Source organism: Myotis daubentonii, chromosome X (genome assembly GCF_963259705.1).
Source record: "Myotis daubentonii chromosome X, mMyoDau2.1, whole genome shotgun sequence".
Lineage (NCBI taxonomy): Eukaryota > Metazoa > Chordata > Mammalia > Chiroptera > Vespertilionidae > Myotis > Myotis daubentonii.
In genome coordinates this window covers 99,233,012-99,377,190 of record NC_081861.1, presented here as the reverse complement: position 1 = coordinate 99,377,190, position 144,179 = coordinate 99,233,012, and the positions used below count along the sequence as shown (strand labels likewise).

Below are 144,179 nucleotides of genomic sequence, written 5' to 3'. Positions count from 1 at the left end.
AAATCAATGGGGAGGTGATGGAGTCTTCAATAAATGATGCTAGCACTATTTCCATATGGAAACACACACACACACACACACACACACACACACACACACACACACACACAGCAGGTACAGATCTAAATCTGAAAAGATAAACTTTAAATATTTTAGAAGAAAATATAGGAAACACCCTTTCTGATCTCCAGGAGAAAGAATAATTACTGAAACAGGACACAAAATTCACAAGGCATAGAGGAGAATACATTCAACAACTTTAAAGTCAGAACATTCTGTGCTGACAGATGAGCAAAGTACAATGACAATCCATAGACTGGGAGAAGATATTTTTAACACATATAGTCAACAAAATAAATACTAAATATTAATGCTAATCAATAAAAAAATCAATGTAGTAGATAAATGGACAATGACAGGGATAGGCAATTAAAAGAGGAAAAATAGTGAATATCCAATAAATATAAGAAAAGATACCCAAAATCATTAGTAACCAGGGAAAGGACAGTTAAAACCACTGTGCATTAACCTTGCACCCCCTTTGGATTGATAAGCATTAAAAAGTCCTTAAATATTGAGTATAATGAGGATGCTTGGAAAATGGGTATTCTCTGACACAGCGGGTTGGGATACATTATGGTAAACCAATTTGGAAAGAATCTTGGCATCATCTGGTAAAGTTTTTAATGCCTTAGAAAAACTCTTGCACACATATATGAGAAGACATGTGCAAGGATGCTGAAAGCAGCATTGTTTGAAATGGTGAAACAATTATAAACAATGTACATATTTATCAACGGAGGAATAAAATTGCAAATATAAATTGCTGTATATTGATTTGATGAGTTATGATACAGCAGTAAAAATGAATGAGTTAGAGCTACTCTTAAAAACAGGGAAAAGAAGGGACTGTTGGGGACTGTCTGACCAGGCTCCCCTGACTGGGCAGCCTCCACTGCTGCTGAAATCTCTCCCAGAGTAACCAGCTCTGCCATGGAGACCACGCCATCTTGAAGGGGAGAGTGACTGCTATCAGAAGCTTATACAGCCTGGGTCTCTACAACCACAAAACCTAGCAACCAGCTGTGAACCCAGGAACACTGGGTCTCTAGCAGCACAAATACATGGACTCAGATGAGCTCTGCACCTTCTCACAGAAAGGTCAGATTTTGCCTAGGAAAAGGAGAGAGAGAGCTACAAAACCAGACACTCAGAGAAGAGAGATCATAGGGAGACAAAGAAACAGCCCGTATATGAAAGAAAAGGACGCATCACCAGAAAAGAAAGTAAATGAAGTGGAGGCAAGAAATATGTCAGAGAAAGAATTCAGAGAAATAGTCATAAGATTGCTAAAAAGAAAGGAAGACAATATGTGTAAAAACCAAGAGGAAATGAAAAAAATGGCATTGCTGCTATAAGGAACTCAATAGAAAGCATCAACAGTAGACTAGAAGAAGCAGAGAACCGCATCAGTGAGCTAGAAGACAAGATAGTAAAAAATACCCAAGCAGAGCAGCATCTGGAAAAAAATACATAAAAAACAGGAGGAGAGCCTAAGGGAACTTTGGGACAACACAAAACGAAACAACACCCGCATAATAGTGGGGCCAGAAGGAGAGGAAACTGAGCAAGGAATAGAAAACCTGGTTGAAGAAATAATGACAGAAAACTTCCCTGATATAAGGAAGAAAAAACTCACACAAATGCAAGAAGCTCACAGAGTCCCAAACAAAATGAACCCCAAAGACTGACACCAAGGCACACTATAATTAAATTGGCAAACACCAACGACAAAGTAATAATCTTAAAAGCAGCCAGAGAGAGACAGAGAGTTACCTACAAGGGATCCCCCATCAGACTGGCGACTGATTTCTCAACAGAAACACATCAGGCAAGAAGGGAATAGAATGAAATATACAAAGTCATGCAAAGGAAGGGTCTGAATCCAAGAATACTGTACCCAGCAAGGCTATCAATCAAAATTGAGGGGGAAATCAGGAGCTTCACAGACAAAAAAGGACTAAGGGAGTTTATTATCACCAAACCAGCAATGCAAGAAATGCTAAAGGGTCTGCTGTAAAAAGAAGAAATAGGAAGTGAAGAAGGAACACAGGTGTAAACAAAAAAAATGGTGACAAAGAGGTACTATCAATAAAAACTTTAAATGTAAATGGATTAAATGCCCCAATCAAAAGACATAGGATAGCTGAGTGGATAAGAAAACATGATCCATATATCTGCTGTCTACAGGAAACCCACCTCAGAAAAAAGGACTCATACAGACTGATGCTGAAGGGATGGGAAAGGGTTTTTCAGGTGAATAAAAATGGGAAAAAAAAGCTGGGGTAGCAATACTTATATCTGAAAAATTAGATCTCAAAGTGAAGGACATAACAAGAGATAAGGAAGGCCACTTCATAATAATAACGGGAGCAATCCCACAAGAAGAAATAACTCTAGTAAACATATATGCACCCAGTGCAGGAGCACCCAAATACATAAAAAAAACTTCTGGTGCCCTAGCCGATTTGGCTCAGTGGATAGAGCGTCGGCCTGGAGACTGAAGGGTCCCAGGTTCGATTCTGGCTAACGGCACATGCCTGCGTTGCGGGCTTCATCCCCAGTAGGGGGCATGCAGGAGGCAGCCAATCAATGATTCTCTCTCATCATTGATGTTTCCATCTCTCTCTCTCCTTCTCCCTTCAACGCGAAAATCAATAAAGAAATATATTTAAAAAATGTCTGGAGTCTATCAAGGGAGAGATTGACAGCAATACAGTCATAGTAGAGGACTTTAATAACTCACTATCACCATTGGACAAATCCTCTAAACAAAAAATCAGCAAAGAAACATGAATCCTAAATGACTCACTAGATCAGATAGAATTAATTGACATTTTCAGAACATTTCGCCCCAAAGCCACAGAATATGCATTCTTCTCAAATGCACATGGGTCATTTTCAAAGATAGACCATATATTTGGTCACAGGCAAAGTCTCTTCAAATTCAAGAAGATTGAAATCATATCAAGCATCTTCTCCGATCACAATGGCATGAAACTAGAAATCAACTACAATAAAAACAATAAAAAAAATCAAACACCTGGAGGCTAAATAGCATGCCATTAAACAATGACTGGGTTACCAGAGAGATCAAAGAAGAAATAAAAAGCATCATGGCAAGAAATGCCAATGAAAACACAATAATCCAAAATCTATGAGACACAGTGAAAGCAGTCTTGAGAGGGAAGTTCATAGCTCTACAAGCCTACCAAAAAGAACAAGAAACAATAGTAATAAATTACCTAACCCTACAACTCAAAGAGTTAGAAAGAGATCAACAAGAAAAGCCCAGCATAAGTAGGAAGAAGGAAGTAATATAGATCAGAGTGGAGATAAACGACATAAAGACCAAAAAAATAATACAAGATCAACAAAACCAAGAGCTGGTTCTTTAAAAGGATAAACAAGATTGATGAACCTCTAGCCAGGGTCACCAAGAAGTAAAGAGAGAAGACTCAAATAAACAAAATCAGAAATGAAAGAGGTGAAATAACAACCGATCCCACAGAAATACAAACGATTATGAAAAATACTATGAACAACTCTATTCCAACAAAAAGGACAACCTAGACAAAATGGACATATTCTTAGAAAAATACAAGCTCCCAAAACTCAACCAAGAAGAATAAAAACACTTGAATAGGTCGATAACTACCAAAGAAATTGAAACAGCGATCAAAAATCTTCCAGTAAACAAAAGCCCTGGTCTGGATGGCTTTACAGGGGAGTTCTACCAAGCATTCAAAGAACTAAAACCTATCCTACTCAGACTATTCCAAAAAATTCAAGAGGAAGGAACACTTCCAAGCTATTTCTATGAGGACAGTATTACCCTAATCCCCAAACCAGATAAATACATCACAAAAAAAGAGAACTACAGGCCAATATCCTTGATGAACATAGATGCTAAAATCCTCACCAAATTCTAGCAAATCGGATTCAGCAATACATTAAAAAGATCATACACCATGACCAAGTGGGATTTATTCTGGGGAAGCAAGGATGGCACAATATCTGCAAATCAATAAATGTGATACATGACATAAACAAACTGAGAGACAAAAATCACATAATCATATCAATTGATGCAGAAAAAGCATTTGACAAAATCCAACACCCTTTCTTGATAAAAACTCTCAGCAAAGTGGGAATAGAGGGATAATACCTCAACATAAGAAAAGTCCTATATGACAAACCTACAGCTAACATCATACTCGTTGGGCAAAAACTAAAACCATTTCCCCTAAGAATAGGAACAAACCAAGGATGCCCACTTTCACCACTCCTGTTCGACACATTATTAGAAGTACTAGCTATAGTGATCAGACAAGAAGAAGAAATAAAACGCATCCAAATTGGAAAAAAAGAAGTAAAACTATCCTTATTTGCAGATGACATAATACTATACATAGAAAACCCCAAAGACTCCATCCAAAAACTACTAAACCTAATAAATGAATTTGGCAATGTAGCAGGATATAAAATTAATGCCCAGAAATCTATGACCTTTTTATACACCAATAATGCACTCACAGAAAGAGAAATTAAAAAAAAATCCCATTTACCATTGCACCAAAAAAATTAAGATACCTAGTAATAAACTTAACCATGGACATAAAAGACCTGTACTTGTAAAATGACAGGACATTGAAAAAAAGAGATAGAGGAAGACATAAACAAAGGGAAGAACATCCCATGTTCATGGATTGGTAGAATCAACACCATTGAAGTGTCCATCCTAGAGCAATCTATAGATTCAATGCAATACCTATTAAAATAACAACAGCATAGCCCTAGCTGGTTTGGCTCAATGGATAGAGCTGTCAGGCTGCAGACTGAAGGGTCCCAGGTTCAATTCTGGTCAAGGGCATGTACCTTGGCTACAGGCACATCCCCAGTAGGGGGTGTGCAGGAGGCAGCTGGTCAATGTTTCTCTCTCATAGATGTTTCTAACTTTCTATCTCTCTCACTTCCTCTCTGTAAAAAATCAATAAAATATATTTTTAAAAAAATAAATAACAATGGCATATTTCAAAGATCTAGAACAAACTCTCCAAAAATTCATCTGAAATAAAAAAAGCCCCCAAACAGCCACAGCTGTCCTGAGAAAGAAGAACAAAGCTGGAGGGATCACAATATCAGACATCAAACTATATTATCAAGCCACGGTCCTGAGAACTTGCCTGGTACTGGCACAAGAACAGACATTTAGACCAATGAAACAGAATAGAGGATTCAGAAATTGACTCAAGCCATTATACTCAATTAATATTTGAGAAAGGAGGCAAGAGCATACAATGGAGTCAAAACAGCCTCTTTAATGAATGGTGCTGGGAAATTTGGTCAGATACATGCAAAAAAATGAAACTAGATCACCAACTTACACCATACATCGAAACAAACTCAAAATGGCTAAAGGACTTGAATATAAAATGGGAAACCATAAAAACCCTACAAGAATCCATAGGCAGCAAAATTGCAGACATATGTCATAGCAATGTCTTACAGACACAGGTCCTAGGGCAAGAGAGACTAAGGAGAAAATAAACAAATGGGACTACATCAAAATAAAAAGCTTCTGCACAGCAAAAGAAACCATCAACAAAACAACAGGAAAGCCCACTGCATGGGAGAACATATTTGCCAATGTTATCTCTGAAAAGAGTTTAATCTCCAACATTTATAGGGAACTCATACAACTTAACAAAAGGAAGATAAACAATCCAATCAAAAAATGGGCAAAGGACCTAAATAGATACTTTTCTAAGGAAGACATTCAGAAAGCCAAGAGACACATGAAAACATGCTCAAAGTCACTAATCATCCGAGAGATGCAAATCTAAACAACAATGAGGCACCACCTCACACCTGTCAGAATGGCTATCATCAACAAATCAACAAATTACAAGTGCTGGAGAGGATGGGAAGAAAAAGGAACCCTCCTTCACTGCTGGTGGGAATGTAGACTGGTGCAGCCATTGTGGAAAACAGTATGGCATTTCCTCAAAAATTTAAAAATGGAACTCCCATTTGACCCACTAATACCACTTCTAGGAATATATCCCAAGAAAACACAAACACCAATCAGAAAGGATATATGCACCCCTATGTTCATAGCAGCACAATTTACAATAGCTAAGATTTGGAAACAGCCTAAGTGCCCATCAGCAGATGAGTGGATTAGAAAACTATGGTACATCTACACAATGAAATATAGCACTGCTATAAAAAAGAAGGAATTCTTACCATTTGCAGCAGCATGGATGGAACTGGAGAGCATTATGCTAAGTGAAATAAGCCAGGCAGTGAAAGAAAAATACCACATGATCTCACTCATTTATGGATAATAAAGAATATTGTAACCTAATAAAAAAAAAGATAGATACAGAGGCAGAGAAGCATCAAACAGACTGTCAAATTACAGCAGGCAGGTTGGGCAGTGTTGGGGGGGTGGTAAGAGATCAATCGAAGGAGTTATATGCATGCATATAGGCATGACCAATGGACACAGAACACTGGGATGGTGGGGTGAGGGCATGTGCCAGGGGTGGGGGAGGCCAGGGGAAGGTCAATGGGGAAGAAAGGGAGACATGTGTACTACTATTATAATACTTTAAACAAGAAAATAAAATAAAAAATACAGAGACAGATCTTATAAGCATAATATTGAGTAATAAAAGCAGGTCCTAATATTATTTTGAATTATACAACATATAAAAATTTAAATGTGTACCAAAAAATGAAAAAAAAGATAGAACCACGTGCAATACGCATAAACCTTACAAAGTGTTGAATGAATATACAGAATAATATTGATCATATAACTCTATTTATAATAAGTTAATAACAGGCATCACTATATTACTGAGGGATTATTTTAGGGTGTCAGAAGAGTGGTTACCATCTCAGGTAAGAAGGTGTTGTGATGAGGAAGGGACACACGGAAGGTCTGTGGAGTGGATAGGGGCAGCTGATAATGTTCTATTTCCTGACCTAGGTAGTGGTTACATTCTCTACTTAATTGTTCATTAAACTATAAACATGTGTTGTATTCACCTTTCTGTATGTGTGTTCTATTTCAAAATGTGAAATGCTATACAAATTAAATGTCCAAAATGAGAGTTGATGAGGATATTTGAAAAAGGTATTGTTACATTTCTTCCTGTCTATAGCTATGTATTGCTTAAGGAAATGTGGATATGTAATGAAATTATAAAGACGTGCATAGAAATGATAAGCACCAAATTAAGGATAGTGATTATCCCTGAGGAAGATAGTAGGGTAATGTCATAAAGAAAGGGTCTTTGACTGTATTTTTAGCCTAGAAATGAGTGACTGGATGCTTGTAATATTTTTCAGTATTTCTTTGCCTGCTTGAAATTTTGCATAAAGTATAAAAATATCAATGAGAAGTCTTCTGCTATAATAGACATTCAAAGCCATAAAATTAAAAGAATGTGATCTCAACATGTGAATAGACAATTGCACCAATGAACAAAACAGTCTATCTGTGGAACAGAACGAAAAGTCCAGAACCAGACCCGTGTATGTATCAGAATTTAGTATATAACATTTCAATTCAATAGAAAGAAGATGGGGCATTTGGTAAAAGATGTGAGAATAAATTAGTTCTCTACCTGGGAATAAAACTAAAATTAAGCAAGATATGATAGTAGCTATCTACTGGTTTTATCTATCTAGCATCCCTTTCTCCTTCTTTTGGTGTAAGCATCCTTATTTTCCGTTGGGGAACCACTATGTCCAAGGAGTAGATTTCTATCTGACTATTAGTCAAGGTTCCCTAAACTCTCCTGACCTAGGTGGAGGCAGAAGATTCCAACTAGAGCTATCAGTCTCTTCACCTAGGAATTTGAAAATTGAGCAGTGTGAAAAAGGGTGAAAAATAGCACTGATTAAACTCAATGGCATTGTCCTGAATGGTTTCGACATTAGCTTCAGGAACTTAGATTGCCTGTTCTTCCTAAGGCTTGGATATTCAGTCTTTCCTGGGAAACTAGTAGCCCAAAGTATACAATGGTGAAATAGCTAATTATGTCATTGCCTCTGGTCATTTGTAACTCTGCCCACTGAAGGAAAGGTCTGGGGAACTGGGTAGTTGCTACATTACAACAATGTTAAGGGTATGAGGAATTTTGGGACTGAAGGGAGGCATGTTAGCTTTTTCCAAATAAAAGAGAGAATTAAAAGTAAATAAATAAATAATGCCCCAAAATTAAAGTTTAACTTGGGGTTTCTCTGACAATATAGAAAGGTCTCTTAGTTTCTGTAGCATGGAGTTGATATTGTTGGAAACCAAACTCAGAGACTGATTCTAAGGGTTGCTAAGTTATAATGTTAATAACTGTCTTCACAGATCCACCAACCTGACATTTTATATAGACAAGTTAGGGCATTAATTTGGAAACACTGGGATCCCAACAAATGGAATGGGGGCATTTGGAAGACCTAGAATATCCTGAATTGACAAAGCCCACCAACACATTGTGCATCCCTTACCTAAGAATGCTAACAATTCCCTCATGCATCACATGATTGTTACTCTGCTGGTAACCAGAATCAAAACCCAGTATGTCATAAAACATGATAGTAGCAAAGGAGATGGTTATAAGCATGTGGAGCTATAGGAGTTTTTGAAATTATCATATGAACTCTGGGAATTATTTATAGAAATAAATGTTGAGGTTTTCTTGGCTAAAAGGATTGAAATATAATTTTGGATGTGACTCAATTTAATGACATGGGCACCATTATTACAAATTCTGTACTGACAGTGCTATGCCAGACATTGTCTGTCAGCCCTTTAACTTGTTAGGGTTGGATAGTTCAAACTTGGATTTAAGCTTGACACATGCTACAAGTTATAAAAAGCTTAAAATCCCTTGGTATAATGTGTGTGTGGGGGGGATTTAGGTAGACCAGAATGCTGAATTAGATTTTGTTTTGAGTCCCTTCTGCTTTCTCCGAACAGGGTTCAAATTACCTCTTCACCAAATAACTTGAGGAAGTTGTTAAAGGAAGTATTCTAATATTATTTTTACAAAAAGCAGAAACAAAAACAAAATACCCCACAAAACTCAAAATTGCCCAACGTAATGCTACAAGCTATTGTCTGTCTAGTTAGAAAATGTTGGTGGGAGGAGCTATCATTAAAATGAGCAGACTGATCTAAGTGGCAATAGAAAGATCCCAGGGTGGCAGAGTCCATATGGCAGGATTTAACTGTCACAAAGAAGGTGTATTTACAATAATGAACAGGAAATTGGGTTTTGTGGTGAGATCTCTGGCCAATGTACATCGCTGAGTTCCCCTATGAATGGAATAAACACGAAATTTAAAGAATTCTTTAGTATATATTGATTTCAGAGAGTAAGGGAGAGCGAGAGAGAGATAGAAACATCAATGATGAGAGAGCATCATCAATCGGCTGCCTCCTGCTCGCCCCCTACTGGGGATTGGGCCTGCAACCTTGGCATGTACCCTTGACTGGAATAGAACCCGGGACACTTCAGCCCACAGACCAATACTTTATCTACCAAGACAAACTAGCTAAGGCTCAACAGGAAATTTAATACATTATTTTGTTTCTTTAACAACAAAAACAATAACAACAAAGACATCACAGTCCTTTTGATGTGGTTAAATGGAAGTCTGGCTTGAGTCACCATGCTAGAAAGGCATAGGTTCTCACCCAGTTCTCAGAAGGAAGAGCTGATTCTCTTGAATAAGTTCCAAGCTAAAACATCACAACTACATCTTGATCATTTTGCTCCTATTTTTTTTTTCTGAAGAGAGATAGAGATATTGACATAAGTAACTGAGCCCTGGGAAAAGAAAAATGCCCAAATTTGTGGACCTAGAATACCACTGTGGTCAGAATGGAGGCTTATGGGAAGCAGGGTATAGATGGAGTTTCAACCCAAGTCTTCCTTATGACAGTCCATTGAGACTGCAAACTCAACCTATGTATTGAAGGTTCTTTTCACCAATAGGCACACTCCCTTATATCTCTGATGGAATATTATGGCAGCAAACAAACAAAAAACAATTGGGAGCTGAAACACATTCATGAGTAATTGAAGACCACAGTATTACCATCAAAGGCTTGAAAGTTGCAGGACAGCTGCATTTCATCATGAAATGAACGCTCTATGACCAACCTAGGTATAAAGTGGGGGGAGTCTTGCACCACTCCATCCTGCAGGGCAAATGAGCATTGTTCGGGTGAAATAAAAAAATATATTACCTGTGCCCCAGAATTTTGCATTCCTGGGATACATCTCCCTAAATTTACTCAGAAAAGTAAAATGGTATTCATTGAAGTGTTGTTTGTGGAGGGGGCAGATAGAAACAAAGTGAGGGTCTATCCTTTGAAATGTGGATCTTAACATCAGAGTGCCATGTGGAAACTATGTATTCAATGACATACATACCCAATCCAATGTATAAAATACACACTTCATATATGTATTCCACATGAAAATAAGATGCATTTTATAGATCAATGGAATAGAATAGAGACCCCAGAAATCAGCCCGAACCAATATGCTCAATTAATATTTGACAAAGGAGGCAAGAACATACAATGGAGCCAAGATAGTCTCTTCAATAAATGGTGCTGGGAAAATTGGACAGATATATGCAAGAAAATGAAACTAGACCACCAACTTACACCATACACAAAAATAAACTCAAAATGGATAAAGGACTTAAATGTACGACGGGAAACCATAAAAATTCTAGAAGAATCCAAAGGCAACAAAATCTCAGACATATGCCGAAGCAATTTCTTCACTGATACAGCTCCTAGGGCACTTGAAACTAAAGAAAAAATGAACAAATGGGACTACATCAAAATAAAAAGCTTCTGCACAACAAAAGAAACCATCAACAAAACAACGAGAAAACCCACTGTGTGGGAAAACATATTTGCCAATGACATATCTGATAAGGGCCTAATCTCCAAAATTTATAGGGAACTCATACAACTTAACAAAAGGAAGATAAACAATCCAATCAAAAAATGGGCAAAGGACCTAAATAGACACCTTTCAAAAGAGGACATCCAGAAAGCCAAGAGACATATGAAAACATGCTCAAAGTCACTAATCATCCGAGAGATGCAAATCAAAACAGCAATGAGGTACCATCTCACACCTGTCAGACTGGCTATCATCAACAAATCAACAAACGACAAGTGCTGAAGAGGATGTGGAGAAAAAGGAACACTTGTGCACTGCTGGTGGGAATGCAGACTGGTGCAGCCACTATGGAAGACAGTATGGAGTTTCCTTAAAAAACTGAAAATGGAACTCCCATTTGACCCTGTGATCCCACTTCTAGGAATATATCCCAAGAAACCAGAAACACCAATCAGAAAGGATATATGCACCCCTATGTTCTTAGCAGCACAATTCAACATAGCTAAGATCTGGAAACAGCCTAAGTGCCCATCAGTAGATGAATGGATTAGAAAACTGTGGTACATCTACACGATGGAATACTATGCTGCTATAAAAAGGAAGGAACTCTTACCATTTGCAACGGCATGGATGGAACTGGAGAGCATTATGCTAAGTGAAATAAGCCAGTCAATAAAGGAAAAATACCACATGATCTCACTCATTCATGGACAATAGAGACCATTATAAACTTTTGAACAATAATAAATACAGAGGCAGAGCTGCCTCAAACAGATTGTCAAACTGCAGCGGGAAGGCCGGGGAGGGTTGGGGGGCAGGAGGTAGGGGGGTAGAGATCAACTAAAGGACTTGTATGCATGCATATAAGCATAACCAATGGACATAAGACACTGGGTGATAGGGGAGGCTAGGGGACTGTCTAGGGCGGGGGGATAAAATGGATACATATGTAATACCCTTTGTAATACTTTAAGCAATAAAAATAAATAAATAAATAAATAAATAAATAAATAAATAAATAAAACCCATATACTGTGGCCTAGGCTACTTTGCCTAGTAAATGAAAAAAAAAAAAAAAAAAAGAAAGAAAATAAGATGCATTTCACAAAAACACATATAACAAAACAATATACATTAAATGTTTAGGATATTTCTCTATGATGGGCATGTAAATGGAGAAGGGAATGGGGATAAAAAGGAAGAAAGGAAGTAGGGAACTAAGCAAGTAGGAAAGTAAGAAAGAGATAACAGAGAGGCCTTGTCTGAAAAAAAAATGGTATGCCATAAATTATCAAGAATAATTACTTCAACCTTCTGTAATTAAGGTAAAAAACAAATAAAAAGGGCAGAAACAAATGCCCAAACATGACCAAAGAATGTCTAAGATTTAATCTTAGGTGCTGTCCCCAAAACACCACCACTTTATTGATCAATAATATAAATAGAGAGGGGCAATTTTAGCAGATAGTGATCTCTTCATCGGTGGAAGTGTGCAAGCAGAGGCCATAAGACTTTTTGTCATGTATTTATAAAGATAATTTGAGAATGTAATGGTAGTGGAGTATGAGTAGGACTAAATATCATTTGAGATGCCCAGTCCATGCAACTGAGACACTGTGATTGTAGAGTGCCCCAGCAACCCTCCTCCCTGTGGTCAACTAACTGGGTCAGAAGTTTCCCATTATGGACCTTTTCTCATATGTTCCTTTGCTTTAAATGTCATTTCTCTCTCATCCCCCATTATTGCAATCTGCCTTTTCTTTTAAGATTCCCTTAGAGTCTCTTTCCTCTATTTTCTATATCTCTCCTCTCTATCTTCCTTGATGAGCATAAATTATTCTTTCACCTGAGGTCTCACAGCAGTTGCTTGGATTCCATTCAGCAGTCAACATACTTTGCCTATTTTATTTTATTATTTATTTTATTTTTACTGAATTTAGTGGATCGACATTGGTTAAGAAACTTATACATTTTTCAGGTACACAATTTCACAGCACATCACTTGTACCCTGTATTGAGTTCACATCCCAAGTCAAGTCTCCTTCCATCACCATTTATCCCCCCTATACCCTCTTCTACCTCCTCCAACCTCCTCCCCCAAGCATTCACCAACTGTTGTCCATGAGTTTTTCCCTTTTTTGTTCAATTTCTCCATCCCCTATCCATGCCCCAACTTGCCCTCCACCCAACAGCTGTCAGCCTGCTCTTTATCTATGAATCTGTCTTTGTTTTGCTTGTCAGTTCATTTGGTTCAGTAGATTCTACATATGAGTGAAATCGTATGGTACTCTTGTCTTTCTCTGACTGACTTATTTCACTTAGCATAATAATCTCCAGTCCATCCATGCTGTCACAAAGGGTAAGATTTCCTTCTTTTTATGGCTGAATAGTATTCAATTGTGTAAATGTACCACAGCTTTTTTACCCACTCACCTATTGATGGACACTTGGGCTGCTTCCAAATATTGGCTATTGTAAATAATGCTGCAATGAACATAGGGGTGCATATATTTTTTCAAATGAGTGTTTCAGGTTTCTTCAGATAAATTCCCAGAAGTGGAATTGCTAGGTCATAAGGCAGATCCATTTTTTATTTTTTGAGGTAGCTCCATATTGCTTTCCACAGTGTCTGCAGCATTCTCTGTTCCCACCATCTGTGAACTAGTCTTCCCTTTTCCTCACATCCTTACCAGCACTTGTTGTTTGCTGATTTATTGATAGTAGCCATTCTGGCAGGTGTGAGGTGATATCTCTTTGTAGTTTTAATTTGCATCTCTCTGATGATTAGTGACGATGAGCATCTTGTCACATGTGTATTGGCCATCTGTATATCCTCTTTGGAGAAGTGTCTATTCAGGCCCTTTGCCCATTTTTAAATTGGAGTGTGTGTGTGTGTGTGTGTGTGTGTGTGTGTGTGTGTGTGTGTGTGTGTGTTGAGTTTTATAAGTTCTGGTCTGGATCTCCAGAGAGGTTCTGCTGGTTCTCCAGTCAGGTTCTGTCTGAGATCTCCAGCCAGGTTTGGTCACCAGGTTCTAGTCAGGTTCTCTTGCCATATTTCTGTAGTCAGGTTCAGTCCAGGATCTTTTGCCATGTTCTCTCCAGCGAAGTTCTTCTGTCTGTAGGTTCTGTGTAGGTTCTGTCTTCTTGGCTCTCTTCTAAGTTCTGTCTCTAGGATCTTCATCTAAGTTCTGTCTCCTGTTGTCTTGTTACATCTGTATTTATACCAGTTGATTCCAATCCTATCAATCTCTATTCCAAAGGTTAGGGCGTTTCTTATCTCCATTCCAGGGAGTAAAGGTTATGTAGCTTAAGCATGATTGTTCGTAGTTAAAGTGATTAATTATCCGCCTGGCACTTAGTCAAGAGGTTTTATTCCCTCCCTAACTTCAGGGGAAAATCCCTACCTGGGGAAACAACCTTTCTCGGAGAGGTGACCTTGGTTAAAACACAGCGCCAAGAAGGTGAGCAAACATATTAAGAACCGTATGCCATATATGCCAGGTCCCTTGAGACAGCTAGGATGGACTGGCTAGGATGCACCTCCCCAGCCTTCCCGCTGCAGTTTGACAATCTGTTTGAGGCAGCTCTGCCTCTGTATCTATTATTGTTCAAAAGTTTATGATGGTCTCTATTATCCATGAATGAGTGAGATCATGTGGTATTTTTCCTTCATTGACTGGCTTATTTCACTTAGCATAATGCTCTCCAGTTCCATCCATGCTGTTGCAAATGGTAAGAGTTCCTTCCTTTTTAGAGCAGCATAGTATTCCATCGTGTAGATGTACCACTGTTTTCTAATCCATTCATCTACTGATGGGCACTTAGGCTGTTTCCAGATCTTAGCTATGGTGAATTGTGCTGCTATGAACATAGGGGTGCATATATCCTTTCTGATTGGTGTTTCTGGTTTCCTGGGATATATTCCTAGAAGTGGGATCACAAGGTCAAATGGGAGTTCCATTTGTAGTTTTTTGAGGAAACTCCATACTGTCTTCCATAGTGGCTGCACCAGTCTGCATTGCCACCAGCAGTGCACAAGTGTTCCTTTTTCTCCACATCCTCTCCAGCACTTGTCGTTTGTTGATTTGTTGATGATAGCCAGTCTGACAGGTGTGAGATGGTACCTCATTGCTGTTTTGATTTGCATCTCTCGGATGATTAGTGACTTTGAGCATGTTTTTATATATCTCTTGGCTTTCTGAATGTCCTCTTTTGAAAGGTGTCTATTTAGGCCCTTTGCCCATTTTTTGATTGGATTGTTTATCTTCCTTTTGTTAAGTTGTATGAGTTCCCTATAAATTTTGGAAATTAGGCCCTTATCAGATATGTCATTGGCAAATATGTTTTCCCACACAGTGGGTTTTCTCGTTGTTTTGTTGATGGTTTCTTTTGCTGTGCAGAAGCTTTTTATTTTGATGTAGTCCCATTTGTTCATTTTCTCTTTCGTTTCAAGTGCCCTAGGAGTTGTATCAGTGAAGAAATTGCTTTGGCATATGTCTGAGATTTTGTTGCCTTTGGATTCCTCTAGAATTTTTATGGTTTCCTGTCGTACATTTAAGTCCTTTATCCACTTTGAGTTTATTTTTGTGTATGGTGTAAGTTGGTGGTCTAGTTTCATTTTCTTGCATATATCTGCCCAATTTTCCCAACACCATTTATTGAAGAGACTATCTTGGCTCCATTGTATGTTCTTGCCTCCTTTGTCAAATATTAATTGAGCATATTGGTTCGGGCTGATTTCTGGGCTCTCTATTCTATTCCATTGATCTATATGCCTATTCTTGTGCCAGTACCAGGCAGTTTTGAGAACAGTGGCTTTGTAATACATCTTGATATCTGGTATTGAGATCCCACCTACTTTGTTCTTTTTCAGGATTGCTGCAGCTATTCGGGGTCTTTTTTTATTCCAGATGAATTTTTGGAGAGTTCGTTCTAGATCTCTGAAGTATGCTGTTGGTATTTTAATGGGAAGTGCGTTGAATTTATAGATTGCTTTGGGTAGTATGGACATTTTAATGATGTTGATTCTACCAATCCATGAACACGGTATGTTCTTCCATCTGTTTATGTCTTCCTCTATATCTTTTTTCAACGTCCTGTAGTTTTCTGAGTAGAGGTCTTTTACCTCTTTAGTTAAGTTTATTCCTAGGTAGCTTAATTTTTTTTGGTGCGATGGTAAACGGGATTGTTTTTATAATCTCTCTTTCTGAAAGTTCACTATTGGTGTATAGAAATGCCTCAGATTTCTTGGGGTTAATTTTGTATCCTGCTACATTGCCAAATTCATGTATTAAGTCTAGTAGCTTTTTGATGGAGTCTCTAGGGTTTTGTATGTATAATATCATGTCGAGCAGACAGATTATCTTAAAGGTCAGTAAATATTAGTAAAGATTCACTTTGAGACTATTAGGTCAGGAAATTATTTGAGCCACCATTGTATTGACAGAACAATCGGTGCATAGCTTTAGCCCTTGCCAGATCTCAAGGTCCATCCTTGTTTGCACTTTCCTGATAGTGTGTACAATTGATAGCTTCCAGCAGTGGGGTGGGATCTAAAAATGGATCTGTCATTGGGTAAAAACAAAGGGAAAGAAATGGATAGAATATAGGTAGGGGTGAGCAGTAAGTCAAGCTTCTGGGGGACAATTACCTTTCTTCTTGCTCCTTCCATTTCTGTCCTCCCCTAATGCTCCAATCCCACTTCTTCCTCTGTTTCTAAACATCTCTCCTTTCTGTTCACCTCACCTCTGGATCTAAGATGACTCCTCCTGGAACCTCTGAGGTAGACCAAAGCCTAATATGAACCTGAGTGAAATAAAGATAATTAATACATATACGCAAAGATATTCTGATTATCTAGAATCCTGGGAAATTGGAATACAAAAACAAGATGATTCTGAAGAGTTTTAAACAGCAGAGTTCTGTGGTCACAATGCTTGAACAAGTGCAACTTTGTCCAATTCGAAACTTTAATAATGCAGAATATGTTTTTTTCATACATCTGAAGACATTATGACTCATATTTTAAATTTTTAAAAGTACCAAAAATAATAGCATTACACTTTAGGCAGGTAATTTGGTACTTAAAAATAACATAGTTTACAGAAATTCAAGATCACAGATATTCGTAGCAATCACTGTAACCTCCAGTAAAACCCTGGCTATTGTTAAAATGATAGGGGATAAGAAATGAGACACCAGGGAATATGGGGTCCAGTTCCAACTTTACCACTAACTTACTTTGTAATCTGAAGTAAAGCACTTACCTCTTTAGGCTTCAATTTTTTCCATCTATAAAATTGGGTCATGAGGCCACCCACCACATGTAGCTGGACAAATCTGATGGGATCATATAGGTGAATGTGACTGCGAAAAGTATAAAATTCAGTACAGATAGAGTTAGGCATTATGGTCATTATTGTAACAATCATCATTTGATTGGTGGTTTAGTGTAATAGTAAATAGTGTGTATCTGGAGCAAAATGGTTCAAGTTCAAATTTCCTGCTCTGCCATTTATTAGCTGTGTGACTTTGGGCAAGTTGCACAGTTACTCTAAGCCAGGGGTCCTCAAACTACTGCCCGTGGGCCACATGCGGCCCGCCGAAAACATTTATCCGGCCCACCGGGTGTTTTTGCCGCCACTGTGTGCATAGGAATTTGTTCATAGTTTTTTTTTAAACTATAGTCCGACCCTCCAACGGTCTGAGGGTCAGTGAACTGGCCCCCTGTTTAAAAAGTTTGAGGACCCCTGCTAAGCCGTAGTTTACCCATCTGTCAAGTGAACATAATATTAATAATACCTATCTCAGAGTATTATTACCAACAAGACTTGGCAAGTGATTTATTGTTGGAGACTCAGAGACCAAAGTAAAAGATGTACTATGGACTGAATGTTTGTGTCCCCCACAAATTCATGTATTGAAACCTAATCCCCAAAGTGATGGTATTTGGAGGTGGAGCTCTTGGGAGGTGATTAGGTTTTGAGGGTGTAAACTCCTGAATGAGATGAAAGTCCTAATAAAAAAGACCTCAAAGAGCTTCCTTGGCCATTCTGCTATGTGACGACATATTGAGAAAACAGTTGTCTCTATGAATCAGAAAGCCAGCACTCACCAGACACTGTATATGCTGGAACCTTGATCTTGGACTTCCCAGCTTCCAGAACTATAAGAAATAAATTTCTGTTGTTTATAAGCCACCCAATCTATGATATTCTGGTATAGCAGCCTAAATTGACTAAGAAAGGGTAGACTCCACTACAAGGACTGAAAGAGATTGGTACAGGTTCAGAAATAAAAGAATACATTATATAGACCAGTGGTCCGCAAACTCATTAGTCAACAGAGCCAAATATCAACAGTGCAACGGTTGAAATTTCTTTTGAGAGCCAAATTTTTTAAACTTAAACTATATAGGTAGGTACGTTGTTATTAACTTAATTAGGGTACTCCTAAGGCTTAGGAAGAGCCACACTCAAGGGGCCAAAGAGCCGCATGTGGCTCGTGAGCTGCAGTTTGCCGACCACGGGTATAGACAATTAAAACTCAGGATCCAGGAAAAATTTTTGAAAGGCATGATCTTTGTTTTTGGGTATCCAAGGTCTGGTCACTTGTGTGAGGTCCCAAGAGTAGAAGACATAGGAAACCAATTTCAGCTTTCTACTGTCAGAGGTATTCATGAATAGAATTAGATTCCTCTGGAATATGTAAGTTCCTTGTACCTGGAGATTTCTAAACAGACTAGATTACTAGTGGCAGTTTGACATCATGGAATAACTTGAATATGAATACTGGCTCAGTCACAGACTATGTAGCTTTGTACAAATCTCTCTAAGCCTCAATTTCTACATTTGTGAAAGAAACCTTTTTTGATGAGTAAATTATATAATGTGTGCAAAATACCTAGCCAAGGGTCTGACACACAGTAAGCATGTCATTCATGTCTATCTCCCTCTTCTATGTCCTTTTTATTTGGCAGGGACATAGAAGTTGAGGCATAATGAGTGTCTGAGAGGGGAGTGATCACATCTAGCTGGGAGTTAACAAGTTGTACTAAGTGATCTTTGGGGTTCTTCCTGCCCAGAGGTTCTATGAATCTAGGATCTAAGGCTTCAACTGTAGAAATGGGAAAATCATGTCAGATTTGGAGTTGAGAATGGAAGTGAAAGCCCAGTTGTTGAATATGTAATCATCATTTCTGAAGTTTCTGATCAGACATTTGACCCTATCACATGGAAAAATAGATTCTGAGAAACCATCTTGGGCCTTGTGTGCCACCAATCATAAGCTATCCAATTCGAGAATTTTAATAGCTCAGCACATAACATGGAAACTGGCCCAGTTGTTACTGGACAGGGACCAGCCTGGAACAGGTCTGCCTCAGGCCAAACTGTAGTGTGTGGGTTCTTGACTTCATGTAGGAAAGATTTCACGAGTCCAGATGAGTTTGAGAGTATGTTTATTAATGCTGGGACAATGAAACAAAGGAAGAAATAGGATAGAAGAAACATCAGGGGAGAATCCAGGTGGTGCTCTGCTTTGGCTTTCTAGAAATGTTATAGGAAAGAAGTGAGCCAAGGCTGGGCTGCTTTAGCTCACTGGGAAATCAGAGAAAAAGAGAGCCCTGGAGACAGGATCAGGGGTTGAGACCCGGTCGAGCTGCTGCTGCCCACTGCTCCCCTGGCTGCAAGTCTCATGGAGATCCTTAGAAATAAAAAGCTCTTGCCCAGGAAGGGGCATGAGCATGTTTTAAAGGTAGCTGGCATTGAGTCTTTGTCCTGAGGACTTCTTATCCTTTTTTTTCCTGCAGGCAAGATTCTTAGGGGAGGGTTTCAGTAGAATATTCATCAGCTTTCCAGGTACATTTTTAATATGCTGATGCATTAAAATGAGTGTCTAGGGGAGTTTTGGATTATTCTTTGTTCTGTTTTACTGTTTTATCTTATGTCTGTCTGTTTAAATGGGGCTTTTGTAATTTGTTCCCCAGCTTCATCTGTCCTTAGGTTTAGTTGGCACAAATGGCATTAATTGGGTCTTTATTCTCTATTTTCCCAGGCCGGGGTGATTTAAGCCATGTATTCTCTGGTTAGGGAGGAGGGTATAAACCAGAGGTTCTCAACCTGTGGGTCGCAACCCCTTTGGTGGTCGAAAGATCCTTTCACAGGGGTAGCCTAAGACCATCCTGCATATCAGATATTTACATTATGATTCATAACAGTAGCAACATTACAGTTAAGAAGTATCAATGAAAATAATTTTATGGTTGGGTCACAACATGAGGAACTGTATTTAAAGGGCCAGAAGGTTGAGAACCAATAAGCCATTTGCTCTCAAGTGTCCTTGGTTACAGAAGATAAGGTCTTGCAATTCGCAAGCTGGCTGAAAACTGCCCAAAGTGTTTGGCCTCATTTACTTTTCTTGTCTCAGTTTCCCCATTCTACTTGCCTAGGGATTTTCCCAGCTTCTTACTATCCTGTCACACAGTCACTGGTCTTAGTAATGCCGTCAAAAACTGCTTCTGGTCTCAGGAGCTTTGGTTTTTCTAGCAAGCCCAGAGCACTGCATTTTCCTTCTAAGAGCCCACATTGGAAATAGCCATAGGCTGACTTCTCAGGGACCCCATGTTTTTTCTCATGCATTTCTCACTATGCCCAGCACTGTCTGGCATAGGTGTTAAGGGGACACTTTTTCCCTGGCCTCAATGTTCTGCTCTGGCATCGATGTTTCTCTTTCTCCTTCTCCCTTTCCTTTCTCTAAAAATCAATAAAAATATTTTTTTTTTTAAAAAAGGAGACACTGTTTAGTGGGTCCTTTCCTCTGCTCTTCACTTTAACTTATCTATCAAGCAAAAAACACACCAGACACTCATTGAGTGCCCACTTTGTGCCAAGCCCTGTACTAGGCACTAAGGTTGTAGAGATGAACCTGATATTATTATTATATCCAATTTAAAGACAATGAAATAATATCAGAAGGAATCCCTTCTCTATCTGAACAATCTTTTCTGTTACCACTCTGCTCTGCCTACCTAGCTATTCACACCATGATCCAGCCACACTGGCCTCCTTTTTATTTTTCTAATAACCCAACTTCCCATCTCAAGACCTTTGTACTAGCTGTTCCTTCTTCCTGAAATGCTCTTCTCCCACTTCTTTACATATTGGATTCCTTTTATCCTTTAGGTCTCAGCTGAGAAACATTCCCTGACCACCCTATGTTAAGCAGCCACCCTGTTTTCAGTTATTCTCTAATATGTCATCCCATTTATTCCCTCAGAATGTTAGTTTTATTTATTTGCTACATATTTATTGTGTGTCCCCTCCCTTGCCCATCACCCTTCACTACAAGGTCAGATTCTTAGATGTTGATTTTTTTGTTCAATACTCCATAGTCAGCAACAAGCTCAGAACCTGATATGAAGTACGTACTTGATGATATTTGTTGATTAAGTACTTGATAAAATCTGTTGGTTGCGCTGAACTGTGGTAAAATTGTGAGGATATTTATCTAACAACTCTTAGCTTAACTACAGTGCCTGGTACTTAGTAGGTGCCCAGTTAATGTTTGTTGAATGAATTACAGAATTGCCGTGACCTGCACGGCTGGGTTCAGGATCTGAAGGAGGGGCCGACGCACAAATGAAAATACTATACAAGAAATATGAATTTAGAAGGCATTGGGGGCCAGGTGGAGGAGCCTCTTTCTTGAAGAGACACACCGACTTCTGGCCTGGTTCACAATTTATTTACTTGAATACACAGCCCTGCTAATGCCCAATCTGCTTTCTGCATTCCTTGGTGCACTCTCATGGCAGTATGGGCAAGCGGTGGCTTCTCGCACAGAATGAATGAATGAACTGGATCAAAGATGCTCAGCTACTAAGAGGGGAGCTAGAACTCTCTAAAGCCTTATAAAATTTGGATTCTTTACTTTCTATCCCCCCCGCCCCATTTTTCAACCGCTCAACCTGTGGTACCATCTTTGTCTATTGAGTTGAATTAACAGCCCTTCTGCCAGCTGTAGAGGCCCCAACTTATTACTCAGTTCTCTGTTTTCCTATCAATCAGGATGTGATTAGTATCATTAATCAGCAGTTACAAGTATCTGTATTGACCATAAACAGAGGAAAGATTATACTCCACTGTAGGAGATATTATAACAGCCCCCACCACCCACTTCCCCAACACACACAATTGGAAATGCAGGTTATGACTTCAGAACCAGAGGTTAAGTTGACAAAAAGACCAGACCCAGATAAGCACCTCTTTTGTTTTCTAATAGACAGCGTCTCCATTTGAGTGCCACTAACAGAGGGAGGCTTCAAAAAGCCAAACCATCACACAATATTACAAAACTTCTGGATGTTTTTCTGGAAAGTTGAACAAACAACTAGCTGATAGGCTCTTGTTAACTTTCATCCAACTGTATAGTCTTAGACAATGAACTCTTAGAATTGACAATATTATGAATAACCTTTCAAATCCACCTTTAGCCTCTTCCACAGGTTAAGTTGGCCTTTCAAGTCCACCCTCAGCCTCTTCCACAGGTCTAGAAACTGTTTAAGTTGTGACACTCCTCTTATGTCAGTTATGTACCCTATGAATATTGTCTCTTCCGCCACCCAAATACAATTACTGGTGGGTAAAGAATAACATTTGATGGAGAAATAATTCCTATGGTTATCACCAAGCTGACAAAGCATGTACTTTGATTATTTTTTAAAAATGTAAATCATATGCAATCTACCTCTTTTCCCTGCATTGACATCATCTTTATTGTGGTGGATACCTTCAGAAAATGATGCATTTTCACCCCTGCCTCCACTCCATTCTCGAACTTGCCAAGAGCCACAGCCATTTTGCTCACTACAAGAATTTCCAGCCTCTGAAGATTGCCCAGTCACCCAGACAGAGACCAACTTTTATTCTTGATTTAAAAACAGTGTTACTTGGTTGAAATGGGTGGCAGCCCTGGGCACTACCATCACCATGACCTTGATGAATGTACTTGAGGACTCTCAATGGAACGTTTGAGGATTCTCAGAGTAGTTTAAAAACCATCTCCTTAATGAAACACCCCTCACGTTATATGTCCACCTGCCAAAATGACCAGTCCACTCAGCTCACTGCCACAGAATGTATAAAAGCTCACCAAAACTATTTATTGAACATTGAGAATATGCCAGACCTTTTTTGGAGTACTCTGTATGTTTTCTTTTCTATCCAGTACTCACCATAACTATGTGAGATAGTTAGCACTACTATTCCCATTGTACAGATGAGCAAACTAAGACTTGCCATGTCTCCCTCTAGTTCATATTGGAATGTAATTACTATGAGCACTAGTAAGATAGTGATCCTGTAAACAGTATGTTACAACCCTTAGATGGTCATACAATCATTTTATTGAATCTTAACCAGCTTTTATAATAGTTTAGAAAATATCAGTGTATCAAAGTATTTTGGTGATATTTTATTTCAGTTATAAATGTCTGTTTCTGTGGATATGTATGTACCTAGTTGCAAGGTAAAAAGTTTTTCTGACTATGGGTCATTCAGCTTCTGTCTTATGACTTCTTTTGATACATCAGGCTTTGGGGCAAGTTGTTGCACTAAGTGTTAGGCCCCAAGGATTTCATGGACACAGGTAACAGGGAAAATGAGAGATGAAATCCAACTCATACTTCACTGGCCAAGTTATTTGCTCTTGCCCAGGGCTTTGTCTTCCCCAAAGAGCAATCTTTTAAACTTTACAATTTTTCTAATATTCACAAAGGTACCATGTGGGCAGGTGGCACTCCAGCTGACCTAAGATAGGGAAAATGAGTGAATTTAAGACCTACTAGATTTCCAGTAACCTCACCTCCCAGACAGCTCCCGAACCTGGTCCACCAGGAAATGTTTAGGCTGGAAGTGAAAGTCTGGAAACTTATCTACCACAGTAGAACTGTTACTGACATGTCATAAAAAACAAACAGAGAGTAAATACTCTCTTCTTTCCAACCACCTTTCATTCTTCTCTCCACTCTTCCTTACCACTCAGTTCTTCCATGAAATTGGATCCTGTTCTCAGCCTAGCCCCTTCTATGAATTCACTCTTTGCTTTGGCAATTTTATTTATATTGGTAAATATAAAGGTTACCAATGTTATATTGGCTTTGAAGCGAACAAAGACTATTTTATACATTAAAACTGTAAAATTTGACATTAAAAAAAAAAACTCTTTAGCCCAGCCACTGTGGCTCAGTGGTTGAGCATTGACCCATGAAGTAGGAGGTCACAGTTCTATTCCAGGTCAGGGCACATGCTAGGGTTACTGGCTCCATCCCCAGTAGGGGACATGCAGGAGGCAGCCGATTCATGATTCTCTCTCATCATTAATGTTTTTCTTTTTCCCTCTCCCTTCCTTTAGATGTCAAAAATAATTATGACATCTAATTATTTTTAAAATGCTATAGGGAATATGTGAAACAAGTGAGGGACGTTATGGCAGTGAAATAAACCTTAAAGGCTGTGAAGTACCTATAAACTGACAACTACAAAGCATTACTAAATCTAGTAGTTTTTTGATGGAGTCTTTAGGGTTTTCTATGTACAGTATCATGTCATCAGCAAATACTGGCAGTTTTACTTCTATCTTTCCAATTTGGATGCTTTTATGTTTTTTTCATGTCTGATCATTATGGCTGGGACTTCTAGTACTATGTCAAACAGGAGTGGTGAAAGTGGGCATCCCTGTCTTGTTCCTGTTCTTAAGTAAAATGGTTTTAGTTTTTGCCCATTGAGTATTATGTTGTTTTTAGGTTTGTCATACATGGCCTTTATTAAGTTGAGGTATGATCCCTCTATTCCCACTTGGCTGAGAATTTTTATCAAAATAGGGTGTTGCATTTTATTGAATGCTTTTCTTGCATCAATTTGATATGATCATGTGATTTTTGTCTTGCAATCTGTTTATGTGCTGCATCACCTTTATTGATTTGCAAATATTATATCAACCTTGCTTCCCAGAATAAATCCCACTTGGTCATGGTGTATAATCTTTTTAAAGGGTCCTATCTGCTAATATGTTGTTGAGGATTTTAGCATCTATGTTCATCAGGGATATTGACCTGTAATTCTCTTTCTTTGTAGTGTTTTTTTTTTATCTGGTTTTGGAATTAATGCAATGCTGGCTTCATAGAAAGAGGTTGGAAATGTTCCTTCCTTTTGAATTTTTAAAAATAGTTTGAGGAGTACATGCATTAGATCTTCCTTGAATGTTTGGTAAAACTCCCCATGTGAAACCTTCTGGATCAGGGTTTTTGTTTGTTGGCAGTTTATTTTTTATCACTGCTTCAATTTTATCAGTAGTTATTAGCCTATTCAGATTTTCTGATCCTTCCTCTGATTGAGTTTTAGAATATTGTATTTTTCTAGGAATATGTCCATTTCATCAAGGTTGTCCAGTTTGTTGGAATAGAGTTGTTGAGTTTTTTGTTTTGCTTTTTGTTGTTGTTGTTGTTGTTTGTTTGTTTCTTTGTTTGCTTTGTTTTCACAATCCCTTGTATTTCTGTGAGGTCAGTTGTTATTACAACTCTTTCATTTCTGATTTTGTTTATTTGGGCCCATTCTCTTTGTTTCTTCATGAGTCTGGCTAGAGGTTCATCAGTCCTGTTTATCTTTTCAAACAACAAACTCTTGGTTTTATTAATCTTTTGCATTCTTTTTAGTCTCTATGTCATTTATTTCTGCTCTAACCTTTATCATTTCCTTGTTTCTACTTACTCTAAGCGTTTCTTGTTGTTCTCTTTCTAATTCTTTAAGTTGTAGGGTAAGATAAGTTATAAAAGGGTTTTCTTGTTTGTTTGTTTTTGAGGTAGGCCTGTAATGCTATGAACTTCCCTCTCAGGACTGCTTTCACTGTGTCCCCTAGATATTTGTGTTGCTGTATGTTCATTTTCATTTGTTTCTATGATATATTTTATTTCTTCTTTCATCTCTTTGGTAATCATTCATTGTTTAATAACATGCTATTTGGCCTCCATGTGTTTGAATGTTTTTGAGTGCTTTTATTGTAATTGATTTCTAATTTCATGCCATTGTGATCTGAGAAGATGCTTGATATGATTTCAATCTTCTTGAACTTATAGAGACTTAACTTGTGCCCTAAAATGTGGTCTATCTTTGGAAATGTCCATGTGCACTTTAGAAGACTGTATAATCTGTAGCTTTGGGATAAAATGTTCTGAAAATGCCAATTAATTCCATCTGATCTAGTATATTGTTTAGAATTGTTGTTTCCTTGTTGATTTATTTTTTATCTAGAAGATTTATCTAATGATGTCAGTGGGGTATTAAATTACCCTACTATGATTGTATTGCTGTCCATCTCTCCCATCCAAGTACTAACCAGGCCCGACCCTGCTTAGCTTCCGAGATCAGATGAGATCGGGCGCGTTCAGGGTGGTATGGCCGTAGACGTATTGCTGTCCATCTCTCACTTTATATCCTCAAGGAGTTATTTTTTAAAAATATATATATTTGGATGCTCCTGTATAGGGTGATATATGTTTATAAGAGTTATATCCTCTTGTTGTATTGATCTCTTTAGTATTATGAATTGGCCTTCATTATCTTTTGTTTTGGCCTTCACTTTGAAGTCTATTTTGTCAGATATAAATTTTTCTAGCTTAGCTTTTTATTTTTTTGCATTTCCATTTGCCTGGCAATTTTTCTTTCTATCTCTTCACTTTTATTCTATGTGAGTCCTTCGTTCTGAGGTGGGACTCTTACAGAAAGCATATATATGGGTCATGTCTTTTTATCCATTTGCCTACACTATGTTTTTTGATTAGAGTATCTAAGCCATTTACATTTTAGGTTATTATTGATAGGTACTTATTTATTTCCATTCTTATTCTTTTTCTTCCCTTTATTGATTAAGGTATTACATATGTGTCCTTATCCCCCCATTCCATTCTTATTCTTTATGCCTGTGTTCTTGTCTTTCTCTCTATTTCTTCTTCTTTCATCAGTCCCTGTAGCATTTCTTGCAGTTTTGGTTTGGTGGTAATAAACTATTTTAGCCTTTTTTGTCTGAGAAGCTCTTTATTTCACCTTCAATTTTGAATGATAGGCTTGTTGGTTAGAGTAGTCTTGGGTTCAGTCCCTTCATTTTCATTACTTTGTATACTTCATACCATTGCCTTCTGGCCTGAAATTTTTTTTATTGAGAATTCAGTTGATAGTTGCCCTTGTAGATAACTCTCTCTCTCTCTCTCTCTCTCTCTCTCTCTCTCTCTCTCTCTCTCTCTCCCCTTTAAGATTCTTCCTTTGTCTTTAATGTTTGCAATTTTAATTAATATGTGCCTAGTTGTGGGTCTTTGGGGTTCATATTGATTGGAACTCTGTGTTTCCTGAACTTGAGTTACTTTTTTCTTCACCCAATTAAGGGAATTTTCTGCTATTATTTTTTCAAATAGGTTCTCTATTCCTTTCTCAGATTCTGCTCTTTATGATACCCTCATAATGCAAATGTTGTTACATTTCATGTTGTCTCAAAGCTCTGAAAGCATGCTTTTTAATTTTTTTCCCCATTTGCTGATCTGAATGGGTGTTTTTTCCTACCTTGTCTTCTAATTCACTGATTCAGTCCTCAGCTTTTTCTAGTCTACGTTTGAATCTTTCTAGGGTATTCCTTATATCAGCTATGTCATTCCTCATTTCAAATTTATTCTTCTTTATTGTTTCAAGCTCTTTTTTCATGTTGGTGGAGCTCTTATTAAGACCAATATAATTCTTAATTTGTTCATAGTTCTCACTGAATTGTTAGACCACCCTTATTACTATTATTCTGAATTCTTTTGTTTTGTTTTATTTTATTGCTTAAAGTATTACAAAGTGTATTACATATGTATTCTGAATTCTTTATCTGACAAATTGTTTACCTGCATTTAATTTAGTTCCTTTTTGGTAAATCCACCTTTTATTTTATTTGGGTTTTTTTCTTTGTCTCCCCATTTTTGCTGTTCCATTGTTTTTGTTTCTATATAGTAGATCAAACTGCCATGACTCCCAGATTTTGTTGGGTGGTCTTATGTAGTAAGTGTTTTGTGGGACCCAATGCTGCAGTCTCTTAGATCTCCTGAGCTGGGTGCTCTAGGAAAGCCCATTACTTGGAGTTATTTGGGTTCTCCTATTGTAGCTGAGTCTTGAATATTATTGTTTCACTTGCGAATGGAGTCTCCTCTAAGGCTGGCTGACTATGTTGCTCATCCTTGACCACATTGTGCGAGCTGTTGTGGCAGTACTGACCGAAAAGATCAAAATGCAACAGAACAAAACATAAAACAAAAGAAATAAAATGAAAACATACATAAGACCCCTATATCACCAACAAAATCAACCACCAGAAAAGATAGAATTAGAAAAAAGAAAATAGAGCAAGAATTATAGAAAAAAAGGTAGTAAAAATATGAGGAGAAAACAAACAAACAAAAAAAGCACAAAACAACAAAAATGGGGGTAAGGAATATGTAGATGCAGAACTGAAATAAAGAAAGTAAGAATAAAGAATTAGGGGCCGAAACCGGTTTGGCTCAGTGGATAGGGCGTCGGCCTGCGGACTGAAGGTTCCCGGGTTCGATTCCGGTCAAGGGCATGTACCTGGGTTGCGGGCATATCCCCAGTGGGAGATGTGCGGGAGGCAGCTGATCGATGTTTCTCTCTCATCGATGTTTCTGACTCTCTGTCTCTCTCCCTTCCTCTCTGTGAAAAATCAATAAAATATATTTAAAAAAAAAGAATTAGGGGACTACATGAAGGAAAATGGTTTGAAATAAAAGAGGGAGAAAACAATTAAATGAAAAGTAAAGGGGAAAAAATTGAAAAAAGCTAAATAGATGAGAAAGTTGATTGACCTAAAATAAGAAGAAGAAAAAAAAAGATGAGAAAGCAGGAGAGAAAGAAAAGAGAAAAAAAATTGAGCAGTGGAAAAAAAAAAAAAACATGAGTAGGAAAAGGGAAGAGGAAATCCTATATAATAAAAGACTAATATGCAAATTGTCCCCTCAACTGGGAGTTCAACCAGGGAGTGGGGCTGGCCAACTGCCCGCAGCCCCTCCACCCAGCTGGCCCAGCCCAATTGGCCCAATCAGGGTGGGCTGGCCAGACCCCACCCGTGCATGAATTCATGCACTGGGTCTATAGTTTATAATAATAAAAGCGTAATATGCAAATGGACCAAATGACCGAACAGCATAACGACCATCCAGACAACCTTCTGGATGACCATGCTATGACACGCACTGATGCCAGGCCAGCCAAGGCATGTGCAATGTGATTGGTCATGGGGGGGGGCACCATTGCCCCATGATCACCCTGCAGAAAGAGGCTCTACAGGGCGATTGATGTGGGGGCTCCATGATCAATCCCCACAGAGCAGGAGGCCCAGGCCACCCTCTGCACAGTGATTGATTGCAGAGCCCCGGTCAGCTGGCAGTGCTGCAACTGGTGGGCAGGGCCTCCCTCTGCAGGGTGATTGATCTGGGGGCCCCACAATCAATTGCCTCACAGAGGGAGGCCCAGGCCAGCCAAGTGATTGTATCTCATGCCTGTCACTCACAGAGGGAGGCGACCAGTGGCAGGGGAGGGGGCAAGCAGTGGCAATGGTGGGGGCAGGGCCAGCTGCTAGCAGCTGGGGGAAGGAAAGCCCCAATAGGCCTCGATTTCCAGCCAGGCCTAGGGATCCTACCTGAGGGGTCCCAGATTGAAAGAGGGCACAGACCAGGCTGAGGGACACCCCCATGCATGAAGTTTGTGCACCAGGCCTCTAGTTAGATATATAAATGAAACAACAGAGACTAGAACAATAACAGGTAAATTAAGCAGATAGATAAAGAAGATAAATTTAAAAAAGATAAAAAGGAGAGAAAAAAGAAAAAAGGGGAAGAAAAAAGAAAAAAGTTAAGTTGTGTTTGTTTCAGCAGAATTTAGTGCCCCCTGGGGGCTTCCTTTGGATTCTACTATTCTGTTCTGTCTGCCAATTATGAGCTTCCTGTGAGGTACTTAGTTTCTAACCACTGTCAGGAACTATCCTCCTTTTGCTTTCAGCAACCTGCTCTTGGTTTCATTGATCTATTGCACTGTTTGTGTCTGTCTCCACAGGTCTTGGCTACAAGCTGGGGGAGTGCAATCTGTTCTCTAAAGTAGTTTTGTTCTGTTGGGATTTTTTAAATTACTCCTTAAATTTCATTTGTTGTAATTGGTCTGTTCAGATTTTCTGTTTCTTCTTATTCAGTCTTGGAAGACTGTATGTTTCTAGGAATTTATTATTTTCTTCCACATTGTTCAATTTGATGGGATATAATTGTTCATAGTATATTTTTATAATCCTTTATATTTCTGTGGTGTCAGTTGTTAGTTCTCTTCTGTGTTTGATTTTATTTATGTGGGTCCTATTTATTTTTTTAAAATATATTTTTATTGATTTCAGAGAGGAAGGGAGAGGGGAAGAGAGAGACAGAAACATAAGTGATGAGAGAGTATCATTGATTGGCTGCCTCCTGCACATCAAGCCCACAACCCAGGCATTTGTCTCAACCAGGAGTCAAACTGTGACCTCCTGGTTCATAAGTCCACACTCAACTACTGAGCAATACCAGCTGGGCTCATTTTTTTGCATGTATCTGTCCAATTTTCCCAACACCATTTATTGAAGAGACTGTCTTGACTCCATTGTATGTTCTTGTCTCCTTTGTCAAATATTAATTGAACATAGTGGTTCAGGTCGATTTCTGGGTTTTCTATTCTATTTCATTGATCTATATGTCTGTTCTTGTGCCAGTACCAGGCAGTTTTGTGAACAGTGGTTTTGTAATACAGCTTGATATATGGTATTGAGATCCCACCTACTTTGTTCTTCTTTCTCAGGATCACTGCAGCAATTCGTGGTCTTTTTTTATTCCAGATGAATTTTTGGAGAGTTTGTTCTAGGTCTGTGAAATACGCCGTTGGTAATTTAATGGGGAGTACGTTGAATTTATAGATTGCTTTGGGTAGTATGGACATTTTAATGATGTTGATTCGACCAATCCATGGACCTGGTATGTTCTTTCATCTGTTTATGTCTTCCTGTATCTCTTTCTTCAATGTCCTGCAGTTTTCTGAGTGGAGGTCTTTTACCTCTTTAGTTAAGTTTATTCCTAGGTATCTTAAATTTTTGATGCGATGGTAAATGGGATTTTTTCTTTAGTCTCTGTTTCTGAAAGTTCACTATTGGTGTATAGAAATGCCATAGATTTCTTGGCGTTAATTTTGTATCCTGCTACATTGCCGAATTCATTCATTAAGTCTAATAGTTTTTTGATGAGGTCTTTAGGGTTTTTTATGTACAATATCATGTCATCTGTGAATAAGGACAGTTTTACTTCTTCTTTTCCAATTTGGATGCCTTTTATTTCTTCTCCTTGTCTAATCACAATGGCTAATACTTCCAGTACTACGTCAAATAGGAGTGGTGAGAGTGAGCATCCATGTCTTGTTCCTGTTCTTAGGGGAAATGGTTTTAGTTTTTGCCCATTGTGTATGATGTTGGCTGTGGGTTTGTCATATATGGCTTTTATTGTGTTGAGGTATGATCTTTCTATTCCCATCTTGCTGAGAGAGTTTTTATAAAAAATGGGTGTTGGATTTTGTCAAATGCTTTTTCTGCATCAATTGATATGACTATGTGGTTTTTTTCTCTCAATTTGTTTATGTGATGTATCACGTTTATTGATTTGCGGATATTGTACCATCCTTGCATCACTGGGATAAATCCTACTTGGTCATGGTGTATGATCTTTCTGATGTACTGCTGGATCTGATTTGCTAGGATTTTGTTGAGGATTCTGGCATCTATGTTCATGAGGGATATTGGCCTGTAACTCTCTTTCATTGTGTTGTCTTTATCTGGTTTTGGTATTAGGGTGTTGCTGGCTTCATAGAATGAGCTTGGAAGTGTTCCTTCCTCTTGAATTTTTTGTAATAGTCTGAGGAGGATAGGTTTTAGTTCTTCCTTGAATGTTTGGTAAAACTCCCCTCTGAAGCCATCTGGTCCTGGGCTTTTGTTTGCTGGAAGCTTTTTGGTTACTGCTTCAATTTCTTCCATAGTTATTGGCCTATTGAGATTTTTTTTTAAATATATTTTATTGATTTTTACAGAGAGGAAAGGAGAGGGATAGAGAGTTAGAAACATCAATGAGAGAGAAATATCGTTCAGCCGCCTCCTGTACGCCTCCCACTGGGGATGTGCCAGCAACCAAGGTACATGCCCTTGACCGGAATTGAACCCGGGACCCCTTAGTCTGCAGGCCAAAGCTCTAGCCACTGAGCCAAACCGGTTAGGGCCTATTGAGATTTTTAGATTCTTCCTGATTGAGTTTTGGAAGGTTGTATTTTTCTAGGAATATGTCCATTTCATTCAGGTTGTCTAGTTTGTTGGAGTAGAGTTGTTCATAGTATTTTTTTATCAATCATTTGTATTTCTGTGGGGTCGGTTGTTATTTCGCCTCTATCATTTCTGATTTTGTTTATTTGGGTCCTCTCTCTTTGCTTCTTGGTGAGCCTGGCTAGAGGTTCATCAATCTTGTTTATCCTTTTGAAGAACCAGCTCTTGGTTTCATTGATCTTTTGTATTGTTTTTTTTTGTTCTCTATGTCATTTATTTCTGCTCTGATCTTTATTATCTCCTTTCTTCTGCTCACTCTGGGCTTTTCTTGTTGCTCTGTTTCTAATTCTTTGAGTTGTAGAGTTAGATGATTTACTACAATTTTTTCTTGTTTTTTGGGGTAAGCCTGTAGAGCTTTAAACTTCCCTCTCAGGACTGCTTTCACTGTGTCCCCTAGGTTTTGGATTGTTGTGTTTTCATTGTCATTAGTTTCCAGGATGTTTTTAATTTCTTCTTTGATCTCATTGGTAACCCAATCAATATTCAATAACATGCTATTCAGCTTCCAAGTGTATGAGTATTTTGGGTTGTTTTTATTTTAGTTTATTTCTACTGTTATGCCATTGTGGTCTGAGAAGATGCTTGGGATGATTTCAATCTTCTTGATTTTGGGGAGACTTTGCTTGTGACCCAATATGTGTTCTGTTTTTGAAAATGTCCCCTGTGCATTTGAGAAGAACATATATTCCACGGCTTTAGGGTGAAATGTTCTGAAGATGTCAATTAAGTCCATCTGATCTAGTGAGTCATTTAGGATTGCTGTTTCTTTACTGATTTTTTGTCTAGAGGATTTATCCAGTGATATCAGTGGTGTATTAATGTCCCTTACTATGATCGTATTATTGTTTATCTCTCCCTTGATATCTTCTAGGAGGTTTTTTTTATGTATTTGGGTGCTCCTGCATTGGGTGCATATATGTTTATCAGGGTTATATCCTCTTGTTGTATCAATACCTTTAGTATTATGAAGTGGCCTTCCTTATCTCTTGTTATGGCCTTCACTTTGAGGTTTATTTTGTCTGATATAAGTATTGCTACCCCAGATTTTTTTTTTTCATTTCCATTTGCCTGAAAGATATTTTTCCATCCCTTCACTTTCACTCTGTGTGAGTCCCTTGTTCTGAGGTGGGTTTCTTGTAGACAGCATATATATGGGTCATGTTTTTTTATCCAATCAGCCACTCACTGTCTATTTCTTGCTTCTTGATGTAAGCTTGTATTATTATGAATTTCCAACTTATAACTGCTATTTCTGTGTCCCATGGCTTTTGGGATGTTGTGTTTACATTTTCACTTGTCTCAAAGTATTTCTTAATTTTTTCCTTCATATCATTGTTAACCCATTCATTGTTTAATAACATTGTCTAGCCTTTATGTGTTTATGTGTTTTTCATTATTTTTACTTACAATTGATTCCTAGTCTCATACCATTATGGTAGGAGAGACTGCTTGATAGATTTCAATCATTTAAATTTATTGAGACTTGTTCTGTGGCCTAGCCTGTGGCTTTTCTTGGAAAATGTTCCATATGCACTTGAAAAGAATGTATATTCTGCTGCTTTGGAGGTAAAATGCTCTAAAAATACCAATTAAATCCAGGTGGTCAATGAAGGTTGCTGTTTTAGTATTTATTTTCTGTCTGGAAGATCTATCTGTTGATGTAAATGGTGTGTTAAAATTCCCTTCTAAGATTGGATTACTGTCGTCTTCTGCGTGTGTGTGTGTGTGTGTGTGTGTGTGTGTATTCCTTTGTTGGGTGCACACATGTTTACAAGGGCTATATCCTCTTGTTGGATTGATCCCTTTATCATTATGTAATGTCCTTTTGGTCTCTTATCGTGGCTTTTGTTTTAAAGTCTATTATGTCTACTGTAAGTATTGCTATCCAAACTTTTAAATAAATTTCTGGTAACAGCTCTTTTGAAATATAATTCATGTATCAACAATCCACCATTTAGTAGTGTATAGTTCAGTGTATATCCACAAGATTGTGCAACCAGAACTGCTATCCAATTCCAGAACCCTATAAAGAAATAACATACACTTGATCTCACTCATTTATAGACTATAATGAACAACATAAACTGATGAACAAAAACAGATCCAAAGACAGAGAAGCATTGATCAGACCATCAAACCTCAGAGGGAAGGTAGGGGAGAGTGGGGGTAAGGAGGAGAGATCAACCAAAGGACTTGTATGCATGCATATAAGCCTAACCAATGAACACAGACAACAGGGGGGTGCGGGGGGGGCAATGGGCCAATAAGGACACATATGTAATACCTTAATCAATAAAGAAAAAAATTAAAAAAAGAAATAGCATACCCATTAGTAGTTACTTTCCACTCCTCCTCCCTCCTTCCAAATCCTAATAACCACTAATCTTTCTGTCCTTATGAATTTTCATATTATGGACATTTCATATAAATGGAATCATACAATAGGTCTCCTTTTATATCAGGTTCAGTGTAGATACAAAATGCTGTATGGTTCATTTAACATAATAATTTCAAGGTTCATTCATGTTGTAGCATGTATCTGTACTTTATTACTTTTTATGCCTGAATAATATCCTATTGTGTGGATAATACAATCTTTTGTTTACCCATACACCCGCAGATGGGCAATATGGGTTGTTTCTACTTTTTGGCTATTGTGAATAATGCTACAATAAACATTCATGTATAAATTTTTGTGTGGACAAATGTTTTCATTTATCTTGGATATGTATTTAGGAGTGGAATTGCAGGGTGATATGGTAATTTTATGATTAACCTTTTGAGGAGTTGCCAGACTGTTTCCAAAGTAGCCATATCATTGAACATTTCCACCAGCAGTACATGAGGGTTCTAGTTTTTCTAGATTCCCCCCAACTTGTTATTAGTTTTCTTTTTGATGATAGACATCCTCATGTGTGTGACGTGGTGTCGCATTGTGATTTTGATTTGCATTTCCTTAATGGCTGAGTATTATTTTTATAAAAATTTTATTTAAGTAAAGTATATATCATGTAAGTTTTTAAGTGCTTTACTGCATCAATAGAGGAACAGTCAGCTTTTCTACTAGAAATAGGAAACACAAGAGAAACAGATTGAGACTGAATAGAAATCACAGCACCAATAACAAGACTCTATACTTAGAAAAATATCTTTCTCACAGATGCCAATTTTTCACCACTCTATGAGCCCACACATCTGTCTTTTTATTGCTGCCATTATTTACCTAGACAGTGGGAGAGACAGGGAGTAGAAGATGAACTAGAATCACAACATCTAGAATAACCTAAGCTGTCTCCCTGTCTTCCAAAAGGTCCACACTGCCTCCTAAATCCAGAGGACTAGGAATCACATCTACAGGACAATCAACAGGGTTTTTCCAGATATCTAGATTATTTCTACCCCAACTTTGTTTTTTGTTTTCATTTGCATGAAAAATTTCCCCATCCCTTTACTTTCAGCCTATATGTCTTTTGATCTGAAGTGGGTCTCTTGTAGACAACACATATGTTTCTTTTTTTATGTTCCTTGTTTTCTTATTCATTTATCTTTCCTATATCTTTTTATTGGAGCATTTAAGGCATTTACATTTACAGTGATTATTGATATGTAGTTATTGCCATTTTATTATTAATTTTTATTTTTCTTATTTTTTCTTTCTTCTTAAAGAAGTTCCTTTAACATTTCTCATAATACTGGTTTGGTGGTGACGAACTCATTTAGCTTTTTCTTGCTGAGAAGCTTTTTATTTCTCTTTCAATTTTCAGTGACAGCCTTGTTACGTAGAGTACTTTTGGTTGTAGGTTCTTGCTTGTCATCACTCTGAATATATTGTGACAATCAATTCTGGCCTGAAAAGTTTCTGTTGAAATATCAGCTGGCAGTCTTAGCTCCTTTGTAGGTAATTGTCTTTCTCTTGCTTCTTTTAAAATACTCCTTTTGTCGCCGAAACCGGTTTGGCTCAGTGGATAGAGCGTCGGCCTGCAGACTCAAGGGTCCCAGGTTCGATTCCGGTCAAGGGCATGTACCTGGGTTGCGGGCACATCCCCAGTAGAGGATGTGCAGGAGGCAGCTGATCGATGTTTCTCTCTCATCGATGTTTCTAACTCTCTATCTCTCTCCCTTCCTCTCTGTAAAAAATCAATAAAATATATTTAAAAAAAAATAAAAATAAAATACTCCTTTTGTCTTTAACCTTTGGCATTTTAATTATGATATGACTTGGTGTAGGCCTCTTTTGGTTCATCTTGTTTGGAACTCTGTGCTCCCTGGACTTGGGTGCCTTTTTGCCTTCACCAGATTAGGGAATATTTCAGTCATTATTTCTTTAAAAAGGTTTTTGATTCCTTGCTATCCTCATTCTGGTATTTCTGTGATAAGGATGTTGCTGCACTTGATGTTGTTCCAGAGGTTCCTTAACTATCCTCATTTTAAAAAATTCTTTTATTTTTGCTGCTCTGCTTGGGTATTTTCTACTACCTTGTCTTCCAAATTGCTGATTGGGCCCTCTGCTTCATCCAACCTCTTTCCTTCTAGTGTCTTCTAGTGTATACTTCATTTTAGATATTGTATTCTTTATTTCTGACTGGTTCTTTTTTATGGTTTCTATGTTCCTTTTTTTTTTTAGCTTACTATGTCTTTGTTGACGTTTTCTCTGAGCTCATCCAGTCTTTTCCTAAGTCCTTGAGCATCCTTATAACCATTGCTGTGAACTCTGTATCTGGTAGATTGCTTGCCTCTATTTCATTTAGATCTTTTTCTGGAGATTTCTCTTCTTCTCTCATTAGGGCATGTTTTTTTTCCTCCCTATTTGACTTTCTCTCTGTGTTTGTATCTATATATTAGACATATCTGCTATGTCTCCAAGTTGTACTAAGGTGGTCTTATGTAGTTGGTGTCCTGTGGGGCTCATTAGCACATTCTCCCTGATCACCTGACCTGGGTGCTCCAGGAGTGTTCCTTATGTGCATTATGTGAGCCCTCTTGTTATAATTGAGACTTGGTTGCTGTTGACCCTCAGGCTGTACCTGCAATTTCCTCATCTCTAAGTTGATCACCAAGTGTTGCTAGGAAGATTTGATTTATTTACTTTGTTTATCAAACACTCAAATAATACTTTCTATGTGCACTTTATAAATGTTATCTCATTTAATCTTCATAACAATCCATGAAGTAAATTCTTTTATAACTGCCATTGTATAGATAAAGTTCAAGTCGTTAATGAGCTCACCAAGGTTCACAATTAGCAAATCACATTGCTGAGAGATGAACCCAGATACTCTGACTTTAGTATCCATGCTCTTAGCTACTAAACTATGTTGCTTCCCATATGTGATAAAGTATGTGCAAGCACTAAGCACAGTGCCCTATAAATTATGGGCATCCATTAAATGCTGACCCTTTCCTTCATTTGTAAAATTGTCACTGAGAGCCCACACAGTGGGTATTCTCTCTAGCTCTCAGATGAGAAATGTTGAGGTCAAAGAAGTTTGATAACTTGCTTAAGAATGCACTACTTATAAATAAAATATTTGGAATTTCAACCCAGGAACAACTGGTTTCTGGGAGAGTGTTATTTCCCTGTATTTTGCCACACAGAAACCACTTAAGTGCACCTGAGCCTAGACCACCTTATGGGGAATTCTTGTTTAGGAATGGTCATTACTCCCCGGCCACAAGAAGAAAATAATGTAGAAAAAAGGGGTTTCTGCTTAGTCTCCAGGAAGGACCTGAGTCTTTTAAATCATTAAATAGACTTAATGGCAGGTGGAAACAAAGCCTGAGAGTCTCATCAAGCTCCTGGAAAGGAACCATGACACTCAGCTAACAGATTTCCTTTTATGGGAGGCCCTATATGGGGCAGTCCCTTTCCTATTGTACCCTCTCCTCCCTGCTTCCCCCTTATCCTCCCTTTCTATCCTCCTTTCTTCTCCTTCTCCTCTTTCCTCTTTCGTCTCATCATTATCAACAACCCAGAAAGCCAGTCATAATTTTTATAATTTTCTTTCTCATAACTTCCATTTACTGAATGCTTTTTGGGTGCTTTTCTAGGCACTTTACATGTATTGATTTACTTAATCTTTGCAACAATGCTATGAGGCAAGAACTACTACTATTTCTGCCTCACATATAAGGAAATGCAGAAAGGTTAAGTAACTAACCTAACAGTACCTGGCCCTGAGTTAACAGCCTTTCCAGAGGTCACACTGGAAGATGTTGATCATTGTAAAAATGCTGTTAGTTGCTACTGGAAATCTGAGGGCATAATAGTAATAGGGAACTGGACTTTAAAGCATAATTGCTAAAGTTCTTGGTCTTCCCCTATGGAGTGAACTACCATCAGTGTAAAAGCAACTTTTAGCACAGAACATGCATACAATTCATTCCCATCCTGTCAGAGAAGAAGGCTCCAGACTGAGTGGTTCTCAGATTACAAGGCTTGGTTTCCAATCGTGGCATTTATCTTAACTTGCCATGAGCCCTTGGGAAATTCAGTTCCCTCATCTATAAAGTGTGGATTATAATAATGCATGCATTACTAACAGTATTGGGGTTATTAATGTGAGCATCAAATAAGAATGTTGAAGAAGGTGCTTTAAGTGTAAAACACTTTACCAATATGACAATTGCACTTACTCTCCTCCTTCTCTCTCTCCTCCATTCCACTTGTATTCTTTCACTCTATTTTTGTTCTTTCTCTTCCCTTCTTTATTCTTTCGTAACCATGTCTGTGACTTAATTGTAGCACTGCACTTAGGCAGAAGGAACACAAGCTATAGGGGCAGATCAACCTGAGTCTGCTCCTGGCTTTGCCCCTTCCTAGATAGTCCTCCCTTTGCCCAGAGTGAGCCTGAGCCACCTCAAAAGCAGGCTTGTGGCTAAACAAAATCTGGGGTGATAGAGTAATACTAGATAACAAATAGTATGTATTTTGACTGCTCATCCAATTTACCTGGTGCTGGAGGCACAAGGAGAAAAAGAAAATTCATTCTTATTGAGTACTTACCATGTGCCTGGCATTGCTCACAATTGCTCCAGAAGTAGGTACTATTATTCCCCTCCCCCCCATTTTCCATTTGCGGACACCAAGGCACACAGAAGTTTTTGTCAGCTGTTGGGCTTCTGGGAAGCACTATGACAGTTTAATGTTCAGCATATTAATTAGAGAGCCTTTGGAATCAACACTTGTAGAAGGGAAGAGAATGAGGCAGGATTGGACTGAGGGAGCTATTAAACTGCAATTCAGTCTTACTAGAAACCTCAGTACTCACTATGAAGAGCTCTGAAGATGGAATGGCCCTTTGGAGTTATTGCCTAGCTTGTATCTCTACAGGGGACCAGGTCTTTATATTCCTGCAACAGTCACTAGATTCCTAGTCCCTGATTTCTAGTTTATAGTTATTTCAACTACTCCTATTATCATGCCATCCCAAAAGGGAGAATAAAGGATTATGGACAAAAAGTAGAAGAAAAAAATGGTCCCTGAAACCAGACAAATCTGGGTTTAAATCCTGAAACTTCTCTTACTAGTGATTTGTTAACTATGGACAAATTATTTAACCTCTTAAACTTCAGTTTACCTTTTTGAAAAATGTCAATAAGAATACTTAGCTTGAAAGGTGTTTTTCATTATCAAATGCAATCATTTATATAAGGCATCTTATATAGAGACCTAGCACAGAGTAAGTACTGAATAAATGTAAATTATTATAATAGCAAAATAAATTGTTGTGCAGTGGTGTCATAGATTTTCTCATTTGTAGGATAGGGTGAATAAGAGTGAAGAAGAGCTACCCAGAAGGGGAAAGGTCTTTACATCTTCCTGGTACTTACAGGCACTCAGTCAGCATTTACTCCAATGAACTTATGTTTATTTAAAAGGATTTGTATAGACATAACACTCTTACTTTCAAAAAGCAGAGGAATCTCTTATATTTTGAACACACAGACACTGTGGAAACTTAAAACTGCAGTTGAGTAAGGAAGGAAGGAAAGAAAAATATCTCTCCTTCCCGACCAGGGACTGAGACCTGGAGATAAAACTTTTTCAGTTAGGCAACCCCCAACCCTGTCTCTTAAGACTGAGAGTGACTTTATTAGAGATCTGGTTTTGGTGGAGTAGAGAGTTGTAGGGCTTGGGGACCCTGGTGCCTTTTCTTTAGGGAGGGGAGGCTACCTGCACAATCCACAGGAAAGAGGGTAGCCAGCAGCTGACTTGAGCTGAGGCTGCCTGATAGAGGAAGAAAGACCCAAGGGAAGGAAAGATGAATGTAGAAGTCCCACCCACTCACATGTGTAAAGTAATTGCCACTCACTTGAATCTCACTGTCACCTCTAAGATATATCATTGAGTAAGTGCCAGGGTAATGGTTTTGAACAAAAGGCAACACAGTTGTCAGCCTGGAGCCCATCTAAGCCTCTAGCAGAGCCTTAGCCCAATGACTTAGGTGGCAAGTTAGGCAGGACTTATGAAGTGGATATAGCTCCAGTTCCCTGATTTCACTGTGGGGAACTTCTACTATAGACTTGTGAAAAGTAGGACTATGGGAGAAAGGTCTGCAGATCTCAGGATCCCCAGACACACAGCCTGGTACCTGAGAGCTTTTGTATATATAGAAGACTAGGGGTGCAGTGTGATGGTGAACTCTATAATAACAGCCAGGCCTTCAAAATTAATATAAAAAAGAGGGCTTCTCCAAATTACATCTGGGCCTTGAAGATAAGATGAGGGTTGGGAAGATATATGCACCAAGCCTTTTGGAAAGTCCACCAAGAAAACTGTTGTCCCTTCAAAGCCTAAGGCAAAAGTATAGACAGGGGGCACACTTTACATGAAACAAGATATGGGACTCCCCCAGCCCTCAAATTTTAGGTCCCAGCCTTCAGGTAGAAGAGACAGAGAATCACATCTGGGCCTTCTGCCCTATCCTTAGCTCCAAACAAGAGCAGGGCTTGAAATGTGAGTGTGAGAGAAGGGATTATCAGACATACTGTTATTAGCACCTGAACCACATCTCTTCCTGAAAGAGGAAGCTGAGAGCAGAAAGAAATACCAGCAAAGTGAGAGAGGGGTTGTGCTTCCATTACATTAAACAGGAGACTTGGTAGAGGTGGGGAAGGGTTGTTTCACATCAGGACATCATCTCTGGCCAAGGGGAGGGGTTATGAGCAGCAGAGCTCTATTTATTCTCCCTCTCTTCATTCATCCTGCTTCCGTTTTGGCTTCTTGGGGTTCCGGGACCGACTCTTCGCTTTGCACAGAGGGCATATAGGTGCATTCCGGTGAATTTGCTGATGACATGACAAGCAGGCCTGGTGGGATACACAGGACAAAGAACGTTAGTGGTCAGATTCTTCTAGGCTGTGGTTCAGCCTTTTGATTCCCAGCGTTCCAAAAAACAGTTGTGATTTTTCCCAACAGGAAGGAGCAGTAATCAGTTAGTGAAACACAAGAACAGAGATCAGTGCTGGATGTAAGGGATGTAAAGGATAAAAGGGAGTGAGGGTCAAAAACTGGTATTGAAGAAAACTGTTCAAAACTCAGAAATAAGACAAAATGAGAATTGTGTATCCATTTAGATTATACTGGAGCATGGTTTAACAGGCCCACTCAAGAATCAATTCTCTTAATCAGGTATTAGTAAACATTTTCTGTAAAGGCCAAAATAGTAAATATTTTAGACTTTTCAGGTCATATACTCTTAGGTGTGACTACTCAATACTCTCTGTTTTACATGAAAGAATCTACAAGCAATATATCAATAGGCATGCATGTAGTCCAATAAAACTTTATTTATAAAAACAAGAAACAGTTCAGACTTGGCTGTGGGCTCTAGTTTGCTAACCCCTACTCTCTGTTCAACTATTTACTATTTTTTTTACTATTTAATATTGATCAGTGTTCAAACTGCGACTTATGCTGATAAATTATAAAAGGTTTTTGTCTAATAGAGATGCAGATTATTTATGTTCTGAAGAAAATATAATCACAAATGTTACAGTTTTATTGCCCTATAGAACATAAACCAATTCTGTGTTTAACTTTGCAAATTTATTTCAGCATTCCCTTCCTTCCCTGACTATATAATTATTCCTCAAATGATCTTGGAACCAGCTTTGTAATCCTATAGGCTCTGTCATTAAAGATACATGCTTACTATATATTTGTACCAGTCATGCTTTTATCATTTTTAAAAAATTATAGTTTAGCAGAGCCTGCCAATCTCCTTGCATTCTAACTCCTCTGGGAATGTGAGGAAATAAAACAAGCAGTTCCATTCCAGCATACACACCACACTCCCCTTCCTCTGTATCCCAAACAAATGCTATTTTAGAAAGGCCCCAAATAAGTAAAACCAAAACTCCAAGGCTGCTTAAGGATAAATCACTTCTTCCACAGCCCCTACCTAGCTCACTTACCTTCATGGGTGGGGGCTGCTGCCTGAAGGTGGCTGTCTGCCGGGTGTCCTGCTTCCTAGCCACTTGAAGTTGTTGGGCAGCAGCGGCTGCAGCGGCCAGGGATTCAGGGATGGGAGGCTCCTGAGGCTCCGTCTGCCACTCTGCTTTCTGCTTCTCAAAGTAACTTTGGAGATGAGAGACATTAGCTGGATCATTCTGAAAATATGAGAAGCTCGCCCCTCTTAAAGAATTCATGCCATAGACCCAAAGAGGTTGGGCTGTGGCTCACTACAGAAAGTTCCTGCACCCTCCCCAGCAAAAAGTTCTCCCTGGGTACCAGACCCATTATCTATTGGGAAGGTTAGCTCTTGCTCCTTGCTCTGACAGACCCAGAAAATAAATAAATCCCAGGGTTAGCAAAGTCCTCAAAGGGCATTCACTTATTCTCATCTCATGTTATTTTGTAGTATTTCTATTGTGTCCTCAGGCCTTTACTGGCATACCTCTAGGAATAAGAAACTGATCACTTCCACAGGCAACCTGCTCTACCTTAAGGAAGTATGTTTCCTTCTACTAAACTGAACTCTGTCCCTCTGTAATGTGAGCCCCTGGATCTTAAGATGAAGTTCCAGACTAGCCCCTAGAGACCATGAAAGCTCAGTCTTCTGTATTTTTCAAAGGTTTTTGAACACCCTTCTCAACCTTGACTTGGGAAATAACCTCTTAAGAGTCATAGACACACACACACGTGCGCGCACACACACACACACACATCATAAACATAGCTTTGTATTGTTAAATTGCACAAAGAATTTTAAATATCATCTAGTAATTCTAGCCTAATCATCCTTCTTTTGTTGTAACAGTCCAGCACAGCAACATGCCCAGGGTCATGCAATGAGTCAGCCACAGACAGGCCTAGGGCCAGGACTGACTTTCAGACCAAGCCGTGTGTGTGTGTGTGTGTGTGTGTGTGTGTGTGCGTGTGTGTGTGTGGTTTGTGTATTTTTCAGGACAGGGGGAAGGCTGCTTACTCCAAGGACAGCTTCTCCTCCTCTTCACATAGGTCAGGAAGCCTCTGCAGGCCCAGAGTCATACGCAGGGCATCCACATGTTCCTTCAGTGGCTTATACTCATCATGTAGCCGGCGAGTAGACTCTAGTAGCTTGTTTAGGTCATTCTCAGACTGTTTGATGGTATTTTCCATCTGGAACACAGAGTTAGGTAGGCACAGAGAAAATACCCCAAGATTCTCCATGATGCTGGATAGATGAGTAGATAATAGCATAGGCTCCAGAGCAAGGCCAATATATGGTCAAGTCCTCAATCTGCTATGTATTCTATGTGACTCTTGTCAAGCCTCCGTATCTTCATCTGTATAATGGTGATAATATTAGTGCCTACTTCATATAATCTTCATAAGGATTCAATCATTGAATTTATATAAAGCTCTCAGTACAGGGGCTAACACAGAGTAAAGGCTCAGTAAATAGTAACTATTATTCAAATACAGCATTTTAGAACTGGAATGGACTTTAGAGCTCATTCAGTGTACCTCATCACTATTTTACAGATCAGGGAATTGTCTCAGAGAGAAGAAACTTCCTCAGAGAAATACTTCTTAGGGGGAAAGCCAAGATAAAAATTCTTGGCTTCTGCCTCCCAGGCCAGTGGCCTTTCCCCTAAATTAATGGTTCTCAAAATGTGATTACCAAATTAGCAGCATAAGCATCAGCATCACCTGGGAACTCATTAGGAATGCAAATTTTCAGGCACCACCTCAGACATACAGAATCAGAAACTTTAGGGTGGAGTCCAACAATCTGCTTTAGCAGGCTCACCAGGTGCCTGATGGATATTCGAGTTTGAGATCTACTCACCTAGATTCTTAGCCCCTCTGTGGCTAATATCTTGTTTATTGCATTGACTCTGTATTCTTGGGTTAGCTGGCAGCAGAACTACCAACTCCTCATGAGACCCTGGAATAATGTGATTTTGTGACAAAAAATTTTGAATACCTACTGTTTCAATTGCATTCAGAAAAATCAAGAAATAAGTATTACCACAGAAGCAAGTTTCCCAAGAATAGAAACTTCTTCAAATATAATTAATTTTTAAGGCTTCTCATTGTCATAGGCTCTAAGAGTTGGAAAGGACCTTACAGGTCAACACCTCCAGTATCTCTCCTGGTGAAGGAATCATCAATATTGCAGCCCAGACAGGTGATGATTCAGACTCTGCTTGAGTAATTCCAAATAGAAACTTACCATGATAGCACAGTTTATTCACCATGTTCCGAGAATCTCCAAAAAAGATACTCTAATGGGGCCCCACTTTGGCAGGCTGGCAGAGGAGATTTTTTTGGCTTAATTACAGAAGTTTGGAGCCCTTTAGGCTAGACTCCAGAGTTAACTGCCTGCTCTGCTTTTCACCAAGGCTAGCTCCTAACTCCCAGACTCCAATAATAAGCACATCAGAGCTGAATTATACCTCAGATGAATTCCTTGACTGAATTCCTCTTATAGAACAGAGAGGGAAAATAAGGACCAGGAAGAAGAAGGGACTTGTCCAGTGATATAGTGACAAAGCCAGGCTGGATCTCAGAATTCCTGGATTCTTCCACTCCACCACAGCCCAAAGCCTACTCTCCCAAGTTGGCCACAGCCACAGGAGAGGCTACAACACTCACTATTACCTATTTCTCAAAGGGCCCAGAAGCAGCCAGCCACATACCACATTGATGTCAGCATGGATCAGTCGGAGTTCCTCCACATGGGCCATCTTCTCTTGTAGCAGGAGGTCCATTTCCTGCTTATATTCCTTCAGGTGTCTCTCTTCTGATTCAAGGGCCTCAAACTCAGCCTTCAAACGGGCCTTGATCTTCTCCATCTGCAGGGTCTTATTCCTGCAATTCCACAAAATCAGGAAACAGACCAGAAGAGAAGAAAATGAGAGTTATGCTCTGAGTCAGGGCAATCTTTCTAAGTGTCCTTCTCTTCAAGTGGAGGCAACCTGAAGCCATCTCAAAAAAGTTAGGAGATTCTCTCTTTTGAGATAAAAGCTCAGTGGGTCTCAAATGGATATAATTTTGCTACTTTATGGGGCATTTGTGAACATGGGACAGGTTTTACCTCCCACCCAAGATGCCAACCATGACTTCTTGAGAAACTCCAGAGCAGCATTGTCCAATAAATATTCTACAATGATTGAAATGTTCTGTATCTATACTTTTCAATACAGTAACCACTAGACACATGTAGTTATTGAGCATTTGAAATGTGGCTAGTGCAATGAAGTAACTAAATTTTGAATTTTAATTTATCAAACTTTAAATTTAAACAGCCACATGTGGTTAATGACTCTCAAATTGAGCAGCATAGGTCCACTCATCAGTTCCAGAAAAACAAGACAAAAAGAATTGTAGTTCATTTCTTTTTTTAGAAAAATAAAACCTGTTTCTGATTGTTATATTCCAATTGCATATCCTATGATTCAGTAATCCCACACCTGAAAACTTATTCTAAGAAAATAATTCAAGGAAGCAAAAAAGTTAATAAGCAGGAATGTGTTTTCTGGGCTATGGGAAAAATTGGAATTTAAAAAATATATATATTTTTATTGATCTCAGAGAGGAAGGAAGAGGGAGAAAAAGAGAGAAATATCAATGATGAAAGAGTATGATTGCTTGGCTGCCTCTTGCATGCCCCACACTGGGGATTAAGCCCACAACCTGGGTATGTGCCCTTGACCAAAATTGAACCTGGGACCCTTCAGTCCACAGGCTGGTGCTTTGTCCACTGAGCCAAACTGGCTAAGGTCAAATTGGAATATTTGACAGCCATTAAAAGAAATCATTATGAAAACTTGTGATGTGAAAAATATTGAAGATATGATACTCAATGAAAATTATGCTAAAATATATGCATATGACTAAATAAGAAAAGGAACTAGCAGGGGTACAGTTTTAAGGATCTTTAACACTATTAGAAACACGCCTACATGAAGGGGCTACACTGCAGCATTATTTACAATAGCCAAGATTTGGAAGCAGCCCAAGTGTCCACCAGTAGATGATTGGATAACAAATGGAATACTACTCAGCTGTAAGAAAAGGAAATCTTATCTTTTGGGACAGCATGGGTAAGAGCATTGACAAGTACCATATAATTTTACTCATATGTGGAATCTAATGAACAAAATGAACTAACAAGCAAAATAGAGAGAGACTCATAGAGAGTAAGCTGACAGCTGTCAGGTGTGGGGGTGGGTTAGTGGAATGATTGAGCAAAAAAATAAAAAAAAACCTCATGGACACAGGCAATAGTGTTGTGATTGCTGGGGGAAGCAGAGAGATGGGGGAGGTGGAGGAGGAATGGGGATAAATGGTGATGGAAAGAGACTTGACGGGTGGTGAAAACACAATACAGGGTACAGATGCTGTGTTGTGAAATTGTGCATTTGAAACCTGTATAATTTTGTTAACCCAGTGTCACCCCAATAAATTCAATGAAAAGGAAAAAAATAAAGTACAAGAATGAAAGAAGTTATCCTATGGAAACATTAATCAAAGGAAACCAGGAATGGATAGATTAGTATCTAAGTAAGTTGACTTTAGAGCAAAGAAAATTACTAAGAGATCTTTAAGGGGGGAGCAACAGTGGCTAGAAGCGCAACCTAGCCACCACACAGACTGGGCTTGTACACCACCCCATACCTGCGCAGTGAACCAAAAACCAGTGGGACCTCACAAGGGACAGCCGCTGCTGGCATCAGGACCCTGCAGTGACTTGCATACCATCCTTGCCGCAGACTCCAGGACTCCCGCAGTGACTCGCACACCATCCCTGCTGCAGGCTCTAGGACCATGCAGTGAATCACATGCTAGAGGGACCTCGCAGGTGACCCCTGCTGCTGACTCTGGGACCAAGCAGTGAGTCTCATGCCAGCAGAATATTGGAGGCAACCCTCACCATGGGAGCCAGGACCGCAAAGTGAGTTGCACACTAGCAGGACCTTGCAAGCAACCCCACTGTGGCTCCGGGACCACACAGTGAGTCCCACGTCAGTGGGCTCTGGGACCTCACAGCTAGTCGCACACCAGAGAGACTGTGGTGTCCCCACCAACCCAGACTGTCTGCAGCTGACACTTGGGGGACCAGATCTGTGGGGAAAAGGAGTACAACTCAGAACAGACAATCGAGGTATGAGACTCAAGGCAGACCCAGTTTCTGGGCTAAGGAGTTCCTGACCACTGTACTACTAGAGGCTTCAACCTCTCAGACCTGAATATGGTTGCCCAGGGCCAGAAAGGGACAGTGATTCACACTGACCTGCACCACAGAGGCTCCCAGAAGTCCAGGATAGACACACCAAGGGACCAGATTCAACATCAGGGCAAAATCCAGTGAGGCCCAACCTCACTGGCAACAAGTTGGAGGGGAGATCCTTGCCACAAACAGGACATCAATAATGAAGTGGAACAAGAAAACACACCCACCACATTCCCTGAAAGCTAAATGACACCTACCCAGGCAAAAGCCCTGCCAGAAACAGACTTTTGAGTGATTAAGATTGACAAGCTGCTGACAGGCAAAGGCAGGCAGAGGCAAAGTGTGGGGAGCCAGGGTAAATATGCTGAACCAGCCCTGGTCCCCATGTGGCTAACAAGTCTACTTTAGAGAGCAGATTGAGCCCTCCTGCTTGTGTCCAAGGCCTGTGGAGACAGACACAAGTGGTGGATCGCCTGAAGCAGCAAGCAGCACATCCACAACAGCTTCCACAATGTGGTTGGGGGTGAGCCACATAGTTAGACAACCTATGAGGCGACTACATCCATAAACGGGACAATAACATTAAAGACTTAACTACATCAGGACAACCCAAATAACTCAGATAGGGGGTTTTCTTAGAACACCCAGCTCAAGAGATCTGAGAGACTGTACCACTGGGTCCCACAAAACACAGACTATATAGGGTCACCCCCAGAAAAGTTGGGTAGCAAAATAGGTTGATCTAAGATATAGAAACAAATACAAAGGGACAACAAAAATGGGGAGGCAATGAGGAAAGGAATTTGTCCCATTAAGAATTCAGTGTAATGGTTATAAGGATCCTCAAGCATCTGACTGAGAATTAAAAGCAACTCAATGAGAATTATAAAAAGCTGGATAAGAAATATACCAACATGTATAGGAATCAAGAGGAAATGAAGAATGACAGCTGCAATAAAGAACACACTGGAAGTTTCCAACAGTAGACTAGAAGAAGCTGAGGATGAATCACCCAGATAGAAGACGAGGTAGTAAAAAACACCCATTCAGAGCAACAATTGGGAAAAAAACCAAGTAAACAGAAGGAGGAGAGTTTAAGGGAGATTGAAGATAACGTGAAACCAAGCAACATCCTCATAATAGGGATGATAGAACAAGAGGAAGCTGAGCAAGGGAAAGAAAACCTGTTTGAAGAAATAATGACAGAAAACTTCCCTGACTTGGAGAAGAAAAAAGTCACACAAATCCAGGAAGCACAGAGAGTCTCAAACAAGATAAATCTCAAAAAGACCCACACCAAAATACATCATAATTAAAATGGCAAACGTTAAAGACAAAGAAAGAATCTTAAAGGCAGAGAGAGAGAGAGAGAGAGAGAGAGAGAGAGAGAGAGAGAGATACCTACAAGGGATCTCTCATTAGACTACCAGCTGATTTCACAACAGAAACACATCAGGCCAGAAGGGAGTGGCAGGAAGTACACAAAGTAATGAAAAACAAGAGGCTGAATCTCAGACTACTCTATGCAGCAAAGTTATCATTCAAAATTGAAGGCGAAATCAGAAGCTTCACAAACTAAAAAAGGCTAAAGGAGTTTATTACCACAAAAACAGAATTGCAAGAAATACGAAAGGGGCTGTTGTAAGAAGAAAAAATAAAAAGAGGGGTAGAAACATGGGCATAAAGAAAAAAAATGGCAACAAACAAGTACCTAACAATAAAAGCCTTAAAGGTAAGTGGATTAAATGCTCCAATCAAAAGACATAAGGTAGCTGAGTGGATAAGAAAACATGACCCATACATATGGTGTCTACAAGAGACTCACCTTGGAACAAAGGACTCACACAGACTGAAAGTGAAGGGATGGAAATTTTTTTTTTCAGGAAAATGGAAATAATAAAAAGCTGGGGTAGCAATACTTATATCTGACAAAATAGAACTCAAGATGAAGGTCATAAGAAGAGATAAGGAAGGCCACTTCATAATACTAAAGGGATCAACACAACAAGAGGCTATAACTCTGGTAAATATATATGCACCCAATACAGGAGCATCTATGTATAAAAAATACTTCTGAAGGATATCAAGAGAAAGATCAAAAGCAACAGAATCAGATTTGGGGACTTTAATACCCCACTGACACCACTGGATAAATATTCTAAAAAACAACAACAAGAAAAAAGCCACCCTAAACGACATTATAGAACAGATGGAACAAACTGACATCTTCAGAACATTCCACCCCAAAGCTAGAGAATATACATTCTTCCCAAATGTACATGGGACATTTTCAAAGATAGCCCTCATGTTAAGACATAGAATAAGTCTCTACAAGTTCAAGAAGACTGAAATCATATAAAACATCTTCTCAGATCACAATGGAATAAAATTAGAAATCAACTACAATAAAAACATTCATAAACAATCAACTATATGGAGGCTAAATAGCATACTATTAAACAATGAATGGGTTACCAAAGAGATCAGAGAAGAAATAAAAAATACCCTGGAAAGAAATGAAAATAAAAGCACAACCACCCCAAATCTATGGGACACAGTGTAAGCAATGCTGAGAGGGAAGTTCATAACAACACAGGCTTATCTCAAAAAAGTAGAAACACTTGTAGTAAGTTATCTAACCCTACAACTTAAAGAATTAGAAAGAGAGCAACAAGAAAAACCCAGAGTAAATAGAAAGAAGGAATTAATAAAGCTCAGAGCAGAAATAAATGACATAGAGACCAAAAAAAACAATACAAAAGATCAATAAAACCAATAGCTGGTTCTTTGAAAGGATAAACAAGATTGATGAATCTCTTGTCAGACTCACTAAGAAACGGAGAAGACCCAAATAAATAAAATCAGAAAGGAAAGAGGTGAAGTAACGAATGATGCCACAGACATACAAAGGAGCATAAAAATATACTATGAATAACTCTACTCCAATAAACTGAACAACCTCAACAAAATGGACATATTCCTAAAAAAAAAAAATACAACTTTCCAAAACTCAATCAGCAAGAATCAGAAAACCTGAATAGACTGAAAACTACTGATGAAATCGAAGCAGTAATAAAAAAAAATCTCCCAGCAAACAAAAGTTTTGGTCTGGATGGCTTCACATGGGAGTTTTACCAAACATTCAAAGAAGAACTAATAGCTATCCTTCTCAAATTATTCCAAAAAATGCAGAAAGAAAGAACACTTGTAAGCTCTTTCTAGTAGGCCAGTATTACCCTAATTATCCCCACACCAGATAAAGACATGACAAATAAAATGAATTAGAGGCCAGGAGACCATGCCATCTTGAAGGGGAGAGTGGCTGTTATCGGAAACCTATACATCACGGGAATCTACAACAACAATACCCAGGGAACAGCTGCGAACCCAGGAACACTGGATCTCAAGCAGCGCGAATATGCAGACTCGGAGGAGCTCTACACCCTCTCATGGAAAGGTCAGATTTCGCCTAGGAAAAAGAGAAAGAGAACTATATAACCCGACACCCAAAGAAGAGAGATCATGGAGAGACAAATAAACAGCTCTCATATGAAAGAAAAGGAGGCATCACCAGAAAAGGAAGTAAACGAAATGGAGGCAAGCAATATGTAAGAGAAAGAATTCAGAGAAATGGTCATAAGGTCACTGAAAAGAATGGAAGACAAATTCAACAATATGTGTAAGAACCATGAGAAAATGAAGAAGAACCAAGAAAAAAATGAAAAATGACATCACTGCTATATAAAACTCAATAGAAAGCATCAACAGTAGACTAGAAGAAGAGAGTACCGCATCAGTGACCTAGACGTCAAGGTAGAAAAAAATACCCAAACTGAGCAGGATCTAGAAAAAAAACTTTAAAAAAAGGAGGAGAGCCTAAGGAAATTCTGGGACAACACGAAATGAAACAACATCCACATAATAGGGGGGCCAGAAGGAGAGGAAACTGAACAAGGAATAGAAAACCTGTTTGAAGAAATAATGACAGAAAACTTTCCTGATATAGGGAAGAAAAAACTCACACAAATACAAGAGGCTCACAGAGTCCCAAACAAAATGAACCCCAAAAACCAACGCCAAGGCACACTATAATTAAATTAGTAAACACCAACAACAAAGTAAGAATCTTAAAAGCAGCCAGAGAGAGACAGAGAGTTACCTACAAGGGATCCCCCATCAGACTGGCGACTGATTTCTCAACAGAAACACATCAGGCAAGAAGGGAATAGAATGAAATATACAAAGTCATGCAAAGGAAGGGTCTGAATCCAAGAATACTGTACCCAGCAAGGCTATCAATCAAAATTGAGGGGGAAATCAGGAGCTTCACAGACAAAAAAGGACTAAGGGAGTTTATTATCACCAAACCAGCAATGCAAGAAATGCTAAAGGGTCTGCTGTAAAAAGAAGAAATAGGAAGTGAAGAAGGAACACAGGTGTAAACAAAAAAAAAAAATGGTGACAAAGAGGTACTATCAATAAAAACTTTAAATGTAAATGGATTAAATGCCCCAATCAAAAGACATAGGATAGCTGAGTGGATAAGAAAACATGATCCATATATCTGCTGTCTACAGGAAACCCACCTCAGAAAAAAGGACTCATACAGACTGATGCTGAAGGGATGGGAAAGGGTTTTTCAGGTGAATAAAAATGGGGAAAAAAGCTGGGGTAGCAATACTTATATCTGAAAAATTAGATCTCAAAGTGAAGGACATAACAAGAGATAAGGAAGGCCACTTCATAATAATAAAGGGAGCAATCCCACAAGAAGAAATAACTCTAGTAAACATATATGCACCCAGTGCAGGAGCACCCAAATACATAAAAAAAACTTCTGGTGCCCTAGCCGATTTGGCTCAGTGGATAGAGCATCGACCTGGAGACTGAAGGGTCCCAGGTTCGATTCTGGCTAACGGCACATGCCTGCGTTGCGGGCTTCATCCCCAGTAGGGGGCATGCAGGAGGCAGCCAATCAATGATTCTCTCTCATCATTGATGTTTCCATCTCTCTCTCCTTCTCCCTTCAACTCGAAAATCAATAAAGAAATATATTTAAAAAAGTCTGGAGTCTATCAAGGGAGAGATTGACAGCAATACAGTCATAGTAGAGGACTTTAATACCCCACTATCACCATTGGAAAAATTCTCTAAACAAAAAATCAGCAAAGAAACATGAATCCTAAATGACTCACTAGATCAGATAGAAATAATTGACATTTTCAGAACATTTCACCCCAAAGCCACACAATATACATTCTTCTCAAGTACACATGGGTCATTTTCAAAGATAGACCATATATTGGGTCACAAGAAAAGTCTCTTCAAATTCAAGAAGATAGAAATCATATCAAGCATATTCTCAGATCACAATGGCATAAAACTAGAAATAAACTGCAATAAAAACAATAAAAAAATCAAACAAAATAGCATGCTATTAAACAATGACTGGGTTACACAAAGGAACACTATGCTGCTATAAAAAAGAAGGAATGCTTGCCATTTGCTGCAGCATGGCTGGAACTGGACAGCATTATGCTAAGTGAAATAAACCAGTCAGTTTAAGAAAAATACCACATGATCTCACTCATTTATGGATAATAAAGACCATTACAACCTCATGAACAAAAAAGTAGATACAAAGGCAGAGAAGCATCAAAGAAACTGTCAAATTTCAGCAGGAAGGGAGAGAGAGAGAGAGATCAAAACATCAATGATGAGAGAGAATCATTCATTGGCTCCCTCCTTCACGACCCCCACTGTGGATTGCCCCCGCACCTGAGGCATGTGCCCTTGACCAAAACAAAACCCAGGATCCCTCAGTCCACAGGCCAATGCTCTATCCACTGAGCAAAATGGTCTGGGGCTCTAATTCTACATCATAAAGAATTAGAGAGCAAAAGGGAAAGCCCAGAATAAGTAGAATGAAGGTAATAATAAAGTTCAGAGTGGAAATAAATGACATAGAGATACACAGAAATAATACAAAAGATCAATAAAACAAAGAGCTGGTTCTTTGAAAGGATAAACAAGATTATGAACCTCTAGCCAGACTACCAAGAAACAAAGAGGGAGGACCCAAATAAACAACATCAGAAATGAAAGATGTAAAGTAACAACTGACCCCACAGAAATACAAAGGGTCATTTAAAAGAATACTATGAACAACTCTATTCCAACAAATTAGATAACCTTGACCAAATGGACATATTCCTAGAAAAATAGAATCTTCCAAAACTCAATCAAGAAGAACCAGAAAACCTGAAGGGGTTGATAACTGCTGATGAAATTGAAGCAGTAATTTTAAAATGTCCCGCAAACAAATGTCCTGGTATGGAAGGCTTCACAGGGGAGTTTTACCAAACATTCAAAGAAAAACTAGCACCTATCTTCCTCAAAATATTCCAAAATATTCAAGAGGAAGGAACACTTCCAAGCTCTTTCTATGAGGCCAGCGTTGCCCTAATCCCCAAATCAGATAAATAGACTGAGAAAGAGAATTACAGGCCAATATCCCTGGTGGACACAGATGCTAAAATATTCAAACAAATATTAGCAAATCCGATCCAGCAATACATTAAAAAGATCATACAACATAGCCATGTGGGGTTTGTTACAAGGATGCAAGGCTGGTACAATATCCACAAATCCATAAATGTGATTCAGCACATTAACAGATTGTAAGACAAAAATCACATGATCATATTGATGTAGAAAGGCATTTGACAAAGTCCAACACCCTTTTCTGATAAAAACACTCAGAAAATTGGGAATAGAGGGATTATACCTCAACATAATAAAAGCTTAATATGACTAGCCTACAGACAAAATCATACTCAATGGGCAAAAACTAAAACCATTTCCCCTAATAAAGGGATGCCCACTTTCACCACTCCTGTTCAACATAGTACTGGAAGTGCTAGTCATAGCAATAAGACAAGAAGAAATGAAAGGCATCCAAATTGGAAAAGAGGAAGTAAAACTGTCATTATTTGCAGATGGCATGATATTGTATATAGAAAACCCTAAAGACTCCATAAGAAAAACCTACTATATTTCATAAATGAATTCGGCAATGTAGCAAGATACAGAATTAACACCAAGAAATCTATGGCATTTTTATACACCAATATTGAACTCACAGAAAAAGAAACTAAAAAAAAAAATACCATTTCCATTGCAACAAAAAATTAAGATACTTGGGAATAAACATAACCAAGGAGATAAATGACCTGTACTCTGAATACTACAGGCGTTAAAAAGAGAGATAGAGGAAGATATAAACCAGTGGAAGAATATACCATGTTTAAGGGTTGGTAGAATAAACATCATTAAAATGTCCCTACTACCCAAACCAATCTAGGTTCAATGTATCCCTGTGAAAATACCAATGGCATATTTCACAGACTAGAACAAACACCACTCCAAAAATTTATATGGACCCATAAAAGACCCCAAATAGGTGCAAAAAATCTTGAGAAAAAAGAATAAAGTTGGAGGGATCACAATACCTGTCAGAATGGCTATCATCAATAAATCAAGAAACTAGCATGTGTTGAAGAGGATTTGCAGAAAAGGGAACCCTTATATACTGCTGGTGGGAATGAAGAGTGGTGTAGCCTCTGTGGAAAACAGTAAGGTGTTTCCTCAAAAAATTAAAAATGGAACTCCCATTTCACCCAGTGATCCCACTTCTAGGAATATATCCCAAGAAACTAAAAACACCAATTAGTTTTTTGTCTCAGGCTGTCGGGATTTCCTGGTCACACAGTCCAGAGGAGAAGACTGGAGAGTGTTTTTCCCCGCCTCACAGCCAATGGTGGAGCCTGCAGTGGTGCTCACAGCGTACAAGTGGGATTGAAGCTCGGAGTCGCCACCAGACCCGCCCAGGGCCGGGACAGGGACCGCCATTCCTGCAACGGTTTTTACTCCCACCACTCCCGCCCCGCTCCGCCCACAGAGTGCAATGGCCCGGCCGGTGCTGAGGAGACGGGCTGAGGTTGGCATGACCTTTGAGGACATTGCCCTGTACTTCTCCAGAGAGGAATGGAGCCTCCTTGATGAGGGTCAGAGACAGCTGTACCTGAATGTGATGCTGGAGAACTTTGAACTTATATCCTCCCTGGGTTGCTGCTGTGGAACAGAGGATGTGGAGGAACCCACTGAACAGAAGGTTCCTGTAAGAGTGTCACAGGCAAGTATTCCCAAGTTAGCCTTGTCTTCTGAGGAGAGCCACCCCTGTGAGAGATGTGGGCTAGTCTTGGGAAAGATTTTCCACTTGACTGAGCAACACAGACAGATACTGTTGAGGTGTGGGGCGTGTATACAAGGATTTTATTTCAGTACAAAATTTCACCAGCAGCATGTGAGAGAGAAGACTTTCATTAGAGATGTGGACAGGATCTCACTTGCAAACAGCTGCAATTTCCAGGTGTCCCAGAATCATGTCACCTGTGGGGAGGTGGGGCAGGGTGTCCTTACTGAGTCAGGACATCTCCACCTAAAGGCTGCTGAAACCAGCAATAGGCCAGAAGATATGTTGAAATGTGGGGTGAAGTTTCAAAGGAGAAAAAAATATAACAAAGTCATTGGCTGCAATCACACATTTATTCAGGACAAGTGTGTCCATGCTGGAAGTCAGTGTTTTCTGTGCTGTAAATGTGGGAATTACTTTACCAAATTTTCTAGCTTTCATTATGAACATGGAGAAAAGCCTTACAAATGCAGTGAATGTTGGAAATCTTTTACGACGATGCATAGCCTTCATTGTCATCAGAGATTTCACACAGGAGAAAGGCCTTATGAGTGCAGTGAGTGTGGGAATTCTTTTACCAGTAGCACTGCCCTTCATCGTCATCACAGAGTTCACACAGGAGAAAAGACACACAAATGCAGTGAATGTGGGAAATCTTTTAAGAGAATTGATAGCCTTCATTGTCACCAGAGACTTCACACTGGAGAAAGTCCTTTTGAGTGCAGTGAATGTGGGAAATCTTTTATCAATAGCAGTGGCCTCCATTACCATCAAAGTTTTCACACTGGCGAAAGGCCTTATACATGCAGTGAATGTGGGAAATATTTTACAACTAACAGTGAACTTCATCGTCATCAAAGAGTTCACACAGGAGAAAAGCCTTATAAATGCAGTGAATGTGGGAAATCTTTTACGAGGATTGACAGACTTCATTGTCACCAGAGATTTCACACTGGAGAAAGTCCTTATGAGTGCAGTGAATGTGGGAAGTCTTTTACCAGGAGCACTGCCCTTTATTGTCATCAGAGAATTCACACAGGAGAAAAGCCTTATAAATGCAGTGAATGTGGGAAATCTTTTATGAGGATTGATAGACTTCAGTGTCACCAGAGATTTCACACCAGAGAAAGTCAGTACAAGTGCAGTGAATGTGGGAAATATTTTACCAGGAGCAGTGATCTTCATCTTCATCAGAGAGTTCACACTGGAGAAAGGCCTTATGAGTGTGGTAAATGTGGGAAATCTTTTACCACTAGCAGATACCTGCTTTGTCATCAGAGCTCACACAGGCGAAAACCCTTATAACTGCAATGAGTGTGAGAAATCTCTTACCAGGAGTGATCATCTCCTATATCATCAGAGATTTCACACCAGAGAAAGCCATTATTAGTCCAGTTAATGTGAGATATCTCACCCAAATTTTTTAATTGACTATGCACAAAAGAGACCAAATGTGAGAAATATCTTAGATGTGTAGGAAATGTTTCTTAGTTCCATCTTAGCAATAGTATAAGAAAGTTTGTGAAGTCTCATTAGACTGAATTGTATCTCATACATGTAATCACCTACATTATGAAAAGTCCCCTCAAGTGACTTTGCTGTTATGTTTGTTTATGTTGGTATCGTATGAATCTATGTTGCACTTTCTAACATACAGAGATGTGTTGCCAGGTCTATGTCACTGCATATTTCTGTTGCTGAAGGTCTTTCACCTGAACTACCTATAAGGTCCCTACAGATGGCATCAATCACCATCCTCATGTGCCCAGGGAAGCTAACTCTGTTGTCTAATTTGTTGAAGAAAATGAGGAATACCTGAGCCCTTAGTTCTTGTTTCCCTGTCATGAGCTGCCACATAGGACTGATTACTGTTGGCTCCAGCAAACATAATGTTGCAGAGGGACTGCCATTTTCAGGGACACACTTTCTGAAGATGCTAGTGATGACTTTATTGAGTGCCTCCTAAGTCATCAATGGAAGAACTGCCGGACTCATGTCTCTTTGGTTTGTAAAATAATGAAGGCTTTTTTCCTAAGACTTCTTTAATCTTGGGTGTGCTGTTTACTATATGGGTTAGTTTATAACGAGATCTGCGCTTTCCAAGCATGATGAGGTGAAAAAAGTTTATGGGGTTTATGGGGTCTGAAATGTTTTTGCCCTTGGGGAAACATTATGGTGCAGAAATTATCTTAGCAGTTTTGGCCAAATTTACATTGCTGCCCATGTTTTCCTAGGAAATACTGTGGACTCTCTAGTCCTCATGTGATGTTCTGGATGCTTTGAGACACAGAGATCCCTCCAAAAGAGAGGGTAGCTGTGACAGCCTCAAGTAGGTCTTCTTGTAGCATGAAATTATTCCTACTTTTCAAGGGATGACAATACATTTGAAGGGAATCACTTGCGCAGGTCTTGCAGAGGGCCATGTACCCTAATGCCTACAATTTCATGGGTGTTGGTCACTGGTTTGAGGACCATCGCAAGTAGGGGAAACCATTTCACTGCAGAAACACAGACCTAATTGTTGTTGAACAAGACTGCAGCCCATTAGATGGAATGGTCCTCATCTAAATGTGCATCCGGGCTTTTTTTAAAAAAAAGAGCTGTGTGTACACATATCTGAGCCACTCCAGGCATGTTTATCTTCGGTGGAGCAGTCATTGTCATTGAATGTAATCAAGAGCTTCTGTGGCTTCCTGTAGCTTCTCATATGTTCTCATCAGAGCCATTGGTGCTCTGGTAGTAAAACAAAGATGAAGAAAAAGGCTGTCTTTAGTCCAGGGATGTGGCTTTTGTGACCTAGTCAGCATTCCAGTGGGTTTGGGTGAAAGTTCTTGTTTGTTACATTTTCTGTCACTGAGATGAGACTCGCCCAGAGGGCATAAGAATGTGGATTGAATATAGAGTTGCCAAACCTGTTGTTCTAAAATAGGTGAACATACATTTGTTTTATCTTGAACCATTTTTGAAAAACTATAATGAGTAAATTACATGTATTAAGTATAGAGTTTCATAAATCTTGACATGTGAATGAAACTGGAACCATCGTTATACTCATAATACTGACGATATCTGTCACTGTGTAGTTGCTTCATGACCTCTTATAATCTGTCCCTGTTCTTTACAGCTTTCCTAGTAACCATGGATTTACATTTCATTTTCATAGAGAACTTTGGTTTTTCTAAGCATTTTTGTGCTTTAATTTATGTTTCATGAATATGTGGAGATTTAGTTAAGATATATAAGTAACTCATATTTTTTCTGATAGATATTCTTATCATTGATATATCACCATAGTTTGTCCATTTTAATAAATATTTGGTTATTTCTAAAAAAATAATAATAATAATAAAAAAACACCAATTAGAAAGAATATATGCACCCCTGTGTTCATAGCAGCACAATTTGCAATAGCTAAGTTTTGAAAAGAGCCTAAGTGCCCATCAGCAGATGAGTGGAGAAAAAAGCTTTGGTATATCTACACCATGGAATACTAGGCAGCTGTAAAAAAGAAAGAACTCTTACCATTTGTAACAGTATGGATGGACCTGGAGAGCATTATGCTAAGCGAAATAAGCCAGGGAATGATAAGTATCACATGATCTCACTCATTTGTGGTATATAATGAACAAAATAATATGATGAACAAAAATAGATCCAGAGACAGAGAAGCATCGAACATACTTTCAAACCTCAGAGGGAAGGCAGGGGAGGGTCAGTGGGTGGGAAGAGATCAGTCAATGAACTTGTATGTATATAAGCACAACCCATTGACACAGACAATAGTGGGGCAAAGGCCTGGGTTGGGAGGCATGGGCGGGCTGGGAGAGGTCATTCATGGAAAAAGGGGGATATATGTAATACTTTCAACAATAAAGATTTTTTTAAAAATAAATTTAAAAAATACAATTACTGTCCTAGCTGGTTTGGCTTAGTGAATAGAGCATAGGCCTGCAAACTGAAGGGTCCTGGGTTTGATTGGGGTCAAGGGCACATGCCTGGGTTGTGGGCTGGATTTCCAGTAGGGGGTGTGAAGGTGGCAGCCGATCAGTGACTCTTTCACATCATTAATGCTTCTCTCTCTCTCTCCCCTCTCTTACTCTCTGAAATCAGTAAAAATATTTTTTTTTTTAAAAAAGAAAGAGAATCTTTAAAAAAAGACTATTACTAAGTGCAGGGAGGTACATTACACAATTACAAAAGTGTCAATCCACCATGAAGACCTAGTAATCCTAAATGGGTATACACGAAACAATAGAACTGCAAAGTGTGAAGAAAATCTGATAGAACTGAATGAATAGACAAATTCACAATTATAGTTGGAATCTTTAACATGCTTCTATCATTTTATATAATTAGACAGAAAATCAGTAAGGGTATAGATCTCCATAACTCCATCAATAACAAGATCTAATTAACATTGATGTAACACTATACCCAATAGCAGGATGCATATGCTTTTCAAGAGCCCATGGAACATATACCAAAATAGATAGACTATATCCTGGGATACAAAATAATTCTCAACAAATTAAAATAATGGAAATACAAATTGTGTCCTCTGACATTAATAAAATCAATATTAAAATTAAGAAATCAGAAAAAATATACAAACATTTGAACAATAAAAAACATATATCTGAAACAATGTATGTTTCAAAGATAAAGTCTCAATGGAAATAATACATTAAACTGCATGAATGTGAAAATACAACATATTCAAAATTTGTGAGATACCACAAAAGCAGTGATAGGAAGGAAACTTTTAGACCTAAATATTTATATTAGACCATAGAAAATGCCTCAAATTAATAATCTAAGTTCACAACTCAAGAAACTAGAAAAAGATAAAATAAACCCAAAACAAGTAGAAAACAGGAAATACTACAAATAAAAGCAGAAATCAGTGAAATTAAAAACAAAAACAATAGAGAAATCAATGAAACAAAAAGGTGACTATTTGAAAATTTTACAAAATTGCAAAACCTCTAGCAACACTGTTAACAAAGAGGATGAACAAAAGATACAAATTACTGACATCAGGAGTGAAACAGAGAATAATCATTACAGCCTTCATGGACTTCCAAAGGATAGCAAGGGAGTACTATGAAGAACTCTATTCATGTAATTGGACAAGTTTCATGGAATAGACTGATTCTCAAAAAAACTCAAAGCACCACAACTCACCCAGCATCAAATAGTAATTAGAATAACCCTGTAACTTTAGAAAATTAAATTTAAAATTTAATAATTCCCAATTCCAGAATCTTAACTACAGAATTCTACCAAGTAGTTAAAAAAATAATTAACACTAATTCTTAACAATCTCTTCAGAAAGTAGAAGTGGAAAGAAAACTTCCCAGTTCATTTCTGAAGCCCTTAATACTCTGATACCAATTCGAGGCAAAGACAGTACAAGAAAACTACAACTAATATTTCTTGTGAATATGAGCATAAAAAGTTTTTCATTAATTCTTTATTGTTCAGATTATTACAGTTGTTCCTCTTTCCCCCCCCCCATAGCTCTCCTCCACCCAGTTCCTACCCCACCCTCTGCCCTTACCCCCCCACTGTCCTCATCCATAGGTGTACGATTTTTGTCCAGTCTCTTCCCGCAACCCCACCCCCCTTTCCCACACCAAGAATAGTCAGTCCACTCCCTTTCTATGCCCCTGATTCTATTATATTCACCAGTTTATTCTGTTCATCAGATTATTTATTCACTTGATTTTTAGATTCACTTGTTGACAGATGTGTATTTGTTGTTCATAATTTGTATCTTTACCTTTTTCTTCTTCTTCCTCTTCTTAAAGGATACCTTTCAGCATTTCATATAATACTGGTTTGGTGGTGATGAACTCCTTTAGCTTTTCCTTATCTGTGAAGCTCTTTATCTGACCTTCAATTCTGAATCATAGCTTTGCGGGGTAAAGTAATCTTGGTTGTAGGGTTTTGCTATTCATCACTTTGAATATTTCTTGCCACTCCCTTTTGGCCTGCATAGTTTCTGTTGAGAAATCAGGTGACAGCCATATGGGTACGCCCTTGTAGGAAACTAACTGTTTTTCTCTTGATGCTTTTAAGATTCTCTCTTTGAATTTTGCTCTTGACATTTTAATTATGATGTGTCTTGGTGTGGTCCTCTTTGGATTCCTTTTGTTTGGGGTTCTCTGTGCTTCCTGGACTTGTAAGTCTATTTCTTTCACTAGGTAGGGGAAGTTTTCTGTCATTATTTCTTCAAATAGGTTTTCAATATCTTGCTCTCTCTCTTCTTCTGGCACCCCCATAATTCGGATGTTGGTACGCTTGAAGTTGTCCCAGAGGCTCCTTACACTATCTTCATATTTTGGATTCTTTTTTCTTTTTGTTTTTCCGGTTGGGTGTTTTTTGCTTCTTTGTATTTCAAATGGTTGACTTGATTCTTGCGATCCTCTAGTCACCTGTTGGAACTCTGTATAATATTCTTTATTTCAGTCAGTGTATGCTTAATTTCTAGTTGGTCCTTTTTCATATACTCGAGGGTCTCACCAGATTTAACGAGGGTCTCACTAAATTTATTGGTGGTTTCTAGAAAAATTCTTGAAAAACCTTAGAAGTGTGGTTTTGAACTCTATATCCAGTAGTTTGCTTTCCTCCATTTCTGTCATTTCTGACCTGTTTTGTTGTCTCTGCATTTTTTATGCTTGCCTATGTTGATAGAGTGGCTTTCTGTGCTAGGTGTCCTATAGAGCCCAGTGGCTCAGCCTCCCCAATTACCTGAGGTGGACACTCTTGGTGCACCCCTTTTTGGGCTTTGTGCACAGTCTTGTTGTATTTAAGCCTTGATTGTTGTAGGTATCACTGGGAGGAATTGACCTCCAGGCCAGTTGGCTGTGAGAATCAGCTGTGACTACAGTGGGAGAACTTCTGTGCTGTAGACACCCTTCTGGGGTAAGACTTGCTTCAGTGGGGCTTTGGTGCTCACTGAGTCTGCCCCTTGAGTGTGTCCCTTATGGATCTGAAGAGTTGTAATCTGGATGGTCCCATTCTGACCTCTGGATACACTGGCTCTTGGATCTCTAAGGAGGTGCTAATTTAGCCCCTGCCTGAGGCTACCCAGCAGGAGCTATGGAGAGTTCTGCAGATTCCACTTCTTTGGGATTTGGAGGTGCCCAGATGAGGCCCAGCTGTGAAGCAATGCAAGCTGCTGTGGGGCCTTGGGCCTTCTTTTGGAAGTTCTGGGTCTCTCTGACCCAGCTGCAGTTTGTTAAGTAATTTTCAGATTGCAAAGGGCCAGGCCTTTCATATGCAAAAGCCTTGGGAAAGCTTGGGTGGGGCAGGGTCTCAGGGTATCAACAGGGTGGAGCAAACAGCTATGGCAGATCCTCAGTCCTACCCTAAGAGGCCCCGTGTCTCAGTGTCCCAGTAATAGCTATAAGCACCTCTGAGAGAAAGCCGCCCTGGAGTTCTGCCCGCTGCCAGACAGTCCAGTTTCTCCCTATATGAGTCTGGGTCCCCAGAGACTTGCCCAGAACTGGAGTTCAGAGCAGTAGGGAGCGTGAGACACCCTCCCAATTGAAAAAGACAGCTGTGTCCACAGTTGCCAGTCCTCCATACCTCTGCACTTTACTTCCGCACCTCCTCTGAGTCTCAGTGTGCTTTTCTCTTTCCTTCTAGTTGTAGAATTTCCACTCAGCCAGCCTTCCTGTGGTTCTGGATGATGTCCATTTTGTCTTTTAGTTGTATTTTTGAAGTGGTTGTGGGAGGCAGCAATTTCCAGTGTTTACCTATGCCACCATCTCGGTTTCTCTCCAAGCATAAAATTTTTTATCAAAATATTAGCAAATCAAATTCAGCTATATATACAAAAAATTATACACCATGACCAAATGGGCTTTATTCCAGACATGCAAGGCTGGTTTATTTTTCAAAAATATATTGATACTACATATCATATAAGGCTAAGCCAAAAATCACAATATTGTGTTAGCTTATCTATATACATATATATAAGCCTAAGTGACCATCACAACCAAATGGATGACTGAACAAGCTGCGTGGGGCGATCAGGCCCGTAGGGGGGTTAGTGAGGGGTGACTAAACAAACGAGCAGCAGGCTGTGTGGGGCAACAAGGCCCACGGGGAGGGGGGGAGCAGGTGGGGATGACCAGGCCCACAGGGGGGAGGCAGGTGGGGGCGACCAGGCCAGTGGGGATGGAGCAGTTGGGGGCGACTAGATCAGGAGGGGGGGTAGTTGGGGGTGACCAGGCCAGCAGGGGGATCAGTTAGGGGCAATCAGGCAAGCAGGCAGGTGAGGAGTTAGGAGCCAGTGGTCCCGGATTGTGAGAGGGATGTCCGACTGCCAGTTTAGTCCCAATCCCAGGGGTCCCGGATTGGAGAGGGTGTAGGCTAGGCTGAGGGGAACCCCCTCCCCTGCATGAATTTCATGCACCGGGCCTCTAGTATACATAGAAGATTTGACAAAGTTCAACACATGTCTATGATAAAATATCTTTTAAAACTAGAAATGGGGAGAACTTTCTCAACTTGATGAAGTGCATCTACAAAAACCCTCCAGTAGCTAATATTACACTTAATTGTGAAAGAATGAATTCCATCCCAGGAATAAGATCAGGAATAAGGCAAGGATACTCATGCTCAGCACGGCTAGTCAATATAGCACTAGATATTTTAGGCAGGACAAATAGGCAAGAAAGAAAATATGAAGCATACAAATGAAAAATAAATAAAAGTGTAACTGTTTTTAGATAAATTATACTCTATGTAGGAAATCCCAATAAATCCTAAACAAAACTAAAAACAAAAATCCCATTCCTAGATCTAATAAGTGAGTCTGTAAGGTTGCAAGATATAAGATCATCTCTCTCTCTCTCTCTCTCTCTCTCTCTCTCTCTCTCTCTCTCTCACACACACACACACACACACACACACACACACACACTAAAAAAAATAGCAATAAGAATGCCCTAGCCAGTTTGGATCAGTGGTTACAGCATCGGCCACAGATTGAATGGTGTGGGTTCGATTCTGGTCCAGGACATGTCCCTCAGTTACAAGCTAGATCCCAAGCATGCAGGAGGCAACCAATTAATATATCTTTCTCACATGGAAAAAAATATCCTCAGGTGAGGATTAACAACAACAAAAGCTAGCAATAAGGTTGCTGGAAGAAAGGATTTTTGCCTCCTGAAAGGTTTCTTTTTGATTTGAGTTCCACTCCCTTTTTCCTTCATAAAAAAAAAAAAAAAAGTGGTGACCTAAAAATTGGTCCACATATACATATGTTACTGTCTGAAAGGCTATGGGGATATGAGTGAAACTACATTTGTTGTCATTGGCCTTATGGCCAAGGTAGTAAATCTGTAACAAAAATAGTGTCAGCATGTCAAAATCTAGACCTGAGAGATTCAGCCTTTTGTGTTTGAAATAAATATGAATCTTTAAAAAATAATAATAATAAACATGTGGAAATTATAATTAAAAATACAAAATCATGTACAATCCCATAAAAACCAGAAATACCTAAGTGTAACAAAGATTTAACAAAACAAGTACAGGACTTTTATGCTGAAAACCACAAAATACTAATACAAAAAATCAAAGGGGATCTAAATAAATAAATAAATAAACAGACATACTTTATTCATGGTTTGGAAAACTCATTATAGTAAAGATGTCAATCTTCCCAAGTTGATACACAAATTTAATGAAATTCCCAGAAAAATACCAGAAATATTTTAAAAAATATACTTTTATTGTTGAAAGTATTACATATGACCCCCTCCCTCTCAATTACCCCTTCAACCTTTCCCCCCACCCCACACCCTGCCTCAGACCCTCACCACAACATTGTCTGTGTCTATGGGTTATGCATATACACATTTATGCATATAAATTATTTGGTTACTCTCTTCCCACCCACCTCGCCATCCTCTGCAATTCATCAGACTGTTCCATGTTTACGTGTCTCTGGATTTATTTTTGTTCATCAGTTTATTTTGTTCTTTAGATTCAACATATGAGTGAGATCATGTGATAATTGTCTTTCTCTGACTGGCTTATTTTGTTTAGCATAATACTCTTTAGGTCCCTCCAGGGTGTCTTAGAGGGTAAGAGATTCTTCTTTTTTATTGTGGCATAGTATTCCATGGTGTAAATGTACCACAGTTTTTTTATCCATTCATCTATTGATGGACACTTAGGCTGTTGATCCAAGACATTACACTCAATTAATATTTGAGAAAGAGGCAAGAGCATGCAATGGAGTCAAGACAGTCTCTTCAATAAATGGTGTTAGGAAAATTGGACAGGTACATGCAAATAAATGAAACTAGACTACCAACTTACACCATACACAAGAATTAACTCAAAATAGATATAAGACTTAAATATGAGTCGCAAAACCATAAAAATCCTAGAGAAAACCGTAGCAAAATCTCAGACATCTCTCATAGCAATGTTTGCAATACATCACCTAGGGCAAGGGAAACAAAGGAAAAAGTTAACAAATGGGACTACATTAAAATAAAAAGCTTCTGCACAGCGAAAGAAACCATCAACAAAATGAAAAGAGAACCCACTGTATGGGAGAACATGTTTGCCAATGATACATCTGATAAGGGATCAATATCCAAAATTTATAAGGAACTCATACAACTTAACAAAAGGAAGAGACACAATCCAATTAAAAAATGGGCAAAAGATGGGACCAGAATTTGTAGGACAGGAGGGCCAGATTAGAGATATTGGCTGGCCTTCCTCCAGGGGCTCCAGGCTGGAGCCAAGAAGCCCATTAATATGGCCAACACCTCTGAGGTTTTCCAGAGGCCTGATGAAAGTCTGGAAGCCTTTTATGAGAGACTCTGTGAAGCATATCAAGTTTATACTCCCTTTGACCCAGAGGCCTCAGAGAATCAAACTATGGTCAATGCAGCCTTCATTAGTCAGGCTCAGCCAGACATAAGGAGAAAGCTACAGAAGCTTGAAGGATTTGCAGGAAAGAATGCAACTGAGCTACTAGAAATAGCAAACAGGGTTTTCATTAATCAGGACAATGCAGCTAAAAAGGAGGCTGAGGAGAAACTAAAAAGGAAAGCAACTCTGATTGCTACAGCTATTATAGAAGCTAGCTCCCAGAAAAGGAAAGGGAGACAGCAAGGAGCCAAGTCAGGAAAAGGAAGGATGGATCTTAAACGGGACCACTGTGCCTAATGTAAAGAATTAGGACACTGGAAGAATGAATGTATGAGCCACCAGAAGAAGCAGGCACAGCCATCCACAAACCACTCAGCCGCTATCAGCCAGAGCTGCCTGAGGCAGACCTCATCGGACTGGCAGCAGCCGACTCCAACCAGGACAGACTGGGCTCTTTACAACTCGGCCCCCATGAGCCCATGGTCAAAATGAAAATCAGGGACCAGACTGTGAACTTCATGGTTGATACAGAGGCCTGATGAAATTCCGGCAGCCTTTTACCTGTGAGCTGTTAATGTGGTCATTATAACCCTGCATTTGGTGCTGCCGAATCCATACACACTCCTGGAACTCATTCCATCAGAAGCGGAATGGTTTACATGTCTAGATCTAAAAGGTGCCTTTTTCTGCCTTCAGCTGGCATCCTCCAGTCAGCCCCTATTTGCCTTTGAGTGGGAAAACCCAATGACAGGGGCTAAGGAACAGTTCACTTGGACTAGACTGCCACAAGGGTTCAAGAATGCCCCAACTCTTTTTAATGGTGCACTAGCAGCAGATTTGTCCAAATTTGCACGACAGGACATGGGGTGTGTTCTACTCCAATATGTAGACGACCTCCTACAGGCTAGCTCCACGCGAACTCAGTGTTGGGAAGGAATACAAACCCTTCTAAGACTCTTAAGTGAAACAGGTTACCAGGTGTCCAAAAGGAAGGCTCAAATCTGTCAGAGGGAACTCAAATATCTAGGTTTCCAAATTACCCAAGAGAAATGAATACTAGGGACTGAAAGAAAACAGGCAGTATGTGCCATACCAGTCCCCAGCACCCAGCAACAGATTCGGGAATTCCTAGGGGAAGCAGAGTTCTGTTGAATTTGGATCCCAGGATTCTCAGATCTAGCTAAGCCCCTCTATGAAGCTTAAAAGGAGAGGAAAGGGCACCCATTAACTGGGGTCCTGAACAGGAAAAAGCCTTTGCGACCATAAAGACAAAGCTCACTAAGGCACTGGCCCTAGGGCTCCCAGATGTGACACAGGACTTTAACCTTTTCGTTCATGAGAACAACTGGGTAGCCCAAGGAGTTCTGACTCAGGATTTGGGACCCTGGCAGAGGCCAGTAGCCTACCTCTCCAAACAGATTAACCCAGTTGCCTCCGGGTGGTCCCCATGTTTCAGGGCCCTTGCAGCCACAGCCTTATTAGTAAAAGTGGCAGACAAGCTCACTCTAAGAACTGTTAAAGCACCTCATGCAGTTGTCACCCTAATGGAAAATAAGGGGCAACATTGGCTGACTCATGCTCAGATGACTCAATAAGAGGGAACCCATGAGCATGATTACCTAGAAGTCCTAGAGGAGGTTTACTCCAATCAGCCAGATCTAACAGACAAGCTTCTACAGAATCGAGACTTAGTCCTAGATAAAGGAAAAAGACGAGCCGGATATGCAGCAGTATTAAATTGAAATAATAGCGGCACAGGCCCTGCCTGAAGGATGGTCAGTGCAAAGGGCAGAACTTTGGGCCCTAGTCAGAGCCTTAGAACTACACTGACTCGCTCTATGCCTTCACTACCCTGCATATCCATGGGGTCATATAAAAGGAAATGGGGCTCCTGATGGCCAAGGAAAAGAAATAAAAAATCAGAATGAGATCTTGAAGTTACTAGAAGCAGTCTGGGAGCCCAAGGAAATAGCAGTCATCCATTGTAAAGGACATCAGTGAGGAAAAGACTCAGTGTCAAAAGGGAACAGTTGTGCAGACGCAGTGGCAAGGCTAGCTGCTAAGGAGTGGGTGGTGCCATCGTGGATCATGCTGGTCCTGAATTACCTGAACCTCCGAAATACACCCCTCAAGAAGAAGGATGGGCCCAATGAGAAGGGGGTAAAAGGATGAAAGAAAGTTGGTGGATATTCCCAGATCATAGGGCCTAAGTTCCAGAACAGTTAGCTCATAGAGTAGTCCTCCAGCAGCATGAACTTTCCCATTTAATGAAGACAGCTCTAGAAGCTTTGTTAAGCAGATGCTATCTAATTGCCCATCTCCCCTCCTTATGTGCCTCAGTCTCTCAGCACTGCCTCCTCTATGCAATGCAAGACAGAACAATGCAAGACAGGGTCCTGTAGGACCAATAGAAATTCAGCACTGTGGACAGGCTCCCTTTGAACATCTAGAAGTAGACTTTACAGAAATAGGGCCTAGTAGAGGAAATAAATATCTCTTAGCTTTTGTCTGTACCTTTTTAGTCTGGGTTGAGACATATCCTACCCGCACAGAGAAGGCAAGAGAAGTCACTAAGGTGTTACTGAAGGACATAATTCTGCGGTATGGAATGTCATTAACCATAGGGTCAGATAATGACCCAGCCTTTATAGCTGAGGTAGTACAGCAAGTAGCTAAGGCCTTAGGAATTAAGTGGAACTTACATACAGCCTACAGACCCCAGAGTTCAGGGACAGTAGAATGCATGAACTGGACTCTCAAGCAGACTATGTCTAAGTTATGCCAGGAGATGAACTTACCCTGGACAGATATCTTACCACTTGTGCTCCTATGGGTGCACTGTGCCCCGAGAGCCAGGCTAGGGTTCTCTCCATTTGAAATTCTATATGGCAGACCCCCTCCCTTAATGCGGCCAAAGGGAGATTTGGGGGAAATAGGGAACTTAGAAATTCAGAAACAGCTACAAGGACTTGGGAAAACTATCCTTGAAGTCCACAGATGGGTTACTGATAGATTGCCCATATCTCTAGGAACAGCTGTGCACCCCCACAAGCCTGAGGACCAGGATTGGGTGAAAGATTGAAAAAAGGAACCCCTTAAGCCAACCTGAAAGGGACCTTATCCAGTCGTACTAACCACCCCCTCAGCTCTCAAAGTTGCAGGACTGAACACCTGGATCTACCACTCCTGGGTAAAAGCAGCCCACCAGCTGAACAATCAGCATCCAGATTGGAAGGTGACCTCTGACCTGAACCACCCCCTGACTGACCTGAATCTCCTTATCCTATCCCCTCCTATCTGAATAATTATAGGTTTTGGTTTTTTTCTAACAGTTTTTCATACAAGTGTCAACAAAAGCTTATACTGGTACCAGGAGAGAACTTCTCTGCCCTTGCTACTCCGATGACTCCCTTGGGGAAGATGGTAAGACTCGGGATAGTGAACCCCTTTTTCATCGACCCTCTTCAGCAGGAAGTAGCTAGAGCAGTTGTCAACCTTATCCCCAATTCCTGAGTCTTTTGTAATCTCCAAGACTAAGAATAGCTTGTGGAACAAGAGCGGGAAATGAAAAGGAAAATGGGGGTGGGGCTTGCAACCTAGTTCAGTTTCTAGTTAAAACTAGTCTTACTTCCCCACTCTGACTTGGGCAGAGCTGCAGTGCCTAACCCCAGGGCCCCGCCACAGCTGACTTGGGTAGAGCTGCGGGAACCCTCAGGAGCCTGCCACAGGAGGAGATATATAGGTCAGAGCCTCCCCACGAGTTCAGTTCAGGCTTTGGATCCAGAATTCCTCTGGACTAGCAGATCTGTGAAATAAAGGTTAAACTTTCCTCCCTCAGAGTGCTGGCTGATTGTTCTCCCGTGCATTCTGCCACAACAATTCTATTCTTATCCCTGTGTTACAAATGAGGAAGTGAAGTGGGAGAGCTGGAATAAGTGGAGATAATCAGATTATGTCATTCTCCTGATGCTTAAAATTCTAACTCCTTATCCCTCTCTCCAGGCTGTGTTCTGGCAACCTCCTTAGATTCATGTCAAACCTCCTCCCTCTTGCAGTATATGCTCCAACCATACTGACCTGTATTCAGTTCCTCTAATGTGCCATATTATTTTCTCTTCTAGGGCCATTCTTTTGATTATTCTCTCTGCCTGCACAACTCTCCTCTATGTCTGCCTGCATTTACCAGCTACCTCCTACTCATTCTCCAGGACTTAGCATAATGTCACATCCTCAAGTTCTCAGGGAAAGTTCCACTGACTGCCCCCTTTACTCTATGATGTTCCTTAGACTGTGTAAGATCCCTTTTGTTGTGTCCTGTTGCATTCTGCATTTCATCCCTACTACTCATTACATAGTTCTATATATAACAGTGTGTTCATGATCTATTTTATTCATTGGATGAAACTTCCTGTTTATAGACTATCCTGTTCTGTTCTCTATCTGTAGCACCTAGTACAGTGCTTGACATGATAGATGTTTTATAAATATTTGTTGAATTCATGTATATTTAAATTCTCTATAATTGATACTTAATAGGTACTCAATAAATATAGTTAGACTATACATATAGTTGTTGTTATTTTCCAAGGGAAAATATCTATTCAGGAATAGAACCAGGATTTACATTCAGGTCTGAATGTACAACCCATGTTTCTTTCACAATATGGCTCTCTGCCTGCAGATATAAGTTCTAGCCTGAGCACTGCCACAACCTGGCTGTATGACTTAGGATGAGACACTGTATTGCTCTGAAACTCAGTTTTCCCATCTGTAAGTTGGGGTGCAGATAAACAAATTTCAGATTGTTCTTCATGTAGTCTAGAGGAGGAGTGTAGAAATCCATATAGGAAAAGGCCTAACTAGTTAATTAATTGACCATTGCAAAATCAGTATTATCCCTCTGTAAGGCAGTTAAATAGATATATGAAGAATCCTCAATATGTTCATGCTCTTTAGCCTGGGTAACCCCACTCAGGCAGTGTGGAATAATGGGTGGTGTTAGAGACCCCTGGGTTTAAATCCCAACATCCCCTTTACTACACCTCTGTGGTCTTGTGCAAATTAATACCTGGTCTTGGCAAAGTTATTTTCCTCTTTACAAGTGGGATAATAACATCTATGTTTTTACCTTTTTCTTTGGTAAAAACAATATAATAACATGAAAAGATTTTTTTGAATTTAGACAGACAAATTTCTCCCATGATCCTACCCACACAATTCTGTGATTTTGTGCCATTGAAGGCTACCTCTTGATGCAGGAGCCACAGGCAATATGGAGAAAGGAGAGAGAGACTATATACAGAACTAAGCTAAGGTTAGAGACCAGAGTCTAGGGTGAGGAACAGATGCCCCGATGTGATGGAGCAGAGGAGAAAGCCAGCTACTGAGGCAGAAGAAAGGAGATGCCAAACTTGAGTAATTGGTAATGGCTAGGAGGGACCTGACAACCAGAGAGTGGAAAGCCAGTAGGAAGAAAACAATGTGCTCCCTACGGGCCTTCCTTCCAAAGTTTTGTGGCCTTTTGGTGGTACCAATAAAATCCCAGATGTGAAATTGTTCAGTCACAAGGCAGGTCTATTTTTTTTATGTAACAGTAGCTGCACCAATCTGCATTCCCACCAACATATTTTTATATTTGAAGAGAGTTTCTTGTTGAAAGCACATACATGGGTCATATTTCTTTAATCCTCTTGGGTACTCAGTATTTTAATGGTAGTATTTAAGCCATTTATATTTAGTGTTCATATCAGTAAGTTAGGGAGGGTTGAAGTGTACCAGTTTATGGGTTTACTATTTTATCTCTTTCTTATTTGATTTTGTTTTCTTTTTGCTGGCTTTCTGTGGTTAATCAAATATATATTTTTTAGAATTACATTTAATCTACATACAGTGTTTTAACTGTTTCTCTGTCTATAGTTTTAGTGGTTGCTCTAGGTATTATCTTTCACAATTTATCATAGTCTATTGTGTTATCATTTTATTAGTGTGAGTGAAGAGTAGAAACATGACCCCCGTTTATGCTCCTTTACACTCCACCATTTATAATATAACTATCTAAAATATTTCTAATTTCATTGAGAACTATTCTGGACAGCACTATATTATTGATAAGTCTTCAGGCCCCATTGTATCCTTAAATATTATTACGGACACCAAACATCTTTTCATGTATATTATATCTGTAAAATTGTACCATGTTAAGGAACTAAATTTCAGAAAAATTTAGGCCCAGTTAGTCCATCTTAGCTATTAATTTATTTTTACCTAGAGGCCTGGTGCATGGATTCATGTACCGGTGGGGTCCTTTGGCCTGGCCTGCACCCTCTCACAATCCAGGACCCCTCAGGGATGTCAGACTGCCAGTTTCAGCCTGATCCCCACAGGCCAGGCCGAGGGACCCCACCAGTGCACAAATCTGTGCACCAGGCCTCTAGTATGCATATAAGATCTTTGGTTAATCTCTTCTCACCCTCCCCCCTCCCCCTTCCTTCTGAGATTCATCAGTCTATTCCATGTTTCCATGTATGTCCCCTGGTGGTCAGTGCATGTCAAAGCTACCGTTCAAACAGTTGAATGGTCAAACGATTGCTTAGGCTTTTATATATATAGATAACATCAGAAATGCTTTAGAAAACTAAACAGAAGAAAATATACTGTATTATAATAGTAATTTTAATTTTATGTTGGCTTTTCTTCCTTCCTTCTCCTTTTTTTTGATTGTTTAAAGGTTACAAGACACCTTATTTCCCAATTAAACCCCACACTGACCACTCCCACCCCTGAGGGCAAGCCCCCACCACCCAGTGTCTGGGTCCATTGGTCATGCTAATATGCATGCATACAAGTCCTTTGGTTAATATCCAACCCCCCAACCCTTTCCCTGTCTTCTCCCCAAAGTTGGAAGGACTGTTCAGTTCCACCTTGCCTCTAGATCGATTTTTGTTCATCAGTTTATGTTGATCATTATATCCCACATATGAGTGAAATCATGTGATATTTATCTTTCTCCCACTGGCTTATTTTGCTTAGCATAATGCTGTTCAGTTTCATCCATACTGTTGCAAATGGTAAAAGTTCCTTCTTTTCTATAGCAGCATAGTATTCCACTGTGTAGATGTGCCACAGATTTTAATCCACTCACATGCTGATGAGTACTTCGGCTGTTTCCAAATCTGAGCTATTGTAAATTGTGCTGCTATGAACATAGGGGTGCATGTATCCTTTCTGATTGGTGTTTCTGGTTTCTTGGGATATAGTCTTAGAAGTGGGATTACTGGGTCAAATGGGAGTTTCATTTTTAATTTTTTGAGGAAACTCCACACTGTTTTCCACTGTGACTACACCGGTCTGCATTCCCTCCAGCAGTGCACGAGGGTTCTTTTTTCTCAGCATCCTCTCCAGAACTTGTTTGTTGATTTGTTAATGATAGCCATTCTGACAGGTGTGACATGGGACGATATTGTGGTTTTGATTTGCACCTCTCAGATGATTAGTGACTTTGAGCTTGTTTTCATATGTCTCTCGGCCTTCTGTATGTCTTCTTTCAAAAAGTGTCTATTTAGGTCCTTTGCCCAGTTTTTGATTGGATTGTTTATCTTTGTTTTGTTAAGTTGTATGAGTTCTCTGTAAATTTTGGAGATTAAACCCTTATCGGAGATAGCATTGGCAAATATGTTCTCTCATGCAATGGGCTTTCTTGTTGTTTTGTTGATGGCTTCTTTTGCTGTGCAGAAGCATTTTATTTTGATGGAGTCCCATTTGTTTACTTTCTCCTTAGTTTCCATTACACTAGGAGCTATATCGGTAAAGTTACTGCTATGACATATGTCTGATATGTTGCTGCCTATGGAGTCTTCTAAGATGTTTATGGTTTCCCACCTTACATTTAAGTCTTTTAACCATTTTGAGTTTGTTTTTGTGAACAGTGTAAGTAGGTGATCTAGTTTCATTTTTTTTGCATGTATCTGACCAAATATCCCAACACCATTTACTGAAGAGACTGCCTTGACTCTATTGCATGCTCTTGCCTCCTTTGTCAAATATTAATCAGTTTTACTTCTTTTCCAATTTGGATGCCTTTTATTTCTTCTTCTTGTCTGAGTGCTACGGCTAGCACTTTCAGTACTATATCGAACAGCAGTGGTGAAAGTGGGCATCCCTGTCTTGTTCCTGTTTTTAGGGGACATGGATTTAGTTTTTGCCCACTGAATATGATGTTGGCTGTATATTTGTCATATAAGGCTTTTATTATGCTGAGGAATCATTCCTATATTCCCGCTTCACTGAGAGTTTTTATCAAGAAAGGGTGTTAGATTTTGTCAAATTAATTTTCTGCATCACTTGATATGATTATATGATTTTTCTCTCTCAATTTGTTTATGTGATGTATTATGTTTATTGATTTATAGATATTGTACCATCTTTGCATCCCTGGAATAAATCCCACTTGGTAATGGTGTATGATCTTTCTAATGTAATGCTGGATCCAATTTGCTAGAATTTTGTTGAAGATTTTATCAAGGATATTGGCCTGTAGTTCTCTTTTATTGTGGTGTCTTTATCTGGTTTTGGAAGTAGAGTAAAACTGGCATCATAGAAAGAGCATGGAAGTGTGCCTTCCTCTTGAATTTTTTAGAATAGCATGAGGAGGATAGGTTTTATTTCTTCTTTGAATGCTTGGTAGAACTCCCCAGTAAAGTCATCTGGAATAGGGCTTTTGTTTGCTGGAAGAGTTTTCATTATTGTTTCAATTTCTTTAGTACTGATTGGTCTATTTAGATTATCTGATTCTTCCTGATTGAGTTTTGAGAAACTCAATCAGGTGATGTCAGTGGGGTAACATCCAGTGATGTCAGTGGGGTAATTTTGTATTTGAGAAAAATACAAAAAAAAAGCTTGTATTTTTCTAAGAATATGTGCATTTTGTTTAGGTTTCCCTGTTTGTTGGAATAGAGTTGTTCATAGTATTTTTTAACAATAATTTGTATTTCTGTGGGGTCTGTTGTTATTTTGCCTCTTTCATTTCTGATTTTGTTTAATTGAGTCCTCTGTCTTTCTTTCCTGATGAGCCTGGCTAGAGGTTAATCAATCGTGTTTATCCTTTCAAAGAACTAGCCTTGGTTTTATTGATCTTTTGTATTGTTTCTTTGGTCTCTATGGCATTTATTTCCACTCTGATCTTTATTATTTCCTTCATTCTGTTTATTTTCAGCTTTTCTTTTCATATATATATATATATATATATATATATATATATATATTGATTTCTTACAGAGAGGAAGGGAGAGGGATAGAGAGTTAGAAACATCGATGAGAGAGAAACATCGATTAGCTGCCTCCTGCACACTCCCTACTGGGTGTGTGCCTGCAACCAAGGTACATGCCCTTGACCAGAATCGAACCTGGGACCCTTGAGTCTGCAGGCCGACACTCTATCCATTGAGCCAAATCAGTTAGGGCTCGGCTTTTCTTGTTGCTCTCTTTCTAATTCTTTGAGTTGTAAGGTTCATTTATTACCATTTTTCTGCTTTTTGAGGAAGGCCTGTAAAGCTATGAAATTCCCTCTCAAGACTACTTTCTCTGTGTCCCATATATTTTGGATTGTTGTGTTTTCATTGTCATTTCTTACAAGGATGCTTTTTATTTTTTCTTTGATCTTTCTGGTAACCCAATCATTGTTTATTAGCATGCTATATAGCCTCAAAGTGTTTGATTTTTTCATTGTTTTTATTGTAGTTGATTTTTAATTTCATGCTATTGTGGTCTGAGAAGATACTTGATATGATTTCTATCTTCTTGAATTTAAAGAGACTTTGCCTGTGTCCCTATATGTGGTCTATCTTTCAAAATGTCTTGTGTGCACTGTAGAAGAATGTATATTCTGTAGCTTCAGGTGAAATGTTCTGAATATGTCAATTAATTCCATGTGATCTAGTGAGTAATTTAGGATTGCTGTTTCTTTGCTGATGTTTTTGTCTAGAGGATTTATCCAGTGATGTCAGTGGGGTAATAAAATCCCCTACTATGCCTGTGTTGTTATCGATCTCTCCCGTGATATCTTTCAGAAGTTCTTTTATGTATTTGGATGCTCCTGCATTGAGTGCATATATGTTTGCCTGAGTTATATACTCTTGTGAATTGCTCCCTTTAGTATTACAAAGTAGCCTTCCTTATATCTTCGTTATGGCCTTTACTTTGAGGTCTAATTTGTCAGATATAAGTATTGCTATCCTAGATTTTTTTTCTTTCATTTCCATTCCCATGAAAATTTCTTTTCCATTCCTTCAATATCAGTCTGTATGAGTCTATTATTCTGAGGTGGGTCTCTTGCAGACAGCAGATATATGGGTCATGTTTTTCTTATCCATTCAGCTACCCTATGTCATTTGGTTGGAGCATTTAATCTATTTAAATTTAAGGTTATTATTTATAGGTATTTGTTTGTCAACACTTTTATTCTTTACGCTTGTGTTCCTTCTTCTGTTCCTATTTCTTCTTTTTACAGCAGTGCCTTTATCATTTCTTGCATTGCTGGTGTGGTGGTAATAAACTCCCTTAACCTTTTTTTTTTGTCAGTGAAACTCCTGATTACAACTTCAATTTTTTTAAAATCAAAATTTATTCTTTAATTATCACAATGTGCTACTATTCTTTTTTTTCTTTATTGATTAAGGTATTACATATGTGACCTTATCCCTCCATTGTCCCCCCATCCACCCCTCTCATGCCCTCAACCCCCTGGCATCGGTGTCCATTGTTTATGCTTATATGCATGCATACAATTCCTTTGGTTGATCTCCTCCCCTTAGCCCTGCCCTGCCCTACCTTCCTGCTGAGGTTTGATGGTCTGATCAATGCTTCTGTCTCTGGATCTGTTTTTGTTCATCAGTTTATGTTGTTCATTATATTCCACAAATGAGTGAGATCATGTGATATTTATCTTTCTCTGACTGGCTTATTTCGCTTAGCACAATGTTCTCCAGTTCCATCAATGCTGTTGCAAATGGTAAGAATTCCTTCTTTTTACTGCAGCGCAGTATTACATTGTGTATATATACTACGGTTTTTTAATCCACTCATCTGCTGACGGGCACTTATGATGTTTCCAAACCTTAGCTATTGTAAATTGTGCTGCTATGAACGTAGGGGTGCATATATCCTTTCTGACTGGTATTTCTAGTTTCTTGGGATATATTCCTAGCAGTGGGATCACTGAGCCAAATGGGGTTCCATTTTTAGTTTTTTCAGGACACTCCATATTGTTCTCCACAGTGGCTGCACCAGTCTGCATACCCACCAGCAGTGAAGGAGGGTTCCTTTTTCTCTGCATCCTCGCCAGTATGTTCCATTTATTGATTTGTTGATGATAGACATTCTGTCAAGTGTGAGGTGGTACCTCACTGTCGTTTCACTTTGCATCTCTCAGATGATTAGTGACTTTGAGCATATTTTCATATGTTTCTTGGCCTTCCTTTGGTCTTCTTTGGAAAAGTATTTATTTAGGTCCGTGGCCCATTTTTTGATTGGGTTGTTTATCTTTCTTTTGTTAAATTGCATGAGTTCCCTGTAAATGTTGGTGATTAAACCCTTATCGATGATAACATTGGCAAATATGTTCTCCCATGCAGTGGGCTTTCTTGTTTTGTCGATGGTTTCTTTTGCAGTATAGAATCTTTTTATTTTAATGGGAGATCCCTTGTAGGTAACTTTCTGTCTCTCTTTGGCAGCCTTTTAAAATTCTTACTTTGTCATCGGTGTTTGCCAATTTAATTATGATGCATCTTGGTGTCAGTCTTTTTAGGTTCATCATGTTTGGTACTCTGTGAGCTTCTTGGACTCATGTGAGTTTTTTCTTCCCAATATCAGGTAAGTTTTCTGTCATTATTTCTTCAAACAGGTTTTCTATTCCTTGCTCAGTTTCCTCTCCTTCTGGCACCTATATTAGGCAGATGTTGTTTTGTTTTCTGTTGTCCCAAAGTTCCCTTAGACCAGTGGTCGGCAAACTCATTAGTCAACCAGAGCCAAATATCAACAGTACAACAATTGAAATTTCTTTTAAGAGCCAAATTTTTTAAACTTAAGCTATATAGGTAGGTACATTGTTATTAACTTAATTAGGGTACTCCTAGGCTTAAAAAGAGCCACACTCAAAGGGCCAAAGAGCCGCATGTGGCTCGCGAGCCGCAGTTTGCCAACCACTGCCTTAGGCTTTTCTCCATTTTTTTAGATTTTTTTAAGTTTCTGCTCTGCTTGGGTGTTTTATCCTACCTTGTCTTCTAGCTTGATGATGTGGTTCTCAGTTTCTTCTAGTCTAATGTTGATGCTTTCTATTGTGTTCCTTATTGCAGCTATTTCTTCTTGGTTCTTCATTTTCACTTGATTCTGACACATGTTGTTGAATTTGTCTTCCATCCTTTTCAGCATCCTTATGACCATTGTTCTGAATTCTTCCTCTGAGAAATTGCTTGGCTCCATTGCGTTTACTTCCTTTTCAGGTGATTCCTCCTTTTCTTTCATATGGGGGCTGTTTCTTTGTCTCCACATTTTCACTCCTCTCAGGGTGTCTAGTTATGTGGGTCACTCTCTACCACATTGACCAAAAAGCACAAAATACAATTCACCAAGACATGACACAGAGGGAACACAACATGAATGTATTTACAACACTGATTATCCCAAATAAAGGTGACCACCAAAGAAAACATAATTAGGGGAGAGAAAAGAGCACAAAAATGATATTGAGAAAAGGAAAAAAGGTAAGAGAGGTAACGAAAAGAAGAAAAAAGAAGAGGAAAGAAAGAGAAAAAAAATATATACGTATATGGGGAGAAAACTCCACAAAACCAACAACTAAACCAAAAAATGCAAACAGCAAACCCCCAGAAAAAAAGGAGGGGAGCTGAATCTGAAGAGGCAGTGCTTATTTCCAGAAGGTAAGGTACAGGAATTGAGTGACTAGGGGAATGGCAATGATTCAATATAGAGGAGATAGAAAGAGAATGAGTGTATAAGAAAAATAAAAAACCACAATGAAAGAGAATTACAGGCCAATATCCCTCATGAACATAGATGCCAAAATCATCAACAAAATCTTAGCAAATAGAATCCAGCAGTACATCAGAAAGATCATAAAACATGGCCAAGTAGGATTTATTCCAAGGATGCAAGGATGGTACAATATCCATAAATCAATAAACGTGATACATCACATAAACAAATTGAGAGAAAAAAAGCCACATAGTCATATCAATTGATGAAGAAAAAGCATTTGAAAAAACCCAACACCCATTTTTGATAAAAATTCTCAGCAAGCTGGGATTGGAAGGATCATACCTCAACATAATAAAAGCCATATATGACAAACCCACAGCCAACATCATACTCAATGGGCAGAAACTAAAACCATTTCCCTTAAGAACAGGAACAAGACAGGGGATGCCCACTCTCACCACTTTTGTTTGACATAGTACTGGAAATATTAGCCATTGCGATTAAACAAGAAGAAATAAAAGGCATCCAAATTGGAAAAGAAGAAGTAAAACTGTCCTTATTCACAGATAACATGATACTGTACATAGAAAACCCTACAGACTCCATCAAAAAAATTATTAGACTTAATAAATGAATTCGGCAATGCAGCAGGATACAAAATTAACACTAAGAAATCTAGGGCATTTTTATATACCTATAGTGAACTTACAGAAAGAGAGACTAAAAAAGCAATCCCATTTATCATCATACAAAAAAAAATTAACTTCCTAGGAATAAACTTAACTAAGGAGGTAAAGGCCTATATGCGGGAAACTATGGGACACTGAAAAAATAGATAAGGGAAGACATAAACAAATGGAAGAACATACCATGTTCATGGATTGGTAGAATCACCATCATTAAAATGAACATACTACCCAAAGCAATCTATAAATTCAACGTACTTCCCATTAAAATACCAATGGCATATTTCACAGACCTAGAACGAACTCTCTAAAAATTCATCTGGAATGAAAAAAAGACCCCGAATAGATGCAGGGATCCTGAGAAAGAAGAACAAAGTAGGTAGATCTCAATACCTGATATCAAGCTGTATTACAAAGCCACTGTTCTCAAAACTGCCTGGTACTGGCACAAAAACAGACATATAGATCAATGGAATAGAATAGAGAATCCAGAAACCAACCCGAACCAATATGCTCAATTAATATTTTACAAAGAAGGCAAGAACATACAATGTAGTCAAGACAGTCTCTTCAATAAACAGTGTTGTGAAAATTGGACAGATACATGCAAAAAAATGAAATTAGACCACCAACTTACACCATACACACACACAAAAACTTAAAATGGATAAAGGACTTAAATGTAAGACAGGAAACCATAAAAATACTAGAGGAATCCAAAAGCAACAAAATCTTGGACATATGCCAAAGCAATTTCTTCACTGATACAGTTCCTAGGGCATTGGAAACTAAAGAGAAAATAAACAAATGGGACTGCAGCAAAATAAAAAGCTTCTGCACAGCAAAAGAAACCATCAACAAAACAACAAGAAAGCCGAATGCATGGGAGAACATATTTCCCAATGTTATCACTGATAAGGGTTTAACCTCCAACATTTATAGGGAACTCATACAACTTAACAAAAGGAAGATAAACAATCCTATCAAAAAATGGGCAAAAGACCTAAATAGACGCTTTTCAAAAGAGGACATTCAGAAAGCCAAGAGACATATGAAAACATGCTCAAAGTCAGTAATCATCCAAGAGATGCAAATCAAAACAACAATGAGGTATCACCTCACACCTGTCAGAATGGCTATCATCAACAAATCAACAAATGAGAATTGCTGGAGAGGATGTGAAGAAAAAGGGACACTCGTGCACTGCTGGTGGGAATGCAGACTGGTGCAGCCACTATGGAAGACAGTATGGAGTTTCCTCAAAAAGTTAAAAATGGAACCCCCATTTGACCCAGTGATCCCACTTCTAGGACTATATCCCAAGAAACCAGAAACAGAAATCAGAAAGGATATATGCATCCCTATGTTCATAGCAGCACAATTTACCATAGTGAAGATCTGGAAACATCCTAAGTGCCCATCAGCAGATTAATGAATTAGAAAACTGTGGTACATCTACACAATGGAATACTATGCTGCTGTAAAAAAGAAGGAATTCTTACCATTTGCAACAGCATGGATGGAACTGGAGCGCATTATGCTAAGTGAAATATGCCAGTCAATGAAAGAAAAATACCACATGATTTCACTCATTTATGGATAATAAAGACCATTATAAACTGATGAACAAAAATAGATACAGAGACAGAGCAGCATCAAACAGACTGTCAAACTACAGCGGGAAGGCTGGGGAGAGTTGGGGGGCAGGGGGAGTAAGAGATCAACCGAAGGACTTGTATGTATGCATATAAGCATAACCAATGGACATAAGACACTGGGGAGTAGGGGAGGCCGGGGGAATGTCAAGGGGGGGGGGAAGGAGACATGTAATACTCTTTGTAATACTTTAAGCAATAAAACAAAATTTAAAAGAAAGAAAAGTAAAGAACAAAATACTCTATTAAATATAATAATAATAAATAATAAGAATTTAAAAATAATAGTAATAAAATACATATTCAAAACCTATATATAAATTTACATATATATATATATATATATATATATATATATATATATATATATATATATTCCCCTTTCTTTAATCTATCTATATATTCATGTAATTTTGGAAAAGGAGAATAGGGTAGGCAGCAGCTAGGCCTGAGTTTGGTAAGTGAAACTTATTAAGCTATTAGAAGAAGAGAACAAGCAAGAAGAGGAAAAACAAAAGTATATAAAAAAAAAAAAACCAAACAACCTATCAAATAAGCAAAACAACAAGAAAAAAATTGGCTAGCGAAGAAAGAAAAAATAAGGGTGCATGGACTTGGAGCAGAGGAGGGGACATTAGATATATGAGTAAGCCAACAGAGACTTCTATAATAGTAATGCGTCAATAAAACAGAAAAAGAAGATCAATTTTTAGCCAGGAGTAAATGAAAGAAGAGAGAAAAACTAAAATAGGAATAGGAGAAAAGAAACAGGATGAAATGGGGGGGAATGAGGAAGAAAGGTTTGGCATAAAGGAAAAAAATGAGATAGAGTAAAATAATGATAAATAATAATAATAAAAGAAAAAGAAAAATAGAATGTAAAACACTAATAAAAAGAATCTCTATGTATAAAAGCCTAAGTGACCATCTGACCGGCCAACCATCTGGTAGCTATGATGTGCACCAACCACCAGGGGGCAAACGCTCAACGCAGAATGTAGAACAATAACCCAAAACAAAACAAAAAAAGGTTAAAAAATAATAATAAATAAAAATAATAAAAATAAAATAAAGAAAAAAAATAGTTTCTTAAGTAAAAGATAAAAAAAGTGAAGTAGTGAAGTTTGTTCACTTCAGCTGAGTATTTAATGTCCCATGGGGGCTGGTCTAAAAACCTCTCCACTGTTCTGTCTGCCACATCTCAGCTTCCTGCTAGATAGTCAGCACCATGTTGAAGCTCCCAGCAATCCACTGCTCCTCTGTGTCAGATGCCACAGCCTTGGTGTCAGGCAGGCGGGATCACTCTGCCTGCTTTCAGCTGTATTTACACAAGTGTCTATTTCTGACACTGCCTTTAGGTGGAGGTGTTTCTGTATTAGTATTAGTTTTCGGGACCAAAGGGCCCCTCAACACAGTCCTCAAGGGTTCCCTGGGGATATTTCAAATCTTTGTTTCCCTGGCAAGCTCAAGGCTGGATGCAGCTGTGCTGCTAGGAGCGGCCTGGTCTTCAGGAGAAAAATGTCTGTTCAGGGTTGGAGGGATTGGACTGTCCCAGAGCTGGCTTCCTGATCACCTCTCCCTATTTTGTTCCCCAGTTTCCACAAAGCCACCTTCCCCTGCACTGCAGCCTAGGTGAGTGTTTATAATTGAAAGGTTCTTGGTTTAGTGAGTAAAAGCAATATTATAAAGACAGAGTAGCCCTGCCGCTGCATGATTCTCTCCCCTCAGCACTGCACAGCCAGTGCAGAACTTCAGGCTGCCTTTCTGGGCACAGCCTCTCATGGGTGTGGGCTTAGATCTAGAGTCCCCCACTGCCAGCAGCCCTGTGGACAACTTCCACAGTCAAGCGCTACACTTGTCCTCAAGGGATGTGGCGTTGGTTCAGCGCATTCCAGGCTGCATGCATTTCTCCCTTCAGCCCAGATCTCTGATCCTACTGGTTCCCTGGCTAGCTCTGACTTTTCTGTCCAGGGATTCTCTCCAGCTGTGTTTAATTCACCAATTCTGGGTGGATGTTATTCAATTCAGCTGTTTCTTCTATCTGCTCCGTGAGAAGGCGCCAGGCCTGTCCACCTATTTGGCCACCATTTTGTCTCCCCCTGGACAAATTTTTCAAGAGCCCATGGCTGGGGAGGCTGGAATCTCAGTATTCGTGGGTTTGCAGCCATGGCAGCTGGTCCCTGGCCAGTATGGCTGTAGGGTTCTGGGTGGTGTCCGAGGTCTCCCAGGGTGGAGGTGACGGTGGGCTCCCAGTCATAGCCGCTCTCCCCTTCAAGATGGCACAGTCTCTGCAGCAGAGATGGCCACCCCAGGAGAGATTTCAGCGGTAGTAGAGGTTGCCCAGCTAGGGGAGCCTGGTCCGCCAGTCCCCAACAGTCCTGTGGAATATAACTGTCCCTCACTCACACATAGACACACCCTCCACATGCCCATGCCCTCCTCTTTTGCTCTCACTCACTCACTCATACTCTCTCTCATTGCTATCCATCTTGGATCCCCCTCTTCCTTCCTCATATCCCAGGCTTGCTTCTTTTATTGTTTTTTTTCTTTTGAGAAAAATTCCTTTAGCTATTATTTTAGGGTACACCTGCTGGTGACAAATTCTCTTAGTTTTCCTTCATCTGAGAATGTCTTAATTTCTGCTTTATTCTTCATGGATATTTTTGCCACATATAATTCTGTTCTTTTAGGACTTGAAAAATCATGTGTCATGTCCTTTTGATGTGTATAGATATTTTTACTCGAATTTCATGCCAAAAAAAAGAGCATTTGCAGGAAGTTTTAATTCATTACTTTATTTTGAAGAAAAAGTTAGCATTATACTTCGAGAAGCTTATGGAGAACATGCTCCATCTCAAGATACTTTTGAATGCTGGTTTAAATGCTTTAAAAGTGATGATTTCGATGTGAAAGATAAAGAACGTCCAGATAAACCAGGAAAAAGTTTGAAGACCAACAATTATAAGCATTATTGGATGAAGATGTGTGTCAAACTCAAAAACAACTTGTAGAAAGATTAAACGTTGCTCAGCAAACAATTTCCAATTGTTTACAAACAATTGGAAAGATTTTAAAGGAAGGAAAATGAGTTCCACATCAACTGGATGAAAGACAAATGGAAAACCGCAAAGTCATCAGTAAAATGTCACTTCAATGGCACAAAAGAAAGTTTTTTTTGCATCGAATTGTGACTGGCAATGAAAAGTGGATTTATTTTGAGAATCCCAAATGCACAAAATCATGGGTTGATCCAGGTCAACTATCAACATCGACTGCAAGGCCAAATAGCTTCGGAAAGAAGACAATGCTCTGTGTTTGGTGGGATCAGGAAGGTGTGGTGTATTATGCGCTTCTAAAACCAGGTGAAACCATTATTATACCAACAACAAATAATCAATTTGAACCACGCTTTGATTGTGAAATGACCAGAATGTGCCAGAAGACACGGCAAAGTAATTTTGCTTCATGATGACGCACCATGACACACTTCAAAACCAGTTAAAGACACGTTAAAAGATCTTGCCTGGGAAGTATTAACCCACCCTCTGTATCCACCAGACCTTGCTCCTTCAGATTACCACTTGTTCTGATCAATGGCACATGCACTTTCTGAGCAGCACTTCAAAACGTACAAAGAAGTGGAAAATTGGGTCTCTGAATGGTTTGCCTCAAAACAAGAAAAGTTCTATTGGGATTGTAACCACAAATTACCTGAAAGATGGGTAAAATGTGTAGCTAACAATGGGCATTACTTTGAAAGCACTTTTGATGTTTCTCTTGAAATTATTGTGTTTTCTTTGATTACAAAATCTGCCATTATTAACTAGTACACCTAGTATATATATATGTGTGTGTGTGTGTGTGTGTGTGTGTGTGTATGTGTGTGTGTGTATAATTTTTAAAATTTTTTTTCAAGCAGCACTCTGTTAATATCCAGGATTCCTTGTTTCTAAATGTGGCCATCCACCACATTTTACCTGTCTACTTTTCCAAGGGTAGACTCTCACTATGCTTTCAATTCTCTCCTCCACAAATAACACTACAATGTATATCCTTGTGTCTTTCTGAGTAAATTTAAGGAGGTGTATCCCAAGAGTGGAAATTCTGGAACACAAGTAATGTCTATTTTTATTTCATGTAAGCAGTACCAATTTGCTCTGCAGGAGGGCTGCACTAGTTTACACTCCTACAGTAGATTATGTGAGCTCCTGTATCTGTGTTTGTACTCAGAAAGCAGGAGCAATAAGGAAGCTTGGGGGATCCACCAATAGGACACCTGTAACAGAACGCATTCTGAGCTGGTCTCATTTCTCTCTTAGACAACCACTGGCCAACTCACTTAGTATTTCTACCCAACCACCATCAAGGTCTGATTAAGAGTTTTGACTACTGCAGCTCTGGCCCCAACACCACATCTATGATCTCTGGTGGTTAAGTGAGAATTTTATCTAAAGGTCTGTATTTATTTGCAGTGAAGTCAAATATGGAGCAATTCTGGGCACTGACAGCAGCCAAGTGATTAATATGCACCAAGTTGTTCCAGAGACTCCAAGTCCAATGTGGGTAGGACCTGAGCACATGTGAATCTCCAGTCTGGGAAGGACCTTTGAAGGCATCTACTGTTCCTTCTCCAACCACTATGTAAGTACCTTCTATAACATCACTGCCAAGTATTCAATTAGGCCTTCTTTGAACAATTGAGTCATAGATCTCTCACTATTTCTCTAGATATTTACTCTATTTGCACACAGCTCAATAACTTGAAAACCGTAGGGTCACACAGAACACAAATGCCTCTTGTCTCTCAAAATTCATTTACCCCTATTTTGATAGTAAGAGAACCTCTGCTTTACATCTGGGCCTGGAATAAGAACTATATTTTTGCCATCTACTTAGCAGCTATTTGTGGCCATGTGATATGTGCAACTTGTAGGCTATAACTCTAAAAGAAGAAGCATGCCGTTTACTTCCCTTTTGCCTCCTTCCAGCTGCCTAAAATGTGTATATAACATTGAGCCATCTTGAGCCATGTAGATGAGGGCAATACCCTGTACATGGTGAAGCAACAAGATAAAAAGAGCCTGAGTCCCCAACATTGAGTAACCACATAAACTGTAAGTAACTTTTTCCTGATAATGTGAGAGAAAAATTATCTTTCTTGTTGTTTTTTTTTGTTTTTTTTTTTAAATATATTTTATTGATTTTTCACAGAGAGGAAGGGAGAGAGATAGAAAGTTAGAAACATCGATGAGAGAGAAACATCGATCAGCTGCCTCCTGCACATCTCCCACTGGGGATGTGCCCGCAACCCAGGTACATGCCCTTGACCGGAATCGAACCTGGGACCCTTCAGTCCGCAGGCCGACGCTCTATCCACTGAGCCAAACCGGTTTCGGCTCTTTCTTGTTTTAATCACTGTTATTTTGGAACCCAGTTGGATTAGCTTTACTAATATCCTGACTAATTGCTTATTTTATTAAATTGAATTGAAGATGTTACTGAACATAAGGTACACATTATTTTACATACAACTAAGAAAATATGCTACCAATTATATTATGACAAAACCTTTTCCTATTATTTAAATGTCAATTTTAGTTCTTGTTAAAAGAGCTCTTAGAGACTTATTTAGGACACTATTTTTATGTGAAGTTTGTAGTCTGATTCATTCCTCCTACACAATAACTTTTTATTTCAAGGGAGAACCATGATGAAATCTTTTTGAAGATATTTTAGATGACAATTAAATTAAACACATACAGTGATAATCATGAAAATAAGTCAGTTAAAAGGATGAGAATATGAACAGCCATGGTCAAGTTCATATGTACTCATGTAATGATAACAACACAATTACCTCTTGGCCAATAGGGATAGAAAGGTAGCATTATACTTAAGACACTTCATGACATTAGATTTGTATAATATAAAATGTGCATGTATTAAATGGTGAAACCTGATATTTTAAAACTATATTTGGGGAATAACATGACTTCCACTTCTAGTCAAGACAGAGTAACAGGGACCAGACATACCTTCTCATATAAAATAACTAAAACAAAGCAAACAAACAAAAATGCCAGACACAATATATGAAACAACAATGCTCAAGTCATTGGACATCAGGCAAGTAAACTCAGTGATTTCTGAGAGATGACAAAGCTTAGACAAGCCCAAAGATTACCCTATCTTTCTGCCTAAATATTCTAGGTTGCAGGGCAGGGATGAGGAACTCAGACCCAGCCTGGCAGTCTACCTCAACTGAGGAAATGGAGCCATGAGTCTGGAGAAGCCAAGGCATCTGGAGTTTGCTGGGAAAAGTTTTGGAGAGGGAAGACCTGTGGAGAAAGATATTATAAGCTTCAGAGGATCCTCCTCAAATACATAAGTATTGATCAGCATATGTGTATAAGGAAACTATCTGAGGCTGAGGAAAGAACCACTAAAAAGGATTAGAGGGAACAGTGCTCAGAGCCCACACATGGCTGGGAATAGTGACTATTCTAAACAGCCAAGGTGAAAAGTTCACAATTCACAAAGCAGTAAAGTACAAAGAAAATGTTTTACATTACTACTTGTGAAAATGAGCCCTACACTAAATCCTGCAATGGTCCCATTAACTAAGCTGAAAATCACAGTCCAGAAGGATAGAACTGATTCCAAGTGTCATAATGACATGCCAGAAGAAAGCTCAAGAATATTTATAAGAATGTAAAAATATGAAAAACCAACAAGGTAAAATTCACAATATCTAGCATCCAAACAAACCTTGTTAGGTGTGCAGTTAAGCAGGAAAAAATGCAATATCTAACATGGAAAATCATAAAAATAACATAGAGATGACAAATGTGGACAAAAAGGGGCCACATACTAATTGTTACAAGCTCAGGGGAGGGCTGCATGGCTGCCTTACAAACTCAGAGACCTAAAGTAACTGTGGTAGGACAGACATGAGCAGAGTGAGGACCATGGGCTAGGTACAGAAGGTCAACAAGGTGGAAAGAACTGGGTGCCTAGCAAGGAACAATTATACAGTGGGACCTTGCCCCTAGGGTGACCTTTCTCTGCTAGCATATGGATGGTCATGTGGTTTGGATGCCCTGACCTTCCCTCAATAGAGATAACATCTCACCTCAGTTGTATTTCAGCTCCAGGTCCAGAAAAGCAATAAAACCAGCCAATGCTGACCTCAGGACTAGCTACATTGATTAATGACCCCTTGCCTCGGTGCCCACCAACCAATCAGTGGAGACCACAACCATGAAAGGTCACACTTGAAAAACTGCTGAATATTCTATTGAGATCATCCCCTGGGACCTTCCCTAAAATCTCCACCCATAAAACACTTAGGAGTAGGACCCAGAGGGCTCCCCCTCCCAGGGGCATGCCATTCCCTTTCCCCTCCTCCGCCCTCTCCCCAGGTACATTACCATTAGCTTCCTCACTCCCAAGCTCTTTTACCTTCATAACTTGTTTCCTAAGCCCATTTCTTCTAGGAATTACTTTTTCTACCTCTGTGATTTGCCAAATAAATGTTCCCTTATAGTTTGGGTCTTGGCTCTGAATTCTTTCCTAGCCAGAACCCAAATACTGAGGTTGCTGAACCCAGGTCCATTCTGACCCCATGGGTCTAACACCTAGTGCTGTTCCCACCGCCTACAACATAACCACATAGGATGGTCTGAAATTGAAATTTTTTAGCTAAAAGCAGGTCACGGTGGGTAGTCATGTCCTAGGCTAAAATCTTTCTTGACAAAAGTCAATCTTTACCTTAACAGAACCTGTCTATAGTCTTTTGCATCTATGGTAACATATCTTTAGAATGTCAAAGTAACTTCCCTTTCTCTAGACCCCTCAGGGCATAACCACACCAGATCAGAGACCATAAATCCCCTCATTGTTGTTGTTATTAAGTGTTAATTGTTGACTGTTAACTATCCTATATCCAACTATGTAAAAGATGTATCATGTCTATCATTTTACTTTTTATCCAATCCCAGAGGTTTCCCCACTTTGCTTTCTCCCACCTCCCTAATCTATCACCAATGGATTTCATGTAATCCACTTATGTTGAGTGTAATATAAAATAAGGTGCAAAACTACCATTCTCTGAAGCATTATTTCAATCTGTTGAGATTTTGCTTCCAAGCAATTGTTGACAGTTTGGATCAAATAAACAATAATTCTCTACAGGGTTTGAATGTTTTTTACATTGACACATGGTGGAAGAATTAGAACCTAAGGACACTAACAGTTACTATAGATGTATTTCATATATTCACAAAGCTTGAGAAAATATTGGCCACACCTAGTAGAAATGAAAAAGACCCAAATAAAATATTGAGAGATGAAAACTGCATTAACCAATTAAGACAATAAAGGAGAAAAGACTAATGAATATGAAGACATTGCAATAGAAAATTTCAGAAATTATATATGTAGGGAAAAATAGATTTTTTAAAAAATCAGAATCAGCAGACTATATGGCTACTTCAAGTAGCTAAAAATTCCAGACTGGGAGAACATCTTGCCAAAGCATGTATCTGATGAGGGACTTGTATCCTGAATATATAAAGATTACTCAGTTGATTACACAATTGATAAATGAAGAAAAGGCTTAAATAGACACTTCACCAAAGAAGAAATATGGGTGCAAATAAACCCATAAAGAAGATGCTCAGAATTTTAGTCATTAGGGAAATGCTAGATAAAAATACAATGAACCACTAAGAACTACCATTTCATAATTGGGGTGGCTAAAATGACCTTTTTAGACACAATAACAAGTGTTGTTGAAAATGTAGAAAAACATACCTTCATATTTTGATTCTGGGGATGGAAATTGGCACTATGATTTTGGAGAAAAGTTTTGCAGTATCATTTGAAAAAAAAAAAAAAAATATATATATATATATATATATATATATATATATATATATATATATATTGACTTCAGAGAGGAAGGGCGAGGGAGAGAGAGATGGAAACATCAATGATGAGAGAGAATCACTGATCAGCAACCTCCTACATGCCCCCCTACTGGGGATCGAGCCCACAATCCAGGCATGTGCCCTTGACCAGAATTGAATGCAGGACCCTTTAATCTGCAGGCCCATGCTCCACCCACTGAGCCAAACCAGCCAGGGGAGTTTTGCAGTATCTTAAAAAGGTATATGCATGTTTGTTATATGACCCAGAAATTTTGCTTTTAAGAATCTATCCAGGGAGATTAAAAATGGTGGCTGAGTAAGTAGATGCTGCAAGGACATGGTCCCAGGACTAAACTGAAATTACAACTAAAATACAGAAAAACTTCCTGAAATCAACAGAGGACTCACTGGAGAGAACCCTGATAACCGAGGACCAAAAGTGGAGACCGCATAGAAACTGGTAGGAGGGGAGGAGGTGCAAAAGGGCTGGCCGAGCCCACACAGACAGCAACTGAAGTTCCGGAGAGATCTCAGCTGTGAGGGGTTGCTACTGAGAACTCAGGGATCTAATCCCCAAGCTGGGCCTCCCAGCAGAGAGCACCTGAACTGAGAAGGGTACCCACATGGCATCTGGCTGTGAAAAGCAGCAGGTTGCTGTCTGCCAGGGAGAAGCTGCTAGAAATTCAGGCACCCTCTTAAAGGACCAATGCACAAAATTCGCTGTCAAGCCACCCACCTTGTGCCCCAGCAGAGGGAAGGAAGAGTGGACTGGAGCTGTATGAGCAGAAGCCAGGATCAGGGGTCTCTGGGGTTAGAACTCAGAAGGCAAACACCCAGTTTCCTGTGCTGAATCATTCCCTCACACTGCATAGGTCATCTTTCTCATGCAGACATCTGCTATACAGTCAACCTTGCCTGGGGGAAAGACAGTTGATCCACCCTGTTGGAAAACACCTTGCCTCCCGGTGTGGAGTTGCTCAGGCCCATTAAGAGACTGAGAATAACAATTAGTTTCCAGGAAGAAGCAATTGCCCCACCCTGTTGAAAAAGAAAACTCTTGCCACATCTGTGGACTATTGCCTGAAGTCAATCAAAGACAAAATTTTATCAGCCTATAGACAGAGGCAGTCTCTAGAGCAGCAGTTCTCAACCTATGGGTCGCCAACCTGTGGGTGGCAACCCCTTTGGGAGTTGAACAACCCTTTCACAGGGGTCGCCTAAGACCATCGGAAAACACATATATAATTACATATTGTTTTTGTCATTAATCACTATGCTTTAATTATGTTCAATTTGTAACAATGAAAATACATCCTGCATATCAGATATTTACATTATGATTCATAACAGTAGCAAAATTACAGTTATGAAGTAGCAATGAAAATAATTTTATGGTTGGGGGTCACCACAACATGAGGAACTGTATTAAAGGGTTGAGCATTAGGAAGGTTGAGAACCACTGCTCTACAGGCTTTGAATCTTTGCCCAATCTAATTAGTCAGAAACAGTGTTTGACATTGTCCTGCACTAGCGATTGAGAGGTGTAGCAGATCTACCTAATACATAGTCACAAACCCAAATAGGCAACCAAAATGAGGAGACAAAGAAACAGCCTCCAAATGAAAGAACAAGAGAACTCTCTAGAAGAAGAGATAAATGAAATTAAGATAAGAAATTTATCTGAACAGAGTTCAGAATAATGATGGTAAATATGCTCAACAGCATGAGAAAAGACATAGAAACTATTAAAACAGAAATAAAGAATGACATAGCACAAATGAAGAACACATTGGGAGGAATACACAACAGATTAGGGAAGGCTGAGGATCGAATCAGTGAATTAGAAAACAAGGTTGAAAATATCACTCAATCAGAGAACCAAAAAGAAAAAAACAATTAAAAAAACAGGAGGAGCACTTCAGGGAGCTGTGGAACAATGTAAAACATAACAATATTAGAATAGCAGGTGTGCCACAAGAGGCAGAAAGGGATAGAAAACGTATTTGAAAAAATAATGGTGGAAAACATCCCTAACCTGGTAAAGGAAAAAAATCACACAAGTCCAGGAGGCACAGAGAATCCCAAGCAAGAAGAACCCAAACATCATAATTAAAATGGCAAAAAGTAAAGACAAAGAGAGAATCTTAAAGGCAAAAAGAGACAAGCAAACTGTTACCTATAAAGGAGCACCCATTAAGGCTGACACCTGATTTCTCATCAGAAATTCTACAGGCCAGAGGGAATAGCATGAAGTACTCAAGATAATGGAAAATAAGAATCTGAAACCAAGATTATTATATCCAGCAATGTTATCATTCAAAATAGAAGGTCAAATAAAGAGTTCCCAAGGGGGGGGGGGGAGGCCAAAGGAATACATCAACACCAACAAAAAATTTAAAAACTTCCTTGAAACAAATGAAAATTAACACACAACATCCCAAAATCTCTGGGACACAGCAAAAGAAGTCCTGAGAGGGAAGTTCATAGCATTATGAGAAATGTTAAAGGGATTTCTGTAATGAGAAGAAATAGAGAAACCTATCCATACAGAATTAAAATGGAAATATATAAGTACCCATCAATAATAACCTTAAAAGTAAATGGATTAAGTGCTTCAATAAAAAGGCATAGGATAGCTGAATGGATACAAATACATGACCCAACTATATGCTGTCTACAAGAGACCCACCTGAGAACAAAAGACACACACAAGATGACAGTGAAGGGATAGAAAAAATTTTCCATGCAAATGCAAAAGAAAAAAAAAGGTGGAGTAGCAAATACTCAAATCCAAAAAAAAGAGACTTCAAAATGAAGGCCATCACAAGAGACAACAAAGGTCACTACATAATACTAAAGGGATTGATCCAAGGAGAGGATATAACCCTGGTAATCATATATACACCCAATATAGGAGCACCTAAGTATGTATGTGTGTATATGTATATATCTATAGCTATAGATATATAGCTATAGATATATAGATATAGATATATACATATATACACACATACTTCTAGAGGACTTTAAGAGAGAGATAGATAATAATACAGTCATAGTAAGGGACTTTAACACCCAGCTGACTTCACTGGATAGATCTTCCAGACAAAAACTTAACAAGGAAAGAGTGACTCTAAAGGACACACTATATTAGATGGATTGAATTGACATTTATGGTACATTTCACCCCAAAGTTGCAGAATATACATTCTTCTCAAGGGCACATGGGTCATTCACAAAGAACACATGTTAGGACACAAAACAAGCCTCTACAAGTTCAAGAAGATTAAAATCATATCAAGCATTTTCTCAGATCACAGTGGAATGAAATTAGAAATCAACTACAGTAAAAACACCCAAAAATCATTCTAACACATGGAGACTAAATAGCATGTTATTAAACAATGAATGGATTACCAACAAAATCAAGAAAAAATAAAAAGACTTCCTTGAAACAAATGAAAATGAACACACAACAACCCAAAATCTCTGGGACACAGCAAAAGAAGTCCTTAGAATAGCGGTTCTCAACCTGTGGGGTCGTGAACAATGTAAATACATCTTGCATTTCAGATATTTACATTACGATTCATAACAGTAGCAAAATTACAGTTATGAAGTAGCAACAAAAATAATTTTATGGTTGGGGGTCACCACAACATGAGGAACTTTATTAAAGGGTTGTGGCATTAGGAAAGTTGAGAACCACTGCCTTAAAGGGAAGTTCATAGCACTATAGGCCTATCTCAAAAAAAAAAAAAAAAAAAAAAAAAAAAAAAAACCCAAGAGAAATCAACAATAAACTATTTAACCCTACAACTTATAGAACAAGAAAGAGAGAAATAAGAAAAGCCCAGAGTAAGTAAAAGGAAGGAAATAAGATTAGGGCAGAAATAAATGACATGGAGACTAAAAAAAAAAATACAAAAAAATCTATGACATAAAGAGCTGGTTCTTTGAAAAGATAAACAAAATTGATGAACCATTAGCCAGACACATCAAGACCAAAATTAGTAAAATCAAAATCAAAAAGTGGAGAAGTAACCAATGACACCACAGAAATACAAAGGATTGTAAGGAAATACTATGAACAACTACATGCCAACAAGCTGGAAATTGTGAATGAAATGGACAAATTCCTAGAAAAATACAATCTCCAAAAACTGAATCAGGAAGAATTAGAAAACCTGAATAGGCCAATAACAACTTATGAAATAGAAGCAGTAACAAAATCCTGGGTCTGGACAGCTTCACAGGTGAGTTTTACCAAACATTCAAAGAAGAACCAGCACCTATATTCCTCAAACTACTCCAAAAAATCCAAGAGGAAGGAACACTTCCAAGCTCTTTTTATCAGGCCAGCATTACCCTAATTCCAAAAGCAGAAAAAAGTACTACAAAGAAAGAGAATTACAGGCCAATATCCCTGATGAACATAGATGCTAAAATCCTCAACAAAATACTAGCAAATCAGATCCAGCAATATATTATACACCATGACTAAGTGGGATTTATTCCAGGGATGCAGGGATGGTACAATATTCACAAATGAATAACCAGAATACATCATATAAACAAACTGAAAGACAAAAATCACATGATCATATCAATAGATGCAGGAAAAGCATTTGACAAAATCCAACACGCATTTTTGATAAAAATCCTCAACAAAGTGGGAATAGAAGGAGCATATCTCAACATCATAAAGGCCATATATGATAAACCTATAGCAAACATCATACTCAATGGGCAAATACTAAAACCATTTTCCCCAACAACAGGAATAAGACAGGGATGTCCACTTTCACCACTCTTATTCAACACAGTACTGGAAGTGCTAGCCATAGCGATCAGACAAGAAGAAGAAATAAAAGGCATCTAAATTGGAAAGGTAGAAGTAAAACTCATTATTCACAGATGACATGATATTATACATAGAAAACCCTAAAGACTACACCAAAAAACTACTAAATTTAATAAATGAATTTGGCAATGTAGCAGGATACAAAATCAACACCCAAAAATTGATGGCATTTGTATACACCAATAGTGAATTCTCAGAAAGAGAAACTAAACAAGAAACCCCATTTACCACTGCAACAAAAAAATTAAAATATTTAGGACTAAACTTAACCAAAGAGGCAAAAGACCTGTACTGGGAAAACTACAGGACATTGAAAAAAGAGATAGAAGAAGCTATAAGCAAGTAGAAGATTGTACTGTGTTCAGGGACTGGTAAAATCAACATCATTAAAATGTCCATACTACTGAAGGCAATCTAAAGATTCAATGCAACCCCTATTAAAATACCAACAGCATATTTCACAGATCTAGAACAAATTTTCCAGAAATGTATATGGAACCAAAAGAGACCCCCAAATAGCCGCAGCAATCTTGAGAAAGAAGGAAAGTTGGAGGAATCACAGTACCAGGTTTCAAGCTATAGTACAAAGCCACTGTAATCAAAACAGCCTGGTACTGGCACAAGAACAGGCATATAGGTCAATGGGACAGAACAGAGACCCCACAAATCGACCCAATCCATTATACTCAATTAATATTTGACAAAGGAGGCAAGAGCATACAATGGAGTCAAGACAGTCTCTTCAATAAATGGTGTTGGGAAAATGGAACAGATACATACAAAACAATGAAACTAGACCACCAACTTATACCATACATAAGAATAAACTCAAGATATAAAAGTTAAATGTAAGTCGTGAAACCATAAAAATCTTAGAAGAAACCATATGCAGCAAAATCTCAGACATCTCTTGTCACAATACGTTTACATCTCCTAGGGCAAAGGAAACTAAGGAGAAATTTTAAAAAATGGTACTACATAAAAATAAAAAGCTTTCGCACCACAAAAGAAGCCATCAACAAAATGAAAAGGGAGCCCACTGCATGGAAGAAAATATTTGGCCATTATACATCTGATAAATGGTTAATATCCAAAACATATCAGGAACTCATACAACTTAGCAGAAGAAGACAAACAACCCAATTAAAAAATGGGCAAAGGACCTAAATAGACACTTCTCCAAAGTGGAATGCAAATGACCAAGAGACATATGAAAAAAAATGCTTGAAGTCTCTGATCATCAGAAAGATGAAAATTAAAATGACAATGAGGTATCACCAAACACCTGTCAGAATGGCTACCATCAACAAGTCAACAAATGACAAGTGCTGGCGAGGATGTAGCCAAAAGGCTAGTGCACTGCTGGTGGGAACGTAGACTGGTGCAGCCATTATGGAAAACTGTATGGAGTTTCCTCAAAAAATTAAATATGGAACTACCATCTGACCCAGTGATCCCACTTCTAGGAATATATCCTAAGAAACCCAAAATGACAATCAGAAAGAATGTATGCACCCCTATGTTCATAGCAGCACAATTTACAATAGCTAAGATCTGGAAACAGCCCAAATGCCCATCAGTAGATGAGTGGATAAAAAAAGCTATGGTACATTAATACCATAGAATAGTATGCAGCAGTAAAAAAGAAGAATCTCTTACTCTTTGAGACATCATGGAGGGACTTGGAGAATATCATGCTAAGTGAAATAAGTCAGTCAGAGGAAGACAAGTATCACATGATCTCACTCATATGTGAAGTCAAAGTTACAAAATAATCTGATGAACAGAGTGGATCCAAAGACATGGAAGCATGGAACAGAGTGCAGAATCTCGGAGGGAAGGTGAGCGAGTGTGGGTGAGTGAGAGGTAATCAACCAAGGACCTTGTATGCATATATGCATGGCCCATTGACACAGATAATGGAGAGGTGAGAGCCTGGGGCAGGGGGTGGGGGCAGACTAGAGGGGGTCAGTTGGGGAAAAATGGGGGCATATGCAATACTTTCAACAATAAAGATTTCATTAAAAAAAAAAAAGATAATCTACCCAAGAGAAATGAATACATTTTACCATCAAAGACTTACATGCAAATGTTTAGAGCAGCATCCTATATAATAAAGAGCTAATATGCTAATTAGACCAAACAGCAGAACAACTGTCCGGACGAACTTCCAGATGAAATCGGGGCTGCAAGGGCTGGCAGAGGCTGCGAGGGGCTGTGAGGGATGAGCCCCTTGCACGAATTTCGTGCATCGGGCCTCTAGTTATCCATAAGAGCCAAAAGGCAGAAACATCTCAAATGGTTGTAAACTGGTGAGTGAATAAATATGTGGTATACCCATACCATGGAACAAACAATATAGAAACTGACTGATAGATACCGAAAAAAACAGACTGACAGTTATCAGAGTAGAGGGGGTTTGGGAGGCTGGGTGAAAAAGGTGAAGGGAAGCAAAAAAGTACCCCAAAACTCATAGTGAGACAACAGTATGATGATTACCAGAGGAAAATGGAAGTGGGGGAGGTAGAAGAGAGTAAAGGGGGATAAATGGTACAGAAAGAGACTTCACTTTCAGTGGTGAACACACAATATGGTGTACAGATAATGTGTTGTGGAATTGTGCACCTGAAACCTGAATAATTTTAATAACCAATGTCACCCCAATAAATAATACAAATTAAAAATAAATTAAAAAAAGAAATACTGATACATGTTACAATGTGTATGAGCTTCAAAAAATAGGCTAAGTTATATGCAATTATCCTGAAAAGACAAATCTGTAGAGGCAGAAACTATATTACTGGTTACCTGGGGCTGTGGGTATATAAGAGATTTCTGAAACTGGGCATAAGGGCTTTGTTGGGATGATGGAAATGTTCTAAAATTGTATTGTGGTTAGTTGTAAAACTGTAAATTTACTAAAAGTCATCGAATTGCAGAGATAAAATGGATGGTTTCTACGGTATGTAAATTATAACTCAATTAAGCTGTTAAAATATATCCTCTAATGGCTTCTTACTATACACAGAATTAAATCTAAACCCATATCATCATCTGAACCCACATTCTAAGCCCTTTCTAGTCCTCTATCCCTGTCTTACCAGGACAATAAAGGAATGACTTGCCAAAAGGCTTGTGTAGAGGAAATAAGAAAATAGATTTCTAACTGAGTTAGTCAATTGAGGTCCCCAAGAAGAATGAGAAGAGTGTTAATAATGAAAAAAGAAATGGGAACTCATTGCCCTTTTGGATGATTGTCTTTACTGTGCTTTTCAGGCTTAGTATCTAATCCTTATTCGTCCACCCTCTATCCGGCAACTGGGTAATTTGGGTTAAGATTAAATCTAAGTAAAAGGCCCTTCCTTTCTGAAATCTACAGAGTGGGAATCATACCAGACATGGCTTAATTGTGTGTGTGTGTGTGTGCGTGCGCGCGCGCACACACACACACACACACACACACACACCTTCCTTCTCTGTACATTTTCCATGAATCAAGCAGACAAAAAAAAATTATTAACTAAGCACCATTTACCCAACAGTGTAATGGATCCTGTGTGTGATCCATGAGTGCTAGGTCTGATCAAGTAATTGAATTGATACTCCCTCCCCTGGGAACTGACCTTTAGACCATTTTAATGGGCATTCCCTTTCACTTAGACCACATTCCACTTGCTAGTACCATTATCTTTCTTCTCTGGACTTTCCCAGGATCCGGACCCACTCAGAGAGTTCCCTGCTGAAAAAGCCCACCTAGAGTCCTTTAAAACCTCTGACTCCCCTTCCCTGAGTGCTGGGCCATTTGGGGGCTCAGCCCATCTGATATCCAGATGATCTCATAAATTTATAATTCTTTACCCCTTTGGCCTCATGTGTTCCTCCTTTGGCAACCCTAACAATGAGAAGACCCCTTCCTTCAAATAAAAATAATTGATTGTGATCCAATACAGAAAACAGACCAAATCATAACTGTTAAAGTTGAAGTGGAAGTGGGACCCCCAGAGTCCTTATTCTGGAAGTGGGACCCCCAGAGTCCTTATTCTCTCTTCAAATCCTACCCTAGCTAACTCTACCAGAGTTCACGTTGACATACCTCCCTGGCACTCCCAGGGCTCCTCAGAACATTATTTGCAAGCTTTCAAACAAATCCATCCTCTTCATTTCAGAGATGAAGAAACAAATGTCCAGAAAGGGAAAGGAACTAGACGAAAAGGAAGCAGATATGGTCAACTGAGTCCTCTAAATGTAAAGACTTACACATAAAGCAAATTGAAACCCAGATGATTATAAACACAAGAGCCTTTTAGATACTGGCACTATATCATATTTCTCTCTGTAAATTCCATGTCATGTATCACACTGATTTGCTCATCAGTGGGGATCTAAAATTACATTTGGAGGACAAAAATGAATGAAAATAGGTAGTAAATCTCAGATACTGATTGTAATTTTAGTAGACTCAGAGAAAGAGACATCACCATGGGTGTGTGTGGGGAGATTTCATTCATTCAGTTAACTTTCACTAAGAGTCTACAAGTGCCAAAAACTGGGGAAGAATTGGGTTAAGAAAGTGGTACATTTACACAATGGAATACTGTGCAGCTGTGAAAAAAGAAGGATCTATTACCCTTTGAGACAACAAGGAGGGAGCTGGACATTATATTAAGTGAAATAAGCCAATCAGAGAAAGACAAACCCATATCACCTCAATTACATGTGGAATCTGATGATCCAGAGACATGGAAGCATGCAACAGACTGATGAATCTCAGAGGGAGGGGGATGGAAAGAGATTAACCAAATAACTTATATGCATATATGCATAACACATGGACACAGACAATAGTGTGGTGAAGCCCTGGGGCTGGGGTGGGAGTTGGGAGGAGAGGGTCAATTGGGAGAAAATGGGACATCTGTACTACTTTCAATAATATTTTTAAAAGGCTTTATTTAATAACAACAACAATAATAATAATAATAATAATAATAATCTATACTAATAAAAGGGTAATATGCTAATTAGACCAGACATCGTCCAGACGTCATGTCATTCCAGAAGTCCTTCCTGATGAAGCTGGGGCCAGGGGGAAGCCCAGGTTCTGGGTGCCTGCAGGCAGCCCGGGGGAAGCCAGCCCGGGTCCCAGGTGCCTGCCGGCAGCCGGAGAAGGGAAGCCTGGGTCCTGGGTGCCGGAGGGGAGCCAGTGCTGGCAGCCAGGGGAAGGAAGGCCTACTCTTGCACAAATTTTTGTGCATCGGGCCTCTAGTAATAATAATAAGATATTATTTGAGGGTTCCAGCAACTGCGCTAGACACTTTACATGCTAATTTATTCCTAATCATAACCATATGAATAAGGTATATTTAACTTTATTTTTACAGATGAAAAATTTCAGGCTAGGCAAAGTCAAATGAGTTGTCCAAGATTGCAAAGCCAAGTGGAAAATCCAGTGTGCTGAGCCTGATTATTTTTCCAACATAGTAAGGAGATTTCCTCATACACTGGATTCCAAGCTATGGAAAACAAACCAATAAGGCAAAGTCTTGTTTTGGGTCAATCACTAATTTTAAGGTGAACAGGGGCACATGATGGAACTTCTTAGAACCTTAGAAGCTCTGCCTGAGGATTGGGACTCAGTGTAGCCTTGCAGAGTTGTTAGATGACTTCATGAGATGAAATCTATGGAATGCTCAGTCCTACAAGTGAGGAAATCATCCAAGTTATCAAAGGACTGACTTTATGTGGAGAACTTCTTAATTAAATCTTCCCAAAAGGTAAAAGTGTAGATGGTGTGGCAACAGAATCCCAGGAAAACCACAGAATATTTAGGGTTTCCCACAATCACAGGGGCCACAGTTTCCAGACAGAGTCCTGGTCCAAAACAAAAACAGTCAACTGGCTAACTTCTTTCCAATGGCCCTTTGCTGGCTAATGTGGAGGAAGGGTGAAGAGGAGAAGAGGTTTTGGGGCAATGGATCATCCATTCCTGGGGCAAATTTGGCAGGCTCATCTGTCACCCAGCTTCAGAGGTAACTTAACCCCAACCCTCACTCAATAAGCAAGGTAAGACAGCTGGGACATGTAGGACTCGAGGATGGGCAGATCAAGTGAAGACACTAGCTAGTAGAGATGTCTGGAAATTTTCTCAGATTTATTGATGAGCTAAGGGAATGGTGAGAAGTGGATAGATCCAGAATATATTATGTATGCAAAAACCCCAGTTCTTACTAATGCAATGGTTTTCCAAGTGTGGTCCCTGGACCAGCAGCAAAAGCATTGCTTAGGAACTATTAGAAATGCAAATTCTTAGGTCCCACTTCAGATCTAATGAACCAGAGACTCAACATGAAACCCAGCAATCTATGTTTCAACAGCCCTCCAGGTGAAGCCTAATGAACACTCAGGTTTAATAACCACTGTGCTAATGTTTCACATGCACAGGGTCAGGAGAGGGAGATATGAACAATGATTCCAGATTTTTGGATGGGGGGACATTTACTAGTGCTGGGGAAGACTAGAAAAGGAGAATGTTTGGGGGTGGAGTGGAATTGAGAGTTTTGGGGCCTGTTTAAGATGAGAGCTATACACCCAGTGGGATTGGTTAAGTGGGAAGTTGGATATGTGACTCTGGAACTCAGAGGAGAGATCAGAGATATTCACCTTAATTCTAAGATCCTTGAGAACAGGCCTAATTCATTTTACTGGCTTTCACAGAATATCCCAGCCCTGTGTATGGCCTAGAGCAGGTGCTTGGTAAATGTCACTGAATGAAGAAAAACCCAGCTTTTCCTTCCTCCTCTAATCTGGTGAGATCACTGCCTAAATACCAAGTGTTCTTCTATTTAATAGCTATTTGCTTATCTGGGAAAACAAGCTACTGTCAAGACAGCAGGTTTCTTAGAACAGTTCACCCTGAAGACTTTCTTACATAGCTCACTACCAAATGCCAATTCCTTTCCATTCCCTCTTCAGTAGCCAGCATTGATTGGCTTAAACTACTTATCCTTAAGTCCCAGAGGTCTCAGCTGTTCTGTGATTTGCTCTTGAGTGAGCACTCAAGCCAGCTGACAGAGGAGCCTGCTGAAGCTGCTACAGCAATGACGGACAGATGAAAGAAGGAAGGAAGGAAGGAAGGAAGGAAGGAAGGAAGGAAGGAAGGAAGGAAGGAAGGAAGGAAGGAAGGGAGGGAGGGAGGGAGGGAGGGAGGGAGGGAGGGAGGGAGGGAGGGAGGGAGGGAGGGAGGGAGGAAGGAAGATGTATGAAACAGGAACTTCTGTGTGGACAAAAGATAGCAGCAGCAGATAAGATCAGAAAGTTTTGTCTGGGACAGACTTGTGGGAGAGAGGGGCATGAATACCATGGCAACAATTATAGTGCCTGTCCAATAGACACAGCAAAAAATGACCTACAGTGAGAAATGAATTTCACACTGTAACCCAATACACACATACATAGATATAAAACAGAAACAAAAGTTTCCACAAAGAATACCTACCATTTCTTATGCAATGTTTGCTAATATTTCTCTTATTCTTTTATTTTTTATTAAAGTTATTGGGGTGACATTGGCTAAAAAGATCATATTGGTTTCAAGTATACATCTCTATGATACATGATCTGTATATTGCATTGTGTGCCCACCACCCAAAGTCAAATCATCTTCCATCACCATATATGTGTCACCCTTTACCCTTTCCTACCCCAACCCTTCCTTCTAATAACTACCACACTTTTGTCTGTATCTATGAGTTTCAGTTTTATATCCTACACTAGAGGCCCAGTGCATGGATTTGTGCACCGGTGGGGTCCCTTGGCCTGGCCTGTGGGGACTGGGCTGAAGCTGGCCCTTCAACATCCCCTGAGGGGTCTCAGATTGAGAGAGGGTGGTTCTCGGGTGACCCACCCTGGAATCAGGCTCCCTCCTCTCTGGTTCCAGGTGCGTCACCCGAGAACTGCAGCTGACAAGTCACCGTAGCTCAGCAGCTCCTGCGTTGAGTGTCTGCCCCCAGATGGTTAGTGCGCATCATAGCTACTAGTCAGACGGTTGGATGGTCACATAGGCTTTTACATATATAGATATGAATGAAATCATACAGGTCTTAGCTTTTTCTGACTTATTTTGCTTAGCATGATATTCTCAAGGTCCATCCATGTTGTTGCAAATGACAGTATTTCATCTTCATTATGGCTGAGTAGTATTCCATAATGAATACTACTTTATCCAATCCTCTATTGAAGGACACTTTTGTTGTCTCCATGTCTTGGCCACCATGAATAATGCTCCAATGAACATAGGGGTGCATATATCTTTGCAAATAAATGTTTTTCAGTTTTTTTGGTTATATACCCAGAAAGGGATTGCTGGGTCATATGGCAGCTCTATTCTTAATTTTTTTTTGAGGAACTGCAAAATAATCTTTTTTACAAATGCTACTAGCAACTGATTAATTCATTTCATGATATGCTAATGGTTTATAACCTGTGTTTTGAAAAATACTGCTATAGACAATTGAAAGTCAGTGAATATGTTTGAGGAACAACATAACATCACTGCTTTAGGAAGTTTGTTCTCACATCACTGTAGATGGCATTGAAGATGGTGGGGGTGGGTTGGGGTGGAGGAGAGCAAAGAAAAAAATATAATTCTATAAGTGGAAATGGATACAGCATTACAAATATCCAGGATAACCATGATGAAGGAGATGAGTATGGAGATGGAGAGTGGGACAGGAATTTGAGTTAGATGTTGAAGGTAGAAAGAGGACTTAGTACGTGATCAAGAGGTGAGTTATAAAAAGAAAGGGTAATCAACATTGACATTCAGGTCTCAATCTGAGGGAACTGTGCAGAGAATGATAGCATTAAACCAGAGATTAGGTGGAGGAGCTGGATTGGACCAGGAAGAGATAAAGTCTGAAGAGTTAGCTAATTCAAGTTGTGTCTGTGGAACAACAAGGTGGACAAGACCAATAGGCTGTGGGATGTATTGGGCTAAAGCTTGGAAGAAAGGTAGGGGGTAGAGATTTGGGACCTGAGGGATAATTGAATCCATGGGAGTATAAGAGATCACCCAAGAGAATCTGTAGTAACAAGAGAACACACAGGATAGAAACTTACACTTGGGAGGACCTATTTAACACCATAATATTTACTTCCAAAATGAGTTTTTCCTTTCTTAAGTGAACAAAGTTCATTGTGTATGAATAGGGACATGGGTGTGTACAATGTGTGTGCATGGATGTCATGTGCATGTTAAAAGAGATATTAGTATGCATTTGGGGAGCTAGTAAAGGGCTCTAGTTCATCTAGGGTTGGCTGTACTTTCTCTGCCTCATGGATTCTCCTCTTTTCCATTTTCCTCTTTTTGTTCCATTCTTTTCTTCCCCTTTCCACATATCCACATGCACCTTCATCACCACTTGAAAGTTTAAGGAATGTATGGGCAAAATAGACCAGTGTGGAATTTGTGGGATAAGATCTGGAGCATAGTGTTGGAGTGTGGTTGGGTTGGGCATGTGGTCAGAGTCAGGAGTGGGAGAATCCACTCCTGAGACATTTCCCACTTTAAATTCTGCCACTGGTGTATGTGAAAACTAAGTATGAATGTATATATTTCATGGCCTATGCCGGGGAGGGGCGGGGTTGGCTCTCAGTTTGACTTAATCAGGTATTTAGGTGATGTTGCCATTATCCCTGCTACTTCTGCCCAGAAATATCATTACTATTATTTTTTAACAGAAATAGGTGGCTCTGTTCATACCTTGAAGGGATTTAATGATAGAATAGTTGAAGAACTGTAAATCATGGTTAATCAGATTATTAGCATTTGTTGAAATGCGTATGCCATGAGAATAGGAAGATATATTTTCTCTTTCCTTTATGTGTTACCAAAGATATTACCTAACTTCTATGGCCTCAGTATCTTTATCTGTAAAATGGGGATAATTTCTACCCCAAATTTCCATTAGAAAGATTAAGTATTAAATGAGCCAAGAGCTTTGAAATTAGTAACTATCCAACAAATGTTACCTCCTTTCTCCAGATCTTCTACCCCTTCCTTTGCTTCTTCCTTCTTTCAACCTCCCATGCATGTTTACCTGTCCATATGTGTACATCAAGTACATATATGTAATACTTTCCTCATTCCAAATTCTTAAACCCAGTGGCGTAACCTTTGTATATTACTGTAAAATTGTCAAAAAGAAGAATAATTTAAATCACTTTTGGTGCACACACATCTAGAATTTTTAAGTCTTCTTGGTGGATTGACCCTTTCTGATTATGTCATGTCTGACTTTGTCCCTGGGTGTTTTCTTTGATTTGAAATCTGCTTTATCTGATACTAATATAGCTGCTCCTGCTTTCTTCTGATTACTGTTTGCCTGGCACCTTTTTTCTATCCTTTTTACTCTCAACCTAGTTGGTCACTATATTTGAAGTAAATTTACTGTAGACAGCATATAGGTGGGTCATGTTTTTTAAGTCCACTCTGTCTTTTAATTGGTATATTTAGGCCATTTATATTCCACATAATTATCAATTATGTCTAAGTCTTCTGTGTTTTTTGTTACCTGTTTGTTGTTTTTAGTTTTTCAGTTTCTTTGTCCTGCTTTTATGTGGGTTACTTGTACATTTTTTCAAATTCCATTTCTGTATAGTCTTTTTAGTGTTTTCTGTATTATATTATACTAGTAGCCCGGTGCATGAAATTCGTGCACGGGGAGGGTATGTTCCTCAGCCTGGCCTGCACTCTCTCCAATTTGGGACCCCTCGAAGGATGTCCTATTGCCAGTTTACAGGGATAGGGCCTAAACCAGCAGTCGGACATCCCTCTCGCAACCCAGGACTGCTGGCTCCTAACCACTCACTAGCCTGCCTGCCTGCCTGATTGCCTCTAACCACTCTGCCTGCCGGTCGGCTTGCTCCCAACTGCCCCTCCCTGCTGCCGGCCTGCTTGCCCCCAAATGCCCCCCTGCCAGCCTGATCACCCCAAACTGCCCCCCCTGCTGGCCTGCTCGCCCCTACCTTCCCTCCCCACTGGCTTGTTCATCCCCAACTGTCCCCCTGCTGGCCTGCTCACTCCAAACTGCCCCCCTGCTGTCCTGATCACCTCCAACTGACCCCCACTGATGGCCTGCTTGTCCCCAACTGGGCCACCCTGCTGGTCTGCTTACCCCCAACGGCCCCGCCCCCGACCAGCCTGATCACTTACAACTGCCCTCCCCTCTTGGCCTCTAACCGCCTCTACCTTGGCCCCGCCACCATGACTTTGTTCAGAAGAACATCTGGAAGGTCTCCCAGTCTAATTAGCATATTACCCTTTTATTAGTATAGACTAGAGGCCTGGTGCACAAAACTTTGTGCACTCGGGGGGGGAGGGGGGTCCCTCAGCCCGGCCTGTGCCCTCTCGCAGTCTGGGACCCCTCGGGAGATAACAATCTGCTGGCTTAGGCCTGCTCCGGGGTGGCAGAGGGCAGGCCCAATCCCTAGGTGCAGCCCCTGGTCGGGCTCAGAGCAGGGCTGATTGGGGAGTTGGGGCGCCTTCCCCTGTCATGCACAGAGCAGGGCAGATTGGAAGGTTGCAATGCCACCCTCAGTCACGCTCAGGGTAAGGCCGATTGGGGGGTTGGGGCACCGCCCCCTGTCACACTCAAGGCAGGGTCGATGGGGAGGTTGTGGCACCACCCCCTGTCACGCACAGAGCAGGGCCCATCAGGGGGTTTGGGGCTCCATACCCTGTCATGCACAGAGCAGGGCCAATCAGGGGGTTGGGGCGCTGCCCCTGTCACACACAGAGCAGGGCCCATCAGGGGGGTTGGGGCTCCGTACCCTGTCACGTACAGAGCAGGGCCAATCAGGGGGTTGGGGAGCTCCCCCGGTCATGCACAGAGCAGGGCCAATCAGGGGGTTGAGGAGCTCCACCGTCACTCACCGAGTAGGGCCGATAGGGGAGTTGGGGCACCGCCCCCTGTCACACTCAGGGCAGGGCCGATGGGGAGGTCATGGCTCTACCCCATCACACACAGAGCTGGGCCCGTGGGGGGGGGGGTTTGGGGCGCCGCCCTCTATCACCCACAGAGCAGGGCTGATCAGGTGATAGGGGTGCCGCCACTGTCACAGGGCAGGGCCTATGGGGAGGTTATGGCTCTACCCCGTGACACACAGAGCAGGGCCCGTGGGGGGGAGGGGGTTGGGGCACCACACCCTGTCACACACAGAGCAGGGCCTATCAGGGGGTTGAGGCGCTGCACCCTGTCACACACAGAGCCGCAGGGCAATCAGGGGGTTGGGGAGCTCCCCCCCATCAGGCACAGAGCAGGGCTGATCAGGGGGTTGGGGCACCTTCCCCTGTCAGGAACAGAGCAGGGCGGATAGGGAGGTTGTGGCCCCGCCCCCTGTCACACACAGAGCTGCAGGGCGATCAGGGGGTTTGGGCGCTGCCCCCTGTCATGCTGATCCCGGTTCCGGGAGGCCTCTTGGCTCCGCTGATCCCGGTGCTGGGAGGCATATTACCCTTTTACTATATAGGATAGAGGCCTGGTGCACAGGTGGGGGCCGGCTGGTTTGCCCTGAAGGGTGTCCTGGATCAGGGTGGGGGTCCCCACTGGTGTGCCTGGCCAGCCTGGATGAGGGGATGATGGCTGTTTGCAGCTGGTCACACACCCTTCAGGGTGGGGGTCCCCACTGGGGTGCATGGCCAGCCTGGGTGAGTGGCTGAGGGCTGTTTTCAGGCCAACTGAAGCTCCCAACTGCTCCTTTTTTTCTTTTTTCTTTTTTTATTCTGGGCCAGCTTTAGCTCTGGCTCCAGCTCTGAAGCCTCTGCTGCTGAAAGAAGGTATCTGGTTTGTTTGGGTTCTATAATCGAAACAATGTATAACTCCAGCTCTGAGATCCCGGGCTCGCTGAAAGCAGGTTTCTGGGGTTTTGTTTAGCTTCTATACTTTTTACAATGTTTCTTAAACTGCAAGCTCAGAGGCCGGCAAGGCAGGCGGGGAATGTTGGAGTCCTCCGTCACTGAAGCAAGCAAGCCTCATGATAGTTTCAAGCTGCCTGGCTGCTGGCCGCCATCTTGGCTGGCAGTTAATTTGCATATCTCACTGATTAGCCTATGGGAAGGGTAGCGGTCGTACGCTAATTACCATGTTTCTCTTTTATTAGATAGGATATACACTAGAGGCCCCCGCGGGGGGCCAGACCCTTTACCTGACCAGCATAGCACCTGCCACCACATTGTGTTGGCTGGGGTAGGGATGTGGTCCGAGCTGCGTGGCCACTCGGAGCACACCCCCACGTGGTTGTGTCCACTGGGGTGGGGGCAGGTGCTCCTGTGTGTTGTATCTCTGCTCTGGCATGGCCCCCGCCCCAGCCTCTCCCTGTGTTGTGTCTCCATTCTGGCCTGCCCCCAGCCCCAGCCTCCCTGCGGCTGCTGGGGTGGGGGCAGTACACAGTCCCCTCCTGCCCATCTGCCTGTGCAGCTCCTCCTGAGCAGTCGTGACACTCGGCTAATTAGCATATTCCATTTAAATAGATAATTTATCAGTTTTCTGATGTCATTTTACCAGTTCAAGTGAAATATAGAAGCCTTATCTCCCTTTTAAATCCCTTTACACTGTTTATATATGTCTTAAATATTTCCTCTACGTACATTGAGAACATGAAACTGTGATAAATTTTGATCCAATCCTCAAAGAGAACTTTAAAGGAAATTATATTCTGTTGTATTTACTCATGTTTTTGCCTACTGTGTTGTCTTCCAAGAACTTACTGTAGCCCTAGCCGTTTTGGCTCAGTGGATAGATCATCGGCCTGAGGACTGAAGGATCCCAGGTTTGATTCCGGTCAAGGGCATATGTCCAGGCTGTGGGCTCAATCCCCAGTAGGGGGCATGTAGGAGGCAGCCAATCAATGATTCTCTCTCATCATTCATGTTTCTATCTCTCTCTCTCCCTTTTCCTTCCTCTCTGAAATCAATTTAAAAAATAAAATAATTTTTTAAAAATAATTTTTAGTCATTCTTATAGGGTAGACCTCCTACTGATAAATTCCATTTCCTTTCACCTAAGAATGTCTGACTATCTCTATTCTTTAAAGTTATTATCACTGGACAAAGAATTCTAGGTTGATGATTCTATTCCTTCAGCACTTGAAAAATATTGTTCCTCTTCCCACTAGGGCTTCATCTGATGAGAAACCTGCTGTTATTCTATTTATTTTTCCTCTAAAGTTATAGGTAAGGTGTTTTCCCTGGACTGCTTTCCAGATCTTTTCTTTGCCTTCTGTTTTCAGAAGGTTGACTATGATGTGTTTTATGTGAATTTCTCTGAGTTTACCCTGATGGTGTCTGTTTAGCTTCTTGAAACCGGAGGTTTCTGTCCTTTGCTCAATTTGGGAAGCTTTTATCCACTCTTTCTTCAAGTACTTTTCTAGTCCTGAACTCTTTCTTCTCTTTTTCTGAGACTGTTGACATGAATGTTAACATAAATGTAACTATTAACATGAATATAAATAGTCCCACAGATTTGGAGGCTCTGCTCAATGCTTTCTTTTTAATCTTCTTTTTTGGGGAGAGGGGCATATAATTTCCCTTTGTTGTTCAGATTGGGTGATTTTTATTGTTTTTTGTTTGTTTGTTTGTTTGTTTAAGCTGTCTGATCCTTTTCTGTTTCCCTCATCTTTCTATTGAGCAAGATTTTAGACAATGGAATACTACTTGACCCAAGAAAAGATGAAATACTGCCTTTTGCAACAACTTGGATGGACCTTGAAAATATCATGCTACGTGAAATAAGTCAGACAGAAAAAGAACCATATGATTTCACTCATATGTGGGATATGAAACTGAAAGCAACAAATAAACAATAAAAACAAAAAAACAAACATTCAGACATCAGTATTGTGGTTACCAGAGGGAAGGGAGTAGGAATGAGTAACAGGTAAAGGGGGTCAAATATATGGTAATGGAAGATGACTTGACTTTGGGTGGTGTGCACACAATGCAATATACAGATCATGTATCATAGAAATGTATACTTAAAACCCATATAAATGTATTAATCATTGTCACCTTAATAAATCTAATTAAAATATTTTAGAGTTTTTAAAGGTCTTTTTTGGCTACTGTATTTTTTCAGTTCTCATATTTCTATATGGTTCGTCTTTGTTATTTCTTTGTTGAGATTTTCTACTTGTATGATGAGATTTTCTATTTTATCATTTGTTTCAGGGGTGTAATTACAATTGCTCATTAAAGCATTTTAAGTTGGCTGCTTTAATTTCTAGCCATATAATTCTAACATCTATGCCATCTCATTGCTGGCATGTTTATTTTCTCTTGTCATTTAAGTTGATAACCTGGATATGGCATGTGATTTTTTTAAAAAATTAAATTTGAACACTCTGGATCTCTTTTAAAATTTTTGTTTTTGCAGGCCTTCTTTTACATGTCATTTTGAAGAGAAAGGAGCCAGTGGATGTCTAGGTTCTCCACTGAGTCTCTGGCTGACATCCAGGTTGGGTAGGGGTTTCATGTTTACTGCTGGTTGGGGACAGCAGTTCAACCCTTTCTCTAGGCCTTTGATAATCTCATACCAGCTAGTAGTGGTAGAAATTACTGGTTAAAACTGGTGAGGGTAGAAGTCATACACCCCCATTTGATTTTCACTGTAAGAGATCACTTTTCCTTGCTCCCAACTGTTCCTTCTCTTGGAGTTGGGCAGGGGCTTCTTTAAAATCTAGTAAAAGTTTAGGCTCTACACTTGCATACCTAAGCTTCTGATTAGCTACATTGTTATTATGACAGCGGGCTTTTTCCTGCACCAAGTTATCTCACTCCCTATCTCCTGGTGCTTTTGCAGAAAAAAAAAAAAAATGGAACATGTCACCTCTCCATCCCTTCTAAGACGCTCTATGCTATGGGATAGAATGGGAAGACCAGAGCCTCTGCATGCATATTGACTGAGTTCCTGTCAAAATCTAGCATTTCAAGTTGTTTGGCTCTGGAAAAGTTATTTAAATTTTCTGAGCTTCTATTTTCCCAGTTGTAAAGGAGGTGTAGGAAGCTCTCAGGTCTCTTGCTGAAAGGAGCAATAGTAGGTAAAAGGGCTTGGCCCACCATGGGTTCAATAAATAATATTTCCCTTCCTTTTACTCCCTTGCAGAAGTAAAGATACATATAACCCCTCCAAATGACAAAAACAAAAAGTCAAGGTGCATTCCTATAAAGTGGGAGTCTCATTCTAGGTATTGACTCCAAAGGTAAATTTAAATCTCTTCCTAAGTCTTATTTATGAAATTGACACATTTTATATCCCCCCCCTCTTTCTCTCTAGGTTCCTGGAAAACACTAAAGGGAGACAGCTGGACCTATGTCACCCTCAAAATTAGGGTGGAGGCTGGAGGGGGCAGTGTTCTGGCAGAGGAGGGCAGGTGATTGAATGCCTGGTGCTGGCCCAGGCAGTCCACTTGCTGGGCGCTATTGTATTCTGAGCAAGGACAACTCGTCGCCTAGCCAAAGCCACTCCCAGAGGGAAAGAGCGGTAGGGAGGGGGAAGCACCAGGCAACTCTCATTTTGCCTGCTTGCCCTTCACCTCTGGCACCTAAGAGCAGCTGCTGTGATCGTACTAAGTGATGCAGAACCTCCTCCCCAGTCTCCATTGCTCCTATCCCCTTTGCAGAGCACGGGATAGGAGGGGAAGAAAGTGGTGAATGAGTGGAAAGCAAATACACACACGGGAGCCAGTGTTCGCCATCCTCCCAATCCTGGCCTGCTGGGATTCCTCAGCACTCCCAGCCGGTAGTCCATGGCAGCAGCCACCAGCCCCAACGCACTAGACTTTGCTCTCAAAATGCTCACCCGAGCTCCAGGTCCTGAAGTTGAATGGGAGACTGAAAAAAATCTAGACACCTAAAGATCAAGGAGCCTAATACACCTTGGAGGCAACAAACACTGAAAAAAATAATGGGTCCAAGAATGCCACCTCTCAACTCCCAACCCATGAATAAACTGTCTTGGATCAACACCTCCCCTCCACCTCACCCCACCGCCGTAATCCCCCTCTGGCTTTCTCTGCCACATCTGGTGGCCACATCTGGTGAGGTCTCTCTCCGTCAGTGACTCTGTTTCTCTGTCTTTCTCACTACATATAATCTGTCTCAACTCTCCCAACCTCCTACCCATCCTTGAAATTCCTGGTGTACGGGTTCCTTTGCCACCCCCGCCCCCCTCAGCAAGTAGCCCAACAATAGATACTTTACAAGGTAATTCAGCCTTCTTCCTCAGGAAGGGAATGGGGAGGGGGGCTACAAGGGGGCTTGGAGGCGCTACAACGTTCCACTTACCTGATCTCTTTAATGCTTTCCAATTTGCACATTATTTCTTGCTCATCTGCCATGCTTTTTACTTTCAATTTCACGTCCCGAAAAATGTACAAACACACACATCCAGGGATACAATAGACACAAAGTAACCACCTCCTCCCGGCATGGGGCTCTGAGTCTGTGCAGTAGGGACTTGAAGAAGGCCTGGGAGCTGTAGTCGCAGCTCCAGGGCCAGTCAGGCAGACTGGGCGCCTGCAGGACTACAAATCCCAGAAAGCCAAGCGAGATACGCCTATTTTTCTTCCTGCAAACGCACTTTAAATCAATTTGTCACAGATAATTATGCCAAAGGTTGTGAAGAGTGCAAGGGAATGGTGATAGTTGTCCCGTCCGCGGAAAAATTATGAGGAAAAATTATCCCAGAAGGCAGCAACAGGAAAGATGAGAGATATACACCCCTCCTGGGGCCCTCACGTCTACTTACCTAGGAAAGGATATCAGAAGTTGCTAATTAGTGAACACCTGGGCTGGAGAGAAACCCTGCTTGGGGATTCACTTTGAGAAGTGTTTAGTCCGCTGCCTCGGAACAAGTGGGTTTGATATTCAGATGCATATGAAGTGAGGGGGGGATGTGAGGGGGTGGGGGGTGGCTGCTAAAGCTGGGGCTTGGAGAGGTGACTGTTTCTTCTGGCCCTACCTCCATTAGACAGTTACTGAGCTCAGATTTGGGGGGAGACAGTGAGGGAGGTGAAGATAAATAAAAGCAAGTCATTGCCTTTGAGGAGCGGGAGAGACAGAAAAGTAACTCATTAACTACATTGCACTGTGCTGGCATAATATAGGAATTAATAAGGTGTAACCTGAAGAAAGAATATGCAAATAGGTCTCAAAAAGTGGCTGTGAATTTGCCAGACAATTGGGGAGGATGAACTTCCTGGAAGAGAACTTAACACATACAGAAAGGAAAGGACAAGTTGCCCAAGGCATCTGGAGCATAAGGTTCATATATGGGGTGTGCAGGTGGGAAAGAAAAGTGGGAGATATATCTAGAAAAGGTAGGTTAGAGCTAGATTGTAAAAGAATTTGAATGTCATAACAAAGAGTTTAGACTTAATCCTATAAGGCGCACATTCCTCCAATACACATTTATTAATTGCTTACTGCATGTCAAATAATGCCAAGTTATTTAATGTTTCCAAAGAGAAGTGCTAAGTTTGGAGGGATGTCTTAGGGAGGTGACTCTAGAGGCAAAATGGAGAATGATTTAGAGAAGATGAGAGCACGCACAGGCCAAGGGAGCTAGGCTTTGGACAAAAGGAGAACTCTGACTCACTCCCAATTAAAGGTGAGTGGAAACTTTCTCTGATTGAGCTTGCACTTACTTTCTGGGCCTCAGTTTCTTCCGATGGTGCTGGAGAAAAATTAGTGGAACATGAGTCTCAGGACATTCTGAGTGTCCACAATGATTTTAAGAGCTTTCTAGGAGTGGAATTGAAGCCCTTCTTTTCTTTGGATCTCAGACATGATAACTTTCACAACGAGGAAATTCTCCCTGGTTTCTAGTTTAATAATTTCCTATTGGGCTTTAAGATCCTTGTGCTACTAGTAGTCATTTGAAGACTATTGAGTTGGGTTGTCATAAAGACTGTGGGTCTAAACTACCCTAACCATGGAGTCCAGAGCCAAGAACAGGCCCCAGACCTATCCTATAAAAGGAGGGGTAGGGAACAAGTCTGTGTAAGTACCTGGCATGTATCAGCCACTGTGCTGAGAGCTGTATGTATAGACCAGCCATGGGCAAACTACAGCCCACGGGCCGGATTCAGCCCATTTGAAATGAATAAAACTAAAAAAAAAAAAAAAAAGACCGTACCCTTTTATGTAATGATGTTTACTTTGAATTTATATTAGTTCACACAAACACTCCATCCATGCTTTTGTTCCGGCCCTCCGATCCAGTTTAAGAACCCATTGTGGCCCTCGAGTCAAAAAGTTTGCCCACCCCTGGTATAGACCTTCATTTCATCCTCACAACCACTCTTAAGGGGATAAGTAGATTCATTCCTTTTTACAAGAAAGAAAATTGGCTCAGAAAGTGGCTTGGCCAAAGCCATATAGTAAGTTACAAAGCTAAAGCCTGGGCCCAAATTGAACAAAGTTACTTGCAGATTAAGAAAATTAATATATATGAAAAAAATATGGAGACTAAAAGTAAAATGAGCTCTTAGATGTATATATTTATGTCAAATATAAATTGCTTTACAATATGAGTTAACTTTGGTTTGAGGAGAAATAGAGGGTATGTTTGGAGATGTGTGGGAAGCAATTTAGGAATGGCCTTTAAAGTTTTAGAACTGATGTCTCTTCTTCCACTATCTACTTCCTCTTAGAATCTTTACCTAACACTAAGTTCACATGCCTGGCAAGGGTCTAGATGTGGCTTTGTATCTGTTTAAATTTAAATGTGTTGATAGCTTTACAATCTGATTATAAGAGTAATTTGGCAAATAATATTGTCTTTTAAGCCTCACCAAAAACCCTATTTCACAGTTGGGGAAACAGGCAAAAAGAAGGAAAGGACTTATTCAGAGTCACCCAGCATGTTTGACACAGAAACAGGACTCCTGACTCAGAGCCCTTTGCTCTTTTCATAGCTCCGCACAGCCTGTATCAGTCTGCTACTGCCTCCATGGAATCCAAATGCTTTTGCTACTTCATCCAGATGGTACACTCCAATATATGGAACCTGCCAAGGGCCAAGTTATGTCCCATGGACATTAAAGCGAGATGACAGTTAATGTAGCAAAAGGGGCCTTGGAGGAAGGTTTGTACTATTTGTAACAATTAAGGTGTCCAATTAAGGAAAAGGTTCATAAGCCTCTTAGCTTCCATGGTTTTGTCTTGGCTCCTTGACCTCTTTAATAACAGTGTTACCTTGTCCTTGCTGAGTTGTAAGAAACCAGGCTAACAATGAGAGGAAGGAAAATATTCCAAATAATGAGAGGGGAATAACTGAAACCAACCTTTAGCAGGGCCAGTACCACTGTGTTTTCTGAGGAGGGCTTCACTGGGGTCTTGCCCTGGGCCATGCAGCTGCAAGTTCAAAATATGGAAACTTTGAAAGATATTACCAGGTGACTAAAGTCAATCAAAAACATCTAGAAAATTACTAAATATATTAAAATAGGGGCAGCAGCATGAGCTGAGAGGAAGATGAAACCAGCTCAAGTGTATGGAACAGGATCTTCGGCTCTGTATGAAAAAGCTGATATTAAGGTCCCTGGACACAAGAAGAAACATCTCCTTATTGGTGTGTCCTCAGATGGAGGGCTTTATGGCACTAACTAGTCCTTAGTTGCTAAACAGATGAAAAGTGAAGTCACTATGCTCACAGCAGCCAGGAAAGATGTTGGAATTGGTGATAAAATTAGAGGTATACTTCTGACTAGTTTCTGGTGACAGTCCAAGAGTGGGAAGAAACCCCCCTAGTTTTGTAGATGTATCAATTATTGCCCTAGAATTATTACATTTTAGATATGAATTTGAGGAAGGAGCTATCATCTGTAATCAAGCTGAGTCTGTCATCTCTCACAAGACAGAAGAAAAGCTTATCTTTTCTCTTAATACTATTGCAACTGCTGAAAGCATGAGTATCCATGATGACATTGATGCTGACATGCTACAAAATTACGAGGAATACAGTCTGGCCAACATTCTGAGATGATTGAAAAATTGACTTTGACTTTCAGCTGCACCCGCCAAGCTGTCAGCACAAAAGAGTTGATTGAAAACATCTCCATTGCTACAGGTCTGAATTAATTAAAATCAATTGTCATCCTCAGACAAGAGATAAAGAAGTAAAATTCAGGCAGATAATTTTGATTTTAGTTTACTGTTGTCCTGGTTGGAATAAATTATTGGTTCATTATTTCAATTACTGAAGACAGAAAGATATTTGTAAATTATCTTACAATAAGCAACTTACAATAAGAAAAAAAGAGATGGGGAATAAAAGGAAACCATTGCCTTGGCCCCTTCTCCTAAAGCAATGCTTAAAATAATATATTCAAGCCATGATGGCATCCTTCTTATAGTAAGTATTCAGTAACTTTCAATTGATCAGAAGTCTGTAGTAGGTGAGAGAATATTTAGGAGTTGTGCTACTAAGAAGTTCTAATGCATTATTTTATTAGAAAAACTGATTTGAAGTGGTAATAAAAATCTTATTCCTATAGAGATCAACATTGTCCATGTTGCTAAGAAACAGGTAAGGATGGCAGGCTATGTTGGGGTGAATACTATTATAATGGGAGGAATTAGCGAAGAGGAAGACAACCAGTTTCTTGTGGACATGATACTCTCAAGGAATAGATCAAGATTTAAAGAGTAGAGGTCAGAATGTTTGAATTTATATATATCTCACTGTATTTAAATAATAAATTGAACTAAGAGAGGAAGCAGAGCTGCAACAGCTTTTGATCTGAATTGCTTGCAAAATACTAAATTTCTCAAGTTAGGTTTCTTAATTAGCATTTCTAAGAGAAAAATGAGCCAATGTTTTCGGGCCATTCAGCCAAGAAATATTTATTGTGTATATATTATGTCAGGCACTAAGCTAGATAGCAGAGATAGTAGATATGACAGACAGAGCCTGCCCTCACCAAACTTGCAGTTTAGTTGGAGAGGCCAGTTGATACAAAGATCAGACACATTAACATATAGCTATAGCCAGCGATTAGGGATTCGAGGAAGTCTAGGTTCTGTGAGCACACATAATAGGAGAACCAACTTAGTCCTGGGAAGTGGGCCTGGGACAGTCAGGGAAATGCTTCCAGAAGGAGGAGTCGTGATATTCCAAGCAGAGGAACTAGGCAGGACAAAAGGGAAGGAGCAGGTGGTATCAAGGATACTTTCATGCAGTCAGCCATCAGATATTTCTTTGGCATCTAAGACATGCCAGAGACGCTTCTAGGTACTGGGAATATAGTGCTTTGTATGTATTAAGTCAGTTTAATCCTTGTAATGACCCTATGAAGTATTACTATTATTATCTCCATTTTACAGAAAAGTGAAGACATAGAGAAGGTAAGTAATTTTCCCAAAGTCACTCAGCTAATAAATGGCAGAACTGGGATTTAAATTCAGGCAGTCGGACACTGGAAGACATGCTCTTAGCCACTATGTTTTATTGCTTCCCTAAGATTACTGTCCTTGTGAAATTTACTTTCTAGTGGAAGGAGCCAGATAATAATCACAGAAAAGAAAAACTAAACAAACAAATATGATAATTTGGGTAGATATAAGGCCAATAAACTAACTAAAAGAGAATAATGGAATAGAGTGTTGGCAGAAGGGAGAGTGTTTTAGATAGGATGGTCAGGAAAGAATTCTCTTTAGAGAAGACACTGAAGTCGAGACCTGAAGAGGAGTCAGCCATACAATGATATTCCAAGCAGAGGGAATAGGCAGTGCAGTGATCCTGAAACAGGAATATGCTCGGCCTATGATAGAAAGTAGGCAACCCTCTGGCTGATTGAGGGAGGCAGTAGTAGATTGAGGAGGTAAGAAGAGATAATAATGTCTTAGTAAACCATGATGAGAAGTTTGGATTTTATTATAATTACAATTGGAAGCCACTGAGGGTTTTAACAGGATCTAGATTTAAAAGATCATTCTGACTTCTGTGAGGGGAATATATTGTACTGGGGCAAGAATGGAAGCAAGTAAACCAGTAAGGAGGCTATTGCAGTTATCTAGGAAATAGATGATGGTGGCTTGGATTAAAGTAGTGCCAGTGGGTATGAGAGAAAAACTAGACTGATTGGAAATATAGTATTGGATGCAGAACTGATATACTTAGTTTGCCAACAGGGAATCTCAACAAATGACTCCTGGATTTTTGGCTTCAGCAATAGGTTAGTGCCATTTAGTGAGACAGGAGAGACTGGAAGAAAATCATAGAATGTTGGAGTTAGGACCCCGACCCCCCCCCCCCCCGTAGTGCATGGAAAAACTGAAGATCAGAAATGGTAATTGGCCTGCCTGTGGCCAACCAGTAAATTAGGGGCAGAGACATTTAATCCCATTTTCACACTAATCCAGAAACTTCCATGTTCAATAACCCTTCACTTAATCTGGCCAATAATTCTTATAGTGCCAGGGAGGAGTAATAGAAACTTTACCAAAGATTCCCTTAGTAGATGGGAATTGTGGATGATTAGCATATAATTTGTATCTGCCTATCTGGATTGTGCTAGGTGTTTTCAAACAATGTTTCAGCTGTGATTCTTGCTTTTTATGGTTTTGTGTCAATGAACTTTCTAGCTCTTCTATCCTTCTACATCTATCCAATATCACTGACCTAGATACTCCATTGCCGAGTTCTGGGGATACAGAAGAGCTGGAAGAGTAGAAGAGCCCACCCAAAGTGTGTAAACCCTATTGTGAAAACTCTATTATAAAAGTAGCCTAGTGTATACCTATTGAATTTTCTTAGTAAACATTCACCAGCTTCCTCCAGCCCATAAGGGAGGAGAACACACACTGACTGCTGAGCCCAAGACCTTGGATTAAAATCCCAGCACTGACACTGCCTCCCTGTCTATCTTTGGGAAAGTCCCTTCCCCTACTAAACCTCAGATTTCTCATCTGAAATTATAGGATGGACTCCCTATTGTCTCCTGGAACTTAAAATATCAGCAGAGGTTAATTGCTTTAAAACACCTTTTTCTAAGCCAAACAAGATTGAACCTAGGGTTCTCTCTGGTTTGTATTCCTGTGTCATCCATCTCCCCAAGCCCCAGTAGATTTGTGTCATTAAACCCATCTGCCCTTGTCTTTTCTTATTTATCCTCTTCTAAAGGATGCATTCAATTTCTCATTTCCTTGAACTTTCTCCTTATATGCTGGTTCCCACAGCACTTGCATTCTGACCAGGAGAGGTGAAATCATGTGAAAAAAAAAACTCTTTTTGTGGTATTTATTCCTTAAATAATTGTTTTCAGGTTTTGTACATCTGTATGATTCAGCTTCCATAAATAGGCAGGCCAAGGAAGCAGGAGAGCTGTGTTGAGGAACTGATTGGCGGCACCATTAACCAGCCAAACCCTGAAGAAACTGGGTCTCAGTTCCTTTTTCTCTGCATCTTCTCCAGTACTTGTCATTTGTTGATTTGTTGATGATAGCAATTCTGACAGGTGTGAGATGGGACCTCATTGTTGTTTTGATTTGCATCTCTCGGATGATTAGTGACTTTGAGCATGTTTTCATATGTCTCTTGGCTTTCTGTATGTCCTCTTTCAAAAAGTGTCTATTTAGGTGCTTTGCCCATTTTTTGATTGGATTGTTTATCTTCCTTTTGTTAAGTTGTATGAGTTCCCTGTAAATTTTGGAGCTTAAACCTTTATCAGAGATAACATTGGCAAATATGTTCTCCCATGCAGTGGGCTTTCTTGTTGTTTTGTTGATGGTTTCTTTTGCTATTCAGAGGCTTTTTATTTTGATGTAGTCCATTTGTTTATTTTCTCCTTAGTTTCCATCGCCCTAGGAGCTGTATCGGTGGAGATATTGCTGTGACAAATGTCTGCTATTTTGGGGCCTATGGCTTCTTCTAAGATTTTTATGGTTTCCCGTCTTACGTTTAAGTCTTTTATCCATTTTGAGTTTATTTTTGTGTATCGTGTAAGTTGGTGGTCTAGTTTCATTTTTTGCAAGTATTTGTCCAATTTTCCCAACACCATTTATTGAAGAGAGTGTCTCGACTCCATTGTATGCTCTTGCCTCCTTCGTCAAATGAATACCACATGATCTCACTCATTTGTGGAATATAAAGAACATTATAAACTGATGAACAAAAATAGATACAGAGGCAAAGAAGCATCGAAAAGACTGGCAAACTACAGCAGGAAGGCTGGGGAGGGTTGTGGGGGGGGAAGGTAAGAGATCAACCAAAGGACTTGTATGCATGCATATAAGTATAACCAATGGACGCAAGACACTGGCTGGGGGGGTGAGGACATGTGCCGGTGGGGGAGGGCTGGGGGAGGGGAGGCCTGGGGGAGGTCAATAAGGAAAAAAAGTAGACATATGTACTACTATTTGTAATCCTTTAAACAATAACATAAAATTAAAAAATCAAAAAAAAAATCAAAAATTGGATAGGGCAACATATGATGTGATGGTTGGAGCCATTGTCTCCCCTGAATCCAGAGCAAAAACAGCTTTAATTATATTAGAGGTTTAAAGGAATAATAACTTGTAAAGTCATGGTGACAGATAACCCCAAAGGAAAATATGGACAGATCGAACTATATAAAGATTGAAACTGTACAATGAAAAGTGACATTCATAAAATAAAAATGAAAACAGACTGGAAAAATATAAGTAACTCCCATACTTGGGATTTTCTTACCCAGGGTTTGGTTGCATTATAAACAGTGGACCAAATCTTAAGTCAAAAGAATAAATTTTATTGAATGTAATATCAGGCATCAGCAATGAATTGAGAGATGAGTAGAAAGGCAAATGTCCCTTCCATGAGCCTTCCAAATCTCAGTGTAGTGTACAGGGTGGGGCAAAAATAGGTTTACAGTTGTTTGGATTGAAAATAATACAATAATTAACAAATAATAACACAAGAATAAACTCTGTTTCATGTAGTCAGAACTGTAAACTTACTTTTGCCCCACTCTGCAGACTCCATATAATTGCCCAGCTTGACTGCTCCAGACTGGCAATATGCAGAGTGGTAAGGCACCCAGACTCTGCAGTCTGGCTACCTGGGTTCATGGCTGGGCTCCAGTTCTTTTAGCTGTTTCACTCACATACAAATCACTTCCATTCTCTGAGTTTTAATGTTTTCATATTCAATATGGGGAAGATATTAATTATAACTATTAAGGTTGCAATAAAAATTAAATTTAATATTTATAACAGGCTTAAAACCAGTTTTAGTTGCTGGCATAGTAAGCACTACAAAAATAGTATTTACTATTATTATTATTAAGATGGATATTCTTCAGTAAACTTTCTTATTACTTCCTTTTTCCACCGCTGGCAGCCTAATTACCCCACCAGGCAGGTTCCCATTATCCTCATATCCTAAGAATTGATAGGGAAAATTGTGCCTATCTGCCTAAAATAAAAATATCAGATAATTGTAAGGTAATAATTCTGTCATGAAATTGAAGATACAAACATTTAAAACTCTGACATCATTTAAAAATAGGAAAATTATACTTCCAGTCCCATAAATGTCCACGTTTATTGCATGGTCTGCTATTCATAATAATCAAATAGTGTCAGACACATTCTACATATAGCATATTAGAACATAAAATATATCTCAACTATCATAAATTAAATAAAAATTAACATACCAGTTCTACTCAACACTATTCAAACATTTAATTAAAATAGTTTTGTCCCTCTTAAAGTTTACATAAGCTTTTTGAGAAAGGATTTTGGTTTCTTCTGGTGGGGGGGGGGGGAATTCAAAGGATAAAGGAATTCAAGAAATGATTTCTTCCTGATCCATAATTTAATACATGCTTCTTGAATAACCTCTCTATTTTGAATGTTGTTCTAGGGGCTGGAGGTCCAGAGAAATAAGAACAGTTCTGGCTTTCAGAAAGTTCATAGCCTAATTGGAGATGAGCTAGTGTTGTAATGTTCCCCCTCGAATCACAGAAGGACACCTCAAGAAGTCGAATTAAAGAGTCACATTTATTGCAATCTGGGACTATGAGGGGGCATTCCCAAATCTCATAGCGATAAGATGGTGGCAAAACCAGACTTTTATAGGCAAAAATTACAAAGGTATTGATTACATCCCAGGGTTTGGAATGAGGCACCTGGCTCACAAAAAAGCAGATTACAGAAGCAGAATTAAGCATGTTAATTACAGTTTCGGGTCTCAGGGTCACTGAATTGACAGAGCCCTTGGGTAACCTGGGTTAAATTTAGGCATGTTATCTAAATTACAGTTTTGGGTCTCCGGATCACTGAGACCCAAACATATTATCTAGAGCCCTCGGGTCTCCCGACCACTGAGTTGTCAGGACAATTTAGAGTAATTGTGCTGTCCTGTTCTTGGGACCACTAAGTCAGCTGGAATGCACCACCTGTGGCCGCTAAAACAATTTAGGGTAATTGTGCTGTCCTGTTTCCCAGGTACAGAAGAATGTGCTCTCTAAGACCAGTATGATAACAATCAATGGGATAGTCATTCAATCTAATGGGATGATTTATACAATTCAGAAAATCAAAGTAACTTTTCTGTTGTTAAGCCAAACAGCATGGTTAGAGTTAAACTACAGTTTCTACCTGATGGTTGCTACCATACTTCACTAGTAAATTTAAAAAAAAAAGCAATATATTGTGAACTGTGTTAAAATGCCAGGGTGAATACCATGTTCTGGAATCACATAGAAAGAACTAAGGAACTCCAAATAGGAGCATCAGGAAGGGTTTCCCAGACACGTATTACCAGACCTGAGTCTGTTGCAAGTACCATTGGAAAGCTTGAATTAAATCAGGTTTCCTGTGGCAGGCAAAGGCATGCAAATTCTTAAAGCCTATGCTCCTCCAACATCTTAAATAAAGACTAACCCAACCTTTCTCCTTTTGACCCTCTTACTTCCTTGTTCTATTTAGCACTACAAAGGTTAGTGAATATCGGTGGTGGAAACAGGCCTTTCAGAAGTCAGGCAGATCAATGATTTTCAAACTGAGTTTGACAGAGGCCTAAAATTTCAGAGTGAATGAGAGCCACTCCCATTCCTGCTTAAACAATAGTTCCAATGGTATCATTTTTACGTTTCAGGTTCTCATGAAAGAGATTTGTCAACATAATGCTTTGTTGCCTAAATTTTATCTGAAAATTAGTAATTTAGTTCTACCTTTCTTTATTTTAGGACAGAGAAACTGAGGATCAACGCAAGCAGGACTTGGCAAAAGACTAAAGAAATGTAACAAGGAAATGATTGCCATTAAGACAAAGATGCTTAACCTTTATATTTGTCAACAACAACTTCGCCATGGTGTCTTTGTAGTCTATAAATTGTCCAGTCCTAAGCTGGAAGCCCTATCATATTTGAAAGCATGGCCTAGTTAGAAGTAGAGGCTACAGGGGGTAGAATCTAAAGGCAAACATTCCCCTGATTTCTCTGCTATCAAATATTCACATTGGAGTTAGGTGACTGCTTAGAGAAGACTGGGGCCCAGATGGAAGGCTGTACTAGGTACATTAACTAACAAGCTACAAACCAGAGAATCAATTGGAATGTGACATGAATTAACATGAATATCCCAAGAGCTAGGAGATAGAGAAAGTGGGTGCCACGGAGTCCATGTTTGGAAGAAGAGAGCAGGCAGCTGGCTCCAAGATGGTTTGTCTGTACAGAAAAGTGTTCAGGGCACCAGACTGCAGTTAGTCTCTGAAATGGAAGCAATGGAGGAAGGTAGATGGACTGTCCAGTGAGATAAAAAAAAGTTTTCTGTTTTAGAGGACTTGGTGACCTACGCAGCAAATCAAGGCATAGGGAACAAGGCAGGAGCCTAATGATCAGTATAAATATATTTCTCTCTTTTTCATGTCCAGTGTGGCTAGAGAGCAGTCTGGTTCCTGAGTAGGGGTGACTAGGGATTGAGAAAATGAAAGAAAGAGACAGACACAGAGATAGAAGGAAAAAGCTGGGTCCAGGTAGGACAGCTGTCCTCTGATGGAAAGACAGTGACCCAGAGCCATTATAGCACATTTATTTTATACAGAAAAATACCAGGAAGTTTTACTAAAGACCAAGACAAAGGAGATTATGTGCATTCTTGTGACTTCTTTGTAATCATCACTTCTGGGTGGACCTGGATAATCCTGTTTATTCCTGGTGCTTGGCTGGATTTAGATAATGAAACCCACCCCCTGGCACCTGAGCTGAAGGTCAGGTTGACAACACACCTACCTCTGGCAGGGTATATTTCCAGGACATGGCTCTTCCAGACACCGCTGGATTCAAATGACAATCAGCTCAGGGGCCTTTTCCAGGCGTTCTCTACAAATCAGAACTGGGACAAAATGTCATTTCTCCCCAATTGATATATAGATTTAAAGCAATTGATATCAAAATTCAGAAAGATTTTTGGTAGCTAGAGACAAGATAATTCTAAACTTGAAATGGAAAGGCAAAGGAATTGGAATAGTTAAACATAAATTAGAAGAGAAGAATAAATTGGGAAGAATCACTGTAACCTATTTCAACACTTATTAGTTAGCTACAGTAATCAAGAGTGTGTGGTATGGTGGTGGTGGTGGTGGGGGGGGTGTTGACACATGGATCAATGAAATAGAATAGAAAGCCTGGAAATACACCCACACAAATCTGCCTAACTGATTTTTGGTAAAAGGGCAAAAGCAATTCAATGTAGGAAGTATGGTCTTTCCAATAAATGATGCTGGAGTAAGTAGATATCCATTGGCAAAGAAAATTAATCTTGACTTACGCATCATTATCTTATGCAAAAGTTATCTTAAAATTGATAATAAGTTTAAATATAAAATATAAAATTATTCAAATTTTATAGAAAAAAGCTAAAGAAAATCTTCAGGATCAAGTAACTCTTAGATGAACATCAAAGGCGTAATCCATAAAAGGGGAAATTGATAAATTGGTCTTTATCAAAATTTAAAATGTTTGCTCTGTGAAAGAAGATGAAAAGGTAAGATACAGCTGTGATAAAAGTTTTGAAAGCCCCATGTTTAACAAAGTACTATTATCTAGAATACATAAAGAACCCTCAAACTTCTAAAGTTATTAGTTCAAATCCCATTGTACAGATAAAGAATCTAAGGTGAAAATAGGTCAAATAAATTTACACAAGGACACTTACTAAATGGCAAAGCCAGGATCCTGCTCATATTTATTTTCATGTTCCTAAGGCAAGAGATAAAAAATAAAAGTCAATAAGATATGGAAGGAAAACATAAAACTGTCACTTTTTGTGGATGACATGATTCTAAATATAGAAAATTCTAAAGACTCCACCAAAAAACAATTAGAAACAATAAGCAAATGCAGTCAAGTTGCAGGATATAAAACCAATGTACAAAATTCCATTGTCTTCCTGTATAGTAACAACAAAACTTGAGAAAAAGAAATGAAAAAAACAAAACAAAACAAAACCAATTGCTATTGCAACCAAAAGAATAAAGTACATGGGAATAAACTTAACAAAGAATGTGAAAACCTATATACTAAAAATTCCAAAGCATTATTATAAGAGATTGACAAAGATATAACAAGATGGAAAAATATCCCATGCTCATGGACTAGAAAAATCAACATAGTTTAAATGGTCATATTACCCAAAGCAATATATATATCCTATCTAATAAAAGAGAAACATGGTAATTAGCATACGACTGCTACCCTTCCCATTGGCTAATCAGGGCAATATGCAAATTAACTGCCAGCCAAGATGGCAGCCGCCAGCCACCAGCCAGGCAGCTGGAAGCGAACATGAGGCTTGCTTGCTTCAGTGACGGAGGACTCCAACATTCCCCGCCTGCCTGCCGCTGCCATCCTCTGAGCTGCAACTCTAAGCAACTATGTTACAAATATATAAGCTAAACAAAACCCCAGAAACCTGCTTTAGTCACCAGGCTTCAGCCAGCAGGATCGCAACATTGTTTCAAATACAGAAGGTAAACAAAAGCCAGAAACTTGCTTTCAGCAGAGGAGGCCTAAGAGCTGGAGCCTCAGAGCTAAAGCTGGCCCAGAATTAAAAAAAAAGAAAAAAAGGAGTGGTTGGGAGCTTCAGTCATCCACCAGCCTGAAAACAGCCCTCAGCCCCTCACCCAGACTGGCCAGGCACCCCAGTGGGGACCCCTACCCTGATCCAGGACACCCTTCAGGGCAAATCAGCCGGCCCCCAACCGTGCACCAGGCCTCAATCCTATATAGTAAAATGGTAATATGCCTCCCAGCACCGGGATCAGCGTGACGGGGGCAGCGCCCAAAAGCCCTGATCACCCTGCGGCTCTGTGTGTGACAGGGGGCAGGGCCACAACCTCCCTATCAGTCCTGCTCTGTTCGTGACAGGGGAAGGAGCCCCAACCCCCTGATCAGCCCTGCTCTGTGCCTGATAGGGGGGAGCTCCCCAACCCCCTGATCGCCCTGCGGCTCTGTGTGTGACAGGCTGGGGTGCCCTAACCAACTGATTGGCCCTGCTCTGTGTGTGACAGGGTGTGGCGCCCCAACCCCCGCCCCCCCCCCACGGGCCCTGCTCTGTGTGTGATGGGGTAGAGCCATAACCTCCCCATTGGCCCTGCCCTGAGTGTGACAGTGGCGGCGCCCCAACCCCCTGATCAGCCCTGCTCTGTGAGTGATAGAGGGCAATGCCCCAACCGCCCCCCATGGGCCCTGCACTGTGTGTGACGGGGTAGAACCATAACCTCCCCATCAGCCCTGCCCTGAGTGTGACAGGGTGTGGCACCCCAACCCCCTGATCCAACCCTGCTCAGTGTGTGACAGGGGGCGGTGCCTCAACTCCCCTATCGGCCCTACTCTGTGAGTGACAGGGGGGAGCTCCCCAACCCCCTGATGGGCCCTGCTCTGTGCGTGACAGGGGGAGCTCCCCAACCCCCTGATGGGCCCTGCTCTGTGCGTGACAGGGGCTGGCGCCGCGACCTGACCATTGACCCTGCCTTGAGAGTGACAGATGGCGGTGCCCCAACCCCCCAATCGGCCCTACCTGAGCATGACTGATGGTGGCATCGCAACCTCCCGATCCACCCTGCTCTGTGCATGACAGGGGCGGCACTCCAACTCCCCAATCAGCCCTGCTCTGAGCCCGACCAGGGGCTGCACCTAGGGATTGGGCCTGCCCTCTGCCACCCGGGAGCAGGCCTAAGCCAGCAGATTGTTATCTCCCGAGGGGTCCCAGACTGCGAGAGGGCACGCCGGGCTGAGGAACCCCCCTTCCCCCCGAGTGCACAAATTTTTGTGCACCGGGCCTCTAAAATATATATATTTAATGCAATCTCCATCAAAATTCCATTTTTTTAAGAAATAGAATGAGAAATTATCAGATTTGTATAGAACCACAAAAGACCATGAACAGACAAAGCAATCTAAAAATAAAAATGAAGCTGAAGTTTATCACACTACCTAACTTCAAATTATACTACAGTGCAGGAAGCCACCCATTGTCTTCACTATCAGATAAGTGTAAACAAGGATCCCGGAACACTGGTGAACCTTGAACCCATGGCAAGGGCCAGAGTTATGCACCAATTGTTTAGTCCAGACAATGGGGGCTCAAGTTATTTCCTGATCAAATAGTCTCAGAGTAAATCTTTCTAATATTTACTGACCTTTAAGATAGTCTGACTGTTACCACAATTACCTGTCTAAGATGTGTATCCAAAATTGAATAAAAGGTGGGCGAGTCCTTTCTCTTGCATTGGGCTTGCCCTCCTGGCCCCCAATATTTCCAAATTATTGTTTCTTGTCTCTTTCATTTGCGTGCAGGCCCTCTTCCAGAGCCTGAACCCTGAATAATGCGGGACGTGGGATCATTCACACTACAGAGCTATGATAATCAAAACTAAGCATGGTATTGGCAGAGAAACAGACACACAAAGATCAAAGATCAATGAAACAGAATGGAGAGCCCAGCTATAAAGCCACATGTATATGGACAGATAATTTTTGACAAAGGAACCAGAAACACACAATGGAATAAAGATTGTCTCTTCAATAAATGCTGCTGGGAAAACTGGAAATTCTCATGCAAATGAGTGAAACTGGATTACAGTTTTTCCCCATGTACATAAATTAATTCAAAATGGATCAAAGGAGGAGAGAGAACCAAGATGGCGACATAGGTTAACGCCGGAGTTTGCTGCTTTGAACAACTACTTCAAAAGTGAAACCAAAAAACGGAAGGGACATTACCCAGAACCACAGGAACGCTGGCTGGTGGAAGTCCTACAACTAGGAGGAAAGAGAAACGCACACGGACACTCAGAGGAGGCGCAGTGCTGAAGTCAAATTCTGAGGTGCGGAGTGCGCGGAGCGGGCTGGCGGCGGAGGGCGCGGTTGTTGTTTTCAATCAGGAGGGAGTCGCAGACTCTGAGCTCCAGATCCGGGCGAGTCTTTAGGGACCCAGACTCAAACGGGAGAAGCGGGACTGTCTGGCTTCGGTCAGAGCGAGTGCAGCTTTCTCTCCGAGCTTTGCAGCGGGTGCTGGGACTCAGAGAGGCAGAGCCCCTGGGGACAGGACTGACAGCCGCCATAACTGCTCTCTCCGGCCCACCCTGTTGATCCTGTGCTACCTGCCCCGCCCAAGCCCTGCACAGAGGCATTTGCCGGATAGCCTCAGGCAAAGGCTAGATTAGCACCTCCCTAGAGGACAGAAGTTCTCTCACTGCTGACACAGCTGATCCTCATAGCCACTTGGCCTGGAGGTCAAACCCTCCCTGGAATTAGCTACAACAATCAAGATTTAACTATGAGACTGCGAACAAAGACCACTAGGGGGTGCACCAAGGAAGCATAACAAAATGCGGAGACAAAGAAGCAGGACAAAATTGTCAATGGAAGATATAGAGTTCAGAACCACACTTTTAAGGTCTCTCAAGAACTGTTTAGAAGCTGCCGATAAACTTAATGAGATCTACACGAAAACTAATAAGACCCTCGATCTTATATTGGGGAACCAACTAGAAATTAAGCATACACGGACTGAAATAACGAATATTATACAGACGCCCGACAGCAGACCAGAGGAGCGCAAGAATCAAGTCAATGATTTGAAATGCGAGGAAGCAAAAAACATCCAACCGGAAAAGCAAAATGAAAAAAGAATCCAAAAATGCGAGGATAGTGTAAGGAGCCTCTGGGACAGCTTCAAGCGTACCAACATCAGAATTATAGGGGTGCCAGAAGATGAGAGAGAGCAAGATATTGAAAACCTATTTGAAGAAATAATGACAGAAAACTTCCCCCACCTGGTGAAAGAAATGGACTTACAGGTCCAAGAAGCGCAGAGAACCCCAAACAAAAGGAATCCAAAGAGGACCACACCAAGACACATCATAATTAAAATGCCAAGAGCAAAAGATAAAGAGAGAATCTTAAAAACAGCAAGAGAAAGAAACTCAGTTACCTACAAGGGAATACCCATACGACTGTCAGCTGATTTCTCAACAGAAACTTTGCAGGCCAGAAGGGAGTGGCAAGAAATATTCAAAGTGATGAATACCAAGAACCTACAACCAAGATTACTTTATCCAGCAAAGCTATCATTCAGAATTGAAGGTCAGATAAAGAGCTTCACAGATAAGGAAAAGCTAAAGGAGTTCATCACCACCAAACCAGGATTATATGAAATGCTGAAAGGTATCCTTTAAGAAGAGGAAGAAGAAGAAAAAGATAAAGATACAAATTATGAACAACAAATACACATCTATTAACAAGTGAATCTAAGAATCAAGTGAATAAATAATCTGATGAACAGAATGAACTGTTGATTATAATAGAATCAGGGACTTAGAAAGGGAATGGACTGACTATTCTTGGGGGGGAAAGGGGTATGGGAGATGTGGGAAGAGACTGGACAAAAATCGTGCACCTATGGATGAGGACAGTGGGTGGGGAGTGAGGGCGGAGGGTGGGGCAGGAACTGGGAGGAGGGGAGTTATGGGGGGGGAAAAAAGAGGAACAAATGTAATAATCTGAACAATAAAGATTTAATTTAAAAAAAAACAAAAACAAAATGGATCAAAGACCTAAATATAAGACTGGAAATAGTAAGGTACATACAGGAAAATATAGGTATCTTGGTTGTAGAGAACATTTTATAAACTTGACCTCAAAGGCAAGGAAAGGAAAGGCAAAAATAAAGAAATGGGACTATATCGAACTAAAAATCATCTTTTCTTGTTAGAAAACGAAACTGACAACAAAACAAAGAGGCAACCAACCAGATGGGAGATGATATTTGCAAATAGTAGATCCCACAAAAATTTAATTTCAAAAATATAGAAAGAACTAATGAAACTCAACACTAAACAAACATCCCAATCAAAAGATGGACAGAGGACCTGAAAATACACCTCTCCCAAGAAGACATGAACAGCCAATAGATATATGGAAAGATGTTCAACCTCACTAGCAATTAGGGAAATGCAAATCAAAACTAAAATGAGTTACCACCTCACACCTGCTGGAGTGGCCATTATCAACAAGACAAGCAATAACAAGTGTTGGAGAGGCCGTAAAAAAAAAGGGAACCCTCATTCACTGCTGATGGGAATGTAGACTTGTACAACCACCATGGAAATAAGTCTGGCAATTCCTCAAAAAAAAAAAAAAACAAATAATAAGAGTAGAGCTACTATATGACCCAGCAATCCTCCTGGGTATATACCCAAAAACCATGAAATCATGTATTTGCAAAGATACATGCACCCCTATGTTCATTTCAGCATTACTCATGGTGGCCAAGAAATAACCAAAGTGCCCTGCAATAGAAGACTGGATAAAGAAGATGTGGTACATATACACAATGGAATACTACTCAGCTATAAGAAAAGATGAAATGGTGCCATTTGCAACAACATAGATGGACTTTGAGGATATTATGCTAAGTGAAATAAATTCATCAGAAAATCTAAGAACCATATGATCTCACTCATATGTGAGATATAAAACTGAAACTCATGAACACAAACAGCAGTGTGATGGTTGCCAGAAGGAAAGGGGATAGGGGGAAAGAGGGTCCTAATATATGGTAACAGAAGAAGATTTGACTTTGGTTGGTGGACACACAGTGCAATATACAGATCTTATAACAGAAACCCACACAAGAAACCTATATGTTAATGTTGGCCAATGTCACCCCAATACATTTAATTTAAAAAGAGCCGAAACCGGTTTGGCTCAGTGGATAGAGCGTCGGCTTGCGGACTGAAAGGTCCCAGGTTCGATTCCGGTCAAGGGCATGTACCTGGGTTGCAGGCACATCCCCAGTGGGAGATGTGCAGGAGGCAGCTGATCGATGTTTCTCTCTCATCAATGTTTCTAGCTCTCTATCTCTCTCCCTTCCTCTCTGTAAAAAATCAATAAAAGTATATTTAAAAAAAATAAAAATAAATAAATAAAAAAATAAAAAGAAAAAGAAAAATTATCCTGAATAACCAACTGAAGACTAAATTGAGAGAAGCTTTAAAACCAAGGGCTTACAGGAGGCACATCAAGACTGGTAGGAAGTGCAGAGACACAGAGGGCTGGCTAGTCTCCTGTGGGCAGCAGCTGAAGTTTTGGAGGGATATCTTAGCTCTGGAGGTTTCCCCACTGAGAAATCTGGGGTCTAAACTCCAAGTCAGGTTCCCCAGCCTAGAGCACCAGAACGGAGAAAGATGCCCACATAGCATCTAACTGAAAAGCAGCAGTGTCTCTGCCTGCCAGAGAGAGATGGCTAGAGACACAAGCACCCATTTAAAGGGCCAATGCACAAAATTTTATTCTCAGCCACTCAACCTGGGCTCTGGCAATGGAAGGCAGAGCAAACTAGAGTCACGGGAGGAAAATCTGGGGTTGGTGGCTCTGGGTAGAGAGCTGAAGGGTCAGCTGCCAGGATCCCTGTGTTGAGTCATTCCCGCACACTACAGGGGCCATCTTACTCCTGCAGAGCATTCCCCTTCATGAAGCATCAGCCTGTGGGGAAGTAATAGCCTCACCCACTAGAAACCCTGTTGTCTTACCATGTGGAGCTTATGACTGTGTATGTTTGTTCCCCCACGTCCCGCGTGGTTCAGGGTTCAGGATCTGGAAGAGGAGCCGCACACAAATCAAAGAGAAGAGACAAGAGATAATTTGGAAATATTGGGGGGCCAGGTGGGCAAGTCCAACTCAAGGGGAAAGACTTCCACTGGTGCCCAGGCCTCGCCAGCCTTTTATTCAACTTTGGTTAAGCATAAAACCCTTAGTCAGGCAGGTAATTGCAGTAACAGACAGTCTATCTTAAAGGTCAGTAAATATTAGGAGGATTTACTCTGAGACTATTTGATCAACAAATAGCTTGAGCCCCCATTGTCAGGACTAGACAATCGGTGCATAACTCAGGCCCTTGCCATGGGTTCAAGGGTCACCAGCATTCCGGGATCCTTGTTTGCACTTCTCTGCTAGTGAAGACAATGGGCGGCCTCCTGCATATGACCAGCTGAGGAGCACAACCAGTGGCTCTTTCAGTGACTAAGCCTAATAGTCAGCCTACAGACAGAGGCAGATCTGTGGATACTTTGAGACTTACAGTCACCCATCCACAGACCCAGTGCATAAAAGCCAGCCTTAGTGAACAACTTAGTGTGCACCCAGGCCCAGCAGAGGATACAGTCAGTTAATAACAAGGGAGCTCCTGTAAGGCTGTCAGCTGATTTCTCAACAGAAACAGTACAGGCCAAAAGGGAATGGCAAGAATTATTCAAAGCAATGAAAAACAAGGCTATCATTCAAAATTAAAGGTAAAATCAAGAGCCTCCCGGACAAAAAGACTGGATAAAGGAGTTTATAACCACCAAAGCAGCATCACAAAATATGTTAAAGGGACTACTGTAAGAAAAAGAAGAAATAGAGAGAGGATAAGATAGGCATAAATAATAGAAAGGGAAATAAGTAAGTACCTATCAATAATAACCTTAAATGTAAGTGGATTAAATGCTCCAATAAAAAACATAGGATAGCTGAATGGATAAGAAAACATGACCCATATATATGCTATCTATAAGAGACCCACCTCAGAACAAAAACTCATTCAGGATGAAAGGAAAGGGAAGGGGGAAATTTCCATGTAAATGGAAACCAAAAAAAGCTGGGGTTGCAATACTTATATATGACAAAATAGATTTCAAAACAAAGGCCATAAACGAGACAAAGAAGGTCACTACATAATACTAAAGGGATCTATCAAATGAGAAAATATAACCTTAGTAAATATATATATATATATATATATATATATATATATATATATATATATACACACACACACACACACACACACACACACACACACACACAGAATGTAGGAGCACTGAAATAAAAATTTATAAAAACTCCTGGAAAACTTTAAGGGAGAGATCAACACCAATAAAGTCATAGTAGGGGATTTTAACACCCCACTAACTTCACTGGATAGATCTTCCAGACAAAAAATCAACAAGAAAAGATTAATCTTAAACCTCACACTAGATCAGTTCGACTTAATTGGTATTTACAGAACATTTTGTCACAAAGATACAGAATATACATTCTTCTCAAGTGCACATGCAACTCTCTCAAAGATAGACCACATATTAGGACACAAAATAAGTCTTTACAAGTTCAAGAAGACTAAAATCCTATTAAGAATATTTTTTATCACAGTGGCATGAAACTAGAAATCAGCTCTCATAAAAACACTCAAAAACATTTAAACACATGGAGGCTAACTAGCATGTTATTAAACAATGAATAGGTTACCAATGAGGCCAAGGAAGAAATAGAAAATAACTTCCTGTAAACAAATAAAACTGAACACACAACAAACCAAAATCTATGGGACAGAGTGAAGGCAGTTCTGAGAGGGAAGTTCATAGCATTACAGGCCTAACTCAAGAAACAAGAAAAATTCCACATAAACAGTTTAACCATACAACTTTAAGAACTAGAAAAAGAACAACCCACAATAAGTAGAATGAAGAAAATCAGAAAGATCAGAGTGGAAATAAGTGGCATAGAGACAAAAAAAATTTCAATGAAACCGAGAGATTTGGTTCTTTGAAAAGAAAACAAGATTGATGAATCTTTAGCCAGACTCACCAAGAAACAAAAGAAGGGGACCAAAGTAAATTAAATCAGAAATGAAAAAAGGAGATGTAACAACTAGCATCAATAAAAAACAAAGGATTGTAAGAAAATACTATGAACAACTATATGACAAGAAATTTGACAACCTGGGCAAAATGGCCAAATTCCTACAAACATATAATATTCTAAAACTCAAACAGGAAGAATCAGAAAACTTGAAAAGACCAATAAGAACTAATTAAATTGAAGAAGTATTCAAAAAACCCCAGCAAACAAAATTCCTCAACTGGATGGCTATATAGGCAAGGTGTACCAAACATTCAAAAAAGAACTAACACCTATTCTCCTCAAACTATTCCAAAATAATTAAGACAAAGACTTCCAAGCTCTTTCCATGAGACCAGCATTACCTTAATTTCAAAGACAGATAAAAGGCACTACAAATAAAAAAAAAATTACAGGCCAATATCACTGATGAACATAGATGGTAAAATCCTCAACAAAATATTAGCAAATCAGACCAGCAATACATTAAAATGATCAAACACCATGACCAAGCGGGATTTATTCTTGGGATGCAAGGCTGGTACAATATTCAGAAATCAATAAATGTGATACATCACACAAACTGAGATAAAATTCACATGATCATATCAATAGATGCAGAAAATGCATTTGACAAAATTCAGTACCCATTTTTGGTAAAAACTCAGTAAGGTGGGAATAGAGGGATCATAACTCAACACAGTGAAGGCCATATGTGACAAACCTACAGCCAACATCATACTTAATGGGCAAAAAGTAAAAGCATTTCTCTTAACATCAGGAACAAAACAGGGATGTCCACTTTCTCTACTCTTATTCAACATAGTATTGGAAGCCCTAGCCACAGCGGTCCAACAAGAAGAAAGCATGAAAGGTATCCATATTGGAAAGGAGGAAGTGAAATTGTCATTATTCCAGAAGACATGATATTGTATGTAGAAAACCCTAAAGATTCTACAAAAAAAAAAAAAAAAAAAAACACCCCAAAACAAAAACAAAAAACAACTAGATTTAATAAATGAATCCAGCAAAGCAGCAGGATACAAAAATAACCTCCAGAAATCGATGTCATTTTTATTTACCAGTAATGAACTCTCAGAAAAAGAAACTAAAAAAAAAAAAAAAAATCCCATTGGAAGATGGTGGCTGACAGGACAGCAGGGAGAGAGAGTGTGTGACAGAGTAAAAAAGCGAGAGGAGGGTATGTGGAAATGCGTGGTGTGTGCGTGGGTGAGTGAGGGACAGATAGATATCTCAGGAGTACCAGGGACTGGCAGATTGAGCTCACCTGGACAGGGAGCCCTTGTTACCGCCGGGAGCACCCCCACGCGGGATGGGCTTTGGCGCGGAAAGCACGCCATCTTGTAGAGGGGAGCAAAGAAGGCCAGGAGTGCTGCCCCATCAACATCTGGACTGACCTCAGGCAGCAGCCCGAGACCTGGGCAGGGAGCCTTTTGCCAGCCATAACCCGCGTGAAACCACCACCATGCCCCTTCAGTGAGGGACGCGGTACCGCGATGTGGGTCCCAGACGTCTTCAGTGGAAGTGCATCAGACAGACTTCCAGAGCTGAGCCTCCTAGCCGGAGCCCAAACCCAGCGTCCCAGGATCCCATGCTTCAGGTCCTCTTGCTGTGGGTTCAAGCTACGGCTCCCCCACTCTCCGCTCCATCACTGATACCAATACAGAACCTCAACCTGGTGTGTCCTACACCCCTGCCCAGAGGGAACCGTAGCCAGGTGAGCACCCCACCCCTGACTGACTGAGCACGCTCTGCTGCCAGCTTAGACAAAGCCCTCCCAGGGCGAGGGCCCAGCCCTTGTGCAGACTGAGCGCACTCCACCACCAGCTTTGGGCTCTACTTCCAACTCAGGCAGAGCGCTCACAGAGCAGAGCGAGTGCCCAGCCCCTTACACAGAGCTCACTCTGCCACCAGCCCAGGCAGGACTCTCACAGGACAAAGGCCCCGCTCCTTGCACAGACAGAGCACACTGGGCCACCAGCCTTGCTCTCCTCCACCAACCTAAGCAAAGCCTGCTAAGGGCAAATGCCCTGCCTCTGGCACAGCCTGAGTGCGCTCTGCCACCAGCTTTGCCCTCAGCTTCCAGCTTAGGCAGAGCCCTTGCAGGGCGAGCATCCCGCCTCTGGCACAGACTGAGCGCGGCCAGCCACCAGCATAGGAAGAGCCCTCACAGGGCAAGTACCCAGCCCCCGGCACAGACTGAGCCTGTTCCCCAGTAGACAGAGCCTTCAAGGGTGAGTGCCCCGCACCCCGACAAAGACAGAGCGGCTCCACCACCACCACAAACAGACCCTTTGTCTGGGGCACACCCCTCTCTGGCACATACAGAGCTGCAGCCCAGTGTGTGCAACACATCTGGCTGAGACAGAACCTTGATCTGGTGGATGCTGGCCACCAGCACAAATAGAGCTGTCACCTGGCGCACACCCTATCTACAGCAAGGTCAGAGCTGCTGGTGCAACTTGATGTGCCAAATCACAGGTCAAAGGTCCATGCTGCAAGTGCACTGCCAGAGGGACCTAGGGTACCATCCTGCCTTAGGGGCTGGAGGAGCACAGCCAACTGCATGCCAGAAGGCTCTGGGCTCTCAAAGAGAGTCGCACACTAGGGGTACTGTGCACCCGCCTCCACCAACCCCGAGAAACAGATAATTGAGGAGGTAGAACTGTGAGAGAAGGGGGTACAACTCAGAGCAGAGTACAAAAAGGGTATTAAACTCAAGGCAGACCCAGCCCCCAGGGCTAGCAAGTCCACGACCAACTTCTACCATACACAAAAATAAACTCAAAATAGATAAATGACTTAAACGTAAGATGGGAAACTATAAAAATCTTAGAGGAATCCACAGGCAGCAAAATCTCAGATATATGCCGAAGCAATTTCTTCACTGATACAGCTCCTAGGGCGATGGAAACCAAAGAGAAAATAAACAAATAGGACTACATCAAAATAAAAAGCTTCTGCACAGCAAAAGAAACCATCAACAAAACAACAAGAAAGCCCCCTGCATGGGAGAACATATTTGCCAATGATATCTCCGATAAGGGTTTAATCTCCAACATTTATAGGGAACTCATACAACTTAACAAAAAGAAGATAAACAACCCAATCAAAAAATGGGCAGAGGACCTGATAGACACTTTTTGAAAGAGGATATACATAAGGCTGAGAGACATATGAAAACATGCTCAAAGTCACTAATCATCTGAGAGATGCAAATCAAAACGACAATGCGGTACCACCTCACACCTGTCAGAATGGCTATCATCAACAAATAAACAAATGACATGTTGGCGAGGATGTGGATAAAAGGGAACCCTCATTCACTGCTGGTGGGAATGCAAAGTGGTGCAGCCACTGTGGAGAACAGTATGGAGTTTCCTCAAAAATCTAAAAATGGAACTTCCATTTGACCCAGTGATCCCACTTCTAGGAATATATCCCAAGAAACCAGAAACACCAATCAGAAAGGATATATGCATCCCTATGTTCATAGCAGCACAATTTACAATAGCTAAGATTTGGAATCAGCCTAAGTGCCCATCAGCAGATGAATGGATTAAAAAATTTTGGCACACCTACACAATGGATTACTATGCAGCTGTAAAAAGGAAGGAACTCCTACCATTTGCAACAGCATGGATGGAGCTGGAGAGCATTATGCTAAGTGAAATAAGTCAGTCAGAGAAAGATAAATATCACATGCTCTCACTCATTTGTGGATTATAGTGAACAACGTAAACCGATGAACAAAAACAAATGTCAAGACAGAGAAGCATCAATCAGATGCTCAAAACTCAGAGGGAAAGCAGGGGAGGGGAGGGCTGAGGGGGAAAAATCAACCAAAGGACTTGTACACTAATATAAGCATAAGTGATGGATGTGGACAACAGGGGGTGAGGGTGAGGGCAGGATTGGGGGGATGAGAGGACATTGGGGGGATAAGGACACATTTGTAATACCTTATTCAATAAAAAAAAAGATGATGCAGTAAAGCCCATGTGAAATCTAAAAAACAAACAGAAATAAAACCCCCCAAAACCCCTGAAATGTACTAAAATGTTAAGATTTGTACTTTCTTCTCTTTTGTTGTGTCTAAATTTTCTAAAATAATCATTATTTAATTTTATAATATGAAAACAATAAATACTAGTTTTTAAAATGTAAAAAAATAAAACAAGTATGTGCAGAAATGTGAGAATATTAAGATGAGAGATTTCATTCTTATTTTTTTATTCTACTACTAAATTCGTGTTAGGGCCTTGGCCCCCACCCCCGCCAGCTGCTGCAGTGGCCAGGGGCCTCTGGTGCCTCTGCTGAGGCCCTGGACCACTGCAGCTTTGTCCAGAAGGAAGGACATCCGGTCTAATTAGCATATTATGCTTTTATTTATTATCTACACTAATAAAAGACAAAGATGCTAATTGACCATACCTTTGCTACACCACAAGCCATGCCCACCAGCCAATCAGAGCAAGTATATGCAAATTAACCCAACCAAGATGGCGCCTGGCAGCCACAGAGCTGGAGCAAGCAGGAGGCTTGGTTGCCCTGGCAATGGAGGAAGTCAAGCTTCCCCCAGGCCCTGGCTGGCTATGAGCTCCACTCAAGGCAACAAAGTTTCAATTATAGAAGATAAACAAACCCCAGATACCTGCTTCCAGCCAGCCTCCACTGGGAACTTGGGTGGCTGGGGGCTGTGGCCAGCCTGAAAACAGCCATAAGCCCCTCAGCCAGGCTGGTCAGGCACCCCAGGGGGGACCCCACACTGAAGGGACTGTGGACAGTCTGCAAACATCCATCAGCCCCTCACTCAGGCTGGCCACACCCTCATGGGGTCATGGTCTCCTCTGGAGAGCTTGCCCAGCCTGCAAATAGCCATCAGCCCCTCACCCAGGCTGGCCAGGCACCCCAGCAGGACCCCCCTCCCTTTGCCACCCCTGACCAGTGATCACGGAAAGCAGGGGTGGAACCCGCGATGGGAGTTGGGCAGAGGCAGAGCCGGCAGTCCGGTGAGCTAGGGGTCCCTTGCCCAGGCCTAAAGCCTTGGCCAAAGACATTAGGCCTGGGCAGGGGTGGAGCCTTCAATCTGGGGAGCTGGATGTCCCCTGCACAGACCTAATGCCTTGGCCAGAGGCCTTAGGCCTGGGCAGGGGCGGAGTCAGCAATTGTGAGCAGCTGGGGGTCCCCTGCCCAGGCCTAATGCCTTGGCCGGAGGCATTAGGCCTGGGCAGGGGCAGAACCTGCAATCACAGGGAGCTGGGGGTCCCCTGCCCAGGCTTAATGCCTTGGTCAGAGGAGTAAGGCCTGGGCAGGGGCAGAGTCAGCAATTGTGAGCAGCTGAGGGTCCCCTCCTAGGCCTAATGCCTCTGGCCGAGGCATTAGGCCTGGGCAGGGGTGGAGCCTGCAACCACAGGGAGCTGGGGATCCCCTGCCCAGGCCTAATGCCTCCACCAGAGGCATTAGGCCTGGGCAGGGGTGAAACCAGCCATCAAGGGGCGGATTCAGCAATCCTGGGCAGCTGGGGGTCCCCTGCCCAGGCCTAACGCCTCAGCCAGAGGCCTTAGTCCAGGGCAGGGGCAGAGTCAGCAATCGTGAGCAGCTGGGGGTCCCCTTCCCAGGCCTAACGCCTTGGCCAGAGGCATTAGGCCTGGGCAGGGGTGGAGTCAGCAATCGTGAGCAACTGGGGGTCCCCTGCACAGGCCTGAATCCTGGGCCAGAGGCATCAAGCCTGGGCCAGGGCGGAGCCGGCAATCGGAGGGGTCTGTGGGTCCCCTGCCCAGGCCTGACGCCTGGGCCAGAGGCATCAGGCCTGGGCGGGGGGCAGAGCCAGTGATGGGGGAAAATTAGGGTCCCCTGCCCAGGCCTGACGCCTCTGGCAAAGGCATCAGGCCTGGGCGGGGGGCAGAGCCAGCTATGGGAGGGAGATGGGGGTCCTCTGCCCAGGCCTTACACCTCTGGCCAAGGGGTCAGGCCTGGGCAAGGGTGGATCCCGTGATCAGGGGAGATGGGGTTCCCCTGCCCAGGCCTGAAGCCTGGGCCAGAGGCGTCAAGCCTGGGGCGGGGGTGGGTGGGGTGCCAAGCTGCAGATTGGTGTGAACTACAGAGGAAGCACCTTTTCTGACCGCTCATTGGTTAAGCTCCCTGTATGCCACTGGTAATATTCTTAGTAACTTGGGTAATAAGAATCCAAAACGGTGATCTAGGGTTTTTCACCACACTCCTGGTGAACAAAACGAAGGTCCGCTGCTGTAGGGCTAAGAAATGTCATATCCTGCCCTAGCCACTTTGGCTCAGTGGATAATGCCTTGGCCTGCCGATGGCAGGGTCTGGGTTCAATTCTGACCAAGGGCATGTACCTAGGTTGCAGGCTCCTCCCTGGCTGGGGCCCAGGTCAGGGCTCATGCAGGTGGCAACCAATCAAAATGTTCCTCTCATTTTGATGTTTCTCTCTATCTTTCCCTTTCTCTTTCACATTTTCTAAAAATCAATGGAAACATATCCTCAGGTGAGGATACAAAAATAATAAATTATTATTGTATGAAAGACACATCTTGAAAATGCCTAAAAAAAAGTTGTCATTTTTTCATGGTGATGGGACTGGAGTCCGTGTTGATGAAAAAACCTTGCTGGCTGCGGTGACTGGCAGTGGCTGCAGCAGCAGGGTGATGGGGCTGGTGCCTTCCCCTGATCAGCCTGGTCACCTCCCACAAAGGGAGGCCAGACTGCGGCTTAGGTCCACTCCCCAAGGGGAGCTGGGAGCAGGCCTAAGCTGTCAATAGGACATCCCCTGAGGGCTCCCAGTATGTGAGAGGGGGCAGGCTGGGCTGAGGGACACTCCCCCCGCCAAGTGCATGTATTTCGTGCACCGGGCCCCTAGTCTACACTAATAAAAGAGAAACATGCAAATTAACCATCACTCCATCGCTCTGCCACTCTGCTACACCTACAAGCCACGCCCACCAGCCAATCAGGAGCAAGTATGCAAATTAACCCAACTAAGATGGCGACGGCCATGGAGCTGGAGTGAGCAGGAGGCTTGGGTTGCCCCCAGCGATGGAGGAAGCCAAGCTTCCCACCTGCCCTGGCCAGACCTGGGCTCCGCTCAAGGCTACAAAGTTTCAATTATAGAAGATAAATAAATCCCAGATACCTGCTTCCAGGTTGCCCTGGAAAAAAAAAAAGGAGAGGCTGGGACCTTGGGTCACTAGGGGGTGTGGCCAGCCTGAAAACAGCCATCAGCCCCTCACTCAGTCTGGCCAGGCACCCCAGCGGGACCCCCACCCTGATCCAGGACACCCTGCAGGACAAACCAGCCGGCCCCCACCCGTGCACCAGGCCTCTATCCTATATAATAAAAGGGTAATATGCAAATTGACCCTAATAGCAGAATGACTGGGAATGACTGATCACTATGACACACACTGACCACCAGGGGGCAGATGCTCAATGCAGGAGCTGCCCCCTGGTGGTCAGTGCACTCCCACAAGGGGAGCTCTGCTCAGCCACAGGCCAGTCTGCCAGCTGCCAGCACAGTGGTGGTGGCGGGAACCTCTCCCATCTCCTCAGCAGTGCTAAGGATGTCCAACTGCAGCTTAGGCCTGTTCCCCAATGGCAAGTGGACATCCCCCAAGGGCTCCCGGGCTGCTAGAGGGATGTTTGACTGCCAGCTTAAGCCTGATCCCCCTGGGAGCAGGCCTAAGCCAGCAGGTGGACATCCCCCGAAGGGTCCCAGACTGAAAGAGGGCACAGGCTGGGCTGAGGGATCCCCCTGAGTGCACAAATTTTTGTGCACTTGGCCTCTAATGCATTAATAAATGTGGCATGTTTTTTGTCATCTGCTTGGTTTTTTTCACTGTAGCAATGATATAGTGTTAAAGCAACAGGATTGCAACAGATACTTAAGATAAATTTTTTCCCATGTTTAAGGTGGCCACGTAGTAAATGAAAATATTGAAAGTTAATTATGTCCCCATTTTTATATCACACTTCCTTCCACAAAAATAATTTCAAGAAGTTTACAGAGATATACACATTGAAAAAATGGTAAAATGAAAGAAGAGATATGAACAAATAGAAAATAAGTGCATAAAATAAGATAATGCCAGTGATAGGGATACAAAATAAATTATTGCATAATTGCTAGTGATAGTCACAAATCTAACTCTGTGTTTCATAGCAGCCAAAGCAAAATGATATTTCAAAATCAATCAGGCTTTTCATAGGATTCATGGGCGGGGGGGGGGGGAGAAAATCAGTTTCTCAGAATGCCCATGTCCTTAAAAAAAATGATTCTAGGTGACAATCAAGAAAATGGCAGAGTAGGTGAACTCATTCCCATACCCTTCCTTAAAGAAACGTTGAAAAACATGCAAAAACATATAGAACCAACTTTGTCAGAACTCTGGAAAAGAGTCATAGATTTAAAGCAACAAAGATAATTTCGATCAAGAAACTATTTTTTCTTAATTAAATTAATTGGGGTAAGATTGATTAATACGATCATATAGGTTCCAAGTGTATGGTTC

The 144,179-nt window shown here is 40.4% G+C and overlaps 1 protein-coding gene and 1 pseudogene across 2 annotated transcripts; one reads left to right on the top strand and one right to left on the bottom strand.

Annotated features, from left to right (window-relative positions):
• Positions 1-40,317: 40,317 nt before the first annotated feature.
• Positions 40,318-113,930, bottom strand: ZC4H2 (zinc finger C4H2-type containing). 2 transcript variants are annotated; one of them, XM_059678930.1, is made up of 5 exons: positions 113,762-113,930; positions 45,600-45,771; positions 43,901-44,073; positions 42,888-43,050; positions 40,318-41,780 (listed from the first exon to the last, which is right to left on the bottom strand). In XM_059678930.1, exons 1-5 carry the CDS (start codon positions 113,812-113,814, stop codon positions 41,667-41,669), a joined length of 675 nt encoding a protein of 224 aa, XP_059534913.1. In that variant the 5' UTR covers positions 113,815-113,930; the 3' UTR covers positions 40,318-41,666. The 2 variants fall into 2 exon arrangements, with proteins under 2 accessions (XP_059534913.1, XP_059534914.1); XM_059678931.1 differs by lacking the exon at positions 42,888-43,050 and having other exon boundaries at positions 113,762-113,917.
• A 1,479-nt stretch (positions 113,931-115,409) lies between these two features.
• Positions 115,410-117,598, top strand: LOC132223567 (ATP synthase subunit gamma, mitochondrial-like; annotated as a pseudogene).
• The last annotated feature ends 26,581 nt before the right edge of the window (positions 117,599-144,179 follow it).

Excerpts from the sequence above, each read along its gene's own strand:
- ZC4H2 (XM_059678930.1), bottom strand. The coding sequence starts at position 113,814 with ATGGCAGATGAGCAAGAAATAATGTGCAAATTGGAAAGCATTAAAGAG. Across the intron at positions 44,074-45,599 it reads TCCATGCTGACATCAATGTG|ATGGAAAATACCATCAAACA; the intron begins GTATGTGGCTGG and ends TCTGTGTTCCAG. Across the intron at positions 41,781-42,887 it reads AGCAGCCCCCACCCATGAAG|GCCTGCTTGTCATGTCATCA; the intron begins GTAAGTGAGCTA and ends GTATCCCACCAG.